This window comes from Bufo gargarizans, chromosome 4 (genome assembly GCF_014858855.1).
Source record: "Bufo gargarizans isolate SCDJY-AF-19 chromosome 4, ASM1485885v1, whole genome shotgun sequence".
Classification (NCBI taxonomy): Eukaryota; Metazoa; Chordata; class Amphibia; order Anura; family Bufonidae; genus Bufo; species Bufo gargarizans.
This window is the reverse complement of record NC_058083.1, coordinates 189,081,952-189,226,130: the sequence shown is the minus strand read 5'-3', so window position 1 is coordinate 189,226,130 and position 144,179 is coordinate 189,081,952. Positions and strand designations below refer to the sequence as shown.

At 45.5% G+C, this 144,179-nt stretch overlaps 2 protein-coding genes across 3 annotated transcripts; both read left to right on the top strand.

Moving 5' to 3' along the window:
* Positions 1-31,714: 31,714 nt before the first annotated feature.
* LOC122936326 (T-kininogen 2-like) lies at positions 31,715-64,891 on the top strand. The gene is made up of 11 exons (XM_044292475.1): positions 31,715-31,966; positions 41,929-42,039; positions 43,123-43,210; positions 45,108-45,137; positions 47,857-48,032; positions 49,624-49,734; positions 53,256-53,340; positions 55,386-55,534; positions 57,744-57,851; positions 59,902-59,991; positions 64,185-64,891. The coding sequence occupies exons 1-11, from the start codon at positions 31,772-31,774 to the stop codon at positions 64,755-64,757; spliced, it is 1,716 nt and encodes a 571-aa protein (XP_044148410.1). The 5' UTR covers positions 31,715-31,771; the 3' UTR covers positions 64,758-64,891.
* Positions 64,892-75,923: 11,032 nt separating this feature from the next.
* On the top strand, positions 75,924-128,300 carry LOC122936275 (T-kininogen 2-like). Of its 2 annotated transcripts, XM_044292400.1 has the most exons (11): positions 75,924-76,177; positions 85,624-85,734; positions 86,808-86,895; positions 88,803-88,832; positions 91,523-91,698; positions 93,290-93,400; positions 112,741-112,825; positions 118,880-119,028; positions 122,708-122,815; positions 125,672-125,761; positions 127,564-128,300. In XM_044292400.1, the coding sequence occupies exons 1-11, from the start codon at positions 75,983-75,985 to the stop codon at positions 128,125-128,127; spliced, it is 1,707 nt and encodes a 568-aa protein (XP_044148335.1). In that variant the 5' UTR covers positions 75,924-75,982; the 3' UTR covers positions 128,128-128,300. The 2 variants fall into 2 exon arrangements, with proteins under 2 accessions (XP_044148335.1, XP_044148336.1); XM_044292401.1 differs by lacking the exon at positions 88,803-88,832.
* The last annotated feature ends 15,879 nt before the right edge of the window (positions 128,301-144,179 follow it).

Sequence of the window (144,179 nt, the reverse complement as noted above, 5' to 3'; positions counted from 1 at the left end):
GGGTGATCGGTGGCCATTTTGTGTCTTGTGGTGCGCCAGCACAAGCTGCCACCAAGTCCATTTAACCATCAATAGTGTGGTTATTTTTTTGCTATATCCTACATCAGGGGCTTGGCTGTGCTTGCTATTTTATTGAGGGGTGAAATACAATTGCCAAAATAGCAGTACCCTAAATCTGGTGTGTTTCAGCTGTGGCTAGCCAATTGTAATACTGTCTGCTGTCTGGCAAAGGATATATTTTTGTGCTGGGTTGAAATACAATTCCCAACTTAGCAATTCCCTAAATCAGTCGTTTCTGCTGTATCAGGCCAAGTTTAAATCGATCCATAAAAGGGTATATTAGATTGAAGGTGCGGATAGGGTCATCCGCAATAACTTCACACGCTACCGTGCATTTCCAAGTCTAATTCTGTCCATAAACGTATACCTGTCACCCAGCGCCTAAATAATAGGCCTAAAATTAATATTCAGCTAAATCTGTGTTTATTGCTGTGGCTGGTCAATTCATTTATTGTCCGCCAAAGCACAGTTTTTGTTCTGGGTTGAAATACAATTCCCAACTTAGCAATTCCCTAAATCAGTGGTTTCTGCTGTATCAGGCCAAGTTTAAATCGATCCTTAAAAGGGTATATTAGATTGAAGGTGCGGATAGGGTCATCCTCAATAACTTCACACGCTACCGTGCATTTCCAAGTCTAATTCTGTCCGTAAATGTATACCTGTCATCCAGCGCCTAAATACTAGGCCTACAATTTATATTCAGCTAAATCTTTTGTTACTGCTGTGCCTGTATTAGTGTAATACGGTACCTAAATAGATAGCCAGATAGTGTTAGGTGTCTGTAAAAAAAGGCCTGAATTTGAATTCAATACATTGGGCCAAATAATTTTTTTCTTATTGTGGTGAACGGTAACAATGAGGAAAACATCTAGTAAGGGTCGCGGACGCGGACATGGTCGTGATGGTGTTAGTGGACCCTCTGGTGCTGGGAGAGGACGTGGCCGTTCTGCCACAGCCACACGTCCTAGTGAACCAACTACCTCAGGTCCCAGTAGCCGCCAGAATTTACAGCGATATTTGGTGGGGCCCAATGCCGTTGTAAGGATGGTAAGGCCTGAGCAGGTACAGGCATTAGTCAATTGGGTGGCTGACAGTGGATCCAGCACGTTCACATTATCTCCCACCCAGTCTTCTGCAGAAAGCGCACAGATGGCGCCTGAAAACCAAGCCCATCAGTCTGTCACATCACCCCCATGCATATCAGGGAAACTGTCTGAGCCTCAAGTTATGCAGCAGTCTCTTATGCTGTTTGAAGACTCTGCTGGCAGGGTTTCCCAAGGGCATCCACCTAGCCCTTCCCCAGCGGTGGAAGACATAGAATGCACTGACGCACAACCACTTATGTTTCCTGATGATGAGGACATGGGAATACCACCTCAGCACGTCTCTGATGATGACGAAACACAGGTGCCAACTGCTGCGTCTTTCTGCAGTGTGCAGACTGAACAGGAGGTCAGGGAGGAAGACTGGGTGTGTAGTGTCCCACTAGGTAGGGGTGGGCACTACACAAGGGTCAATTGGGTAGCGTGTACTTCTACTCACAAGGGACAGTGATATTGTATTGATCTATGCATTTAATGTAATTTACTATGTGTTTTTACATGCAGTGTTTCTCCTGTCATATGCTTTGCAGGCCTAGTGGGGTGTAATTTAGCCTCCCAGACACTAGAGGGAGATAGGGAGCCCCTAGTATAAATTTCCAGGCCCAGACAGGGAGTGGGATGGTCATAGTCAGGAGTCTGTGGAGACAGAAGTGAGAAGGCACCAGCCCAGGATATGCTGAGGGCCTCCTCCTGACATGCAGCTGGACAGTCCTGGTACCTAGCTGTACCAAGAGGCTAGAAGGATTACAGCCTGCTTGGAGACCGTAGTATATTCCAGGGGACTAGAGGAGTTACCTCGTCAGCCTGAAGCTCCTGAGGCTAAGGATAGCTCAGTTGAGATACCCCAGTAGTAGGACAGCACCTCCTGGGAGCAACCTGCAGTCACCTGTCAGCTGAAGCAGAGAGAGACAACTAGGAAGCAAAGGTATTGTAACCTTAAGCAAGCGCCAATACTGGAGGAAGGAATTCATACCAAGGATTTAAGCCAGCAAATAGGCATCCGGGCCTTGGGATCCAGCCAGCTAGAATAGCTGTGGGGATAGAGCAGCATAGCACTGCCAAGTATTAATTATATACCCTCCAAGTATCTTGCAAGATTGCAACCTGCTGTGATATAAACCTGCTGTGCTTTTGGAACTGTAAAGGACTGCATTAACCTCTTCTGTACTGCATGTATAAAGTTGGACTGTTGTCACCAAGTAAATCAACGTTTGGTTTACCATATCATCCGTGCGATGACGCTGTTATAAGCGTTACAATACCACTTCTATGTCTCCTTGAGAAAACACTTAGGGCGATGATAGAAGAGGAGGTGGCCCAGGAGGAGGAGGAGGAGGAGGGAGAGGGGTCATTTTTAACACTTTCAGGCCAGTCTCTTCGAAGTGACTCAGAGGGAGTTTTTTTGCAACAGCAGTGGCCAGGTACAAATGTGGCCAGCCAGGGCCCACTACTGGAGGACGATGAGGACGAGGATGAGGAGGAGGTGGAGGAGGATGAGGATGAAGCATGTTCACAGCAGGGTTGGCACCCAACGCAGCTCGGGCCCATCACTGGTGCGTGGCTGGGGGGAAACGCAGAACGATGACGATACACCTCCCACCGAGGACAGCTTGTCCTTACCTCTGGGCAGCCTGGCACACATGAGCGACTACATGCTGCAGTGCCTGCGCAACGACATCAGAGTTGCCCACATTTTAACGTGTGCGGACTACTGGGTTGCCACCTTGCTGGATCCACGCTACAAAGACAATGTGCCCACCTTACTTCCTGCACTGGAGCGTGATAGGAAGATGCGCGAGTACAAGAGCACATTGGTAGACGCGCTACTGAGAGCATTCCCAAATGTCACAGGGGAACAAGTGGAAGCCCAAGGCGAAGGCAGAGGAGGAGCAAGAGGTCGCCAACGCAGCTGTGTCACGGCCAGCTCCTCTGAGGGCAGGGTTAGCATGGCAGAGATGTGGAAAAGTTTTGACAACACGCCACAGCTAACTTCACCACCACCTGAAACGGAACGTGTTAGCAGGAGGCAACATTTCACTAACATGGTGGAACTGTACGTGTGCACACCCCTCCACGTACTGACTGATGGTTCGGCCCCATTCAACTTCTGGGTCTCCAAATTGTCCACGTGGCCAGAGCTAGCCTTTTATGCCTTGGAGGTGCTGGCCTGCCCGGCGGCCAGCGTTTTGTCTGAACGTGTATTCAGCACGGCAGGGGGCGTCATTACAGACAAACGCAGCCGCCTGTCTACAGCCAATGTGGACAAGCTGACGTTCATAAAAATGAACCAGGCATGGATCCCACAGGACCTGTCCATCCCTTGTGCAGATTAGACATTTATAACTACCTCCCCTTAACCATATATTATTGTACTCCAGGGCACTTCCTCATTCAATCCTCTTTTTATTTTCATTTTACCATTATATTGCGGGGCAACCCAAAGTTGAATGAACCTCTCCTCTGTCTGGGTGCCGGGGCCTAAAAATATCTGACAGTGGCCTGTTCCAGTGTTGGGTGACATCAAGCATGATTCTCTGCTATGACATGAAGCCTGAATCTCTGCTATGGGACCTCTCTCCTCTGTCTGGGTGCCGGGCCTAAATATCTGACAATGGACTGTTCCAGTTTTGGGTGATGTGAAGCCTGATTCTCTGCTATGACATGAAGCCTGAATCTCTGCTATGGGACCTCTCTCCTCTGTCTGGGTGCTGGGGCCTGAAAATATCTGACAGTGGCCTGTTCCAGTGTTGGGTGACATGAAGCATGATTCTCTGCTATGACATGAAGCCTGAATCTCTGCTATGGGACCTCTCTCCTCTGTCTGGGTGCCGGGGCCTAAATATCTGACAATGGACTTTTCCAGTTTTGGGTGACGTGAAGCCTGATACTCTGCTATGACATGAAGCCTGAACCTCTGTTATGGGACCTCTCTCCTCTGTCTGGGTGCCGGGGCCTAAAAATATCTGACAGTGGCCTGTTCCAGTGTTGGGTGACATGAAGCATGATTCTCTGCTATGACATGAAGCCTGAATCTCTGCTATGGGACCTCTCTCCTCTGTCTGGGTGCCGGGGCCTAAATATCTGACAATGAACTGTTCCAGTTTTGGGTGACGTGAAGCCTGATTCTCTGCTATGACATGAAGCCTGAATCTCTGCTATGGGACCTCTCTCCCCTGTCTGGGTGCCGGGGCCTAAAATATCTGACAGTGGCCTTTTCCAGTGTTGGGTGACATGAAGCCTGATTCTCTACTATGACATGAAGCCTGATTCTCTGCTGACATGAAGCCTGAATCTCTGCTATGGGACCTCTCTCCTCTGTCTGGGTGCCGGGGCCTAAATATCTGACAATGGCCTGTTCCAGTGGTGAGTGACGTGAAGCCTGATTTTCTGCTATGACATGAAGCCTGATTCTCTGCTGACATGAAGCCTGAATCTCTGCTATGGGACCTCTCTCCTCTGTCTGGGTGCCGGGGCCTAAATATCTGACAATGGACTGTTCCAGTTTTGGGTGACGTAATGCCTGATTCTCTGCTATGACATGAAGCCTGAATCTCTGCTATGGGACCTCTCTCCTCTGTCTGGGTGTCGGGGCCTAAATATCTAACAATGGCCTGTTCCAGTGGTGGGTGACGTGAAGCCTGATTCTCTGCTATGACATGAAGCCTGATTCTCTGCTGACATGAAGCCTGAATCTCTGCTATGGGAACTCTTTTTTATTACAAAAATACAAAACCTTGCAGACAGAACATCAAACAGAACAGCTTCTCAGCTGACCCAGCCTCACTCACACTCACACCAACACCCACACTCTATAAAAACTATATACAAATTATATACAAATGCTAAAAAGAAATTAAACTTACTTAGCCGGTTCAGCTATAAAACCCAAACCAAAGAAAAACTTGACTACTCGTCAATAAAACGAAAACGCAAAAAATACTATTCTTGCCTATAAAACAATAATAATAATTCAAAAATTTTTATTTATTTTTTTCCCATCACCCAAATTTTTTATTTTTTTTTCCCACACAAAACAAGACAACCTTTTAACTTCCCTAATCTAGCACTAACCCCCACTACCTACTCCATCACCTCTCACCCATCACCCAAGGCTGACCTCCGCCTCACGTCTCTTTCGTGTCCGCATAGTCCGAGGCCAGCCCTACTTCCACCACCCACATCTAGCCCCTCGCCCCATGTCCTCCCATGTCCGCATAGTCCAGGGCTAGATGCAGGCCTCCCCACTTCAAAACACACATAAAACACATAAAGGCACAAATAAAAGACCCCTTCCCTTACCCACCCAACCTAACTAGCCCCAACTCATCCTATCTTAATAAACAACATAACTACTTAACACATACTGCAAAATATACAAGACTACCCGAAGGCCCAAGCTCGGTCTCTGTAAGCCTTTCTTCAAAGCTCAACATCCCACAAAACAAAAATCTATGGTGAAAGCATCAGCCCACCACCAGGAAACGTATGACTAGGCTAGGGTACGCTAAAAGCAAAGCCTCTCCAGAGGAGAGAGGCCCTACTGGTACCCAGTCTCTCAAACTCCAAAGAACGCACCTTCACCAGGTCACCCAGAATGCTCCTACATACCACGTCCACTGGGAGGACTTTCTGCTGCGTTGAAACTAAACACCGTGCATTCCACGTGTAGAACCTAACCACTATACTAACTAAAAAACATGTGCACAGGTCCCTTCTACCAATGTCTCTGAGCACTCCATAGGCCCACTCCGCGTAGGAGAGGCTGGCTAGCCTAGGCCAGCCAATGGAAGCTCCCACCTGTTGGTCTACCTCTGTATTAAAGGGACACTGAAGCAGGAAGTGGTCCATACTTTCCAGTATGGAGCCACACTCCTCCCGGGGACAACCCCTTTCATCAGAGTTCCTGTACTTCAAGTTGTCCCTCACATACAGCCTCCCGTGAAAGCAGCGCCAAGCCAAGTCCCAAAACTTCAAGGGGATCCTTGCAGAATTTAGCAACTGTAACCCCTTGTCTAGATCCCGGCTTGGGCAATCCCTGAGGGCCAGGGGCTTCTGGAAGTGGGACAACAAGACTCTCTCGTCAAGGGACCTCCTTGACAGAGTCCTGATCTCCCTCACCTCCAAACCCCACCGGCGGATCACCTTCAGAATCGGGGTGACGTAAGTCGGAAGATATCCGTGAGGCGTACGTAAGTCCTTCACTTGCCCTCCTGTCTCCCATTCCTGGAAGAAAGGCCGAAACCACCCCCGGCAGGAGACTACCCACGGAGAAGCCCTCTCCATCCAGAGGTTCGCCAGATTCGCTTTAACAAAGGTGTTTACAAGAAACACCACGGGGTTGACCATAGATAACCCCCCTAGTCTCCTCGTGCGGTAAGTCACTTCTCTCTTGATCAGGTTCAGTCTATTCCCCCATAAGAGCTGGAAGAACAGACTATAAACCCGAGTCCAGAGAGGCTCTGGCAAGATACACACGCTACCCAAATAGATAAGCAAAGAGAGTAAGTAGGCCTTGGTCAGGTTTACCCTTTCTCTGAGGTTCAAAGTCCAACCCTTCCACTGGTCGACCTTCTGAGCGGCGATCTTAAGCCTGTCGTCCCAATTTTGAGTGGGATAATCCCCATGGCCAAAATGGATGCCTAGGACTTTGGCTGACGACTTGGGCCCTGGGAGGGTGTCCGGGAGATCAAAAACTGGATCACCCCCTCCCAGCCAGAGACTCTCACACTTATCCCGATTTATCATGGACCCGGATGCCTCCGAGTAGCGATCCACTTCAGACATCACGTACTCCGCCTCCCCTCTCGAGGATACGAAAATTGTGACATCGTCAGCGTACGCTACTACCCTCAGAGTGGCTTCCGGCGCCGCCCGATCCATCCCGACTCCCGCCAACGGTCCACGATCAATCCGCTTAAGAAAGGGATCAATCGCGAACACATATAAAAGCGGGCTCAAAGGACAACCCTGGCGGACGCCAGACCCAACCTCAAAAGAGCAGCCAGACCAACCGTTCACAAGCGGGAAACTCTCTGCCCCCGCATACAAGATCTTTAACCAATCGACAAACCCCCCCGGCAGGCCATACTTCAGAAGGACCGACCAGAGGTACTCATGGTTCACCCGATCAAACGCCTTTGCTTGATCTAAGGACAGCATGTACCCCCTCCAGTAGCCTGCTCTACTCTGCTCCACTGCCTCTCGGACACCGAGTACAGCACTCAAAGTGCTGCGGCCTGGAACCGAGCAATGCTGAGCCACCGAAAGGAGTTGGGGTGCAAATTTCACCAGCCTATTAAAAAGTATCTTGGCCAGAATCTTTCTGTCCGTATTAAGAAGTGCTATGGGACGCCAGTTCTCAATACGGCTCGGATCCTTACCCTTTGATAGAAGGATCAGAGCTGACCTCCTCATTGACCGAGGCAGAGTGCCCGAGGATAAACACTCATTGAATACCTCAGTCAAGAGGGGACATAAAGAGTCCTTAAAGGTCTTATAAAACTCGGATGTTAAGCCATCCGGGCCTGGCGACTTCTTCAGAGCTAACCCTTCCACCGCCAGGATAACTTCCTCCTTCCTGATCTCTTCTACCAAACCGTCAAAATAGAGGTGAGCTCCTGACTCAGGGGTGACTCCAGCTAGGAAAGCCGACATCATGTCCCGATCCAGATCCCTCCTCCACAAGAGGCACGAGTAAAAGGATCTAACGACTTCCAGGATCCCTGATCTGGACCTGTTCAGAGACCCCGTACTATCGACCAGTCCCGTCACTAACTTACTCTTCACTGACATCTTACAATTTCTGTAGGGGTCGGGCGAGCGGTACCTCCCGAAGTCCCTCTCAAAAACTAAAGATGTGTTCCTATCATACTGGCACCTCTTGAGCAAAGATTTCACCCTGGAGATATCCTCGCGGCTACCACCAGTCGAGACCAGATGTTCGAGTTTCCTCCTCAGACCCTGATACAGGTGGTACCTGTCCAGGGACCTGAGGCTCGAGAGCCGGCGGAAGAACTTTGCAGCTCGATCTTTGAATATCTCCCACCACTCTGACTTAGTATCACAGAGATCCAGTAAAGGTACCTGACTCTGAAGGAAGTCCTCAAAGGATTGTCTCACCTCTGTTTCCTCCAAGACACCCGAATTCAGCTTCCAATAACCTCTTCCCATTTGGGGGGATTCTGAAATATTCAGAGAAAACATAATCAAACAGTGATCGGAAAATTCCACCTCCACAACCGTTAAGGGCGAAAAGGTAGCCTCCTCCTTCAAATAAAACCTATCTATTCTAGACCTGATCTGACTACCTCTATAGAAAGTGAAACCCCCGTGGCCTGGGGTATGCCTAATGTGGACATCCTCCAGACGAGCCTCACTAGCTACTCTATTCAGAAAAATACTATCATAAGTCAGCCGGTTTCTGGTGCCTCCCCTGTCTTGGGGCCTTGTGACAGTATTAAAGTCCCCACCAAAAACCACCTGCCGGCTTGTAAAAAGGAAAGGCTTAATCCTCATAAAGAGACATTTCCTGTCCCACCTGGACTGGGCCCCGTAGATATTAATCAGGCGCAGTTCCTGTCCCTTCATGAGGACGTCCAAGATCAAACACCTCCCCATTTCTAATTCAATTACCCGTCGGCATTCTACCGGTGCGGTAAAAAGGACCGCCACTCCGCTATACGGCTCAGCCGCAAGAGACCAGTAGGAGGGCCCTGGTCTCCACTCCCTCTTGGCTTTATAAATCGCTGCCAAATCTGGCAGCCTGGTCTCTTGCAAAAACAAAATGTCAGCTTTAACATGGCTGAGAAAATCGAAGGCTGTGAAACGAGCCGCATCCGACTTAATGCAGGCGACATTAATGGTCGCCAGAGTCAGCAGAGCGGGTACCGCCATAAAGAGTAATTCAATTAGATGGCCTTCTTCCCATCCTTCTCCCCCCTCCCGGGGCTGCCTTCTAGAGCAGCACGACCTCTCTTGAGGGAGATAGTGGTATCCATCTCTGCCACCACCACCTCCCTCTGCGCACCACTCCTGGCTTTCTCAGTCTCAGGGCCCGGTTTTGCCACCCCTCCTGAGGACCTTGCATCCCCACCAGAGGGGGGCACGGGGCCCCCTGAAGGCTCTCCCTCCTTCGCCCCCGGCCCCTCACCTTCAACCCCCTCCTCAGCAGAGGAGGCAGAGGTCTCATCCAAGATGAGGTACCGGTTGGAGAGCTCCAGAGGGGAGCCGGTTACACCTTCCTTGGCGACTTTGGTCGGGCTAGATCTTTTTTTAGTACGCCGTTTCCGTTTACTTTGGGACTCTGCCCCACTACCCTCTGCAGAACTTTCGTAGTGCGAGGACAGAGTCTCTTCGGCCCGGTCCAGTCTCTCAATCTCCTCCTCCAGCTCGCTGCCCCCTAGGGTCTCGGATTCAGGAGGGGCAGTCGTTTGGGAAGGAGCGGGCATCACCCCAGGACGAGGTTCCTCCCCCTCCCTCTCCGCCTGACGCCTCTCTCTCCACCTCTGCGGGACGGGTTGTTCCGGTTCCTCACTGACCCCTTAACTCCACTGCCTTTGCCAGTACCCGCCTCAGCCGAAGGGACCTCCCGGCCCGCTCCTGCATGAGCTCGGGCCGCATTGGCCTCAGAGAGAGAACAGCGACTGAAGGGGTGCCCGAGCTCCCCACACAGGTTGCATCTAATCTCCTCACAAGATGCAGCAAGATGACTAGTGTTGAGCGCGAATATTCGAATAGCGAATTTTTTTCGCGAATATCGGCACTTCGCTAATTCGCGAATATTTCGAATATAGTGCTATAAATTTGATATTTCGAATATTCTTTTTTTTTTTTTTTTTTTTTTTTTTTAATTGTTATATTTTTTCCTTTCCCACTTCCCTAAAGTTGTTCTTACCTGTCCTTTGGATTCCTGGCTTCCTGGCTGCTTCAGTCAGTGCCCGTTGCCGCTTCTGCCGCCTTCCGTGCTCATGGAGGGTCCCCATCTCCATGGGAACGTCTCCATATACTAGAATGTACTGTCGGATTTGAGAATTACGTTGAAATCGCAAATGCGATTAATATAACTTGAAATAATCGCATTTGCGATTTCAACGTAATTCTCAAATTCGACAGTACATTCTAGTATATGGAGACGTTCCCATGAGCATGGAATATAGCATTACTAAGTTGAAATCGCCATGCGATTATTTCGTGTTATATTAATCGCATTTGCGATTATCTATTTTTTTATTTATTTTTTACTATGGTTGGCTTCAATGGTAGAATTAGCGAATATGACGTATATATTCGTTATATTCCACAAAACGAATATACGAATGTATTCGTCATATTCCACAAAACGAAGATAACGAAGTATTCTCCATCTTCGTTTTAGCTACCTATTCATCAACTTCGCTAATTCTAGCAATCATATAGGAAAGTTTACTATAGAGACAGCTAAGTATAATTCGCTATGCGATTATATTACTTTGCTTTTTTTTATAAATAGATTATAATAATTATCAGGTATTATAATTATTCTATTTATATAAAAAAAAGCAGTCATATAATCGCATAGCGAATTAAACTTAGCTGTCTCTATAGTAAACTTTCCTATATGATTGCTAGAATTAGCGAAGTTGATGAATAGGTAGATAAAACGAAGATGCAGAATACTTTGTTATCTTCGTTTTGTGGAATATAACGAATATATTCGCCATATTCGTTTTGTGGAATATAACGAATATATTCGTCATATTCGCTAATTCTACCATTGAAGCCAACCATAGTAAAAAAAAATAAAAAATAGATAATCGCAAATGCGATTACTATAACACGAAATAATCGCATGGCGATTTCAACTTAGCAGTGCCAACTTAGTTAGCACTGCTATATTCCATGCTCATGGAGCGTCCCCATCACCATGGGAACGTCTCCATATACTAGAATGTACTGTCGGATTTGAGAATTACATTGAAATCGCAAATGCGATTAATATAACTTGAAATAATCGCATTTGCGATTTCAACGTAATTCTCAAATCCGACAGTACATTCTAGTATATGGAGACGTTCCCATGGTGATGGGGACGCTCCATGAGCATGGAATATAGCAGTGCTAACTAAGTTGGCACTGCTAAGTTGAAATCGCCATGCGATTATTTCGTGTTATAGTAATCGCATTTGCGATTATCTATTTTTTATTTTTTTTTACTATGGTTGGCTTCAATGGTAGAATTAGCGAATATGACGAATATATTAGTTTTATTCCACAAAACGAATATACGAATGTATTCGTCATATTCCACAAAACGAAGATAACGAAGTATTCTGCATCTTCGTTTTATCTACCTATTCATCAACTTCGCTAATTCTAGCAATCATATAGGAAAGTTTACTATAGAGACAGCTAAGTTTAATTCGCTATGCGATTATATGACTGCTTTTTTTATATAAATAGAATAATTATAATACCTGATAATTATTATAATCTATTTATAAAAAAAAGCAAAGTAATATAATCGCATAGCGAATTATACTTAGCTGTCTCTATAGTAAACTTTCCTATATGATTGCTAGAATTAGCGAAGTTGATGAATAGGTAGCTAAAACGAAGATGGAGAATACTTCGTTATCTTCGTTTTGTGGAATATGACGAATACATTCGTATATTCGTTTTGTGGAATATAACGAATATATTCGTCATATTCGCTAATTCTACCATTGAAGCCAACCATAGTAAAAAAAAAAAAAAAATTGATAATCGCAAATGCGATTAATATAACACGAAATAATCGCATGGCGATTTCAACTTAGCAGTGCCAACTTAGTTAGCACTGCTATATTCCATGCTCATGGAGCGTCCCCATCACCATGGGAACGTCTCCATATACTAGAATGTACTGTCGGATTTGAGAATTACGTTGAAATCGCAAATGCGATTAATATAACTTGAATTAATCGCATTGCTATTTCAATAGGAGAGTAGCCTTTAAGTTAAAAATCGCATGTGCGATTATTTAAATCGCATATTATTCGCGATAACTAGAATAATAACGAATATTCGATTTCGACGAATATAAAACGAATATTCTATCGAATATTCGCGAATTTCGTCGAAATCGAATATGGCACCTGCCGCTCATCACTAAAGATGACCAGTCCCCCCACACAACGCGCACTTCTGCACTTGGCAGCTGGCGCTGAAGTGTGTGGGGCTGCCGCACTTGTGACAGAGCTTAGGCTGCCCCTGTAGAAAACCAAGATCCTGTCTCGGCCGATAAAGGCAGATGATGGAATGTGGGAAACTGTACTGCCCAGACGCCTAAGCTTGATATTAAACGTCCAGGCACCCGACCAAATGCCAAACTCGTCCAGGTTTTTAGCTGGTATTCCCTGGACCTCTCCGTACCTTCCCAGCCAGGTCATGATGTCAATACAAGAGAGCGACTCGTTACGGGTCAGAACGGTCACTCTCTTGACTTCACTCTGGCGGGTTATCGCTTTTGCAACGAAACCACGCCAGTCCGGCATGTTCTTCACCAGCTCATATCCGGACCAGAAGAGCTCAAGCCCCTCCGGCCGGACAAAGCTGATGTCAAACTCCTTGGAGCCAAAAGGATGGATCAAGGCAAAGATGTCAGTAGCCTTGAAACCCATCCCAAGCAGGAGCTCCACTACCCTCTTTCTAGTAGGGCAAGCTTCATCGCCACTCCACTTGAGACAGACCACATTCCGTCTGGCTCCAGGGCCGGTTGTGGGTGAAGACCAGGTGGTCTCGCCCCCGTTCTGTTCTCAGAAGGTCCGAACGCCATGTCTGTTGAACCAGAATGAACATTCCACCTTCTCTCCCTCTACGGAAAAGGAGCTCTCCCCCTTTTTGAGGGCATCCAACAGTCGCTGCTGCAAGTCACCATTACCAGGCCCTGAGAGTGAGGAAGCCAAAGAGGCCAGCCCCTCCCCCCCTATGGCCGCAGCCACACTGGCATAACTTCTGCCAGGCGCCACGGACGCAGGAGGGGCAGCAGAACCGGCTTCCCCCCTCTACCTGCCTCAACTGTCGCACCGGATCCCTCTGAGGGGGCCATACGGGGGGACCCCGCCACTTTTCCAGCAGCAGGGCAACCCCCCGCATTCACCCCCCCATCGGAACCAGGAGCGACCCCTAAACTAACACCCCCTGCATGACCCTTTTGGGTGACCACTTTTTCAGTAGTCACCTTTACAGGGACTAGCTCAATCACATCGGACCCCATACACACTGCTGGGCCAGCTGACACTTTATTTACATCATTTACATTGCTTTTATTTATATCGTCACTTTTAACCTTTTTACCCTTCTTATCCTTCCCTCTGCTACCACCTGCCCCACACAGAACCTGGGCACTGGTGGTCACTACCCCCACCTCCCCTGCGCTTGATTCAGCGCTGGGGGCAGAGGCAGAAGCGGAGGGAATGACACCAGTGGCCACATAGGCGGCCATGGAGGAGGGGGAGACACATCCCCTCCTCCTAACAGTTGTTCTTCTTGAAAAGCGCCGTGCCGTGGCACCACTGTGCTCAGCAAGCCGATGCCTTTCACTCCTAAATTGTCCTTTAGGAGCGCTCTTAATCTCATCCAGGGACACACCGACAGACACGTCCCCCGGCCCGCCCACCACCCCCGCAGCACCGCTCTCCGCCACCAACACTGCGGCGCAGGAGGGCGGAGCAACGGGCACTACCGGAGCAGCGGGACCGGAGGAGAAAACAGGGAAACCTGGAGCCTTCTTTATGGGAGAGAGGGGAGGAGCGCCGGCCACGGCAGTCGCCCCCACCACGTCACTCCGCCGCAGGTCCACCACACACCCATTCAGTGTGTTTAGGACCGCGGCGGGAACGGGCGGGGTTAGCCGTGTCATCGGAAAGCCCCCCCCACCCTCCGAACTCGCCGCCCTCAATGCCTGCGTGTTGGACTTTTCAGTCCCTCCTTCTCTCGGGCCGCCCCCACTACTGCAAGTGAGGACGGCGTCCTCCGCCATCTTGGACACCTCGTGTTTTTTCTCCCCACTCCCGTCGCCCGGTCCCACAGCAGAGACCGGGGCTGGGAGGATGGTGGGGGTTGCAATCAAAGCAGCCTTTTCAGCCTGCCCGGATTGCTGGGGGTGAGAAACATACACATATCTCACCTCCACTCTGCTTTTTTCTTTCTTCTTTTTTCCCTTCTTTTTTTTCTTTTCAATATCTTCATCTTCATCTGGAAGTTCTTCTCCAAACAAAAAACTGCCTTCATGGAGCCGGGGTGACTCCAAGCGTTTAATCTCAGCCATGAGCCCTCCCCCGACTCCACTACTTCCACTTTCAAATTCATCTTCTGAGCTTGTGAGAGGCAGGCACACCTGTTCAGCTGTGATCCCAGTGTCCATGGCCTGCTCCTCTTTCTCTGTCTTTCTCTCTGCCTTTTTCTCTGCCTCTGGTTCTTCCTCATCGTCTGGGGGGTCAGCCATTTGCAGACTTCCCTGGGCCATGACGAAAAATCTTTCCTCGTTTTTTAGTTTTTCTTGGAAGGGACCACTACTTTCCAGTATAATTGCCCTCCTTGCTTCCATTTCTTTTATCTTTTCTTTTAGGACCTTTATCCTTTCTGATATCTCAGGTCTTTTATTTTTTGAAGCCTTGTCCGCCTTTACTCTTTCCAGCTTAATGTCGCTTCTGAGCTTTTTTAAGGCTTTGCCAGCGTTCTCATATTCCCTGAGGTAGGCCGCAATACGGGAGCTGTACATGGAGACCGATTCCTGGGGCCTTTTGATGCTCCAGTCAGTCTCCATCCTCCCTGGCCCACCCCAAGGAACACTCCGCTCACCTGCAGGGTTACCATCCACCCTCCCGGACTTGCTGGTGGTCTTCACAGCTCCGCTCCCAGGGGCTGCAGGGGACACCACAGCATGACCCCTGCTCGATCTTCTGACCGCTGAGACGGATGATGGTGCAGAGGCCGGTAACTCGCCTCCCCTACCTCCCGCCGGCCTACCCCGGGAAGCAGGATCCTGGGTCCCAACTGGAGACATAGCTCCAGGCCTCCACCAACTCCATAAGGAGAGACAGGGCCTGGGCTGGGGAGAGGTGTTGAAAACTCCCCGCAAGCCTGGAGCTCCTCCTGGGAAGCAGATGTTAGAAAACTCTCCAGAGAGGCCCACACTGGAAGTTCCAGGAGCTCAGTGGAAACACCTCCTCACTCTGTGGCTGCAGGAACCAGACACGCCCCAGTCTGATTCTCTGCTATGGGACCTCTCTCCTCTGTCTGGGTGCCGGGGCCTAAAAATATCTGACAGTGGCCTGTTCCAGTGTTGGGTGACATGAAGCCTGATTCTCTACTATGACATGAAGCCTGATTCTCTGCTGACATGAAGCCTGAATCTCTGCTATGGGACCTCTCTCCTCTGTCTGGGTGCCGGGGCCTAAATATCTGACAATGGCCTGTTTCAGTGTTGGGTGACGTGAAGCCTGATTTTCTGCTATGACATGAAGCCTGATTCTCTGCTGACATGAAGCCTGAATCTCTGCTATGGGACCTCTCTCCTCTGTCTGGGTGCCGGGGCCTAAATATCTGACAATGGACTGTTCCAGTTTTGGGTGACGTAATGCCTGATTCTCTGCTATGACATGAAGCCTGACTCTCTGCTATGGGACCTCTCTCCTCTGTCTGGGTGCCGGGGCCTAAATATCTAACAATGGCCTGTTCCAGTGGTGGGTGACGTGAAGCCTGATTCTCTGCTATAACATGAAGCCTGATTCTCTGCTGACATGAAGCCTGAATCTCTTCTATGGGACCTCTCTCCTCTGTCTGGGTGCCGGGGCCTAAATATCTGACAATGGACTGTTCCAGTTTTGGGTGACGTGAAGCCTGATTCTCTGCTATGACATGAAGCCTGAATCTCTGCTATGGGACCTCTCTCCTCTGTCTGGGTGCTGGGGCCTAAAAATATCTGACAGTGGCCTGTTCCAGTGTTGGGTGACATGAAGCATGATTCTCTGCTATGACATGAAGCCTGAATCTCTGCTATGGGACCTCTCTCCTCTGTCTGGGTGCCGGGGCCTAAATATCTGACAGTGGCCTTTTCCAGTGTTGGGTGACATGAAGCATGATTCTCTACTATGACATGAAGCCTGATTCTCTGCTATGACATGAAGCCTGAATCTCTGCTATGGGACCTCTCTCCTCTGTCTGGGTGCTGGGGCCTAAATATCTGACAATGGCCTGTTCCAGTGGTGGGTGACGTGAAGCCTGATTCTCTGCTATGACATGAAGCCTGATTCTCTGCTGACATGAAGCCTGAATCTTTGCTATGGGACCTCTCTCCTTTGTTTGGGTGCCAGGGCCAAGATATCTGACAATGGCCTGTTCCAGTGGTGGGTGACGTGAAGCCTGATTCTTTGCTATAACATGAAGCCTGATTCTCTGCTATGATATGAAGCCTGATTCTCTGCTATGACATGAAGCCTGAATCTCTGCTATGGGACCTCTCTCCTCTGTCTGGGTGCCGGGGCCTAAAAATATCTGACAGTGGCCTGTTCCAGTGTTGGGTGACAAGAAGCCTGATTCTCTGCAATGGGACCTCTCTCCTCTGTCTGGGTGCCGGGGCCTAAATATCTGACAATGGACTGTTCCAGTTTTGGGTGACGTTAAGCCTGATTCTCTGCTATGACATGAAGCCTGAATCTCTGCTATAGGACCTCTCTCCTCTGTCTGGGTGCTGGGGCCTAAATATCTGACAATGGCCTGTTCCAGTGGTGGGTGACGTGAAGCCTGATTCTCTGCTATAACATGAAGCCTGATTCTCTGCTGACATGAAGCCTGAATCTCTGCTATGGGACCTCTCTCCTCTGTCTGGGTGCCGGGGCCTAAAAATATCTGACAGTGGCCTGTTCCAGTGTTGGGTGACATGAAGCCTGATTCTCTACTATGACATGAAGCCTGATTCTCTGCTGACATGAAGCCTGAATCTCTGCTATGGGACCTCTCTCCTCTGTCTGGGTGCCGGGGCCTAAATATCTGACAATGGCCTGTTCCAGTGGTGGGTGACGTGAAGCCTGATTTTCTGCTATGACATGAAGCCTGATTCTCTGCTGACATGAAGCCTGAATCTCTGCTATGGGACCTCTCTCCTCTGTCTGGGTGCCGGGGCCTAAATATCTGACAATGGACTGTTCCAGTTTTGGGTGACGTAATGCCTGATTCTCTGCTATGACATGAAGCCTGACTCTCTGCTATGGGACCTCTCTTCTCTGTCTGGGTGCCGGGGCCTAAATATCTAACAATGGCCTGTTCCAGTGGTGGGTGACGTGAAGCCTGATTCTCTGCTATGACATGAAGCCTGATTCTCTGCTGACATGAAGCCTGAATCTCTGCTATGGGACCTCTCTCCTCTGTCTGGGTGCCGGGGCCTAAATATCTGACAATGGACTGTTCCAGTTTTGGGTGACGTGAAGCCTGATTCTCTGCTATGACATGAAGCCTGAATCTCTGCTATGGGACCTCTCTCCTCTGTCTGGGTGCTGGGGCCTAAAAATATCTGACAGTGGCCTGTTCCAGTGTTGGGTGACATGAAGCATGATTCTCTGCTATGACATGAAGCCTGAATCTCTGCTATGGGACCTCTCTCCTCTGTCTGGGTGCCGGGGCCTAAATATCTGACAGTGGCCTTTTCCAGTGTTAGGTGACATGAAGCCTGATTCTCTACTATGACATGAAGCCTGATTCTCTGCTATGACATGAAGCCTGAATCTCTGCTATGGGACCTCTCTCCTCTGTCTGGGTGCTGGGGCCTAAATATCTGACAATGGCCTGTTCCAGTGGTGGGTGACGTGAAGCCTGATTCTCTGCTATGACATGAAGCCTGATTCTCTGCTGACATGAAGCCTGAATCTTTGCTATGGGACCTCTCTCCTTTGTCTGGGTGCCAGGGCCAAAATATCTGACAATGGCCTGTTCCAGTGGTGGGTGACATGAAGCCTGATTCTCTGCAATGGGACCTCTCTCCTCTGTCTGGGTGCCAGGGCCTAAATTACTGACAATGGCCTGTTCCAGTGGTGGGTGATGTGAAGCCTGATTCTCTGCTATGACATGAAGCCTGATTATCTGCTATGATATGAAGCCTGATTCTCTGCTATGACATGAAGCCTGATTCTCTGCTATGGGACCTCTCTCTTCTGTCTGGGAGCCAGGGCAAAAATATCTGACAATGGCCTGTTCCAGTTTTGGGTGACGTGAAGCCTGATTCTCTGCTATGACATGAAGCCTGATTCTCTGCAATGGGACCTCTCTCCTCTGTCTGGGTGCTGGGGTCTTAATATCTGACAGTGGCCTGTTCCAGTGGTGGGTGACATGAAGCCTGATTCTCTGCTATGGGACCTCTCTCCAATTGATATTGGTAAATTTTTATTTATTTTATTTTTATTTTTATTCATTTCCCTATCCACATTTGTTTGCAGGGGATTTAACTACAGTTTGCTGCCTTTTGCAGCCCTCTAGCCCTTTCCTGGGCTGTTTTACAGCCTTTTTAGTGCCGAAAAGTTCGGGTCCCCATTGACTTCAATGGGGTTCGGGTTCGGGACGAAGTCCGGGTCAGGTTCGGATCCCGAACCCGAACATTTCCGGGAAGTTAGGCCGAACTTCTCGAACCCGAACATCCAGGTGTTCGCTCAACTCTATCTATCACGACTACAGACTCGTTATAAAGCCCTGCTACGACTGCAGGCATTAGTCTGTAACGACTACAGACTCGTTATAAAGCCCTGCCACGACTGCAGGCATTAGTCTGTCACGACTACAGACTCGTTATAAAGCCCTGCCACGACTGCAGGCATTAGTCTGTCACGACTACAGACTCGTTATAAAGCCCTGCCACAACTGCAGGCATTAGTCTGTCACGACTACAGACTCGTTATAAAGCCCTACCACGACTGCAGGCATTAGTCTGTCACGACTACAGACTCGTTATAAAGTCCGGCCACAACTGCAGGCATTAGTCTCACGTCAACAGACTTGTGAGGTAATACTACCACGTATACTGGCGATGGTCCGTTACCGCTACTCTCGTTGTAGGGTCCCCTCACGACTAAAGGGGCTAGTCGGTCACGTCTACAGACTCGGTTGCACTCCTGTTTTGACTACAGGCTCTTGGTGGGTATATCTACAGGAAAGTTGCATCACGTTCACGCACACGGGTCAGCCACGGCCTGGGAGGTCAGCCTTCACGGTCACAGGTAGGTCCGGTCAGGCCTCAGTCTCCCAGCAGGTTCCAGTCACAATAACGCCCTTAGCCGTGACATTGTCAGTTTAGTCGCTTCACCCGGCTACGATCATAAACTCTACGGTACTTGGACCTTCTCATTGACTGCTGACTTCAGAATCCCTACCCCGCCTGGCCGGCAGACCTGGCAGCGCTTCTGGTCATGACCGTGGGCGCCTTTGGACCTTAGCCACGGGTGCTAGGCTTTCCCCCCTGGGGCAGATCTGGCCTTGTCTGGCCAGTAGGTAGTTGTTAGCCTTGGTGTGGTTACTTGAGTTTGAATTTCTTACAGTAGGGAGATGTCTCAGGAATTTCTGCCGGAGGGGTCCTTATCTTCTCGGGACAGCGGGGAGCAGCAGTCCGTGTGGTCGGCGGAGTTGCCGATAACGTTGTGGACCGTCCCTAAGCTGACGGCAGAATTGTCAAGAAGGGGGATTCCGTTCCAGGCCTCCGCGAGGAAGGCTGAACTTTACCACTTTCTGTCTACACAACCGGCGGCTCCTAGCCGAGATGAGGTTTCCCTTAGTACCATTCTGACTTCCCTCACGCAGCTTCATACTGCTATCAATGTCATGGGTGCATCTGTGTCAGATATGCAGGCTAGGCTGGAAACTGTCGAGGCCCGGCCTGCGGTGTTCGATACAGGAATGCAGACGGTGCCCGTCGCCGGTTCATCAGCCTCCACAGCGCCGGGTGGGTCCAGCCTTTCTTCTACTATAGCACCATCCCATTTCGTACCTACTAATATCCGGCAGGATATTCTGGAAGGAAAGGACGTCAATCTGGCGTCTCTTCTCGTGCCGGCACACAAAGCCCCGGACAACGAGACCATATCCTGCGGAGAGGTCTCTGTTGTGCTCAAGTCTAGGGACACAAGGCTGAACAGGAAACTCAATGTTGCCGAATTTGTGTTGGCTTTCAGCCTCTATCGGGATGTGGTGTGCTCTGTTAGCCCCCTTAGGAGGGAGAAGTTTACCTGTATTTGTTTAAAGTAGTCGATCTAGGGTACAAATATGGAGGCACTGCCTTCTATGATTACCACCGCTCCTTCTCGGCCAAGGCAGTGGCCACACTCGCTCAGTGCAAGCATGTCATAGATTGGTCACGGGTGGATACCGAGTTGTTTTGCCATCACTTTGCGGGCCTGAAGGCTCCAACTTGCACTGGTTGCGGTTCTTACGCCCACACAGCCAGCTGGTGTTCAGAGAGTGGTAGCGCAGCTGGGCCTTCCGTATCTAGCGTTCTCCCCGCCCAGCCGGCTAGTAGGCTTTCCGCGTCCATTGACAAGTTGGGTCGCCCGGTGGAGTACCTCGGCAAGTCACCGTTGTGCAACAACTTTAATTATGCGATATGCCACTACAATCAATGCAGATTGTTGCACTTATGTACCCTGTGTTTCAGGGCCCACCCCCACGTCGCTTGCACGCAAAGAGGGGGGAGTCACGCATGACTACGCGTGGTTAACGTGGATCTCCTCGCCTGTTTCCTAGCCGGACATCCAGACTCAGCTTGGGTACAGTTTGTGCTCAACGGTTTGCGGTACGGCTTCCACACAGGCTTGCTTGCCCTTCCTCAAGCCCCGCATGAGTGCAGGAACTTGTTGTCGGCTACCAGAGATCCAGAGACGGTCACACAATTAATTCAACTCGAGCTAGACAAGGGTTATGTGATCGGCCCAGTGCAGCAGCCTCCGTTCGATTGCTGGAGGGTTAACCCGGTCGGTGTGGTGACTGGCAAGTTTTCCAATAAAAAGAGGTTGGTTTACGACTTGTCGGCCCCACATTCCTTACCAGTCCCCAGTCTGAATTCTTTGATCCCCTCGGACGGATTCTCCATGAGATACGCCTCTATCGATGAGGCTATTGAGGTCATACTCAAGTTCGGGAGAGGGGCCTGGTTATCTAAGGCGGATATCACAGACGCCTTTAAACTGCTCCCCATTCAGCTGGAGCTCTGGCAGTGGCATGGGATTAAGTGGCAAGGGCAGTACTACTTTGCCAGCAAACTGACCTTCGGGTCCAAGCCTAGTCCATGGCTCTTTGATTAGTTGGCTAGCGCTTTGCATTGGGTGTTGTCAGATGTCTTTAGGGTCAGCCATGTCACTCATTACCTGGACGACTTCCTTCTTATGGAGCCCCCGGCACGGCAGCCTCAGGACCTACAGCGCTTGCAGAAGGTATTTTCAGATCTTAATGTGCCAATAGCTTCTCATAAAGTAGAAGGCCCCGACACCACCATTACCTTTTTGGGAATACGTTTAGATACAGTGCGCTTGCAAGCGAGTCTCCCACCTGATAAGTTAGACAGGATTAGGCAGGTCGTGCATAGGTGGGCTCAAGTGAGAGTGGCTTCCAGAGCGGACCTGCAATCCCTGTTAGGCATGCTCAACTTCGCCATGCGCATCATTCCCCAAGGTGCGTCCTTCATATCTAGGCTCTTGGCGCTGCTCCCGCAGGCCCGCGCGCAGGACGAAATGGTACATTTAGGTCCAGAGGCCATGGCTGACCTGGTGATGTGGGATAGGTTTTTGACACACTGGAACGGTGTGTCACTCTTCGTTCCGGTAGTCTCGAACCAGTCTCTAGTAGTCCACACTGATGCCTCGTCGTCAGTCGGCTTCGCCGCACTGCACGGCAGCCATTGGTTCGCTGGTCCTTGGCCGCCGGAGGTCGCGTCCATCCCAGGTTTCTCTTCATGTTCCGCCTTGTTTGATGTATATCCCTTAGTGGGGGCAGCAGTGGCCTGGGGCGAGCTGTGGAGAAAGGTTCGTCTGGCTATGTTTGATGCATAATTTTCGTTTTATATGTAGACACATTAGAGGAGACCGCAACATCGCTGCAGATGCCCTGTCCCGCCTTAATTTTCCACTTTTCTTTCAGGTTTGTCCAGGGGCAGATCGGTTGCCAATGCCAATTCCTCACCAGTCCCAGCTGCGCTTGGACTAGTCTCTCATCTCACCGTAGCTAAGAGACTGATGGCCAATTCCTTGTCCAGTAATACTCTGAGAGCTTACAAGACAGCTTGGCGCCTGTTTCAGCAATATGAGAACACCTACCCGGCCGCTGGCCTGGGGCCTATCACTCACCTATTGGGCTTCGTCGGGTTTTGCCACTCTCAATTAAACCTGTCCCATAGCACTGTTAAACTATACCTGGCAGGTATTCAGCACCATTGGTACATGCTACATCCGGACCTACCGTCACTCTTCTCCGCCCACCCTATCAAAGCAGCGTTGAAGGGTTTGCGCAAGATGTCTGTTGTGAAATGACATGTGCGTCAGCCATTTACCGGTAGCTTGTTCAGGTCAGTGACAGACAAACTGCAGGGTAAACCGTTCGGCCCGCAGGTAAGCTCTCTGGTAGAAACAGCCTTGTACCTGGCCTTCTATGGATTCCTCAGGCCAGACGAGCTCATGGGCACCAATACGCCGGCTGGGTGCTTGCGGAAAGGTCATCTCATCCGGCGCGGGTCCATCTATGTCCTCACTTTGGCCTCGTCCAAGACGTCGCGGCCGGGGGAATTGGTGGAGGTCAGATACTTCCCCACGGCCAACAGATGGTGTCCGGTGCAGGCCTTGGATGCTTGGCTGCGTAGTATTGAGTCCAAGTCGGCATGTTCTCCCTTACTCGAACTAGGCAATGCCCGGCTAACCACCGCGGCCTTTCTTTGGTACATTCGGGTTTTGTTGACAGGTTCAGGGGTCGATCCTCTCTCGATCACAGGACATTCCTTCCGCATTGGTGCTGCAGCTGCGGCGTCCATGCATAAGGCCAGTACATGTCATCAAAATGTTGTGTCGTTGGAGTTCCGTGTGTTACATGCGTTATATACCGGATCCTCAATACAAAATGTCACTGGCTTTCCGAGTTTTGGTTTTGTAGTTTTTTTGCTGCAAAAAAGTGTCACACATCTGGTATCGCCGTACTCAGGAGAAGTTGGGGAATGTGTTTTGGGGTGTCATTTTACATATACCCATGCTGGGTGAGTAAAATATCTTGGTCAAATGCCAACTTTGTATAAAAAAAATGGGAAAAGTTGTCTTTTGCCAAGATATTTCTCTCACCCAGCATGGGTATATGTAAAATGACACCCCAAAACACATTGCCCAACTTCTCCTGAGTACGGCGATACCAGATGTGTGACACTTTTTTGCAGCCAAGGTGGGCAAAGGGGCACATATTCCAAAGTGCACCTTTCGGATTTCGCTGGTCATTTTTTACACATTTTGATTGCAAAGTTCTTCTAACACATTTGGGCCCCTAAATTGCCAGGGCAGTATAACTACGCCACAAGTGACCCCATTTTGGAAAGAAGACACCCCAAGGTATTCCCTGAGGGGCATGGCGAGTTCCTCGAATTTTTTATTTTTTGTCACAAGTTAGCGGAAAATGATGATTTTTTTAATTATTTTTTTTTTCCTTACAAAGTCTCATATTCCACTAACTTGCGACAAAAAATAAAAAATTCTAGGAACTCACCATGCCCCTCACGGAATACCTTGGGGTGTCTTCTTTCCAAAATGGGGTCACTTGTGGCGTAGTTATACTGCCCTGGCAATTTAGGGGCCCAAATGTGTGAGAAGTACTTTGCAATCAAAATGTGTAAAAAATGACCAGCGAAATCCGAAAGGTGCACTTTGGAATATGTGCCCCTTTGCCCACCTTGGCTGCAAAAAAGTGTCACACATCTGGTATCGCCGTACTCAGGAGAAGTTGGGGAATGTGTTTTGGGGTGTCATTTCACATATAACCATGCTGGGTGAGAGAAATATCTTGGCAAAAGACAACTTTTCCATTTTTTTTTATACAAAGTTGGCATTTGACCAAGATATTTATCTCACCCAGCATGGGTATATGTAAAATGACACCCCAAAACACATTCCCCAGCTTCTCCTGAGTACGGCGATACCAGATGTGTGACACTTTTGCGCATCTAGGCTGCAAAAGTGCCCAAATTCCTTTTAGGAGGGCATTTTTAGACATTTGGATCCCAGACTTCTTCTCACGCTTTAGGGCCCCTAAAAAGCCAGGGCAGTATAAATACCCCACATGTGACCCCATTTTTGAAAGAAGACACCCCAAGGTATTCAATGAGGGGCTTGGCGAGTTCATAGAAATTTATTTTTTTGGCATAAGTTAGCGGAAATTTTTATTTTTTTGGTTTTTCTCACAAAGTCTCACTTTCTGCTAACTTAGGACAAAAATTTAAATCTTTCATGGACTCAATATGCCCCTCAGCGAATACCTTGGGGTGTCTTCTTTCCAAAATGGGGTCAGTTGTGGGGTGTTTGTACTGCCCTGGCATTTGAGGGTCTCCGCAATCATTACATGTATGGCCAGCATTAGGAGTTTCTGCTATTCTCCTTATATTGAGCATACAGGTAATGAGATTTTTTTTTCCATTCAGCCTCTGGGCAGAAAGAAAAAAATGAACGGCACAGATTTCTTCATTCGCATCGATCAATGTGGATGAAAAAATCTCTGGCAAAAATAAAATTGAGGGGAAAGGCGTCTGCCAGGACATAGGAGCTCCGCCCAACATCCATACCCACTTAGCTCGTATGCCCTGGCAAACCAGATTTCTCCATTCACATCAATCGATGTGGATGAATAAATCATTGCCGGGATTTTTTATTTTTTTTTATATATACAAAGTGTTTGCCAAAGCATAGGAACGCCGCCTCCTCCTCAGCTCGTATGCATCGGCAAACGTATCTGTTACTGCAGAGTAGAAATCTCGTCTTGCAGCACCGCATACACTGACTTTCGTGTAATCTGACAGCAGCGTAATGCTTCTGTCAGAATGCACATCAGTGCTGCAGCTAGTAGATCGGTTGGTCCACCTGGAAGGTAAAAAAAAAAAAAAAAAAAGAAAAAAACAGGCCACAACGCAATAATTTTATTAACTTTGGAACAGAATACATAAACTTTAACTTTTTGAACTAAACATTAACCTGTTTGCTTACTGGTGTTTTTTTTTTTTTTTTTACCTTTAGAGAACAAACCTCTCCTTCCCCATGGGTCAATGTGCAAAGCGCAAATCGCCCAAAAATGTGGTGATGTGCGTTATGCACTTTGTCCCATGTGAAAGGAGACGTTTGCAGCAGCTGTGAGTGAATGGGCCCTAATAGCCCTGTGTGCCTGTCCTGGTGAGATGACCCCTATGCTAATAGTGTACCTGTGAGTGGTACTTCCGGAAACACTCTCCAAAGCATAGGGCAGGGTGGTCAGGACAGTCAGGACAGAAATAGCGGGTGTCACGCCTTATTCCACTCCTGCTACAGACACGACATTTTTTTCGGGGTGGCGGTCGGTTTGAGGTACCAGGAACGACACTGGGGAAATGTCGCTCGTGTAGACGGCTAACTACACTGGTGGATGGGGCCACGGAACCTCCTGGGTACAGGAGGTTCGCGATGATCTCTTCCTGAAATTTGAGGAAGGATCCAGTTCTCCCAGCCTTACTGTAGAGAACAAAACTATTGTACAGAGCCAATTGAATTAAATATACAGACACCTTCTTATACCAGCGTCTGGTTCTGCGGGACACTAAATATGGAGCCAGCATCTGGTCATTGAAGTCCACCCCTCCCATGTGAAGGTTATAGTCGTCGACTGAGAGGGGCTTTTCAATGACATGGGTTGCTCGCTCAATTTGTATTGTCGTGTCTGCGTGAATGGAGGAGAGCATGTAAACGTCACGCTTGTCTCTCCATTTCACCGCGAGCAGTTCTTCGTTACACAGTGCGGCCCTCTGCCCCCTTGCAAGACGGGTGGTAGCGAGCCGTTGGGGGAAGCCCGCGTGACTAGTTCGCGCGGTACCACAGGCGCCAATCCGTTCTAGAAACAAATGCCTAAAGAGGGCCACACTTGTGTAAAAATTGTCCACATAAAGATGGTACCCCTTGCCGAATAAGGGTGACACCAAGTCCCAAACTGTCTTCCCACTGCTCCCCAGGTAGTCAGGGCAACCGACCGGCTCCAGGGTCTGATCTTTTCCCTCATAGATCCGAAATTTGTGGGTATAGCCTGTGGCCCTTTCACAGAGCTTATACAATTTGACCCCATACCGGGCGTGCTTGCTTGGGATGTATTGTTTGAAGCCAAGGCGCCCGGTAAAATGTATCAGGGACTCTTCTATGCAGATGTTTTGCTCAGGGGTATACAAATCTGCAAATTTCAGGTTGAAATGGTCTATGAGGGGCCGAATTTTGTGGAGCCGGTCAAAAGCAGGGTGGCCTCTGGGACGGGAGGTGCTGTTATCACTAAAGTGCAGGAAACGCAGGATGGTCTCAAATCGTGTCCTGGACATAGCAGCAGAGAACATGGGCATGTGATGAATTGGGTTCGTGGACCAATATGACCGCAATTCATGCTTTTTAGTTAGACCCATGTTGAGGAGGAGGCCCAGAAAAGTTTTAATTTCGGAAACTTGGACTGGTTTCCACCGGAAAGACTGGGCATAAGAGCTTCCCGGGTTAGCGGTTATAAATTGTGTGGCATATCTGTTTGTTTCGGCCACAACTATGTCTAAGAGCTCCGCAGTCAAGAACAGCTCAAAAAATCCCAGGGCCGAACCGATCTGAGCTGTCTCAACCCGAACTCCAGACTGGGCAGTGAAAGGGAAAACTACAGGTGCGGCTGAAGTTGGGGACTGCCAATCAGGGTTTGCCAGCACCTCTGGGATTCTAGGGGCTCTACGGGCACGTCTTTGCGGTGGCTGCGACGGGGTCACTACTGCACGTGCCACCGTACCAGCTTCAACTGCCCTTCTGGTGCTCGCTACTTCACCAGGTTGTACGGCAGTGCTGGTACTAGGTCCAGGAAGGGCTGGGCTGCTGGTGTATACCTCACCACGTAATCCGACAGCACCAGCCCCACTCTGCTGCTCTTGAAGCGGATCCTGCGCAACCTGCGGTCTAGCGACACGGGGCCGGGTACGCTTGGTGCTATCAGGGACCTCAGCCTCCTCGTCCGAACTTTGGGTCAGAGAGCCACTGCTTTCTACAGGTTCGCATTCTGACCCGCTGGGTTCATCAGATGAGGGTTCCCACTCCTCATCCGACTGGGTCAGAAGCCTGTAGGCCTCTTCAGAAGAATACCCCCTGTTAGACATTTGGGCAACTAAATTTAGGGGTATTCCCTGAGACTACCCAAGAAAAAAAAAGCAAGCCTGTCTTACAAAGGGGAGGCTAGCGAAGTACCGGAGGCCGCTGCGGTTGATAAAAAATATCAAAACTGATTTTTTTATCGCCGCAGTGCGTGTAAAGTGAATGTGCAGTGATCAAAAAATAATAATTTTTTTGTCACTGCGGTGGGGCGGGCGTGGGCGAATGCACGTGTGGGCGACCGATCAGGCCTGATCGGGCAAACACTGCGTTTTGGGTGGAGGGCGAACTAAAGTGACACTAATACAATTATAGATCTGACCGTGATCAGTTTTGATCACTTTCAGATACTATAAAAGTACAAATGCTGATTAGCGATACGCTAATCAGCGAATAACGGACTGCGGTGCGGTGGGCTGGGCGCTAACTGATCGCTAAACTACCTAACCAAGGGGCCTAAACTATACCTAAAAACGGTCAATACCAGTGAAAAAAAAAAAGTGACAGTTTGCACTGATCACTTTTTTCCTTTTCACTAGTGATTGACAGGGGCAAGAAGGGGTGATCAAAGGGTTAATTGGGTGCTGGGAGGTGATCTGGGGACTAAGTGTAGTGTAGTGGGTACTCACAGTGATGTGTGCTCCTCTGCTCCTCTGCTGGAACCAACCGACCAAAAGAAGGAGCAGAGGAGCACAGCAGCCATATAACCCCATCATATTTACTAATATGAGGGGTTATGTGGCTTCTGATTGTTTTTTTTGAAAATCATCAACCTGCCAGCCAATGATCGTGGCCGGCAGGTTGATGACAAACTTCTTCTTTGAATTTTGCCGGCCCGCGATGCGCATGCGCGGGCCGGCATACCCGGAAATCTCGCGTCTCGCGAGAGGACGCACCGGCGCGTCCACCCAGAACAGCACGACCGCCGCGAAGACGCAATCCTGCGTACGGCGGTCGTGAGGAGGTTAAGAGTGCCGTGTTTGTGTGAGGGGAGGCGGGGCTTTGACTATTTAAACCTGGCTCTCCTGCCCCAACTTGTCGGTTCGAACGCTTTCGACCCACCCAGGAGCCCTCCCTTCTTTTCAGGACTCGTCATTGGTGTGGCCCCCTTTAGGCTACCCTTCAATAAGCAGTTCCGGCATAACTCTGCTGCTAGGTGGGGGGGGGGGGGGGGAGTATAGGCTTAGGTAGGGTATCCTCTCATCATGAGCCGATCCGAGCACAAATGTTATTTAAAGTCATTTCCCTATCCACATTTGTTTGCAGAGCACTTGCCATGCTCTTAACCACATTTTGATGACATTTGCAGCCCTCTAGCCCTTTCCATGACATTTTTACAGCCATTTTAGAGCTCAAAAGTTCGGGTCCCCATTGACTTCAATGGGGTTCGGGGTCAAGTTCGGGTCCCGAACTCGAACTCTTTTCTCAACCCGTCGAACCCGAACATCCAGGTTTCCGCTCAACTCTAGTAACAACCCGCCACTTTGGAGAGATTTTCATATGGAAAAACCTCAACATAACACATTACCAGTAAAGTGTATGAGATTAGATAAATCTCATGAACATGTGCGGAAATTGACCTGCTGTGCTGATTTTAAAATCTGCAGCCTGTCAATTGTTCTTGCATTTTTCTTATGAGATCTGCGGAGAATCTGTATCAAATCCACACTAAAAACGCACAAAAATGCACAAAAAACCTCACAAAAAATTAGATAAATGGTGCGGATATATGGGGTTTTTTTGTACGGTTTTGGTGCCTATTTCATGGAGATTTTCTGCATATAAATGTGTAGTCACTCTAAGGCCTTGTCCACATTTCCGTGTCAGTGACACGTCCGTGATAAAATGCGTCCGTGGTATGTCCGTTATTTTTACGGACCCATAGACTTCTATGGGCGTGCTTGGTCCGCATTATGGATCAAAGTAGTGCATGCCTCTGTGATTTTTTTCACTGACCCACTGTCAGAAAAAAATACTGAAATGTGAACAGACACATTTAAATCAATAGGTACGTGTGCTGTACGCAGGCCTAAGAGTCAAGGGGTTTTAAAGACAACTATATAACAATTTATTGTAGATGCGAAAATATGGGCTCAATATGACTTTTGTTAAGATTACAGTGTGTTTTAACTATTTCAACTGTATTTCCACATAAATCCTGCACATAGTAGTAAAATATACTGTACGCTAGTAGCATACGTCCTAACCATCCCGGGTTCCAGTGGGACAGTCACGGATTTTGGTGGCTGTTCCCCATTCTCAGAACAGCTAAAGTATCACCCGCTCTCAGCTAATTGGAATGGTGAAGCTGAGAGAACATACAAACTCCATGCAATGTTATCCATGGTTGGATTCAAACCGAGGACCCCATCGCTGCAAGGCACAAGGGCTAACCACTGAGCCACCGTGTTGCCCTGTTCCTGTGAAGGGGGAACGTATCTGGGCATAAATACTGTGAGGAAGCACAGCTTGGCAAATCTACTGTGAAGGGGGCGCATATCTTAGCATAACTACTGTAAGGGAGCAGATCTGGGCAGAACTTTTGTGAGGTGGCACATACCTGGGCAGAACTTTTGTGAAGTCGCACATGCCTGGGCATAACTACTGTGAGGAGTCATATCTGGACATAGCTACTGTGAGGGGCACATCTAGGCATTAGTGTGAAAGGGGCATATCTGGGCATAACTACTGTGACGGGGCATTTATCTGGGCATAAGTGCTGTGAGGGGGCACATATCTAGGCATAACTTCTGTAAGGGGGCACACATCTGGGCATAACAACTGTGAGGAAGCACATCTTGGCAAATCTACTGTGAAGGGGGTGCATATCTTAGCATAACTACTGTAAGGGGGCAGATCTGGGCAGAACTTTTGTGAGGTGGCACATACCTGGGCCGAACTTTTGTGAAGTCGCACATGCCTGGGCATAACTATTGTGAGGAGTCATATCTGGGCATAGCTACTGTGAGGGGCACATCTATGCATTAGTGTGAAAGGGGCATATCTGGGCATAAGTTATGTGAGGGGGCACATATCTGGGCATAAGTGATGTGAGGGGGCACATATCTAGGCATAACTACTGTGAAGGGGTCACATATCAGGGCATAATATTGTGAGGGGGGACATATCTAGGCATAACTACTGTGAAGGGGCACATATCTGGGCATAAGTGTTGTAAGGGGGCACATATCTAGGCATAACTTCTGTGAAGGGGCACACATCTGGGCATAACAACCATGAAGAGGGCACATATCTGGCCATAAATACTGTGAAAGAGGCACATGTGAGCATTACTACTGTGAAGGGGGCACAATGTGGGCATAACTACTGTGAAGGGGGCACAATGTGGGTATTACTACCATGAAGGGTGGCATATGGCATAACTACTGTAAGGGGCACAATGTGGGCATTACTACTGTGAAGGGGTGCATATGGGCATAACTACTATGAAGGGGGCACATATGGGCATAACTACCATGAAGGGGGCACATATGGGCATGACTTCTGTGAAGGGTGCACAGTGTGGGCATTACTGATGTGTGCTGACACAAAGGGGGAATAATTTCTATGTGGGGGCATTAAGGGGACTGGGTGTGTATAATGCTATGGGAGGAATGATGCTACTTTCACATATGCGATTTCTTTTCCGTTTTTGAGATCTGGCATAAGACGCTTCAGTTTGATTTAATACAACCGGTTGCATCCGTTCCGTTTATATGTGGTTGTATTAAATTGAAAATGAACAAACCGCATCTGGCACTAACACTATTGTAAGTCAATGGGCGCTGGATCCGGCTTTTTTCAGTTTGAAAACGGATCCAGCATCATTGACTTACATTTTTTTTTACTGCCGAATTATGTTTAGTGCCAGATCTCAACATTGGAAAGGAAGACGCATACGTGAAAGTAGCCTTAGAGGCATGGCGGTGTGCTTTGACCGCTGCACACATTATCCCACTTTGAGATTTTATAAACGTTGAAGGTACGTAGCAGTATATATTATTCCAGCACTAGTAGTGATATTGCACAACTTTATACGCTGTGGACCCTGTTACGTGATCCACACAACCTTCAAAGACTGCACAGCCCCCGCACAGAGCTGTTTGCATTGTGCGGATTGGGTAGCATCTGCCAATAGAGTTCATTGACTGCTCTCTGTCCACTGCTTTGTTTGCCTTCTGTCCCTCCCAATGTTTGCCACATGTCCACAATCTCCTCTGCACTATCCATCAGTCCAGGGAATCAGAGGCCGAAATGAGGTTTTTGCCTGTTGTGCTCCTCTGCTCCTACTGTCTCCTAGGTTCTGCGAACCAGGCTAGTACTGAAGAAGCAGACTGCGATGACCCGAATGTCTTTCTAGCAGCGGATGAGGTGCTGCAGTTCATCAATGAAAATAAAGCATCTGGGAACCAGTTTGTCCTGTACAGAATCACAGAGGCCAACAAAAAGGTAGGAAAGGCTGGCAAGGTGGCTCAAAATGTAAGGCTACTTTCACACTCGCGTTTGGTGCGGATCAATCATGGATCTGCACAGAAGGATCCGTTCAGATAATACAAATGTCTGCATCCGTTCAGAATGGATCCGTTTGTATTATCTTTAACATAGCCAAGACGGATCCGTTTTGAACAACATTGAAAGTCAATGGAGGACAGATCCGTTCTCTATTGTGCCAGATTGTGTCATAGAAAACGGATTCGTCCTCATTGACTTACATTGTTTGTCAGGATGGATACGTTTGGCTCAGTTTCGTCAGACGGACGCTGCAGGCAGTGTTTTGTTGTCCGCCTCCAAAGCGGAATGGAGACAAAACGGAGACAAACTGATCCATTCTAAGCGGATCCTTTTCCATTCAGAATGCATTAGGGCAAAACTGATCCGTTTTGGACCTCTTGTGAGAGCTCTGAACGGATCTCACAAACGGAAAGCCAAAACACCAGTGTGAAAGTAGCCTTAGTTTCCTATATGACCCTATGAGAACGACCACACGGTCAGGTTTTCTGATGCAGTTTTGGAAGCCAAAACTAGGAGTGAATTCAACAAAAAGAGAAGTCCTATCTGTCCTTTAGGGCTCATGCACACGAGTGCGTGTGCCCCATGCTCATGTTGCGGACCATAAAAATCAGGTCTGCCATATACAGACACCAGCCGTGAGCACTTCGTATTACGGATACGGACCCATTGACTTGACTGGATCCGCAATCCACAAGATAGGGAGTGGTGCAGTGCTGAGGCATGGATTGGTAGCCCGCATCCGCAAACAGCGTGCACCCGGCCAGAACGCGTGCATTGCGGACCCATTCACTTGAATGGGTCTGAAATCCACAAGATACGTTATTCTATTCTTTTGCGTTGCGGAGGCACGTGGAATCGCTTTGCTTCCAATCCATTCCTCAGCACCTGGCTGCAGAGAGCCTTTATAGTGGTGTAGAACACTGTTCCTTGCAGTAACACACATAGGGAGTCTGCTGTGGTAGTCAAATAATACTGTGAGTCAGTATGACAAGCAGATGACAGGCATCGCTCTTAGAATCACTGCACACTTCACTTATTTGGGCAGTCACGGGCCAAAACTGATGAAATAACTCAAGTATGAACTGAGCCTTACAGGTCGATGTTAGCGCCAAGAAGAAGAGCAGTCTTTTTACACCTTTGTCAGCTGATTCCACATAGATGTCTACAGAACCTGTTCTATTAAACGCTTATACAAGTAGAGACCCCCGACAGAGTGGAGAGGGTGTCAGCAGTAAGTTTGTGTTGACATCACTGATTATTTTGCCCTTCCTCTGATCCGTAAGAACAATAACTCCCAAGAAACGGATCCTGTCTGTGAAGCGTCCTCCTTCACTTGGTCAGCATTTGGTCAGTAATCCATCAGTATTGCTAATGCCAAAAAAACAGGATTGGATCCAAAACAGAGATGACATGTGAATGGAATATTTGCATGTCTTCTGTGTTTTGTACCCACTACTGCTTTTGGCTACCAAATCATAAGTAAATTCTGATGGGACCATATAGGCCTTACAGTTGCTTCACCTACAGGATCCGTTGTGAGTCACATTTTTCCTTCCTTCTGACAGATCAGAAGAAGGGTCAAATAAATGATAATGTCAGCCAGGCTGAAAGGCAAAAAAATGGGCCAGTCATGAAGTGAGGAGGGTGGGAACAGCATAAGAAGTCCACAGAGTGGCCCTATCACATAGTGGTGAGGTGGAAGCAGCATGAGGAGGCCATGGAGTGGCAAAATGGCAGTGTGGAGGTGGCAGCATCAGCATCAGGAGGCCATAGAGTGACAAAATGACAGAGTGTGGAGGTGGCAGCAGCAGCATCAGGTGGCCACAGAATGGCAAGGTGACATAGTGTGGAGGTGCAGCAGCATGAGGACACCAGAGTGACCCTGTGACAGAGTGTGGAGGTGACAGCAGCATCAGGAGGCCACAGAGTGGCAAGGTGACATAGTGTTGAGGTGGCAGCAGCATCAGGAGGCCACAGGGTGGCAAGGTGACAGTGTGGAGGTTGCAGCAGCATGAGGAGACCACAGAGTGGCAAGGTGATATAGTGTGGAGGTGGCTGCAGCATCAGGAGGCCAAAGAGTGGCAAGGTGACATAGTGTGGAGGTGGCAGCAGCATGAGGAGACCACAGAGTGGCAAGGTGACAGAGTATGGAGGTGGCAGCAGCATCAGGAGACCACAGAGTGACCCGGTGACAAAGTGGGGAGGTGGATGACAATAACAGTACCTGCTGACGATGGTGGGTGTAAGAAGAAGCACTTGGCATCATATGTGTGGCATTTGGCGGGTGGCAGCATCAAAATAGTAGCTGAGGCAGGTAGCCAAAATAAACCAGTCTCTTTTGTCAAAGTGTTGGTGTGACACCATGGATGATCTAGCCTGATGCATCAGGCATTGGTGGGTGGCTGATAGATGCCTGATTCATCTTGACAAAAGGTCAGTCTCTCCACATTTTGGGTGGACAGGCGAGTTCTTTTTGGGGTAACTATGGCCCCCGCCGCACTCAACACCCGGTCTGATGCCACACTACTGGCCGGGCAGGGCAGCTTTTCCAGGGCAAACTCTGCCATTTGCGGCTTCAAATCCAGTTTGGCTGCCCAGTAGTCCTGCGGATCTTCAATGTGGTGTGGCAGGGTGCTGTCCAAGTATGCCACCACCTGCTGGTTCAGGTCCTGCTCTATGTCTAGCTGCTGGTGAGTAGCTTCTTCACTATGCAGGTTAAGAAATCTGCTCATCAGCGACTCTAGACTCAGGCTGCTGCTGATGGAGCTGGTACTGCTCCTGCCACCCCTCCCCAGCAGCCATGGCAGTGGAACGTGAGCGCAAAGGGCCCCGCGGTCAGACCTGCGAGAGGATGGATGATGGCGCAGATAGGTAGTGGCCAACTGACTACATAAGATGTCTCTATAGTAGTTCAGTTTGTCCTGCCTCTCAGTGGGTGTAAAAAGGTCCCCATTTTGGACCTGTAGCGAGGGCCCAACAACGTGGAGAGCCAGAAGTCATCCCTCTGCCGAATGCTGTAGCTCCTCTGGCTGCTCCTCCTCTCCTGTCACCTGTGTATAAAAACCACCCATTTCGCTACACATTGCTTGTGCTCCAATGTCTTCCTCAAGTTCATCCCCCACAGGGCTCATGTGGCCATGAGATCTAGGTGCCACGTCTCCAGTCCCCTGACCAGCCAGATTTACCAGCATCTGTTCCAGGACATAAAGCAGTGGAATGACATTGTTCATCCTGTAGTCCTGGCAACTGACAAATAATGTGGCCTCCTCAAAGGGCCTGAGCAAAAGGCAGGTGTCACGCATGAGCTGCCACTAGCTGACATCGAAGTTACTCAGGGGAGTACTCCTGTCCACTTGGATCATCAAGAAATCGTTTATGGCCTTTCTCTGTTCGTATAGTCAGTCCAACATATGGAGGGTGGAATTCCAATGGGAGGAAACGTCGCATATCAACCTATGTTGGGGGATGCCGTTCTGCCACTGCAGCTCAAGGAGGGTGTGCCCAGGCAAATGAGGTGCAGAACAGCGTAACACAGCCGTGCCCTGCACTTGTGGTATGCTGGAGGGGCACTGTGAATTGTCCCTGCAGTGGAGGCTGAGGACATGGTGGAGGATGAGAAGGCAGAGGCGGACATTGTCGCAGGACCAACAGCGTGAGAATGTGGAGGCGGAAGCGGCATCACCTGGCCAAGTTGCTGGTGTGGCTGTGCAGGAACCACATTCACCCAGTGGCCGTAAAGGACATGTATTGTCCCTGACCGTAGTTACAGCTCCACGCGTCGGCGCTGCTGTGAACTTTGGCAGACACCGACAGGCTCAAGAACTGACCCACCTTCTGTTCTACATGTGTGTGCAGTGCTGGTACTGCCTTTTTGGCAGAAAAATGATGGCTTGGGACTATCTACCTCGGCTTGGCACAAGCCATCAGAGGGACTGCAGCACCAGCAACTTGGACAGAAGCACGTTTAGCTTTTGCGCCGTTGGATGAGTGCACGCACTGTTGTCTCTTGGCAATCGCTTCGGTGATCGATTGCTGACGGAATGACTGACAAGGAGTAGGAAGGCGAGGAGCAGGAGCATCAGGACCAGCAGATGATGGCAAGGACAGACAGCTCTCTTCGGCTGAGGTGGTGGAGCCTTGACTGCCTGAAATCAGCTGCGTGCCACCGGATGATGTAGCGGTTGCTGCGGCAGGCTGGACCACCACATCAGGGCCACTGTTCTCCCAGGCCACTTTATGGTGACGCTGCATATGTTGACGCAGGGCCGTGGTGCCAACATTGACACCCTGGCCACCCTTCACCTTCTGCCCACAGATTCTACATATGGCCATGTTCACCCCCTCTGGTGGCTTACCAAAAAACGGACACACCGCCAAGTAGGTGATTTTACCCGCAACACTATGCACTGACTGACTGCTACAGCCGCTGCCTCTGTGAACCCATGCACCGCTACTTCCTGGGCAGGTAGGCTCCTGCGAAGTGGGTGGTCTACCCCGGGCACATTTGGCTACCGACCTCCCACTGCTGCCACCCTGCTGACTCCCGGCCACACTAGCAACTTGCTGGCTCCGCTGCTGCCTCTTCTCCCGATGATGATGACAGCCCTTCTCTCAAGTGCGATCAGTTACATCATCATTATCGAGTACTGTCTGCACGTCACTGATGTCCGCCTCAACCGTCTCTGGGTCAGATATATTTTTATTTTTCCACTAATACACGCAGGGCCGGCGTCATAACCCGGCATCCCCGGAAAAGTGCCGGGGCCCAATGCTCCTGGGGGGGCCCACTGAGCTGCTATGAGCACTTCCATCAATACAGATGGGAGCTCTCACTGCTGTTATTTCAGTTACGCAGTACCCCTTTGGTGGGGCCCTCTGAGCTGCAGAGACTCAGACACGCCCCCTGAGCTGCAGAGACTCAGACCACACCCCCTCTACACAGGACACACGCTGCCTGAGGAGCTGCCTGAGGAGAGAGACCGGAGGGCTGGAGCTGTGAGTGAGTCTGCAGTCTGCACTGTGAATGTCTCTTGTCTGTGGGACAGAAGGGGGGGACTCTTCGATCGGCTGCTGCTTCATTCTATTTAGTTGTGTTACTGTTTCATTAAGCAGTTTGCTCCCATGACACCTGCCCCCCCCCCCCCCATATCCTGTCCTATCTCATCCTCATGGGGTCCCTGCTGTCTCCTTTCCTCCCTCATGTATCCAGAGCTCCTGTTTCACCCTCCTATCTCCTGTTGCTGCCCTGCACAGAACTCCTGCCCCTACTTCTTGTATGAATCCCCCTCAGGGCCCCTTCCCCCTACTTGCTGTGTCCACCCCTCCTGTCCACCCAGGGCCCCTGTCTCACTCATCTGCCTCTCATTATGGTGGCATCTGAACAGCATTCACCATAAGGACCTTCTAACGTCACAGGGTCATGTGACTGTGCCCCCCACCCCGTACTGTGCCCCTTTATACCCTGCATTGTGCCCTCTTACCACACCCTGTCCAGTGCCCATAGTCATTCCCTGTACTGTGCCCTCTTATACCCTTTTATCCGGTCACTGTATGGTGGTTTTATCACTGTATGGCGGTGTTATCACTATATGGCGATGGTATCCAATAACTGCATGGCCATAACTGTATCCCCTTCCCTGCCCACGCCATCCTTTTTTAGACCTGGCATGAGTGGGAAAAGATACAGATTGCGGTGCTAAGGACCTTTGCGCCACAATCTGTGTCAGAAATACGCCTAAGGCTACTTTCACACCTGCGTTTAGGTGCGGATTCGTCTGGTATCTGCACAGACGGATCCGCACCTATAATGCAAACGCTTACATCCGTTCAGAACGTATACGTTTGCATGATAATGCAAACGGATCCGTTTAGACTTTACATTGAAAGTCAATGGGGGAAGGATCCGTTTGAAAATTGAGCCATATTGTGTCAACTTCAAACGGATCCGTCCCCATTGACTTACATTGTAAGTCTGGACGGATCCGTTTGCCTCCGCACGGCCAGGCGGACACCTGAACGCTGCAAGCAGCGTTCAGGTGTCCGCCTGCTGAGCGGAGCGGAGGACAGACGGTGCCAGACTGATGCATTCTGAGCGGATCCGCATCCACTCAGAATGCATTAGGGCTGGACGAATCCTTTCGGGGCTGCTTGTGAGAGCCTTCAAACGGAACTCACAAGCAGAGCCCCGAACGCAAGTGTGAAAGTAGCCTTACATAGACATATTTCTATGTAATAAATGACCCCCTAATTGTATTATTATTCGGGGGAGGGCTAATATCTTTATATTATATAGATTCTAGTGTATTATACTGTGCCCTGTATTTCCCAGTAGAAAATGATCCTTGGGAAACACAGTCCTCATCCCTGACCACCAGGACCAGGTAGCGCTCTGTCAGTACATGGCGGCCTCCCCTCTCCGCCACACTGCTCCGCGGTGTACTGCTGCTTATTCTGACACTAGGGCTGGGTTCACATCCCATTTGTGCCATCTATTTAATGTATACCAAAAATGTATGCGTTAACAGATGCCTCACACTGATGCCGTACAGTGGCGTCCGGTCACCATTCAGTTCCATTGTAAAAAAACATATACGTTAACGTATGCATTTTTTACTTGACTCTGCAGGATACAAAAACGTGGAGTGCTGCGCATTTGTATACATCAAACCGATAGGAAAAACGTGATGTGAACACACATTGAGGGGGAGGGGGGCGTCCTAAAATTTGCTGTGGGGCCCAGTCAGTTCCAGCTACATCACTGCACATCTCCTTCTCTCCTCCAGGCCTGGCTCACTGCTGCAGCGGCCGCCTGAGAGAAGGAGCGCAGGGAGCTGCGGTTAGTGATGGACAGGACGACCAGCTCCCCTGCAATGATAGGTATGTGAGGGGGCCACTGGGGGGTCATTCATCACACTGTGAGGGCCCCTTACACAGTATAATGACTCCCAGTGCCCCCCATTTAGTATAACGATCCCCATTGACCCTCCATTTAGCATAATGACCACCAGAGCCCCCATTAAATATAATAACCCCTCGTGCCCCCTCCATACAGTATAACCCCCAGTGTGTGGGCGACTGGGGGTCATTATACTGCATGGAGGGTCACTGTGGGGTCATTATACTGTGAGGGCCCTTTACATAGTATAATGACCCTCAGTGTCCCCCATTTAGTATAATGACCCCCAGAGCCCCCTCCATACAGTATTCCCCCAGTGTGGGGGCTACTGGGGGTCATTATTCTGAATGGGGGCGACTGGGGGTTATTATTCTGAATGCAGGGCCACAGGTGGTCATAAGACAGTGGGGGGGGGGGGGGAATTGGGGGTTCATTATACTGTGTGAAGGGCCACTAGTAGTCATTATACTGTGTGAAGGGCCACTAGTAGTCATTATACTGTGTGAAGGGCCACTAGTAGTCATTATACTGTATAGGGGTCACTGGGGGTCATTATACCGTGTGGGAGCCACAGGGGGACATGTCAATGTAAAAAAATGCCTCACGGGGGCCCACTGGGATTTATCGCCCAAGGGCCCACATGAACCTGGAGCCGGCCCTGAATACACGCCACAAAAGGCTTTAGAACATATAACTACACCGCTGAACGACAAATATATTTTTATTTTGCCACTAATACACAACAAAAAGTGCTGTAATTTTAGCACTTCACCACACAATGGCTAATAAGCCCTTTTTCCCCATTAATACAAGCTTTCGAACATATAACTGCACAAGGGCAAATAAGACATATAATTATTTCCTTGTAATAAACCCTGTTAATGGCTGTAACACCCCAATAACAAGAACGGTTTGCTGGAATTACAGAGCTGTATAATGGCAATTTGGGTGCCCAGTGAGTGCAGCAAGGTGTAATAGGATTGTTCCTATTACCCAGGCTGTAACCTTCCCTACTGAACCGTGTTCAACATAAATGCTGTGGAAGGATTCCTCCCTATCCGTTCCCTACACCTTAAACAATCTTTCCCTGCACTTGTGAAGTTTTTTTCCAGCACTGTTTCTAGTACACTGAAAAATCGCCAAGATGGCTGAGGCTATTTATAGGGCTGTGACATCACAGGGCTGGCTGGCTGCTGATTGGCTGCATGCATGGCATTATGGGTGGTCCCGCCTTCCCAGAGTTCCTTTCTCCATGTCCTCACACGTGGAGCAGCCATTTTAGGAAAAAATTTGATTCGGTACCACGAAGGGTGAAGAAATTCGGATTCGGTGCAAATCAAATTTTTCAGCTTCGATTCACTCATCTATACATACGTCTTTTTTTCAGAACGGTATTAGTGAATTTCCAATTTGCGGTCCCCAATGCATGGGCAACATCCGTATGGCAGCCAGGACGGCTTAAGACCCATTTAACTTGAATAGGTCTGTGATCCGTCCGCACACTAAACTTGTTCTATTTTTTTTTGCGGTGGGGAGGCACGGATGGATTGAATGGGTCCGCATCCGTGATGCGGGGAGCACACGGTCGTTGCCCGCAAATTGCGGACACGCTGTTTGTGGGCCTCAACACGGCCACAGCCGGGCAATGGCAGTGTGCATGAGGCCTTAAAAACATTTTAAAATAGGAATTTGAAGTTGGCTTTGCTACTGGCTGGTACCTTGGTACCAAAACCCACTTCGGATTCCTATTTTAAAATGTTTTTAAATACGCAGATAGGAATACAGAAGTCATTCATCAAAGTCTCGCGCAACTTTATCTGAGAGGAATTTTGGCTACGCAGAGCCCTTACATTTTAATGCTGTATGGAAACAACACTTTTTTAACGAATCGACTTTGGATCTATGATCTGAAGCTCTATTCGCTCAAGACTAGTGATAGTAATGCAGCAGATCTGAAATTGCTGCAACTGAAAATAAGGTCGACTCATCTAATGGAGTTGTTTAGATGGCAATCACACAGGTGGGAATTCACTGTGGTGCCTGCTTGTGTGACAGATAGGCACCGGGGCCGGTGTGTGTCTGGTATTTCTGCACCCGCCATAGCTCTGCCGCTTTTTCCAGCAACGCCACGCCCCTTTCCCACTAAGCCACGCCCACTTATTTTGAAACTAGTTGTGCCAAACTGCACAACAAAATTTGAGACATTTTTTGAACTGGGTGCAAGGTATCTGTCCATGGGTGTAACTACCAGGGTAGCAGGCCTAGCAGCTGCTATAGAGCCCCAATAACTAAGGGAGGACATCTGTACCCAGGAATAGTGATGTATATAGACAATGGAAGACTGCATTACTTTATGCATTATCTCTGTGCTGTGACATCACTGATTGATTTCTGTATATCACTATACATATTTTCTATCATACTATTGTGATATTACTGTGAGCCTGATTGCTGTATTGTGAACATTATGCCTGTGCTGTAACATCACAGTGCATATTTCCACCATCACTTTGTGAATGATCCCTGTGCAATAAGAAAACCAGCATAAATATAGGCTTTTCATAATCTTGCTACCTAAGGTGGTCATGGTGTTGTGGAGCCCCAAGTTTTGCTATGGGGCCCCGTGGGTCTGCCCCTATACACTTTGACAGTGTCAGCACTGTATTAGACTGTGTAGGGAGACACCCACAACTGCTAACATCCAGTTGTCAATTTAGTCATAAATTTCTAGTAGGAATAACAGAAAAATGGAGCATAGAATTATAGGAAAAAATTGTTCCCCTGTTATTTTACGAGGAATGCAACAATTAAAGGGTAACTCTTTCTCTACATGATAAATGCTATTTTCTGAAGACAACCCCTTTAAGTGAGAAAATGGGAGTTGTGTTACAGTCAGAACAGGGTGCAGAAAGCGGCATCTGTCTCTATTACTTTTTTCAGTATAAAGAAAGAACAGTGCATGACATGTTTGATGAATTTCCTTATTTAATTTTTTCACATATAGGAGGAAGGTATCCTGATAAACATTTTCATCAAATTCAAGATACAGGAAAGTGTGTGTGAAGTGAAAAATGGTTTAAATTGGAAAATATGTGCCTTCAAAGATAATGGAGCGGTAAGTCTGGATCACTTCACAAGCTTTTATTTTTTTTATTATATGTGATTTCAGATTATCAGAATATATATTGTATGTATGTAATAAAACAACCATACACATTTTATGTGAAGTAAAACATATGAATATTTGTATAATTTATAGCACATTTAAAAGAGTCGTATAAGATTAGAAAAAATGTGTGTTTTTTCCACAAACCGTATTATTGCTATCCATTGGATATGTCTCCTATTGCAGCTCAACCTCACAATCCCTTTAAAGGGGTTATCCTGGAAAAGATAATGATGACTTATCTCAGGATAGGTCATCACTATGACATCAGTGGGGTCCAAGTCCCGGCATCCCTGCCGATCAGCTGTTTCAGGGCGACACTGCGCTTACCGGAGCTCTGGTGAGTGATGCAGGCTTTCCAAGGACACCGCCATACATCGTATAGTGGCAGTGCTTGGTATTGCAGCTCAGCCCCATTGACTTTAGTAGGGCTAAGCTGCAACCAGGCCATGTGACCGATGTAGTGATGTCACTGGCCTAGGAAGAGGCTGCAGCGCTCAAGGCTTCTTCTAACAGCTGTTCGGTGAAGGTCCTGGGTTTCAGACGCCTGTAGATCTGATACTGATGACCTATCCAAAGTCATAAATATCTTTTCATGGATAACCCCTTTAAGGCCCCTTTCACATGAGCGAGTTTCACGCTCCGGACTTGCAGCACAAGTATGCGGCAGCTCCTGACCTCCCAGCACTGATGGCGTCACATAGCATCATATTGATTTATGTTGCTATGTAACCCTTACAGTTCTAGAATGTATTGGATAATACTGACATAATGCTGTCAGTGTTATCCAATACATTCCAGACCTCTAAGGGTTATTTAGCATCATAAATCAATATAATGCTATGCGACACAGTCAGTGCTGGGAGGTCAGGACGAGGGGGCGCTCTCACTGACACATGCTGCGAGTCCGATGCGTGGAACTCGTGTAAAAGGGGCCTTAGTCAGTGGGATGGTGAGGCAATAGCAGGCACCATCCACAGACAAGACTAATCACATACAGTCTCGTTAAGGCATCTTTTCTTCTCTGTCCAGGAATATCGTGAATGCTCAGCACATGTTCAAGTCAATACAGAAATAAAACGTGGGGGTATCTTTAACCACCATTGTTCTGATACAATAGGTATGTACAATGCGGCATCAACCATGATATGGATAATTGGGTCCTGCTTCTGAGAGTCCCCATAATCAGGGGTGCTAGCCAGGGCAGCCATAAAATAATTGCTCATGAAACATTGCAGTCATCGCTAATTCAGAGAACACCTCAGTTATCACAGATGCTCTAATGGGGTAATCCAAGGGTTTTATTTAAACCCAACAACTCCATTCCTAGTACACAGAGACAGTTAACTATGAATGACTACACAAGTGGGGAGGGGATCCATCAAGACCACTGGAACGAGATGCACCTTAGAGCCGTGTCTCTTCTCCGTGCACCAGAAAATCAAATCTACGATAGCTTGAGTTTGGCGTAGACTTGAGCTTTGATGTATACAAATTTTGGTTTGAAAAATTTGTGACTTTCTTATGTTTAAGTGTACTGAAAACAAATTCAAAGAAAAAAAAAACTTTTTTCCTCTTGCAAGTTAAATTTTTTTTGCCAGAAAATACAAACGTACATAACTACTGCCATTGTAACAGCCCATACAATAAAATGAAAGGTGTTTTCTGGGAGTGCAACATTAAGAACCGATTTTCCAGATAGCTCATCAGTATCCAATCAGTGGGGTCTGACTCCCTGCACCCGCTATTTGAAGAAGCCGAGCACCTGCATCCTCCTCATAGCACACCAAGCATAGCCCCGTACATTGCATAGTAGTTGTGCTTGGTCCTACAGCCCAGGCCCATTCATTTGAATGAAACTGAGTTACACATAAGCCATGTGACCATTGAACATACATGATGTCCCTGGCCTAGCATGAGGCAGCAGCACTCTCCAGAGCGTTGTGGCCTCTTCAAACAGCTGATTGTTGGGGGTGCCAGGAGTCAGACCCCCATAGATCTGAAATGGATGACCTATTCTGAGGATATACCATCAATATTGTACTTCCTGAAAACCCCTTTATCCAATTATTTATGGTAACAATGTTAGTAAATGATCCCTCCCACAATAAAACAATCCCTCCTACAGCTACAGTGACAGAAAAATCACTGCATCCTGACATCCCAAAATAGGAGTTAAAGGGGTATTCCCATCACAGACAATGGGGGCATATCGCTAGGATATGCTCCCATTGATAGGTGCAGGTCCCAACTCTGGGACCCGCGGCTACAATAAGCGACGGAGCGGGGAAATGAAAAGAGGGCCCGTTCATTTCTACGGGGCCACTGAAAATAGCCGAGCGCTGGGACCCGCGCAGAGTTGGGACCCGCACCTCTCAGACAATGGGGGCATATCTTAGCAATATGCCCCCATTGTCTGAGATGGGAATACCCCTTTAAACAACTCTGACATTTTCTTTCATCTTTTTTTTCTTCAAATTCACTTTTTTACATCATATTTATGCATTTTGTGCTATTTACCTCCTTGGTGGTCCAGCTCTCCTCTGTCTATTCACTGAAGAAGACAGTATATGCAACCAGAGATGAGCAGTGGCATCACCAGCCTTACCCAGATAACCCTGGCCCTTACTTTAGGGTGGTTTTACACATGCTGATCCTGGCCCTAAATGAGTGCCAATAAAAGAAGTTGATGCAAACTAAAAGTACAAGCATTCGTCACCGTTTAGTTTGCATACTGTTGACAGCACGATTTCTCATAAGGCTATGTGCTATCAACCGGAGAGTTTTTTATGTGTGTATAAAAGATACGATCAGACAAGCCGGTTTGTTGGCTGATCGGTGGGTTGTTTGGAGTGGGCGATGATCAAAAGAAAGTTTGTTCCTTGGTGCTTTCTTGTTCAGGCAGTTCCATAGACTTGCTAGACATGATGGGATGATAACTTGCAATTTCACAGTAAACTATAAAATAAGATTCAGTTTGGTTACCAAGTGAGAAGATAACTGTGTGCTTTTTTCAGGGGAGCAGCCAAAACTACCAGAAGAACAAGGTGAACATCTTTATTATTATTCTGTATTCTAAGTTTGGTTACATTAAGTACAGAGAACCAACAGATTATATAATGCATCACAAAAAGACTGCAAACATATGTCACAAAGAGGGACAGAGTGCTGATTGTAGGAGGCTAAAGCTGGTCATACACTTCAGTTCATCCTAGTCATCCCTCGCTTTCTATATGGAGAAGAGAATAAGCTGCTGACAGACATCTCTGGCAGCAGCTTATATCCCAGGGGAACAAGGAACCAGGCATACCGAAATCCAACATGCCCAATCCTTCTTTCTCCGACATCTGGTGTGAAAGGCAGTCTAGTAACTCTCAGATGGTTTTATAATCCAGCAGAAATTACATTTATGTGTATAGGCCACTTTGGTGTACATTTTAAGGTCAAGACGTGTTTAAAGCATGAAGAAAAGATCTCCACAACTGTAATCCTTTCACTGTAAAAAAGTATTTGATCCCTAGGGCCTCATGCACACGAACGTATTTTCTTTCTGTGTCCGTTCCAGTTTTTTTTGCGGACCTTATACGGAACAATTCACTTCAATGGGTCCGCCCAAAAAAATGGAAGTTACTCCGTGTGCATTCCGTTTCCGTATGTCCGTATTTCTCTTCAGCAAATAAAATAGAACATGTCTTATTATTGTCCGCATTACAGACAAGGATAGGACTGTTCTATTAGGGGCCAGCTGTTCCGTTCCTCAAAATACGGAATGCACACAGATGCCATCCGTATTTTATGTGGATCCGTTTTTTGCAGACCGCCTCATGCAGACCGTTTGCATGAGGCCTAAGTGTGCATCACACTTCTGGGGCCACACCTATGTTGGTCCCCCAAACCCTGACCCTCCTGTTGAGCCAAATCCAGGCATAGGATAAATGAGAGGTGGGTGCACATATGTGCCGCATTCTTCATTTACTTCTATAGGAGCAGAAACACATGCGCACGTTAACTCCCAGAGAACAGAATAGATAGAGCACCCACCTGTCACCTCCTATAGCCGCCCTAATCCTGACCAAATGAACGCCCCCTAAAGATGGGAGGGCTCATACACTGGAACCTGGATCCTACCGACCCTAACGGTCCCTTGCATAGAGGTCAGGGATAGGAGACAACCGGTTCCTCAAGGAAACGGACAAACCGGAGTCTCCAACGGCCTAGTAACAGAAGGGAAAATATAGAATCAGTAGCAACTGAATGGCAGGTAAGCACCTGGAGAAACAACAGCACACCAGAACATCAAACACTTACCTGCCGCAGCAAAGATGGAAAAACACCAAAACAACCTGGACCCCCATGCGGACACCAATCCAAGGTGGCTCCAGGCAAAGTTGCAAATATCTTTTAGGTTCACCCCTCCGGGAAACCAATAGGACCCCCTTTTCGGAGGTAACAACAGACAGGGGAAAATATCAATCATACATGCAGATCACAACACCAAACCGACCTGACATGGAACATCAGACCTAAACAACATCATGACATAAACAACTAAACCCCAACATAAACCACACCAAACAACATAACAGGTGAGGAGGGGAAAGGAGACAAAGGGAGACAAACAATGTCCAACTAGGATGCCCTCACACAGGTAAGATGACACATTCAGAAAGGAGCAGAGCTCCTACACACTACACCAGACAATGACACTACCTCTCTATTCTTTCTCCTCCTGGGGATATGAATGAAGGGAATACCCCTTTAAATTAAAGTGTAACTGCCATTCTATTTTTGTTTGTGTAATGTACTGTATAGGGGCAGTGATGCTGACCATTTTTGTAATATACTTTAATTACTAAAATCATACATTTCTATTAGAAAAATAGCTCTAAAGTGGCCCATTTGAGCCTAAGGCTACTTTCACACTAGCATTTATATTTTCCGGTATTGAGATCCATCATAGGATCTCAATTTCCGGAGAAAAACGCTTCCATTTTGTCCCATTCATTGTCAATAGGGGAAAAAACGTAACTGAACAGAACGGAATGCTCCAAAGTGCATTGTCTTACGTTCTCATATCAGAGAGCAAACCGCAGAATGTTGCAGTCTTCTTTCCATCATGGGATGCGGAGTAAGATAATACAACTGGATCAGTTCCTAACGGATGCAGATGGTTGTATTATCAGTAACAGAAGCGTTTTTGCTGAGCCCTGCCGGATCCAGTAAAAACGCCAGTGTGACAGTAGCCTTAGCGCTCCTCTGTCTTCTGTTTACATAACAGAGGAGACTTGCTAACACTGACTGTGTTATGTAAACAGAAGACAGAGGAGCATTGCTAAGGCTCAAAATTGGACTCTTTAGAGCTATTTTTCCTAATAGAAATGTATGATTTCAGTAATTAAAGTATATTACAAAAATGGTCAGTATCACTGCCCCTATACATTACACAAATAATAGCAGAATGGCAGTTACACTTGGATATTTAACACTGCACTATATAGGTCTGTTACTAAGACATTATGCAGTGGAATCATTATAGTTTCGTGCCAGTATTATGTGGGCATTGTGTGTCAATATGTAAGTGTTAATATTAGATATTTTATGGCATGTGGAAGGGAGCTTGAACAAAACATGTTTTCCAGGGCCATGCAAAGCCTTTCTCCAGCCCTGTTAATTATAAGTAATGTCAAGTGCTGTATTGGGTACATGGGGAAGTGTAGAAGACATCTAACTCTTATAAGCTAATTCATGTATTTACAATACTTGCAGTTATAGAGCCGATTGTGCCGGCTGTCAATCGCCCTTGCTTGGGATGCTTTCATGTCATAGACACAAACAGTGAGTTGTTGGTACCAATAATGAAGTCGGCAATCGAAAAAATTAACAGAATAGGAAACCACCAATTCCACTTTGACCTTGAAAATTTTATAACGGCCAAACAACAGGTGAGTAACAACTGTTCCACGATGCGCTTTGTATCTTGACATCATTGGAAGGTTGAAAGCATCAACATTTCTCCCATATATAGAACAATCCCTTTATGAGGAGCAACAATCCAGCAGTAGACTAGAAAAGCTAGCATATGGATGGGGATACATGACAATTGTAATTGAGATGCTGCTATTGCATCTTGATACATAGTTGTGTTTCATGCAGCTTATTGATGTTATTGTATCCATACTATGATCGCTCCCCTCTGAGGACCAGTGACTTTTTCAATTAATTAAATTATCACTGACTTTTTTGGGGGCTTTTAGTGTATACCAATAAAGTGCTTAGATTTTATTCTTACTCACATCCACTTTTTAGTGAATAGCAATAGGTTTTCTGGGATTTTAATATTGATGGCGTATCCTTAGGATAGGACATCAATAGCTGATCCAGCTGATCCTCCACCAACCGGCTGATTCAGAGTTGCTCCAGCTCCAGAACTACACATCTCCTCCCATTCTGTAGTGGGCTGAGCTGCTAACTGCAGTGCTGCTTCCATTCACTTCAATCCTGAAGACAGGCCGTCAGTATTAAAACCCTGGAAAACTCCTTTAATGTGTGTTATTTAAAACCTCATTAGTAAGCGTTTCTTTATTTTCCAGAGCTATGTATTGCTGACTATTATAGGATGTAACTGTTCCTTCCAGAACACTGAACAGTGGCGCCTGATCAGCCCTGTCTGGCGATATTACACCACAGTCTCACCCTCACAGTATCATCGTGGAACACCCATCCTAATTTTAAAAAAACTAGATACACAGGAAGCTTTACCTATCCTGTCTAACTTGCCCATAAGATGGTATTTCTGTATGGCACCTATATGGGATATCATTTATTAGGCTATACCACAATTGTCATATAGGTGTGGGTCCCACCTCTGGGACCTGCTCCTATCTCCAGAATGGAGCCCCGAAGTGAACAGAGAAGGCACATATGCGTGTTTACCCTCCATTCCCTGCTATGGATCATCTCAAAATATCCGAGTGTACTCACTTGGCCGTTTTCAGAAGTCCAATGAAAGTGTATAGAGAGTACATCACACATGTGCAGTTGCTCCCCATTCAATTCAAGGCCCTGTTCTGGAGATATGAGTAAGTCTCAGGGGTGGGACCCACACCTATCTGAGAGTTATGGTATATCGTAGCACTATTTCTTAAATGCCCCAGATGGGACAAATTGAATGCATCTACTAGTGATCCACATACATATTTCTCTGGTCTTTTACCAAATTGCAAGGGTCGGGAGGTATTATTCACAACATCATAAATTTATACCGAATTTTGTAGTGGCAATGGCTTATTGCATTAGTGGTCAGTGCCATTACACAATTCACCTGAAATCCACACTGATGATAATTCGGTGAAACACCAGAAAAACATGTTAGCACCTTTACTACTGAAAATTTCACTCGTCATCACACTTCAAACATGAAAAAAAAAGAAAACACTTAAAAAATAGACATCCAAATAGCATAGTTATGTTTAATAAATACAGTATCTGCCTACTTTATACTAAATATTCTTATCCATTTAATATCTGATTTAGGTTGTTAGTGGGTGGAACTACAAACTGGAGTACGAAATCAGACAAACTAATTGTTCGAAAAGTTTAGTTCCTAAATGGACTCCAGAAGAATGCTCACTTGACAAAAATGGGGTAAGTGGTCTAGTGAATTATACATCTCCTGTTTATATTTATCTCTTTATGTATCTTCTGCTTCATTTTTAGAAATTCATGGGGGTAAGACTATTATATTCCACAGTTTGCTACGCACTATATCTAGCAGAAAAATTTCCAATGATTTCTTACGATTTTTCTATTGTTTCAAAAACTCAAAAACCCTTTAGGGCAACTGTTCCGAGATAAATGATAGACTGCTTTCTGCTGTGTAGATTATCCTGCTACAATGTTTCCACTGTGGAATATTCAAAAATGTACTTGTGTTTTATGCTGAATCCTTTGACCACTGATGTCATTGGAGAATAGGTGAATAGGGTATGCTGCACAAAACATTTTAACTGTAAAAACAACCAAACACAAAAATCTGCATATGTGTTTACCCCTATTACTCATACAGTTACTTTTTTTTTCTGTCATACTGTAATATGCCTCCCAAGAGGTCATTAAAAGTCCTCTGGAGACTCTGATACATTTTTTTTATATTTGCACTTTTCCACTGTAACTGGGACATCTATATAAGTCCCACTTACAGGGCAAAACAGGCCACAGTTGGGGCATTGTACACAGGCAGAGATGAACATGGTGTGCTAAGAGCCAGCAGCTCTGCTCTGCCCAAGACACCTGACTTGTTATGGTGTTAAGCACAGTTGTCTTTGAAATATATAATCTTCAGCATTCAGATATCTACACTGAACAAAAATATAAACACAACACTTTTGGTTTTGCTCCCATTTTGCATGAGCTGAACTCAAAGATCTGAAACATTTTCTACATACACAAAAGACCCATTACTCTCAAATATTGTTCACAAATCTGTCTAAATCTGTGTTAGTGAGCACTTCTCCTTTGCCAAGATAATCCATCCCACCTCACAGGTGTGGCATATCAAGGTGCTGATTAGAGAGCATGAATATTAGACAGGTGTGCCTTAGACTGCCCACAATAAAAGTTCATTCTGAAATGTGCAGTCGCACAGCACAATGCCACAGATGTCGCAACGTTTGAGGAAGCGTGGAATTGGCATGCTGACTGCAGGAATGTCTACCAGAGCTATTGCCCGTGCAATGAATGTTCATTTGTCTACCATAAGCCGTCTCCAAAGGTGTTTCAGAGAATTTGGCAGTCATCCAGCCGACCTCACAACCGGTGTTTGCTGACGTCAACGTTGTAAATCGAGTGGCCCATGGTGGCAGTGGGGTTATGGTATGGGCAAGTGTTTATTATGGACAACAAACACAGGTGCATTTTATTGATGGCATTTTGAATGCACAGAGATATTGTGACGGGATACTGAGGCCCATTGTTGTGCCATTCATCCACGACCATCACCTCATGTTGCAGCATGATAATGCATGGCCCCATATTGCAAGGATCTGTACAGAATTCCTAAAAGCTGAAAACATCCCAGTTCTTGCATGGCCAGCATACTCGCCGGACATGTCACCCATTGAGCATGTTTGGGATGCTCTGAATCGGCGTATACAACAGCGTGTTCCATTTCCTGCCAATATTCTGCAACTTTGCACAGCTATTGAAGAGGAGTGGACCAACATTCCACAGGCCACAATCAACAACCTGATCAACTCCATGCGACGGAGATGTGTTGCACTACTGCGTGAGGCAAATGGTGGCCAAACCAGATACTGACTGGTTTTCTGTTTTCTGACTCCCCCCCCCCCCCCCCCCCCCAGTAAGGCAAAACTGTGCGCATTTCAGAGTGGTCTTTTGTTGTGGGCAGTCTAAGGCACACCTGTGCAATATTCATGCTATCTAATCCGCTCCTTGATATGCCACACCTATGAGGTGGGATGGATTATCTCTGCAAAGGAGAAGTGCTCGCTAACACAGATTTAGGGTCCATTCACACATCGCCGGCACCAGCGGACCGCACATCGCCGGCACTAATAGAATATGCCTATTCTTGTCCGTGAACGGAAGTGCAGGTCCTCATCTCCGGATCGATAGAAGTGAATGGGTCCGCATTTCCGTTCCGCAAAATGTGAATGGAGCCTGAAGACAGATTTGTGAACAATATTTGAGAGTTATGGGTCTTTTGTGTATGTAGAAAATGTTTCACATCTTTGCGTTCAGTTCATGCAAAACCGAAAGTGTTGCGTTTATATATTTTTTTTCAGTGTATATTGAAACACGTTTTTAATGAATTTTAAATAAAATCTTTTTATGCGGTAATACTAATTTAACTTTTTCTCTACTTTGTAAAGGAAGTCTATGGTACATTAGATGTATACATCAGGTGGGCTTAATGCCCAAATGCAGTGTGTACTTATCCTTAGCTATGTAACACAAATAGTAGAGCTGGGCTAGGTTTTCCATAATCTGGGGCAAAGGTTCCACTCACAGTCCTCACCCTGACCCAGTCAAAGTAGCTTGGTCCCTCTCCTGTCAATCAGCATACAGAGCACATGCCCTGGTTGCCCCCTTCTGCCCTAACCATGCCCCAAGCAGTAGTATCCTTCTAACCCTGTGCAAAATCTCTAAAGCAAATGTGAATATGAAAGAAAAAGAAATGTACCAGAATAATGTGACACTGAAAATACTGAACCCTAAGGCCGCTCCATGATGATTACTGGGTAAAATCAAAAGCAGAGTGGAAGAATGGTGGTTACATTTAATCCCAACCCCCACATATGTCTCTGCTCTTGTACTGTAGCTTCTCAGAACAGCCCCATGATATTGCCCCACGGACATTGGATCCTCTACTGATGTAGCAGAAATCAAACTGATGGCATTTGTCAGACGGATCAGGATCCTGATCCGCCTTACAAATGCATTGAAATGCAATAATTTTTTTAGTCTTCGCATGCGCAGACCACAATGCCAGATCCATTTTGCTGGAACACTCGGGCCTGATCTGGCATTAATGCATTTCAATGCAAGCAAGTGTTCCGGAATTTTGGCCGGAGATAAAACCGCAGCATGCTGCAGTATTATCTCCATCCAGAAAAGGCAAAAAGACTGAAGACTTCTTGATGCATCCTGAACGTATTACTCTCCATTCAGAATGCATTAGGATAAAACTGATCAGTTCTTTTCCGGTATAGAGCCCCTAGGACGGAACTCAGTGCCAGAAAAGAATAACGCTAGTGTGAAAGTACCCTAACAAAGCTACAACCAGCCCTGTACATCACATGGGTCCAGAGATCTCCATATTCACTTCTCCAATTGCTCTTCTAGATTATCTTCAGCCAGGGATGTGTCCTTTCTGCTGCAGCTCTCTCTCTCAGAACATATCGCTGGTGACAATTGAAGGTTTTAACTGAGCACATTGGACCAAAAAATAAATTAAAAAAACAGCAGTTGCAATATGTGGATATATTTTATTGAATAGCTCACTGTCTATACTAAATTTTTAATTATATGCAATTCCAAAAGTATTCAGATCTAGATGCTGGTTTGAAAGATGTAGAAAATGCTTTGTGACAAGGATTTTGGGCAAGGATATTTAATCATTTTTCTATCAAATATATTTTTTTCAGCAAGGAGGTCAATGTACTACCGATGTGTTTGTGACACCAAATGAAGAAATCAGGGATATACTGTTAAATTGTCACTCAAGCACAGGTAAAAATATGCAAGAAGATATCACCTCATATACATATTTAAGTGAATATCTATTTCTTCATAAGAACGGTGATCCCCAAATGTTGCAGCTCACATGTCACTTTCAAATATGACAGATGGCATGGAGCCACAATGAACAGCAAAATGTAAGAATTACAATGATACAGTTTTTACCGCCACTAATATGGTTTTAACCCTAGTAGCATGTAATGGTAATATATAAGTGTAGGTTTGGAATAAGTAAAATAATGTGTATTATATTTCTGTTGTAGTAGATGACATTTACAACTGACATTTCTTTTTTGAATGGTGCATTTTATACAACACAATGGGGACCACAATGTGAGCAGGTTCAGGAAAAAGTTAGCACATACTGTCAGTAATTTTTATCAGTATTTGGAAACCAAAACCAAGAATGTGTCCCAAACACAGACGAGGAAAACATTTCTGTATTATACGCTATCTCTGCGGGTTCCAAATCCGGTTTTGGCTAAAAGCTACTGATGCATACTGACCAAGTAAAGAAACACTGACCATGTAGAAGTCACCTAAATCCCAGTTAAATCCATGATCTGGGTGCATTCATTTTATGATAGCATCTACACAGAAATATGATAAAATTGTGACGGGGTATTATAAGAGGTAATTCACATTGTTGCAGAAATTTCTCTGACTGAAAATCAGGTCCATTCATCATCTGAATGAAGTCGTTCTGGTGGCAAGCACATGGCTTTCTAAAAAAAACATAAAGATTAACAGGAAACATTAACAAAATTCTAGCTTTCTAGAATTCTGTTGCAAATTGGAGTACATAGAGTGTACAAAATGTATAATGTGTTTTTGTTTTTCACCTTCCTTAAAAATTCTTAAAAAATGTTGAGTAAATGGGTCATGATGAAAAAGATACTATATACACTGCTAAAATGTACTCTAACCTTTACAGATGAACTTAATGTGACCTTCTCTAAACTTTTGAATGCACATGTTCAACTGTTCAATGTTTCATAACTTTTTGCACAACTTGCTGTAGTCTAACAAGGGGCTTAACGGCAAAATTCACAATAGGTGTTTGGTCCATGAATCGCCAAATAAATTTCCTGGTTCAATTAGAATTGCTATTTAAACAGCCCTCCTCATCATGCTGTTCACAGTTTAACATCATGAGTAGTGATGAGCGAGCACCGAAGTATTTAGGTGTTCGGCCCGAACACATTGCTATATTCGTGTGCTTGGCCGAGCACCCGAGTATAATGGAAGTCAATGGGAGACAACCAGGCACACACTGCTTGGAAGAGAAAAGGGTGTCTGGTTCATAACAAAAAGGTTCGAAATTGATGGAAACACCATCAAAATGGTTTGGAAACAACATTAAGAGGATAGCTGGATGCGTCTTAGACTCCTATTATGTACAACATACAATAGACAACCACACAAAGGCTGTATGGCAAAAGCCAGGTATGTGCAAGCCATCAATATATCCATGAGACAGATAACAGCCAGCATACCTTACAATGGCAGCCTTGTACACTATGAGATATTCCAAACCAGCTCTCATCTGACTGAGAACCAGTAAACCTCAAAGTTATTTTGCATCTGTTGGATGGCTTGGGTGGACCTGCACACCTAGATCAATATCATTAGGGTGACAAAAAGTTTTCCGATTGTCCTAATATTTAATAACCTTTCTATACAGTTTTGTCATGTAAAAACGAATTTGCATAAACATGGGCATATATCGAACCCCAGAAAATGTCTTTGCCATGGGCAATTCAGCGCAAGGCAAAGGAGAACATTGGAGCATGAACTGCTTCGATGCTCAAGTCATGGGGGCTGCCTGTGTAAAAATGGGGATATGTCCGGGTTCAGCTCTGAACCCAGACAACCCCTTTAAGAGCATGATGGTTCAGATTAGACATTGATCTGATGCTGACAGATAATTTGCTCCTAAAGTTCATCAAAACTTTGTGATTCTAGATAATTGATGATATCTACACGTATCAACATGAACCAATTGGTTTACCACCCAACATTTTATCTGTCTTCAGGATTTTGTCTCAGTTGCCCTGATGAAGTAGAAAGGAATGATCCTGCACTGCTGAATTTGCTGGAAAAATTCATTGAGGAATATAATTCCCACAGTAACCACACAAAGCTTTATAAAGTTCAGAGTGTTGAGAGTGCGTCAAGGAAATTGGTAAAGTATTCCTTTATACTTGGTAAACACCATTACCACAGCCAATGTTTGGCTAATACTATGGAAATTACTCCCAATGTATATCTAATATGCCCTTAGACTCATTAGCCAGTATACGTTTTACTGTTTTAAACAGTCTAAGCTTTTCAATTTAACTGTATGAAAAGTGTATTACATATATAGAAGTCAATAGTAGTTATCTGTGGCTGTAGATTCATATGTACGTCTGGTGCATATTTTTGGCAGGCTATTTTGAATGGACTCACCAAACATTGTGCCAGAATTTGGTGTAAATTAGTAAAAGGCTGAAGAATAGCAACACTCCAAAGTAGAAAAAAATGTTGCTTTGTGTTCCTATAAATATGTACAGCAAAATCATGGACAATTAAAAAAACTGAAAGAGTGCAACTATATAATAAAGCTATTATAATAAATACTGTGCATATATATATAAAGATATATGTGAGTTTAATGGTGGATATACCTATATAAAAAGGGTGCATGGTCCATATACCATCCATACAAATCATCCAGGTGGCACCTTCATTACACACCTCTGCCTCTGTCCAGACCTAGCAAATGGAAGTTTGGTGTCACAGGATGGCCACCATTGCTGTCATGAACGAGAAACCCAGAATGCTACGGAATAGAATCATATCGTCTTTAGCGGCAATGCAGGTTCTGTTTAGGATCTTATGTCGGCACCCCTAAGGCCTCTTTCACACGAGCAAGACGGTTTGGCTCCGGATGCGTTCAGGGTGCGTTCCGTGAAATTCTCACCATTTTGCAAGAAAGTTCAGTTAATTTTGTCTGCAATTGCATTCAGTTGTTCAGTTTTTCCCGCGCGAGTGCAATGCGTTTTGATGCGATTTTCACGCACGTGATAAAAAACTGAATGTTTGCAAACAACATCCCCTAGCAACCATCAGTGAAAAACGCATCGCACCTGCACTTTCATCCGGATTCAATTCGTTTTCACTGAAGCCCCATTCACTTCTATGGGGCCAGGGCTGCGTGAAAAACGCAGAATATAAAACCTGCTGTGATTTTCACGCAACGCAGAACTGGTGTGTGAAAAAAACGCTCATGTTCACAGACTTATTGAAATGAATGGGTCAGGATTCAGTGCGAGTGCTATGTGTTCACGTCACGCATTGCACCCGCGCGGAAAACTCGCTCGTGTGAAAGGGGCCTAGTAGTGATAAGACGGACATTAGACTATACCTCTAACTTAATTCAGACTAGACCCGAAAATTGATTAAGAGCCCAGTCTCCTAACCTCATTCAGATTACTAACATTATTTTTATCTCAGACCCCTAAACTCATTTAGATACCAGATCAGATCTTGTATTTCCCCTATAAAATAACTGGATAGACTGTGCCCCTACACACTATGACACAATCAGATCAGACTGTGCATGGACGAGACACTGCGAAAGGGTAATGTCAGTGCTTAGTTTATTCATATATTCTCAATTCAATGGGAAGCAGCACGAGGAAAAAAGTATCAGCATGCCCTATATTGGGACAGAATTAGCGCCGAATCTCCCATTGAAATGAATAGGAAGCTGAAAATAATGCTTCACGTATGTCCATGCGTTTTCTGTGTGCAGATCTGCTTCAAAAACCTCCAGCTTAAAATTCAGCTTTGTACTGAAGCGAATGCCTATTGGTTCAAAAACAGAAGTATCAAAAAACACATAAAAAAGTGAGCTTTTTTTCACGCTGAAAAATAACAGGGATTCGGCGCTGATTTTTAAGCGTGTTTTTCAAAATCAGTCATGTGATCTGGCCCAAAGAAAAGGTAAAGGTGATCCACTACTGTTTTATTATGGAAAATGCAAGCATCTACTAAAAGAGACATGCCAAGCAAGCTGGACATAGCAGATACGACAAACTATCCTCTCAAGATAGCGGGAGAGATTTATCAAAACTGGTGTAAAGGAAAATTGGCTTAGTTGTCCATAGCAACCAATCAGATTCCACCTTTCACTTCCCAAAGGAGCTGTCAAAAATGAAAGGTGGAATCTGATTGGTTACTGTTACAGTTTTGATGAATCTCGCCCAACGTATTCACAATTTTTCTGTAAATACAAATGAAAGCAATCCAAAAACAGAAATAAAAGCACCATAGACACCAGAATCATAAATATGTTTTTATTTTGAGGACAAAACTGAGACTATTAAATTCTTATATTTTTTCTGTAGGTTCAAAATGAAAAACAATACAAAGCGACGTTCACAATTCAAGAGACCAATTGTTCAAAATCAGACTATAGCGTCCTGGGAGAAGAGTGTGGCATTGAACCAGCCAGTGTAAGTTTAAAAACTGTCATAAAAAAACAAGTGCATTACTGTTGATTATATATTAGAGAGATTCATGAGAATTCCTGACATGTCTCTCTAATAACATTTCTTGATTAATCTTTTCAAAATGCGTTCAAAAGTCATCATTATTTAATCACCAGCCTCCTAGAAGCCTGCTGAGATGTTCTGCTACATACGAAGACTACTTTCACATCTGCGTTTTTGCTGGATCCGTCATGGATCAGCAAAAACGCTTCCGTTAGGATAATGTTCATCCGTTATGAACGGATTGTATTATCTCTAAAATTGCCATGACAGATCCGTCTCTAAAACCATTGTAAGTCAATAGGGGACGGATCTGTTTTCTTTTGTGTCCAAGAAAACGGATCCATTGACTTACATTATGGTTCATGCCAGATCCATCTTGCTCCACATCCCATAACACACTGAGAAATGCTGCTTGCAGCGTTTTTCTGTCCGGCACGGGAACGCAACTGGAACTCAATACCGGAAAGGAAAAGCGCAGATGTGAAAGTAGCCTAAACAAGCATGTAGTGTAGTGCATGAGTAGTTCACATGCTGTTTTGTCATTGTTTGAGCCCATTCTCCTGTTTTCCCCCTTTATTATTACTACTAAAAGGCCCATTTTCACTGGTAGTTTATACATGTACTTTGCACTTTCCACCATAGCGGTCTATTTCCAATATCCCTTTTTTCCACAGCAGTAGTTTCCATTCTCAACTAGAAAATAGCTCAAGGGATTTATTAAAAGAATACAGTTTTAGGCCTCTTCACACGAACGTTTTTTTTTTCCGTTTAGGTTCCGTTTTTTGCATTTCGTATACGGAACCATTCATTTCAATGGATCCGCAAAAATAAATAAAGGAAGGTACTCCGCATGCCTTCCGTTTCCGTATTTCCGTTCCGTTCAAAGATAGAACATGTCCTAATATTGTCCGCATAACGGACAAGGATAGTACTGTTCTATCAGGGGCCAGCTGTTCCGTTCTGCAAAAAACTGAATGTACACGGACATCAGCCGTATTTTTTGCGGATCCGTTTTTTTCAGACGGCAAAATACTGAAAAAGTTATACAGTCGTGTGCAAGAGGCCTTATGCTGTTTTAAATGCATTTTCTTTAACCCCTGAAAGATGAAGCCAATTTGCATTTCTCTTCCCCACAATTCAAGGGTCATAATTTTTGTAATTCTCCAATTAAATAGCCATACGAGGTTTTTTTTTTTTTTGCTAGACAAGCTGCATTTTTAATGCCATCATTTAATTTACCACGTCTTATTGGAACACGTGTATGTCATAATGTGTGAAGGGGCTAAACCATACAGTTTCAAAGCTCTAAACAGTTTCTGGACGTAAAGCAGTGAAAACGTCATCACACCTGGCCAAGTCAATGAGAGTGCAGAGAGAGCAGAGCCTCTAGGTGTAGTGGCAATGTCCCTCTTGCTCCTAGAGGCTCATTTGCACATATTAAAACATAATTTTTCTCAGCAATTCGGACACATATGAACATAGGGCCAACACAGATTCCTTCAGCTGCCAAGCGCACATGTAACAGGTCAGCCAGTTTCATAGGTACAAATCTGCTGACAGATGCCGTTTACTGGAGACCAATCACAGAATAAAGTTATTCCACTTACTTGTCTATTAGGTTCATGCCATTCTAAAAACGATTGCATGCCAGTTTATATGCAAACATTAGCAGATAAACTGACATTGGGGAGATTTATCAAAACCGGTGCAAAGAAGTTACACAGTTATCTATGGCAAGCAATCAGATTCCAGCTCTTATTTTCAGAATCCCTTTGGAGAATGATAGCTGAAATCTAATTGGTTTTGCATTGCACTTACTTTGATAAATCTGCTCCATTGTGTCTCTAGAACGTCATAGGGCTCCCATGTGATGACTTCGTCCTTCTTGAGCATGCCTCATACATGGAAGCACAGTAACAGATCAATGTCTTACACATTCTTGTTCATCCGCTATTAACTGCAATGTTTGATTGTGCTTGATGTCAATTTTCTTTGTCCATCTCTATTTTAGCAAAACTTGTCTTGTAATGCAAACATCAATGTTGGAAATGAAACAGTGAACGTTTTGCCAGACTACACATGTGATACTTCTGCATTTGAAGTAAGCTGTTTCTTTTGCATGTATCATTTAGTATCTGTACAATTTTCCTCAATCCATTTTTTATTTATTTTGGCATAAATTAATAGTACAGGCAAATACAAAAAATAATTTGTAATATATTTTTATTATAAAATGCTTCAATCTCCTCTCATCAGACTCCTGCCCTCCCCCCACTCTTCACTAAGGGCTCAATAGCAAGTAAGGGCCCCATAGCAAGGTTCAAACCAGCCCCCCCCCCCCACACACACACACACAAGACAGAAGGGTGCCTGTTCCATTTTTTTACGGTGTGACGGATCAAGTTGAATGGGTCTGGATCCGTCTGCAGAATCCACACAGATGTTGCCTGTGCATTGGGGACAGCAAATTGCGGCCCCCCAATGCACAGAACGGCAGACCCACGGCCGTGTGCATGAGGACTAACACTCAGTTACATCTTGACTGAGCTGCCTGCTCACTGAAGGAGCAGATCAGATACATTTCTACAGAGAGGGGAAGGGGAGGAGGAGAAGGGAGGGGCTGCTGGAGACAGAGGCAGAGATACTGACAAAGAAACCGCTGCTGGTTTGTAAGCTTCACTGCTGGATTTACATCTAAACCATCTAGTGTCCTCCTTACTGCTGCTGCTTCTTAGGTTGCTGTATAGAGTTAGGAGTAGGATCCCCTGTTTCTCCATGTGTAGTGTATGGACAGATATGATACCATCTGAATGTTGCTAAAAATGCCAGATACAAGTCTGATGTCCAGAAATAGTCATCTTCCTCATGTAGTACACATGGCAACATATTGTCAAAAAATTACCTGAAAAGACACTAAACGTTTTCTTTGTCTTCATAATTAAATACATGTAGTGCTTTTACGTCTTTCAGTGGTTTCCACAACTTGTAACCAGCAGCACACACTATGCGAGAAATGTATCAAGACTGGCATTTCTTACACCAGTCTTGATCTAGTTTGTGTTAGACGCATTTCTAACCTTCAGTGCACCATAAAATCAAATCAACACCAGCTATGAGCTGACTTGGATTTGAGATATAGTTTTGAAAGTGTCATGTATGATGTCAAACCATAAAGTGTCAAGGGGTGATATATACCGTAGGCACCAAAACTTGACTTTTTAACTCTGCAAAAATGTCCAAACAGTTTAATATATTCCCCCAGTGGCTTTTCATTTTGGAGATTCAGAGATGTGTTGTATAAATTTGATGTCCTAATATTTCAAGTGTAAACCATACAACCTATTATATTGCCGTAATCAGCGGTTATCGCCAAGTTAGCCACCAATAAGTCCTCATTTCACCTACACAATGCAACTGGGAATATGAAGCATTATGTAAAGCCTAATTAGTGCATGCAAAGTAGTTCTCCGAGAGGAGGGAAAACTCACTAGAGTACCAGATAAGGGTACTTTCACACTAGCGTTTTTGTTTTCCATTGTTGAGTTCCGTCACAGGAGCTCAATACCGAAAAAAAAAAAGATCAGTTTTATCCTAATGCATTCTGAATGGAGAGCAATCCGTTCAGTATGCATCAGGATGTATCTGTTCAGTCCCTCTTACGTTTTTGGGCAGAGAAAATACCGCACCATGCTGCAGTTTTCTCTCCGGCCAAAAAGACTGAACACTTGCCAGAATGCCGGATCCGGCATTAATTTACATTGAAGTGTATTAGTGCCCGATCCAGCAATAAGTGTTCCGGCAAAACGGATCCGGCTTTTCAGTCTGCGCACGCGCAGACCTTTAAAAATGCAAAAAAAAATGAATACTGGATCAGTTTTCCAGAAGACACCTGAGAGACAGATCTGGTATTTCAATGCATTTGTCAGACGGATCCGCATCCGGATCTGTCTGACAAATGCCATCAGTTTGCGTCCGGATTGCCGGAATCCTCTGCCGCAATCCTCTGCCACAAGTGTGAAAGTGCCCTAAAGCTATGTTCACATTAGTGTTTTCAATCCGTCATAGTATGTCAATAGCGGAAGAAAATACTTCAGTAATTGTCCCTATTCATTGTCAATGGGGACAAAACTGAACTGAACGAAACGGAATGCACCAAAATGCATTCCTTTCCGTTTGGCTGCGTCCCCATCGTGGACAGAAAAAAAACGCTGCAAGCAGCGTTTTTCGTCTGTGATGTGGTGGGGAGCAAGACACAATAGAAAATGGATCCGTCCCTCATTGACTTTTAATGGTGTTCATGATGGATCCGTCATGGCTATAGAAGACATAATACAACCGGATCCGTTCATGACGGATGCATGCGGTTGTATTATTGTAACGGAAGCGTTTTTGCAGATCCATGACGGATCCGCAAAAAATTCTAATGTGAAAGTAGCTTTAGTTAGTGGTGCACAACCGTTTTTGGTTTGGGGGCCGCATTGTCGCATTGCTCTATTTCAAGAGGCCTAAAAAAATGGCCTATTACACAAGCTAATACAAAGTAAATCGGACAAACCTAGAATGAGTTCATCCTTCCCAGTTCATGCCTCACAGTCCATTAACCTCAGTTGATTTCATTTCTTAACCTTCCCTCAGCCTTACTTCTTATACCACTTGTACCCATTGACTAACATGTGGAGGACATCTAATTGGCTAGAACAACATTTCAACCCTAATCATAAGTCTAATCCTGTTTTAGTGGAGGCAGTTGTATAACTTGAAATGCGGAGGGAAGATTACTGTCCGGGCACTTCTTGTGAAGACCTAGATGACAGATAATAGTCACCTTTACCATAAACAGAAATTGCTCTGGACAGAAAACGTTATGTTCTCTCAGCCACAGTGTCTCTGCTGGCCTAGAAAACCCTTAGGCCCCTTTCACACGGGCGAGTTTTCCTCACGGGTGCAATGCGTGATGTGAAAGCATTGCACCCGCACTGAATCCTGACCCATTCATTTCTATGGGGCTGTGCACATGAGCAGTGATTTTCACGCATCACTTCGCAGCATGCTTCTATATTGTGTGTTTATCACGCAACACAGGCCCCATGGAAGTGAATGGGGCTGTGTGAAAATCGCTAGCATTCGCAAGCCAGTGCGGATGCGGTGCAATTTTCACGCACGGTTGCTAGGAGGCGATCGGGATGGAGACCCGATCTTTATTATTTTCCCTTATAACATGGTTATATGTTATAAGGGAAAATAATACAATCTACAGAACACCGATCCCAAGCACGAACTTCTGTGAAGAAGTTCGGGTTTGGGTGCCAAACATGCCGATTTTTCTCACGCGCGTGCAAAACGCATTACAATGTTTTGCACTTGCGCGAAAAAATCCCGCATTTCCCGCACCGCACCCGCACCTTTTCCCGCGACGCTCGTGTGAAAGAGGCCTTAGGTTTTGCCATTTGATTGAAACAAAGGGATCTTTATCCTTCCAATCTACCCTCTAGACATCACCTTTGAGTTGTACATAGCTTCCGATTGTAACTGATTGTAACCTGATTAAATGTCCTCCAATGTTAGATCAATGTGCCATGTGTGAATATCATATATAATTTACAGTATATAAAAATATGTAATATACCAATACTACCCCACTTGAATCATTTCAGATCTGAATTGATTCATCAAACAAAAAGAAGAAAAAAAAAATATATATATATATATATATATATATATATGTACACATATTCTGGTTCATGTTTAATTATCGTTGCTAATTCTAAGCGTTTCTCCCTTTCTTTCATCCTCTTAAGTAGTTTTTTCCCACAGCAATATAATCCGAAAAAAACACATATTAACATAAACTGCATGAGTAGACCTGCTCTAGTTCAGGACCAGGAACTGTAATCCAGCGCAGTGCGGCACTCCTGGCAGAAACACAGCTGATCACACTATCAGCTATCCAGTAGGACAGGGGCCGCAAATAGTGGTTCTGTGGGCCGCATGTGGGTTGTGCACCCCTGACCTAAGTCTATGTCCAATCTATTAACATGCCTGGTAACATGACAAAGGATGAAAATCAAAACCTTATCCATATAAAAAATAGACCCATCCACAGAAAGCTGTTTTGGTGTGTTTTTGCCCTTTGTAAGTGAAGGTTACAATACTAGAATGGCTGTCGAAAAGTCTTTGATGTCAGTCTGGGGGAGTAAAGTTTCTCCTACTCGAAATTGTATTTTCCCTGTATTTATTGTATTTCTAATTAGTATATGTGTAACAATGGAAATTCAACATGTTTTGTTTTCACAGCGTACACGTATAGTTATCAAAGGTTTATCACCTCTCCGCTCGGTGATGCCAATTCTTACTAGATCACAAAGAAGGATATCTCGCTCATCTAAGAAATCAAATCATGAAAAAAAAGAAAAGAAAGACAAAAAGGGCAAAAAGGGCAAAAAACATAATGGCAAAGATTATCAGTCTTCTGAGGAATCTGCAGAAGAAGACAGAAAAAAGCCACAAGTCCTTCCTAGACCGACACAGCAAGCAATTCCTCAAGTCCCAGAGATAGACACTAGTGTGCTTGTAACAACAACCCAACAAGTCAACCCAACAGACGTACATATGGCTCCTTGTAAAGTGGCAAACCCTACTAGACCAGACATACCCCCCTTTCCATATATACCAGATATAGTTGTACTTCCAGAAAAAGTAACTATTCATGAGATAGTTATATTAGATTTTCCATCTGTAGCGCCTGAACAGGTCCCAAAGTGTCCAGGAAAGCTATGGCAACCATTATTGCCTACTGTACAAATTCATACTGATAAACCATTTATTATTGACGGCCTCTCATTTGATGATTCAGATCTACTACCATAAAGTGAATAAAAATTACCCAGTTCAGACACAGCTGATATGACCATATGAAAAAAATAAAAAATAAAAATTTCTGTGTATAAGGCTGGTTCAAAACTAACACCACTGACAGGCTGTAATAAAAGCTAATCAATATATTGAAAGTGTGTGCCACTTTTTTTTATGTATCGATACATAAATAGAAACATGAACTCCTTTATTATATTTTAGAATAAATATGAAACACATATGGTATATCATTACAATCTGGGAAGAAAACTGAAATAAGGTAAATGTGATGGCTTTGTACTAAAATCCATTAATGGGAACCTGTCAGTAGACCACGGGCAGTATGAAACTCTGACAGGCTCACAGATTACAAAAGAGGAGAATTTTCAATAGTTTATGGCACCTTAAAAAAGTTGCCGATTATTGTGCACTCCACAATTTGTAACTTATTGACCTTTTAGCCACTGTTTAAAAAGAGTCAAGCACATAGAGAAGTGTTTGCAGTTCTCTCAGCGCAGCCCAGCTTGACTGACAGGTCTTTCCCTACCTGTATTTATTAAGAAGCCTGTTAATGAAGCCGAGCTGAAGGGAGGAAATCGAAGACGAGTCAACCAGTGAACACTACTCCCTATGCCTCTCTTTAAAGTGATGAAAAGTATAAAGAACACTCAGCTCGAATCAGTAATTCTTATTTTCATACTGTTACGACTGCATTCAGTGTGAACTGAGCCCAAAAGCAGACACCGTGATGAGAAGTGGTATTGCAGAATAGACTGGAATAAAGGCAGCAGCTGATGATTGATGATGATGATTGTCAGAAGCTGAAGCATGGTCAGAGACAAGCCAGAGGTCAGAAGCTGGCATCAGATTGTAGTGTGGTACAGAGAATCAGAAAGGCTCAGGGTCAGACAGTTCCAGTAGTCAAGCAGGCGGCAGGCAAACAGAATGGTCAAACAGGCTGGGTTAAACACAGGAGATCAGAATAGAAGACCTTTGCTATTACGATAGTAACTCAACGCTCAAGCAACTTCCTGGAAGGGGAAGTTGCTATTTAACCTTGTAACCCCGCTCAGGGGCCATGCTGGGAGGCAGAAAGCACATGCCCCTGGAAGCATACATGAATGGAAGCGGCGGGTGCACGCCCTTTGGGACGCCAACATAGCATGGAGCACAAAGACAGCGTGGGTAGAGGATGCGTATGGCAAGCGCGCGTCTGCAACATCTGGCGGAGTGACGGAGACAGCAGAGGACAGCGAGGCAGGAGATGCAGAGGATATGACAGGTGAGACAGCAGAAGTTATGGCAGAAGGCCTAGGCCTAACACATGCTCATTGCTGTTCCTGAACTTTGCAGGCGCAATCCGGCAGAATGATGCAGAGTGTTACAATCGTGCTTTGCCTGTACCACCCGCTCCAGCTTCAGCTGCTTGTCGGAGTGAACTGGTGCCATCTCCTGGTACAGCTATTCACTAGTGCTATTGCACTGCGTATACTTCTCTCGGTTAGGGCAGGTTCACATCACCGTTATGAATTCCATTGTTTCTTTCAGTAATAACATGGTTATAATGGAAAATAATGCAATTCATAAGATGGAATTCAAAATGAAAATCTTTAGAGTAATTCCGTTTTGATCCGTCATCATAAAGGTTTATGACCAAGCATTTCTGTTATGCAGGACGGAAAAGAAAGTCCTCTACTATTACAGATCAAAACGGAATGCCTCTGAAGGTTTCCATTTTGAATTCCGTCTTATGAATTCCGTTATTTTCAATTATAACCATGTTATGACAGAAAGCAAAAACGGAATTCATAATGGTGATGTGAACCCACCTTACTTGTGGTGTGAATTTTGCCTATGTGCTTGTTCTTTGCCTTAGGTCTGTATTGCATGGGTTAACCCTCCCTTTTTTGTGTATCACTGCACATGTTCGACTACTGAGCTTGTTAAAAGGGGTATTCCCACATTGGACATCAGCTAGGATATGCCCCTATGTCTCATAGGTGCAGGTCCCACCTTTAGGGAATGGAGCCCACATAGAAGTGAATTGAGCGGAGGCTGTGCAGGCGCAGCACTATGAAGTGCCTTTTGCGCTGTGGCATTAAAAGAATTTTGATATCTCTGACTCCTAGTCTAACCAGACTGTCTATTACTCTGTAATTCCTCTAGCGCCGTTCTATGGAAACAGTAGGTTTAAAGAGCACACCAAATGCTTGAAATAACTTCTTTATTAACTTTAACTTTTCTTCATATATAACAGTCACCTCCACAGCAGATAGTCCGTGTACATAACACGTGTTGAAAAGATATCAGAACATATATACTGAGAGGTATATCTGAGGTCTAACTAATAGTTCTGCTTGCTCAACTTGGTTTGCAGTTTGCAGTATGCAATTGCTTATGATCTGGTATGAGCAGTTCGCAGTTTGTATGCAATTTGTATGGAATCTGGTTTGTATGCTTGCAATTTGGTGGAACTGTAAGTAAACACATATATGGCTGGTTCAGTATACAATTCTAATCACAATACTAACAATATGAACATTATATAACTGTTCTAAATACCTATTTTGGCCTCTTGTTCCAGTAAAAACACAGCTCTCAGTGGAGTGAATGTCTTTTCAGCTCCTGTCTCTGGTGAATAATGATTCCAGCAGCTCCTGCTAGTGGAATTCCCAGACAGGCTGTGTGTGAGGCTGGCTGCGATTTGTGAAAACTCTTGCTGTGTGAGAAGCTGGCTGTGATTGGTCTAGACTTCTGCCCAGCAACAACACATTAACACTATGCTTTCTGTTGTTTCTGCTGTGTCACTGAGCTTACCTTACATTACAAAAGGAATCTTAAAAGGCATATTATCTTTTTCTGCTTCTGTGAACACAAAATATAACAGTTATATGACATCCAAAACATGATGTCATAGTAAATAACTCTGCTTTTGCATTTAACATATAAACATAGGAACCGTATTAAGGTTATTAGCAGGTTTAGCTGTATACACATATAAGCTATACTAGCAACCTAAGACAGGTCTTAGCTGGCCAGCTACACTCCCACCAAAATTACCTATAATTCTATGTTCTTAGTGGTAGGACTTGAACATGAATTTGAGGAACTTTCCATCAGGTTCTCAACTTCCAAGTGTCTTTTATCACTTAAGTAGAACAACTAACTTCTGTATAGGACGTTCCAACTTGAGTGGAGTAGTGAGATGTTTTCCTTTTTTGTCAAGTTTTGAGTCTCCTATTTGTAACAACACTCTTCTTACTAGTTTGTCTTCATCCTTTTGAACTTCTAGAACTTTGGCCAATTTCCATTGACTTCTAGGTAAATCTTCTTCTACTAACACTATGTCACCAACTTGGACATTTCTTCTGGGTGTTTGCCATTTACTTCTTAGCATAAGATTGACTAAGTACTCTTTCCTCCATCTATTCCAAAACTGTTCTGATAGATATTAAACTCTTCATCATCTTCTTCTGGCATATAAATCCTCTTTGGTGAACTTGCCAGGTGGTGGCTGTATGTAATCCGACTTAAGTTGAAGTAGATGGTTGGGAGTTAAAGGGTCCAAACTTGTTGGATCGTTGATGTTATCAACTGTAAGTTGATGTACTATTGCTTTCTCCTTCTCGCACTCTGCAAGTTTCACTCTGAAAACCGATACTTTCTTTCCTTCCTCAGTATCTTTAGGTATTGAGGATTTATCTTTCTTTTGACGTTCTTCATGTAGTGGTGTAGGATGGCATCCTTTGCAAACGCTGCATGTGGCCTTTTTCTTACACTCCTTAGTAACATGGCCTTTTCTTAGGCATCCCAAACACAGTTGGTTATCCAGCACAAATTTTTTCTTTTCTTCTGGGGATTTCGCCTTCAATTGTTGGCAGTTATGTATGCAGTGGTTCTCTCCACAGAACATACACTTGAAGGTAGTCTGAAGATTTGTCGGTTCTGTCTCTCTTCTGATCCCAGTAGTGACTTTGAACTTGCTCTCGTATGTATCTGGACCTAGCTGCTGTGTTGGTTGCAAAACTAGTTACTCTTGCACTTCTTATCTCTCTTGCAGGCCTTTCTTCTAAGGATTTTAAGATGTAAGATGATGTTACATGCTATCCGTGCTTCCTCATTGACAAACTCAGAGAACTTTTTAAAACTTGGGAAGTTCTTACCTAGATCTAACAGTTTAGTCACATAGCGATTCCATCTAGAAGCCACTTCTTCAGGTAGCTTAGTTAGTATCCTGTGGTTTTCTAGATAGTTGTTTAGTACTTCCAGTCCTTGAACATGTGGGATGGCATTTCTGCATGCTTGCAGGAAGTCACCATACTTTTGGAGTCTGAAGTGTTCTTTAGGACCTATTTTAGGCCAGTTATTCAGTTTCTCTCTAAAGGCTCTTTGTACTAAGAAGGGATGACCATATCTTGCATTCAATTTTTCCCAAGCTTGTTTGTAGGCTTCTTCGTCTTTTCTATAGAAGTTAAATTCAAGAACTTCCTTTGTTTCTCCACCAACATATCTCTGAAGGTAGAATAACTTGCCTTCCACTCTATGAACTTTAGTACGTCTCCTGAAAATACAGTGGGTTCCGGAACGGGAAGTCTAGCGAGGACTGTTCTCTGTTGTCCTGTTGGGACAATAGTTGTAATACTCTCCTGAGCATTGCCATTGCATCTAGGAATAGAATCATCCGGTTCTATTTTCTCACTTAGTTCTGAATTAGGTGAGTCCTTTTCTTCATCTTTTTAGCCGGTGAACTTGTCTGGTGTAGCCCAGAGCGATACGAGCCCGTGATTCCTGATTTTGTAGGCCAATCAGGAATCCAGATTTCCACAGTGGGCTACACTGAATATGACTTTTTTAGTCATTTTTTCAGTGACCCACTGGTAAATCTGTACACCCAACAGTTTGTCGCTCAACACCCGGGCTCCTTTTTGGCCAGGCCCGGTGGCTGGACGCCGGTCAGTGCAGCCGAAATGAGGACATTTTGGGGCCTAGTGCTGCATATGGGCCTGGTCAAGAAACCCAGTGTCAGGCTGTACTGGAGTGGGGACGTGCTATACCAGACCCCACTTTACAGTACGGCCATGACACGCTCCCGGTTTGAGGCCATCCGGAAATGTCTGCATTATTCCGATAATGCAGCATGTCCCCCCCTGAGGTGATCCTGCCCATGACCGTCTGTTTAAGATACGGCCGGTCATCGATCACTTTGGGGCCAAATTCATGGAGGCCTATGTACCTGGAAGGGAGGTCGCGGTTGATGAGTCTCTCATTGCGTTTAAGGGGAGACTCATTTTCCGCCAGTATGTGCCCTCCAAGCGGGCGAGGTATGGTGTGAAGCTTTGTGCCTCAGGGTACACTTACAAATTTCATGTATACGAGATTCCCGGATTCAACCCCCAGAATGTCCCCCCACTCTGGGTGTTACCGGGAAACTTGTGTGGGACCTTATGTACCCACTGCTGGATAAGGGTTACCACCTTTACGTGGATAACTTTTATACCAGTATCCCCTTGTTCCAGTCCCTTGCCGCGGCCTCCCTGCCCACCCCCTCCAGGTACCTATCCCCAGGGGTCCAGAAAAAAATAAAAGGTGCAAAAAAAGTTTTTTTTGGTCACCTTACAAAATAAAAAGTTTAATAGCAAGCGATCAAAAAGTCATATAGCCCCCAAAAGTGCCAATAAAAGTGTCATCTCATCCCGCAAAAAATGAGCCCCCACATAAGATAATCGGATAAAAAAAAATAAAAAAAATGACAGACTTTAGAGATCCAAAAATGAGCAATTAAACTGGGACTCCGATCGTTACTCTCCACTACCACCAATGATAGGAGGGGAGATTTTAATTAGGAGGGGGGGCCACTGGCCACCAATAAATCTACAGTACTACAGGGGAGGGAGGGGGGCCACTGGCCACTAATGTGTTAACAACAGGGGAGGGAGGGGGGGCTGGCCGCACTGGCCACCAATGTGTTAACTACAGGGGAGGGAGGGGGGGCTGGCCACACTGGCCACCAATGTGTTAACTACAGGGGAGGGAGGGGGGCCGGCCGCAATGGCCACCAATGTGTTAACTACAGTGGAGGGAGGGGGGGGCCGCACTGGCCACCAATGAGTTAAATACGGGGGGGAGGAGGGGGTCTGGGGGGCAGTCACGTACACACTTCTTTTAGTATATTCTAACTTGAAGCGTCCCCATCACCATGGGAACGCCTCTGTGTTAGAATATACTGTTGGATCTGAGTTTCACGATCTAACTCAAATCCAATGGTATATTCTAACATAGAGGCGTTCCCATGGTGATGGGGATGCTTCAAGTTAAAATATACCATCGGATTGGAGAAAACTCCGATCCGATGGTATAAAATGGACTCCTGACTTTACATTTAAAGTCAATGGGGGACGGATCCGTTTGCAATTGCACCATATTGTGTCAACGTCAAACGGATCCGTCCCCATTTACTTGCATTGTAATTCAGGATGGATCAGTTTGGCTTTGCACAGCCGGACGGACACCAAAATGACTTTTTTTTCATGTCCGTGGATCCTCCAAAAATCAAAGAAGACCCACGGATGAAAAAAAGGTCACGGATCATGGACCTACGGACCCCATTTTTGCGGACCTTAAAAAATAACGGTCTTGTGCATGAGGCCTTAGGCGGATTATACCATTTTCAATAGATGGATGAGATCTGTGGAGAATCTGCATCAAATCCGCACCAAAAACGCACAAAAAAAACACAAAAAATTTGATAAATAGTGCGGATTTATGTTTTTTTTTGTACGGTTTTGGTGTCTATTTCATGGAGATTTTCTGCATATAAATGTGTAGTCACTCTAAGGCCTTGTCCACATTTCCGTGTCAGTGACATGTCCGTGATAAAATGCGTCCGTGGTATGTTCGCTATTTTTACGGACCCATAAACTTCTATGGGCGTGCTTGGTCCGCATCATGGATCAAAGTAGTGCATGCCTGTGAATTTTTTCACTGACCCAGTGAAATGTGAACAGACACATTTAAATCAATGGGTACGTGTGCTGTCCGCAGAAAATGCGGACGTGTGGACGAGGCCGAAGAGTCAAGGGGTTTTAAAGCCAACTATATAACAATTAATTGTAGATGTGAAAATATGGGCTCAATATGACTTTTGTTAAGATTACAGTGTGTTTTAACTATTTCAAGTGTATTTCCACATAAATCCTGCACATAGTAGTTGGAATCGTGAGGCTGAGAGAACATACAAACTCCATGCAGATGTTATCCATGGTTGGATTCAAACCTAGGACCCCAGCGCTGCAAGGCACAAGGGCTAACCACTGAGCCACCATGCTGCCATATATCTGGGCATAAATACTGTGAGGAAGCACATCTTGGCAAATCTACTGTGAAGGGGGCGCATATCTTAGCATAACTACTGTAAGGGAGCAGATCTGGGCAGAACTTTTGTGAGGTGGCACATACCTGGGCAGAACTTTTGTGAAGTCGCACCTGCCTGGGCATAACTACTGTGAGGGGCACATCTAGGCATTAGTGTGAAAGGGGCATATCTGGGCACAACTACTGTGAAGGGGCACATATCTAGGCATAGCTACTGTGAAGGGGGCACATATCTGGGCATAAGTATTGTGAGGGGGCACATATCTGGGCATAAGTGTTGTAAGGGGGCACATATCCAGGCATAACTTCTGTAAGGGGGCACACATTTGGGCATAACAACTGTGAGGAAGCACATCTTGGCAAATCTACTGTGAAGGGGGCGCATATCTTAGCATAACTACTTTAAGGGGGCAGATCTGGGCAGAACTTTTGTGAGGTGGCACATACCTGGGCAGAACTTTTGTGAAGTCGCACATGCCTGGGCATAACTATTGTAAGGAGTCATATCTTGGCATAGCTACTGTGAGGGGCACATCTAGGCATTAGTGTGAAAGGGGCATATCTGGGCATAATTACTATGATGGGGCACATATCTGGGCATAAGTGCTGTGAAGGGGCACATATCTAGGCATAACTACTGTGAAGGGGCACATATCTGGGCATAATATTGTGAGGGGGCACATATCTAGGCATAACTACTGTGAAGGGGGCACATATCTGGGCATAAGTGTTGTAAGGGGGCATAACAACCATGAAGAGAGCACATATCTGGCCATAAATACTGTGAAAGAGGCACATGTGAGCATTACTACGGTGAAGGGGGCACAATGTGGGCATAACTACTGTGAAGGGGGCACAATGTGGGCATAACTACTGTGAAAGGGGCACAATGTGGGTATTGCTACCATGAAGGGTGGCATATGGGCATAACTACTGTAAGGGGCACAATGTGGGCATTACTACTGTGAACGGTGCATATGGGCATAACTACTATGAAGGGGGAACATATGGGCATAACTACTATGAAGGGGGCACATATGGGCATAACTACTATGAAGGGGGCACATATGGGCATGACTTCTGTGAAGGGTGCACAGTGTGGGCATTACTGATGTGTGCTGACACAAAGGGGGAATCATTTCTATGTGGGGGCATTAAGGGGACTGGGTGTGTATAATGCTACGGGAGGAATGATGCTACTTTCACATATGCGATTTCCTTTCCGTTTTTGAGATCTGGCTGCTTCAGTTTGATTTAATACAACCGGCTGCATCCGTTCCATTTATATGTGGTTGCATTAAATTGAAAATTAACAAACCGGATCTGGCACTAAAACTATTGTAAGTCAATGGGCGCTGGATCCGGCTTTTTTCTGTTTGAAAACGGATCCAGCATCATTGACTTAAATTGTTTTTACTGCCGGATTGTGTTTAGTGCCAGATCTCAACACTGGAAAGGAAGACGCATACGTGAAAGTAGCCTTAGAGGCATGGCGGTGTGCTGTGACCAGTGGCGACTCTAGGATCAATATATAGGGGGGGCACAGAAGATACACAGTCAAAAATGGGGGGGCACTAATAATTTTCGCCAGCTAATCATACTACTGAAAAATACTAAAGCAGCCGCTTCCCCTGCAGCTACGCCCCTGATGCCGGGGTAATATAATTAAGGGGTATCAGGGTACATTGGGTATAATATAACTGAGGAGGGCTATCAGACATTATAAAGAGGTAATGTAGCTTACATTACCCCTGTATTACGTCCCTGATAGGATAGCACTCCTCAGTTAGGTTACCCCTGTATAATGCACCCTGCTACCCCTTAGTTATATTATATAACTAAGGGATATCAGGGTACATTACACAGGGGTAATATAACTGAGGAGGGCTATCATGGGACATTATACAGAGGTAATGTAAGCTATATTTCCACCGTATAATGCCCGATAGGCCTCCTGAGTTATATTACCCATGTATAATAACGTACCCTGATACCCCTTAGTTATATAACCCCGCTGAGATCATATAACTAAGGCCTCATGCACACGACCGTTGTGTGCATCCGTGGCCGTTGTGCCGTTTTCCGTTTTTTTTCACGGACCCATTGACTTTCAATGGGTCCGTTGAAAAATCTGAAAATGCACCGTTTGGCATCCGCATCCGTGATCCGTGTTTCCTGGCCGTGAAAAAAATATGACCTGTCCTATTTTTTTCACGGCCAACGGTTCACGGACCCATTCAAGTCAATGGGTCCGTGAAAAATCACGGATGCACACAAGATTGCCATCCGTGTCCGTAAACCGTGTCTGTTTTTTCCTATCATTTCTATGGCAAACTTGACTTAGATTTTTTTTTTTTTCATTTTTTCATGTCTGTGGATCCTCCAAAAAACAAGGAAGACCCACGGATGAAAAAATGGTCACGGATCACGGACCTACGGACCCCGTTTTTGCGGACCCTAAAAAAAAAACGGTCGTGTGCATGAGGCCTAAGAGGTATCCTGGTACATAATTTTACAAGGGTAATATAAGTTACTCAGGAGCCCTGTCAGGCATTATACGGTGGTAATATAAGTTATATTACCCCCCTGTATAATGTACCCTGATTACCCTCAGTTATATAACTGAGGGGTATCAGTCAGGGGACATTATGGGTTATATTATAACTAAGGGGTATCAGGGTACATTATACAGGGGTAATATAACTAAGTTATAGGGGTAACCATATCATCAAGGACAGGTTGAGGAGGGGCTGGGCACAAACCAAGCAGGAGGGAGGGCAGGCCATGAGGCGAGGTAGTGGGGGTATAGGGGTACATTTTTTTTTTAAACTTTTTAGCAGGAGCAGAGAGAACTCAGAGTCAGAACATGAAGGCAAGGCAAGGCACTCACTGGCAGCCTGGCAGGCGGCATATTACCCTTGTATAATGTACTACCAATTATACCCTAAGTTATAGGGGTAACCATATCATCAGGGATAGGTTGAGGAGGGTCTGGGCGCAAACCAAGTAGATGGGAGGGCAGGCCATGAGGCGAGGTAGTGGGGGTATAGGGGTACATTTTTTAAAAACTTTTTAGCAGGAGCAGAGAGAACGCAGAACATGAAGGGAAGGCAAGGTACTCACTGGCAGGCGGCAGCAATTTACAAAGTCCGTTTGCGCGGGTGGGCAGGCACGCAGCAGCGCAGCTTTACGTGTTGACGACCGTGACGTCAAGTCGTCAACTCGTCTCTGCGGCTGTCACACTCCCAGCCTGCGCCTTGCACGCTCTGCCTCCGCGAGTCCGCTGGGTCCAAACGTCGCCCCCACCACGGCACCACCCCATCTGTCATGTGACTCCACTCCATAGCCGACGGACTGGCACTGACTGTATGTTACGTATCTGTGTGTGTTCTCTTCTCTGTCAGTGCGGGCGGCCGGCGCAGCAAGCAGCGATTAGCGCTAGAGTCAGCGATATTCAGCGAATCAGCGGGGGGGCACCCGGGGGGGCAAGGAATGACCTGGGGGGGGCAATTGCCCCCCCTCGCCCCCCTGTAGCGACGCCACTGGCTGTGACCGCTGCACACATTATCCCTCTTTGAGATTTTATAAACGGTGAAGGTACGTAGCAGTATATATTATTCCAGCACTGGTATTGATATTGCACAACTTTATACGCTGTGGACCCTGTTACGTGATCCACACAACCTTCAAAGACTGCACAGCCCCCGCACAGAGCTGTTTGCATTGTGCGGATTGGGTAGCATCTGCCAATAGAGTTCATTGACTGCTCTCTGTCCACTGCTTTGTTTGCCTTCTGTCCCTCCCAATGTTTGCCACATGTCCACAATCTCCTCTGCACTATCCATCAGTCCAGGGAATCAGAGGCCGAAATGAGGTTTTTGCCTGTTGTGCTCCTCTGCTCCTACTGTCTCCTAGGTTCTGCGAACCAGGCTAGTACTGAAGAAGCAGACTGCGATGACCCGAATGTCTTTCTAGCAGCGGATGAGGTGCTGCAGTTCATCAATGAAAATAAAGCATCTGGGAACCAGTTTGTCCTGTACAGAATCACAGAGGCCAACAAAAAGGTAGGAAAGGCTGGCAAGGTGGCTCAAAATGTAAGGCTACTTTCACACTAGCGTTTGGTGCGGATCCGTCATGGATGTGCACAGACGGATCCGTTCAGATAATACAAACGTCTGCATCCGTTCAGAATGGATCCGTTTGTATTATCTTTAACATAGCCAAGACGGATCCGTTTTGAACAACATTGAAAGTCAATGGAGGACAGATCCGTTTTCTATTGTGCCAGATTGTGTCATAGAAAACGGATTCGTCCTCATTGACTTACATTGTTTGTCAGGATGGATCCGTTTGGCTCAGTTTCGTCAGACGGACGCTGCAGGCAGTGTTTTGTTGTCCGCCTCCAAAGCGGAATGGAGACAAAACGGAGACAAACTGATCCATTCTGAGTGGATCCTTTTCCATTCAGAATGCATTAGGGCAAAACTGATCCGTTTTGGACTGCTTGTGAGAGCTCTGAACGGATCTCACAAACGGAAAGCCAAAACGCAAGTGTGAAAGTAGCCTTAGTTTCCTATATGACCCTATGAGAACGACCACACGGTCAGGTTTTCTGATGCAGTTTTGGAAGCCAAAACTAGGAGTGAATTCAACAAAAAGAGAAGTCCTATCTGTCTAGCTGCTGGTGAGTAGCTTCTTCACTATGCGGGTTAAGAAAGCTGCTCATCAGCGACTCTAGACTCAGGCTGCTGCTGATGGAGCTGGTACTGCTCCTGCCACCCCACCCCTCCCCAGCAGCCATGGCAGTGGAACGTGAGCGCAGAGGGCCCCGCGGTCAGACCTGCAAGAGGATGGACGATGGCGCAGATAGGTAGCGGCCAACTGACTACATAGGATGTCTCTATAGTAGTTCAGTTTGTCCTGCCTCTCAGTGGGTGTAAAAAGGTCCCCATTTTGGACCTGTAGCGAGGGCCCAACAACGTGGAGAGCCAGAAGACATCCCTCTGCCGAATGCTGTAGCTCCTCTGGCTGCTCCTCCTCTCCTGTCACCTGTGTATAAAAACCACCCATTTCGCTACACATTGCTTGTGCTCCAATGTCCTCCTCAAGTTCATCCCCCACAGGGCTCATGTGGCCATGAGATCTAGGTGCCACGTCTCCAGTCCCCTGACCAGCCAGATTTACCAGCATCTGTTCCAGGACATGAAGCAGTGGAATGACATTGTTCACCCTGTAGTCCTGGCGACTGACAAATAATGTGGCCTCCTCAAAGGGCCTGAGCAAAAGGCAGGTGTCACGCATGAGCTGCCACTGGCTGACATCGAAGTTACTCAGGGGAGTACTCCTGTCCACTTGGATCATCAAGAGATCGTTTATGGCCTTTCTCTGTTCGTATAATCGGTCCAACATATGGAGGGTGGAATTCCAATGGGAGGAAACGTTGCATATCAACCTATGTTGGGGGATGCCGTTCTGCCACTGCAGCTCAAGGAGGGTGTGCACAGGCAAATGAGGTGCAGAACAGCGTAACACAGCCGTGCCCTGCACTTGTGGTATGCTGGAGGGGCACTGTGAATTGTCCCTGCAGTGGAGGCTGAGGACATGGTGGAGGATGAGAAGGCAGAGGCGGACATTGTCGCAGGACCAACAGCGTGAGAACGTGGAGGCGGAAGCGGCATCACCTGGCTAAGTTGCTGGTGTGGCTGTGCAGGAACCACATTCACCCAGTGGCTGTAAAGGACATGTATTGTCCCTGACCGTAGTTACAGCTCCACACGTCGGCGCTGCTGTGAACTTTGGCAGACACCGACAGGCTCAAGAACTGACCCACCTTCTGTTCTACATGTGTGTGCAGTGCTGGTACTGCCTTTTTGGCAGAAAAATGATGGCTTGGGACTATCTACCTCGGCTTGGCACAAGCCATCAGAGGGACTGCAGCACCAGCAACTTGGACAGAAGCACGTTTAGCTTTTGCGCACGCACTGTTGTCTCTTGGCAATCGCTTCGGTGATCGATTGCTGACGGAATGACTGACAAGGAGTAGGAAGGCGAGGAGCAGGAGCATCAGGACCAGCAGATGATGGCAAGGACAGACAGCTCTCTTCGGCTGAGGTGGTGGAGCCTTGACTGCCTGAAATCAGCTGCGTGCCACTGGATGATGTAGCGGTTGCTGCGGCAGGCTGGACCACCACATCAGGGACACTGTTCTCCCAGGCCACTTTTTGGTGACGCTGAATATGTTGACGCAGGGTCGTGGTGCCACGATTGACACCCTGGCCACGCTTCACCTTCTGCCCACAGATTCTACATATGGCCATGTTCACCTCCTCTGGTGGCTTACCAAAAAACTGCCACACCGCCAAGTAGGTGATTTTACCCGCAACACTATGCACTGACTGACTGCTACCGCTGCTGCCTCTGTGAACCCATGCACCGCTACTTCCTGGGCAGGTAGGCTCCTGCGAAGTGGGTGGTCTACCCTGGGCACATTTGGCTACCGACCTCCCACTGCTGCCACCCTGCTGACTCCCGGCCACGCTAGCAACTTGCTGGCTCCGCTGCTGCCTCTTCTCCCGATGATGATGACACCCCTTCTCCCAAGTGCGATCAGTTACATCATCATTATCGAGTACTGTCTGCACGTCACTGATGTCCTCCTCAAAAGTCTCTGGGTCAGGAGCCTGATTGCTCACAACACCAGCTCCCACGCCACTCTCCTGATCACTTGCCCGCCTAGTGGAGGAAGCGGCGGATGTCTCCTCCACATCTTGGCTTGCCAGTAGCTGCTGACTGTCTTCTAGTAGCTCGTCCTCACTGTATAGTGGAGCTGAGCTTGCAGCATACAATACTTAATGCCAACTAAGGGTTGTGTCTGATAAACCGACTGACTCTTGGCTGGGGGTGTCTGATGTCACTTGCAACGAAGTCGAAGATCCAGTCAACCATTCAAGATCTGCTGGTTTGCTGGTCAAGACATGACCACTAGCTAACACTGGGAGCTCAGGCCTCTCGAAGTGACTCCTGCTGCCACGGCCCCTTACTCTGCTTCGCCAGAAACATTTAGGCCTCTGCCACTCTTCTGTGCAGGGCCTGGCACTTCTCTGTCTGACATACTGTTAGATCAAATAATTAAATAAAAAGGAAATTAAAAACACCCCAAAAAAGTCTGCAATTTTCTCACTTCACCACACAACGGCTAATAAGCCCTTTTTTCACTCTAATACACACAAAAAAGGGCTTTAGAACACATAACTGCACCGCTGAACGGCAAATATATTTTTCTTTTGCCACTAATACACGCCACAAAAGGCTTTAGAACATATAACTACACCGCTGAACGACAAATATATTTTTATTTTGCCACTAATACACAGCAAAAAGTGCTGTAATTTTAGCACTTCACCACACAATGGCTAATAAGCCCTTTTCCCCCACTAATAGAAGCCAAAAAATGCTTTCGAACATACAGGTCCTTCTCAAAAAATTAGCATATTGTGATAAAGTTCATTATTTTCTGTAATGTACTGATAAACATTAGACTTTCATATATTTTAGATTCATTACACCCCAACTGAAGTAGTTCAAGCCTTTTATTGTTTTAATATTGATGATTTTGGCATACAGCTCATGAAAACCCAAATTTCCTATCTAAAAAAATTAGCATATTTCATCCGACCAATAAAAGAAAAGTGTTTTTAATACAAAAAAAAGTCAACCTTCAAATAATTATGTTCAGTTATGCACTCAATCCTTGGTCGGGAATCCTTTTGCAGAAATTACTGCTTCAATGCGGCGTGGCATGGAGGCAATCAGCCTGTGGCACTGCTGAGGTGTTATGGAGGCCCAGGATGCTTCGATAGCGGCCTTAAGCTCATCCAGAGTGTTGGGTCTTGCGTCTCTCAACTTTCTCTTCCCAATATCCCACAGATTCTCTATGGGGTTTAGGTCAGGAGAGTTGGCAGGCCAATTGAGCCCAGTAATACCATGGTCAGTAAACCATTTACCAGTGGTTTTGGCACTGTGAGCAGGTGCCAGGTCGTGCTGAAAAATGAAATCTTCATCTCCATAAAGCTTTTCAGCAGATGGAAGCATGAAGTGCTCCAAAATCTCCTGATAGCTAGCTGCATTGACCCTGCCCTTGATAAAACACAGTGGACCAACACCAGCAGCTGACATGGCACCCCAGACCATCACTGACTGTGGGTACTTGACACTGGACTTCAGGCATTTTGGCATTTCCCTCTCCCCAGTCTTCCTCCAGACTCTGGCACCTTGATTTCCGAATGACATGCAACAGTCCAGTGCTGCTTCTCTGTAGCCCAGGTCAGGCGCTTCTGCCGCTGTTTCTGGTTCAAAAGTGGCTTGACCTGGGGAATGCGGCACCTGTAGCCCATTTCCTGCACACGCCTGTACGTGGTGGCTCTGGATGTTTCTACTCCAGACTCAGTCCACTGCTTCCGCAGGTCCCCCAAGGTCTGGAATCGGTCCTTCTTCACAATCTTCCTCAGGGTCCGGTCACCTCTTCTCGTTGTGCAGTGTTTTCTGCCACACTTTTTCCTTAGCAAATATAATAAAAGGGACGCTTAAAAAGGAGCAAAATAACAAATATTTTATTGTGCTCAAAAGGGAAGGAGTGAAACCTTTAGAAATCAAATCGGACCAAAACTGTCCATCCCATATAACAAGCCTAGTGTAAGCAAGGTCTCAATAATCACTAGAGGAACTTGTTACTCATATTGTAGAAGGGGGATAGACAGACTAGTAATCTAAAATCCACCGCACTAAGTACACGGATAAGGTGCTCCGTAGGCAATTGTAGCCTGATATGTTAGAGTGCATGCGGAGATAGAAGCGGTATGCGCTAGCCCTGTGAAAGTAACACAGTGTATGTTGATTCAACACAGGAATCACAGTAGGTCACAGGGAGCTGCGCATCGCACAAACACTGAACTGGCCAGTAACAAGAAGTCACTGAGCAGCGGCGGTGAGTGGTAGGAGCGGCCGTGCACTATGCCGACTCATAAACTCACACCACCGTAGGTGAATAAACTACATAGACGCTTGCTGTTGCTGGCGTGCATTCCAGCAACCAGCTGGTCTAAACACTGAGCTACGGCTCAACGCGTTTCTGTGCAGTTAGTATCTGCACGTCATCAGGAGCCAAGTAGCACCTACACCTAAACTACCTAGCCCCGATCACATAAGTTTGCAATCGGCGGGTTAAACAGTGTAATCAACGCAATACACCGAAACCTAGTGTGGGAGACGGTGTGCTGTTTGTTTAAACATAGTCTCGGCTCTGTAATGGCCGCGAGCGGCCAGGGAGCCGCCGTGATTTAAAGAGACACACCACGCCCCCAAGAGAACACGCCTCCAGCCGACGTCAATCCACCAGATGCTGCAACCATACTGGACTGGTCAACGAACGGCTGTGAGGAACATGGATGTGTTCAGGGGGTTAGTGCACAGCACTAAATGGTAACAAAATATCGGGAAAATAACAGCGGTTTATTAGATGACAGGCAACAATATCACAGAAACAAGAATCGAAAAACACTGAAGAAATACACTTTATTAACCACCCAAAACACTTGCATATAAACATGCATGATCGTCATATGGGTATGAATGTAAATATAAATATAGACAAGTGAGAGACAGAGTGAAGATAAGGAGGTGCTATGATGCCTTTAAATGAATGGAACATAAGAAATGGCATCGTTAAGACCGATAGGTTTGATGGTACCTAACCTGAACATCCATCGTGCCTCCTTCTGTAGGAGGATACGATCCAAATCACCTCCTCGTGGTGTCCTCTTCACAATGTCAATGCCCTGAAATTTTATGACAGATGCATTACCCTGGTGGCATTCAACCACATGGCGGGCAATAGGTGTATCCTGGCATTTCATAATGTCAGATACGTGTTCACCGATACGCCGTCTTAATTCACGTATCGTTTTGCCAACATATTTCAGGTTGCATATACATGTCATTAAATAGACCACACCAGTGGTTTTGCAGTTGACAAATGGTCTAATAACGAATGTTCTGTCAGATGAATAACCAGAGAATGTTTTGTTCTTGTTGATGTAGCCACAGAATTTGCAGGATCCACACGGAAAAGTTCCCGAAACGGGATTATGTAACCAGGTATATTGTCTTGGACTCTGGTACATACTGTGGACCAACATATCACGCAAATTCTGGCTACGTCGAAAGGTAATCGCTGGTTTGTCTGGGATAAGATGACCAATATCCGAGTCAGATCTCAAAATGTCCCAGTATTCTGATAGGACATCACGCACCTGGTTGTGAGCATTATCAAAGGTGCCAATAATTCTCATACTCTCCATCCCTTGCTGGTTTGGTTTGGGGGAAAGTAATGAGTCCCTGTTTTGACTTAAGGAATGTTGGTACGCTTCCCTAAGTAACTGGGATGGATATCCTCGAGACAAAAATCTCTCTTGAAGATCTGAGGCGGCTTTTCTAAAATCCGATAGCTGAGAACAATTCCTACGGGCCCTTAAATACTGCCCCTTGGGGATGCCTCGTTTCAGAGCTTTAGGGTGTCCACTCTCCCACCTGAGTAGGCTGTTTGTAGCCGTGGACTTCCTATACATACTGGTGACGATATCACCAGATGTATTGAGCTTGATGGTCAGATCCAGAAAGGAAATCTGGTGCTCATTTATTTCCGAAGTAAAGAACAAACCCAGCTCATTGTTGTTTAAAGCCGCCACAAACTCATGGAACAATGTGGTGCTGCCCCCCCATAGGATCAGCACATCATCTATGTACCTAACCCATACTTTTTCCTTCCCACAGACTTCCCACTGAGGTGCCTTGATACAGCACTCTGGGAACAGCCTATTCGTTCAGAAATTTCTTTCTGTGTCTTACCCTCTTGCTTGAGGGTGTCAATGATGGCCTTCTGGACAGCAGTCAGGTCGGCAGTCTTACCCATGATTGCGGTTTTGAGTAATGAACCAGGCTGGGAGTTTTTAAAAGCCTCAGGAATCTTTTGCAGGTGTTTAGAGTTAATTAGTTGATTCAGATGATTAGGTTAATAGCTCGTTTAGAGAACCTTTTCATGATATGCTAATTTTTTTAGATAGGAATTTGGGGTTTTCATGAGCTGTATGCCAAAATCATCAATATTAAAACAATAAAAGGCTTGAACTACTTCAGTTGGTGTGTAATGAAACTAAAATATATGAAAGTCTAATGTTTATCAGTACATTACAGAAAATAATGAACTTTATCACAATATGCTAATTTTTTGAGAAGGACCTGTATAACTGCACCACACATGGGCAAATAAGACGTAGAAATATTTCCTTGTAATAAACCCTGTTAATGACTGTAACACCCCAATAACAAGAACGGTTTGCTGGAATTACAGAGCAGTATAATGGCAATTTGGGTGCCCAGTCAGTACAGCAAGGTGTAATAGGATTGTTCCTATTACCCAGGCTGTAACCTCCCCTACTGAACCGTGTTCAACATAAATGCTGTGGAATGATTCCTCCCTATCCGTTCCCTACACCTTAAACAATCTTTCCCTGCACTTGTAAATCATTTTTTTTTTAGCACAATTAAGTTTTTTCTAGCACTGTTTCTAGTACACTGAAAAATGGCCAAGATGGCTGAGGCTATTTATAGGGCTGTGACATCACAGGGCTGGCTGGCTGCTGATTGGCTGCATGCATGGCATTATGGGTGGTCCCGCCTTCCCAGAGTTCCTTTCTCCATGTCCTCACACATGGAGCAGCCATTTTAGAAAAAAAATTGATTCAGTACCACGAAGGGTGAGGAAATTCGGATTCGGTGCAAATCAAATTTTTCAGCTTCGATTCACTCATCTATACATATGTCTTTTTTTCAGAACGGTATTAGTGAATTTGCAATTTGCAGTCCCCATTGCATGGGCAACATCCGTATGGCAGCCAGGACGGATTAAGACCAACTTGAATGGGTCTGTGATCCGTCCGCACACTAAACTTGTTCTATTTTTTTTTGCGGTGGGGAGGCACGGACGGATTGAATGGGTCCGCATCCGTGATGCAGGGAGCACACGGTCGGTGCCCGCAAATTGCGGACACGCTGTTTGTGGGCCGCAACACGGCCACAGCCGGGCAATGGCAGTGTGCATGAGGCCTTAAAAACATTTTAAAATAGGAATTTGAAGTTGGCTTTGCTACTGGCTGGTTTCCTATTTTAAAATGTTTTTAAATACGCAGATAGGAATACCAAAGTCATTCATCAAAGTCTTGCGCAACTTTATCTGAGACGAATTTTGGCTACGCAGAGCCCTTACATTTTAATGCTGTATGGAAACAACACTTTTTTAACAAATCGACTTTGGATCTATGATCTGAAGCTCTATTCGCTCAAGACTAGTGATAGTAATGCAGCAGATTTCTGCAACTGAAAATGAGGTTGACTTATCTAATGGAGTTGTTTAGAAGGCAATCACACAGGTGGGAATTCACTGTGGTGCCTGCTTGTGTGACAGATGGGCACCGGGGCTGGTGTGTGTCTGGTATTTCTGCACCCGCCATAGCTCTGCCGCATTTTCCAGCAACACCACGCCCCTTTCCCACTAAGCCACGCCCACTTCGTGAACTAGAAGCAGTGGATTTTTTTGAAACTAGTTGTGCCAAACTGCACAACAAAATTTGAGACAAATTTTGTCACAATTTACTACAAGAACTGGGTGCAAGGGATCTGTCCATGGGTGTAACTACCAGGGTAGCAGGCCTAGCAGCTGCTATAGAGCCCCAATAACTAAGGGAGGGCATCTGTACCCAGGAATAGTGATGTATAAAGACAATGGAGGATTGCATTACTTTATGCATTATCTCTGTGCTGTGACATCACTGATAGAAAATATGTATAGTGATATACAGAAATCAATCATACTATTGTGATATTACTGTGAGCCTGATTGCTGTATTGTGAACATTATGCCTGTGCTGTAACATCACAGTGCATATTTCCACCATCACTTTGTGAATGATCCCTGTGCAATAAGAAAACCAGCATAAACATAGGCTTTTCATAATCTTGCTACCTAATGTGGTCATGGTGTTGTGGAGCCCCATTCTAAGTTTTGCTATGGGGCCCCGTGGGTCTGCCCCTATACACTTTGACAGTGTCAGCACTGTATTAGACTGTGTAGGGAGACACCTACAACTGCTAACATCCAGGTTTCAATTTAGTCATAAATTTCTAGTAGGAATAACAGAAGAATGGAGCATAGAATTATAGGAAAAAATTGTTCCCCTGTTATTTTATGAGGAATGCAACAATTAAAGGGTAACTCTTTCTCTACATGATAAATGCTATTTTCTGAAGACAACCCCTTTAAGTGAGAAAATGGGAGTTGTGTTACAGTCAGAACAGGGTGCAGAAAGCGGCATCTGTCTGTATTACTTTTTTCAGTATAAAGAAAGAACAGTGCATGACATGTTTGATGAATTTCCTTATTGAATTTTTTCACATATAGGAGGAAGGTATCCTGATAAACATTTTCATCAAATTCAAGATACAGGAAAGCGTGTGTGAAGTGAAAAATGGTTTAAATTGGAAATTATGTGCCTTCAAAGATAATGGAGCGGTAAGTCTGGATCACTTCACAAGCTTTTATTTTTTTTTATTATTTGTGATTTCAGATTATCAGAATATATATTGTATATATGTAATAAAACAACCATACACATTTTATGTGAAGTAAAAAATATGAATATTTGTATAATTTATAGCACATTTAAAAGAGTCGTATAAGATTAGAAAAAATGATGTGTGTTTTTTCCACAAACCGTATTATTGCTATCCATTGGATATGTCTCCTATTGCAGCTCAACCTCACAATCCCTTTAAAGGGGTTATCCTGGAAAAGATAATGATGACTTATCTCAGGATCAGTCATCACTATGACATCAGTGGGGGCCAAGTCCCGGCATCCCTGCCGATCAGCTGTTTCAGGGCGACACTGCGCTTACCGGAGCTCTGGTGAGTGATGCAGGCTTTCCAAGGACACCGCCATACATCGTATAGTGGCGGTGCTTGGTATTGACTTTAGTAGGGCTAACCTGCAACCAGGCCATGTGACCGATGTACAGTGATGTCACTGGCCTAGGAAGAGACTGAAGCGCTCAAGGCTTCTTCTAACAGCTGTTCGGTGAAGGTCCCGGGTTTCAGACGCCTGTAGATCTGATACTGATGACCTATCCTAAGTCATAAATATCTTTTCCTGGATAACCCCTTTAAGGCCCCTTTCACATGAGCGAGTTTCACGCTCCGGACTTGCAGCACGAGTATGCGGCAGCTCCTGACCTCCCAGCACTGATGGCGTCACATAGCATCATATTGATTTATGTTGCTATGTAACCCTTACAGTTCTAGAATGTATTGGATAATACTGACATAATGCTGTCAGTGTTATCCAATACATTCCAGACCTCTAAGGGTTATTTAGCATCATAAATCAATATAATGCTATGCGACACAGTCAGTGCTGGGAGGTCAGGACGAGGGGGCGCTCTCACTGACACATGCTGCGAGTCCGATGCGTGGAACTCGTGTAAAAGGGGCCTTAGTCAGTGGGATGGTGAGGTTATAGCAGGCACCATCCACAGACAAGACTAATCACATACAGTCTCGTTAAGGCATCTTTTCTTCTCTGTCCAGGACTATCGTGAATGCTCAGCAAATGTTCAAGTCAACACGGAAATAAAACGTGGGGGTATCTTTAACCACCATTGTTCTGATACTAAAGGTATGTATAATGCGGCATCAACCATGATATGGATAATTGGGTCCTGCTTCTGAGAGTCCCCATAATCAGGGGTGCTAGCCAGGGCAGCCATAAAATAATTGCTCATAAAACATTGCAGTCGTCGCTAATTCAGAGAACACCTCAGTTATCACAAATGCTCTAATGGGGTAATCCAAGGGTTTTATTTAAACCCAACAACTCCATTCCTAGTACACAGAGACAGTTAACTATGAATGACTACACAAGTGGGGAGGGGATCCATCAAGACCACTGGAACGAGATGCACCTTAGAGCCGTGTCTCTTCTCCGTGCACCAGAAACTCAAATCTACGATAGCTCGAGTTTGGTGTAGACTTGAGCTTTGATGTATACAAATTTTGGTTTGAAAAATTTTCTTTCTTATGTTTAAGTGTGCTGAAAACAAATTCAAAGAAAAAAAAAACTTTTTTCCTCTTGCAAGTTAATTTTTTTTGCCAGAAAATACAAACGTACATAACTACTGCCATTGTAACAGCCCATACAATAAAATGAAAGGTGTTTTCTGGGAGTGCAACATTAAGAACCGATCTTCCAGATAGCTCATCAGTATCCAATCAGTGGGGTCTGACTCCCTGCACCCGCTATTTGAAGGAGCCGAGCACCTGCATCCTCCTCATAGCACACCAAGCACAGCCCCGTACATTGCATAGTAGTTGTGCTTGGTCCTACAGCCCAGGCCCATTCATTTGAATTAAACTGAGTTACACATAAGCCATGTGACCAATTAACATACATGATGTCCCTGGCCTAGCATGAGGCAGCAGCACTCTTCAGAGCATTGTGGCCTCTTCAAACAGCTGATTGTTGGGGGTGCCAGGAGTCAGACCCCCATAGATCTGAAATGGATGACCTATTCTGAGGATATGCCATCAATATTGTACTTCCTGAAAACCCCTTTATCCTATTATTTATGGTAACAATGTTAGTAAATGATCCCTCCCACAATAAAACAATCCCTCCTACAGATACAGTGACAGAAAAATCACTGCCTCCTGACATCCCAAAATAGGAGTTAAAGGGGTATTCCCATCACAGACAATGGGGGCATATCACTAGGATATGCTCCCATTGATAGGTGCAGGTCCCAACTCTGGGACCCGCGGCTACAATAAGCGACGGAGCGGGCAAATGAAAAGAGGGCCCATTCATTTCTACGGGGCCGCTGAAAATAGCCGAGCGCTGGGACCCGCGCAGAGTTGGGAGCAGAGTTGGGACCCGCACCTCTCAGACAATGGGGGCATATCTTAGCAATATGCCCCCATTGTCTGAGATGGGAATACCCCTTTAAACAACTCTGACATTTTCTTTCATCTTTTTTTTCTTCAAATTCACTTTTTTACATCATATTTATGCATTTTGTGCTATTTACCTCCTTGGTGGTCCAGCTCTCCTCTGTCTATTCACTGAAGAAGACAGTATATGCAACCAGAGATGAGCAGTGGCATCACCAGCCTTACCCAGATAACCCTGGCCCTTACTTTAGGGTGGTTTTACACATGCTGATCCTGGCCCTAAATGAGTGCCAATATAAGAAGTTGATGCAAACTAAAAGTACAAGCATTCGTCACCGTTTAGTTTGCATACTGTTGACAGCACGATTTCTCATAAGGCTATGTGCTACCAACCGGAGAGTTTTTTATGTGTGTATAAAAGATACGATCAGACAAGCTGGTTTGTTGGCTGGTCGGTGGGTTGTTTGGAGTGGGCGATGATCAAAAGAAAGTTTGTTCCTTGGTGCTTTCTTGTTCAGGCAGTTCCATAGACTTGCTAGACATGATGGGATGATAACTTGCAATTTAACAGTAAACTATAAAATAAGATTCAGTTTGGTTACCAAGTGAGAAGATAACTGTGTGCGCTTTTTTCAGGGGAGCAGCCAAAACTACCAGAAGAACAAGGTGAACATCTTTATTATTATTCTGTATTCTAAGTTTGGTTACATTAAGTACAGAGAACCAACAGATTATAATATAATGCATCACAAAAAGACTGCAAACATATGTCACAAAGAGGGACAGAGTGCTGATTGTAGAGGCTAAAGCTGGTCATACACTTCATCTCTGGCAGCAGTTTATATCCCAGGGGAACAAGGAACCAGGCATACCGAAATCCAACATGCCCAATCCTTCTTTCTCCGACATCTGGTGTGAAAGGCAGTCTAGTAACTCTCAGATGGTTTTATAATCCAGCAGAAATTACATTTATGTGTATAGGCCACATTGGTGTCCATTTTAAGGTGAAGACGTGTTTAAAGCATGAAGAAAAGATCTCCACAACTGTAATCCTTTCACTGTAAAAAAGTATTTGATCCCTAGGGCCTCATGCACACGAACGTATTTTCTTTCCGTGTCCGTTCCAGTTTTTTTTGCGGACCTTATACGGAACAATTCACTTCAATGGGTCCGCCCAAAAAAATGAAAGTTACTCCGTGTGCATTCCGTTTCGTATGTCCGTATTTCTGTTCAGCAAAGAAAATAGAACATGTCTTATTATTGTCCGCATTACAGACAAGGATAGGACTGTTCTATTAGAGGCCAGCTGTTCCGTTCCTCAAAATATGGAATGCACACAGATGTCATCCGTATTTTTTGTGGATCCGTTTTTTTGCAGACCGCAAAATACATACGGTCGTTTGCATGAGGCCTAAGTGTGCATCACACTTCTGGGGCCACACCTATGTTGGTCCCCCAAACCCTGACCCTCCTGTTGAGCCAAATCCAGGCATAGGATAAATGAGAGGTGGGTGCACATATGTGCCGCATTCTTCTTTTACTTCTATAGGAGCAGAAACACATGCGCACGTTAACTCCTAGAGAACAGAATAGATAGAGCACCTACCTGTCACGGTGGGGAGTGGGGGAAACCACCCACCATATAATTAGAGCTGTTACTAAGCCCAAAAACAGGGATAGGGAGCTGGTCACCTCCTACAGCCGTCCTAATCCTGACCAAAAGATGGGAGGGCTCATACACTGGAACCTGGATCCTACTGACCCTAACGGTCCCTTACATAGAGGTCAGGGATAGGAGACAACCGGTTCCTCAAGGAAACAGACAAACCGGAGTCTCCAACGGCCTAGTAACAGAAGGGAAAAGAAAGAATCAGTAGCAACTGAATGGCAGGTAAGCACCTGGAGAAACAACAGCACACCAGAACATCAAACACTTACCTGCCGCAGCAAAGATGGAAAAACACCAAAACAACCTGGACCCCCATGCGGACACCGATGCAAGGTGGCTCCAGGCAAAGTTGCAAATATCTTTTAGGTTCACCCCTCCGGGAAACCAATAGGACCCCCTTTTCGGAGGTAACAACAGAGAGGGGAAAATATCAATCATCCATGCAGATCACAACACCAAATCGACCTGACATGGAACATCAGACATGACATAAACAACTAAACCCCAACATAAACCACACCAAACAACATAACAGGTGAGGAGGGGAAAGGAGACAAAGGGAGACAAACAATGTCCAACTAGGATGCCCTCACACAGGTAAGATGACACATCCAAAAAGGAGCAGAGCTCCTACATATATACAGGCAAACAACCATCTGACCTTCAGGCTCACAACACTGTATAAGGCCCCATGCACACGGCCGTGTTTCACGGCCGTGTGCGGGCCGTGGAACCGCGGCCTGGATCCCTCCTGAGAGCAGGAGCGCACGGCGTCACTGGTTGCTATGACGCCGTGCGCTCCCTGCTGCCGCCACAGTACAGTAATACACTGGTATGATCTATACCAGTGTATTACTGTACTGTGCCGGCAGCAGGGAGCGCACGGCGTCATAGCAACCAGTGACGCCGTGCGCTCCTGCTCTCAGGAGGGATCCAGGCCGCGGTTCCACGGCCCGCACACGGCTGTGAAACACGGCCGTGTGCATGGGGCCTAAGAAGAGCCAGAGGCCACACCCAGCTCCACCAAGCACACATCTTAACCCCGAACACACCAGGATGGGAAGGGACACACAACTTAAAGGGGAAATGTCAAAGCATGCAAAACATCATGCTGCCACCAGCAACAAGCATGCATGTCAAAAGTGTCATGGTCCACTACACCAGACAATGACACAGCCGTGACACTACCTCTCTATTCTTTCTCCTCCTGGGTATATGAATGAAGGGAATACCCCTTTAAATTAAAGTGTAACTGCCATTCTATTTTTGTTTGTGTATGTATAGGGGCAGTGATGCTGACCATTTTTTTTAATACACTTTAATTACTAAAATCATACATTTCTATTAGAAAAATAGCTCTAAAGTGGCCCATTTGAGCCTAAGGCTACTTTCACACTAGCGTTTATATTTTCTGGTATTGAGATCCATCATAGATTCTCAATTCCGGAGAAAAACGCTTCCGTTTTATCCCATTCATTGTCAATAGGGGAAAAAACTTAACTGAACAGAACGGAATGCTCCAAAGTGCATTGTGTTACGTTCTCATATCAGAGAGCAAACCGCCATGCAAAGCCTTTCTCCAGCCCTGTTAATTATAAGTAATGTCAAGTGCTGTATTGGGTACATGGGGAAGTGTAGAAGACAGCTAACTCTTATAAGCTAATTCATGTATTTACAATACTTGCAGTTATAGAGCCGATTGTGCCGGCTGTCAATCGCCCTTGCTTGGGATGCTTTCATGTCATAGACACAACCAGTGAGTTGTTGGTACCAATAATGAAGTCGGCAATCGAAAAAATTAACAGAATAGGAAACCACCAATTCCACTTTGACCTTGAAAATTTTATAACGGCCAAACAACAGGTGAGTAACAACCGTTCCACGATGCGCTTTGTATCTTGACATCATTGGAAGGTTGAAAGCATCAACATTTCTCCCATATACAGAACAATCCCTTTATGAGGAGCAACAATCCAGCAGTAGAGTAGAAAAGCTAGCATATGGATGGGGATACATGACAATTGTAATTGAGATGCTGCTATTGCTTCTTGATACATAGTTGTGTTTCATGCAGCTTATTGATGTTATTGTATCCATACTATGATCGCTCCCCTCTGAGGACCAGTGACTTTTTCAATTAATTAAATTATCACTGACTTTTTTGGGGGCTTTTAGTGTATACCAATAAAGTTCTTAGATTTTATTCTTACTCACATCCACTTTTTAGTGAATAGCAATAGGTTTCCTGGGATTTTAATATTGATGGCGTATCCTTAGGATAGGACATCAATAGCTGATCCAGCTGATCCTCCACCAACCGGCTGATTCAGAGTTGCTCCAGCTCCAGAACTACACATCTCCTCCCATTCTGTAGTGGGCTGAGCTGCTAACTGCAGTGCTGCTTCCATTCACTTCAATCCTGAAGACAGGCCGTCAGTATTAAAACCCTGGAAAACTCCTTTAATGTGTGTTATTTAAAACCTCATTAGTAAGCGTTTCTTTATTTTCCAGAGCTATGTATTGCTGACTATTATAGGATGTAACTGTTCCTTCCAGAACACTGAACAGTGGCGCCTGATCAGCCCTGTCTGGCGATATTACACCACAGTCTCACCCTCACAGTATCATCGTGGAACACCCATCCTAATTTTAAAAAACTAGATACACAGGAAGCTTTTCCTATCCTGTCTAACTTGCCCATAAGATGGTATTTCTGTATGGCACCTATATGGGATATCATTTATTAGGCTATACCACAATTGTCATATAGATGTGGGTCCCACCTCTGGGACCTGCTCCTATCTCCAGAATGGAGCCCCAAAGTGAACAGAGAAGGCACATACGCGTGTTTACCCTCCATTCCCTGCTATGGATCATCTCAAAATATCCGAGTGTACTCACTTGGCCGTTTTCGGAAGTCCAATGAAAGTGTATAGAGAGTACATCACACATGTGCAGTTGCTCCCTATTCAATTCAAGGCCCTGGTCTGGAGATATGAGTGAGTCTCAGGGGTGGGACCCACACCTATCTGAGAGTTATGGTATATCGTAGCACTATTTCTTAAATGCCCCAGATGGGACAAATTGAATGCATCTACTAGTGATCCACATACATATTTCTCTGGTCTTTTACCAAATTGTAAGGGTCGGAAGATATTATTCACAACATCATAAATTTATACCGAATTTTGTAGTGGCAATGGCTTATTGCATTAGTGGTCAGTGCCATTACACAATTCACCTGAAATCCACACTGATGATAATTCGGTGAAACACCAGAAAAACATGTTAGCACCTTTACTACTGAAAATTTCACTCGTCATCAAACTTCAAACATGAAAAAAAAAAGAAAACACTTAAAAAATAGACATCCAAATAGCACAGTTATGTTTAATAAATACAGTATCTGCCTACTTTATACTAAATATTCTTATCCATTTAATATCTGATTTAGGTTGTTAGTGGGTGGAACTACAAACTGGAGTACGAAATCAGACAAACTAATTGTTCGAAAAGTTTAGTTCCTAAATGGACTCCAGAAGAATGCTCACTTGACAAAAATGGGGTAAGTGGTCCAGTGAATTATACAACATCTCCTGTTTATATCTATCTCTTTATGTATCTTCTGCTTCATTTTTAGAAATTCATGGGGGTAAGACTATTATATTCCACAGTTTGCTACACACTATATGTAGCAAAACAATTTCCAATGATTTCTTAAGATTTTTCTATTGTTTCAAAAACTCTAAAACCCTTTAGGGCAACTGTTCCGAGATAAATGATAGACTGCTTTCTGCTGTGTAGATTATCCTGCTACAATGTTTCCACTGTGGAATATTCAAAAATGTACTTGTGTTTTATGCTGAATCCTTTGACCACTGATATCATTGGAGAATAGGTGAATAGGGTATGCTGCACAAAACATTTTAATTGCATAAACAACCAAGCACAAACATCTGCATATGTGTTTACCCCTATTACTCATACAGTTACTTTTTTTTGGGGGGGGGGGGGGCATATAATATGCCTCCCAAGAGGTAATTAAAAGTCCTCTGGGGACTCTGATACTTTTTCTTTTATATTTGCACTTTTCCACTGTAACTGGGGCATCTAAATAAGTCCCACTTACAGGGCAAAACAGGCCACAGTTGGGGCATTGTACACAGTCAGAGATGAACATCGTGTGCTAAGATCCAGCAGCTCAGCTCTGCCCAAGACACCTGGCTAGAGTTGAGCGAACACCTGGATGTTCGGGTTCGAGAAGTTCGGCCGAACTTCCCGAAAATGTTCGGGTTCGGGATCCGAACCCGATCCGAACTTCGTCCCGAACCCGAACCCCATTGAAGTCAATGGGGACCAGAACTTTTCGGCACGAAAACGGCTGTAAAACAGCCCAGGAAAGGGCTAGAGGGCTGCAAAAGGCAGCAACATGTAGGTAAATCCCCTGCAAACAAATGTGGATAGGGAAATGAATTAAAATAAAAATTAAATAAATAAAAATTAACCAAAATCAATTGGACAGAGGTCCCATAGCAGAGAATATGGCTTCACGTCACCCACCACTGGAACAGTCCATTCTCAGATATTTAGGCCCCGGCACCCAGGCAGAGGAGAGAGGTCCCGTAACAGACAATCTGGCTTCATGTCAGCAGAGTATCAGTCTTCATGTCATAGCAGAGAATCATGCTTCACGTCACCCACCACTGCAACAGTCCATTTTCATAAATTTAGGCCCAGCACCCAGGCAGAGGAGAGAGGTCCCGTAACAGAGGATCTGGCTTCATGTCAGCAGAGAATCAGTCTGCATGTCATAGCAGAGAATCAGTCTTCATGTCATAGCAGAGAATCAGGCTTCACGTCACCCACCACTGTAAGAGTCCATTTTCATAAATTTAGGCCCAGCACCCAGGCAGAGGAGAGAGGTCCCGTAACAGACAATCTGGCTTCATGTCAGCAGAGTATCAGTCTTCATGTCATAGCAGAGAATCAGGCTTCACGTCACCCACCACTGCAACAGTCCATTTTCATAAATTTAGGCCCAGCACCCAGGCAGAGGAGAGAGGTCCCGTAACAGACAATCTGGCTTCATGTCAGAAGAGAATTAGTCTGCATGTCATAGCAGAGAATGAGGCTTCACATCAGCCACCACTGCAACAGTCCATTGTCAGATATTTAGGCCCAGCACCCAGGCAGAGGAGTGAGGTCCCGTAACAGAGGATCTGGCTTCATGTCAGCAGAGAATCAGTCTGCATGTCATAGCAGAGAATCAGTCTTCATGTCATAGCAGAGAATCAGGCTTCACGTCACCCACCACTGTAAGAGTCCATTTTCATAAATTTAGGCCCAGCACCCAGGCAGAGGAGACAGGTCCCGTAACAGAGAATCTGTCTGCATGTCATAGCAGAGAATCAGTCTTCATGTCATAGCAGAGAATCAGGCTTCACGTCACCCACCACTGTAAGAGTCCATTTTCATAAATTTAGGCCCAGCACCCAGGCAGAGGAGAGAGGTCCCGTAACAGACAATCTGGCTTCATGTCAGCAGAGAATTAGTCTGCATGTCATAGCAGAGAATCAGGCTTCACGTCAGCCACCAATGCAACAGTCCATTGTCAGATATTTAGGCCCAGCACCCAGGCAGAGGAGAGAGGTCCCGTAACAGAGGATCTGGCTTCATGTCAGCAGAGAATCAGTCTTCATATCATAGCAGAGAATCAGGCTTCACGTCACCCACCACTGCAACAGTCCATTTTCATAAATTTAGCCCCAGCACCCAGGCAGAGGAGAGAGGTCCCGTAACAGACAATCTGGCTTCATGTCAGCAGAGAATTAGTCTGCATGTCATAGCAGAGAATCAGGCTTCACGTCAGCCACCAATGCAACAGTCCATTGTCAGATATTTAGGCCCAGCACCCAGGCAGAGGAGAGAGGTCCCGTAACAGAGGATCTGGCTTCATGTCAGCAGAGAATCAGTCTTTATATCATAGCAGAGAATCAGGCTTCACGTCACCCACCACTACAACAGTCCATTTTCATAAATTTAGGCCCAGCACCCAGGCAGAGGAGAGAGGTCCCGTAACAGACAATCTGGCTTCATGTCAGCAGAGAATTAGTCTGCATGTCATAGCAGAGAATCAGGCTTCACGTCAGCCACCAATGCAACAGTCCATTGTCAGATATTTAGGCCCAGCACCCAGGCAGAGGAGAGAGGTCCCGTAACAGAGGATCTGGCTTCATGTCAGCAGAGAATTAGTCTGCATGTCATAGCAGAGAATCAGGCTTTTCGTCACCCACCACTGCAACAGTCCATTTTCATAAATTTAGGCCCAGCACCCAGGCAGAGGAGAGAGGTCCCGTAACAGACAATCTGGCTTCATGTCAGCAGAGAATCAGTCTTCATGTCATAGCAGAGAATCAGGCTTCACGTCACCCACCACTGTAAGAGTCCATTTTCATAAATTTAGGCCCAGCACCCAGGCAGAGGAGAGAGGTCCCGTAACAGACAATCTGGCTTCATGTCAGCAGAGAATCAGTCTTCATGTCATAGCAGAGAATCAGGCTTCACGTCACCCACCACTGCAACAGTCTATTTTCATAAATTTAGGCCCAGCACCCAGGCAGAGGAGAGAGGTCCCGTAACAGACAATCTGGCTTCATGTCAGCAGAGAATTAGTCTGCATGTCATAGCAGAGAATAAGGCTTCACATCAGCCACCACTGCAACAGTCCATTGTCAGATATTTAGGCCCAGCACCCAGGCAGAGGAGAGAGGTCCCGTAACAGAGGATCTGGCTTCATGTCAGCAGAGAATCAGTCTGCATGTCATAGCAGAGAATCAGTCTTCATGTCATAGCAGAGAATCAGGCTTCACGTCACCCACCACTGTAAGAGTCCATTTTCATAAATTTAGGCCCAGCACCCAGGCAGAGGAGACAGGTCCCGTAACAGAGTATCTGTCTGCATGTCATAGCAGAGAATCAGTCTTCATGTCATAGCAGAGAATCAGGCTTCACGTCACCCACCACTGTAAGAGTCCATTTTCATAAATTTAGGCCCAGCACCCAGGCAGAGGAGAGAGGTCCCGTAACAGACAATCTGGCTTCATGTCAGCAGAGAATTAGTCTGCATGTCATAGCAGAGAATCAGGCTTCACGTCAGCCACCAATGCAACAGTCCATTGTCAGATATTTAGGCCCAGCACCCAGGCAGAGGAGAGAGGTCCCGTAACAGAGGATCTGGCTTCATGTCAGCAGAGAATTAGTCTGCATGTCATAGCAGAGAATCAGGCTTTTCGTCACCCACCACTGCAACAGTCCATTTTCATAAATTTAGGCCCAGCACCCAGGCAGAGGAGAGAGGTCCCGTAACAGACAATCTGGCTTCATGTCAGCAGAGAATCAGTCTTCATGTCATAGCAGAGAATCAGGCTTCACGTCACCCACCACTGTAAGAGTCCATTTTCATAAATTTAGGCCCAGCACCCAGGCAGAGGAGAGAGGTCCCGTAACAGACAATCTGGCTTCATGTCAGCAGAGAATCAGTCTTCATGTCATAGCAGAGAATCAGGCTTCACGTCACCCACCACTGCAACAGTCCATTTTCATAAATTTAGGCCCAGCACCCAGGCAGAGGAGAGAGGTCCCGTAACAGACAATCTGGCTTCATGTCAGCAGAGAATTAGTCTGCATGTTATAGCAGAGAATAAGGCTTCACATCAGCCACCACTGCAAAAGTCCATTGTCAGATATTTAGGCCCAGCACCCAGGCAGAGGAGAGAGGTCCCGTAACAGAGGATCTGGCTTCATGTCAGCAGAGAATCAGTCTGCATGTCATAGCAGAGAATCAGTCTTCATGTCATAGCAGAGAATCAGGCTTCACGTCACCCACCACTGTAAGAGTCCATTTTCATATATTTAGGCCCAGCACCCAGGCAGAGGAGACAGGTCCCGTAACAGAGTATCTGTCTGCATGTCATAGCAGAGAATCAGTCTTCATGTCATAGCAGAGAATCAGGCTTCACGTCACCCACCACTGTAAGAGTCCATTTTCATAAATTTAGGCCCAGCACCCAGGCAGAGGAGAGAGGTCCCGTAACAGACAATCTGGCTTCATGTCAGCAGAGAATTAGTCTGCATGTCATAGCAGAGAATCAGGCTTCACGTCAGCCACCAATGCAACAGTCCATTGTCAGATATTTAGGCCCAGCACCCAGGCAGAGGAGAGAGGTCCCGTAACAGAGGATCTGGCTTCATGTCAGCAGAGAATCAGTCTTCATATCATAGCAGAGAATCAGGCTACACGTCACCCACCACTGCAACAGTCCATTTTCATAAATTTAGGCCCAGTACCCAGGCAGAGGAGAGAGGTCCCGTAACAGACAATCTGGCTTCATGTCAGCAAAGAATTAGTCTGCATGTCATAGCAGAGAATCAGGCTTCACGTCAGCCACCAATGCAACAGTCCATTGTCAGATATTTAGGCCCAGCACCCAGGCAGAGGAGAGAGGTCCCGTAACAGAGGATCTGGCTTCATGTCAGCAGAGAATCAGTCTTCATATCATAGCAGAGAATCAGGCTTCACGTCACCCACCACTGCAACAGTCCATTTTCATAAATTTAGGCCCAGCACCGAGGCAGAGGAGAGAGGTCCCGTAACAGACAATCTGGCTTCATGTCAGCAGAGAATTAGTCTGCATGTCATAGCAGAGAATCAGGCTTCACGTCAGCCACCAATGCAACAGTCCATTGTCAGATATTTAGGCCCAGCACCCAGGCAGAGGAGAGAGGTCCCGTAACAGAGGATCTGGCTTCATGTCAGCAGAGAATTAGTCTGCATGTCATAGCAGAGAATCAGGCTTTTCGTCACCCACCACTGCAACAGTCCATTTTCATAAATTTAGGCCCAGCACCCAGGCAGAGGAGAGAGGTCCCGTAACAGACAATCTGGCTTCATGTCAGCAGAGAATTAGTCTGCATGTCATAGCAGAGAATCAGGCTTCACGTCAGCCACCAATGCAACAGTCCATTGTCAGATATTTAGGCCCAGCACCCAGGCAGAGGAGAGAGGTCCCGTAACAGAGGATCTGGCTTCATGTCAGCAGAGAATCAGTCTTCATATCATAGCAGAGAATCAGGCTTCACGTCACCCACCGTTGCAACAGTCTATTTTCATAAATTTAGCCCCAGCACCCAGGCAGAGGAGAGAGGTCCCGTAACAGACAATCTGGCTTCATGTCAGCAGAGAATTAGTCTGCATGTCATAGCAGAGAATCAGGCTTCACATCAGCCACCAATGCAACAGTCCATTGTCAGATATTTAGGCCCAGCACCCAGGCAGAGGAGAGAGGTCCCGTAACAGAGGATCTGGCTTCATGTCAGCAGAGAATCAGTCTTTATATTATAGCAGAGAATCAGGCTTCACGTCACCCACCACTACAACAGTCCATTTTCATAAATTTAGGCCCAGCACTCAGGCAGAGGAGAGAGGTCCCGTAACAGACAATCTGGCTTCATGTCAGCAGAGAATTAGTCTGCATGTCATAGCAGAGAATCAGGCTTCACGTCAGCCACCAATGCAACAGTCCATTGTCAGATATTTAGGCCCAGCACCCAGGCAGAGGAGAAAGGTCCCGTAACAGAGGATCTGGCTTCATGTCAGCAGAGAATTAGTCTGCATGTCATAGCAGAGAATCAGGCTTTTCGTCACCCACCACTGCAACAGTCCATTTTCATAAATTTAGGCCCAGCACCCAGGCAGAGGAGAGAGGTCCCGTAACAGACAATCTGGCTTCATGTCAGCAGAGAATCAGTCTTCATGTCATAGCAGAGAATCAGGCTTCACGTCACCCACCACTGTAAGAGTCCATTTTCATAAATTTAGGCCCAGCACCCAGGCAGAGGAGAGAGGTCCCGTAACAGACAATCTGGCTTCATGTCAGCAGAGAATCAGTCTTCATGTCATAGCAGAGAATCAGGCTTCACGTCACCCACCACTGCAACAGTCTATTTTCATAAATTTAGGCCCAGCACCCAGGCAGAGGAGAGAGGTCCCGTAACAGACAATCTGGCTTCATGTCAGCAGAGAATTAGTCTGCATGTCATAGCAGAGAATAAGGCTTCACATCAGCCACCACTGCAACAGTCCATTGTCAGATATTCAGGCCTAGCACCCAGGCAGAGGAGAGAGGTCCCGTAACAGAGGATCTGGCTTCATGTCAGCAGAGAATCAGTCTGCATGTCATAGCAGAGAATCAGTCTTCATGTCATAGCAGAGAATCAGGCTTCATGTCACCCACCACTGTAAGAGTCCATTTTCATAAATTTAGGCCCAGCACCCAGGCAGAGGAGACAGGTCCCGTAACAGAGTATCTGTCTGCATGTCATAGCAGAGAATCAGTCTTCATGTCATAGCAGAGAATCAGGCTTCACGTCACCCACCACTGTAAGAGTCCATTTTCATAAATTTAGGCCCAGCACCCAGGCAGAGGAGAAAGGTCCCGTAACAGACAATCTGGCTTCATGTCAGCAGAGAATTAGTCTGCATGTCATAGCAGAGAATGAGGCTTCACGTCAGCCACCAATGCAACAGTCCATTGTCAGATATTTAGGCCCAGCACCCAGGCAGAGGAGAGAGGTCCCGTAACAGAGGATCTGGCTTCATGTCAGCAGAGAATCAGTCTTCATATCATAGCAGAGAATCAGGCTACACGTCACCCACCACTGCAACAGTCCATTTTCATAAATTTAGGCCCAGTACCCAGGCAGAGGAGAGAGGTCCCGTAACAGACAATCTGGCTTCATGTCAGCAAAGAATTAGTCTGCATGTCATAGCAGAGAATCAGGCTTCACGTCAGCCACCAATGCAACAGTCCATTGTCAGATATTTAGGCCCAGCACCCAGGCAGAGGAGAGAGGTCCCGTAACAGAGGATCTGGCTTCATGTCAGCAGAGAATCAGTCTTCATATCATAGCAGAGAATCAGGCTTCACGTCACCCACCACTGCAACAGTCCATTTTCATAAATTTAGGCCCAGCACCCAGGCAGAGGAGAGAGGTCCCGTAACAGACAATCTGGCTTCATGTCAGCAGAGAATTAGTCTGCATGTCATAGCAGAGAATCAGGCTTCACGTCAGCCACCAATGCAACAGTCCATTGTCAGATATTTAGGCCCAGCACCCAGGCAGAGGAGAGAGGTCCCGTAACAGAGGATCTGGCTTCATGTCAGCAGAGAATTAGTCTGCATATCATAGCAGAGAATCAGGCTTCATGTCACCCAACATTGGAACAGTCCATTGGCATATATTTAGGCCCCGGCACCCAGACAGAGGAGAGGTTCATTCAACTTTGGGTAGCCTCGCAATATAATGGTAAAATGAAAATAAAAATAGGATTGAATGAGGAAGTGCCCTGGAGTCCAATAATATATGGTTAAGGGGAGGTAGTTAATGTCTAATCTGGACAAGGGACGGACAGGTCCTGTGGGACCCATGCCTGGTTCATTTTTATGAACTTCAGCTTGTCCACATTGGCTGTAGACAGGCGGCTGCGTTTGTCTGTAATGACGCCCCCTGCCGTGCTGAATACACGTTCAGACAAAACGCTGGCCGCCGGGCAGGCCAGCACCTCCAAGGCATAAAAGGCTAGCTCTGGCCACGTGGACAATTTAGAGACCCAGAAGTTGAATGGGGCCGAACCATCAGTCATATTTAGGCCCAGCACCCAGGCAGAGGAGAGAGGTCCCGTAACAGAGGATCTGGCTTCATGTCAGCAGAGAATCAGTCTTCATATCATAGCAGAGAATCAGGCTTCACGTCACCCACCACTGCAACAGTCCATTTTCATAAATTTAGGCCCAGCACCCAGGCAGAGGAGAGAGGTCCCGTAACAGACAATCTGGCTTCATGTCAGCAGAGAATTAGTCTGCATGTCATAGCAGAGAATCAGGCTTCACGTCAGCCACCAATGCAACAGTCCATTGTCAGATATTTAGGCCCAGCACCCAGGCAGAGGAGAGAGGTCCCGTAACAGAGGATCTGGCTTCATGTCAGCAGAGAATTAGTCTGCATGTCATAGCAGAGAATCAGGCTTTTCGTCACCCACCACTGCAACAGTCCATATTCTTAAATTTAGGCCCAGCACCCAGGCAGAGGAGAGAGGTCCCGTAACAGACAATCTGGCTTCATGTCATAGCAGAGAATCAGGCTTCACGTCACCCACCACTGCAACAGTCTATTTTCATAAATTTAGGCCCAGCACCCAGGCAGAGGAGAGAGGTCCCGTAACAGACAATCTGGCTTCATGTCAGCAGAGAATTAGTCTGCATGTCATAGCAGAGAATCAGGCTTCACGTCAGCCACCAATGCAACAGTCCATTGTCAGATATTTAGGCCCAGCACCCAGGCAGAGGAGAGAGGTCCCGTAACAGAGGATCTGGCTTCATGTCAGCAGAGAATTAGTCTGCATATCATAGCAGAGAATCAGGCTTCACGTCACCCAACATTGGAACAGTCCATTGGCATATATTTAGGCCCCGGCACCCAGACAGAGGAGAGGTTCATTCAACTTTGGGTAGCCTCGCAATATAATGGTAAAATGAAAATAAAAATAGGATTGAATGAGGAAGTGCCCTGGAGTCCAATAATATATGGTTAAGGGGAGGTAGTTAATGTCTAATCTGGACAAGGGACGGACAGGTCCTGTGGGACCCATGCCTGGTTCATTTTTATGAACGTCAGCTTGTCCACATTGGCTGTAGACAGGCGGCTGCGTTTGTCTGTAATGACGCCCCCTGCCGTGCTGAATACACGTTCAGACAAAACGCTGGCCGCCGGGCAGGCCAGCACCTCCAAGGCATAAAAGGCTAGCTCTGGCCACGTGGACAATTTAGAGACCCAGAAGTTGAATGGGGCCGAACCATCAGTCAGTACGTGGAGGGGTGTGCACACGTACTGTTCCACCATGTTAGTGAAATGTTGCCTCCTGCTAACACGTTGCGTGTCAGGTGGTGGTGCAGTTAGCTGTGGCGTGTTGACAAAAGTTTTCCACATCTCTGCCATGCTAACCCTGCCCTCAGACGAGCTGGCCGTGACACAGCTGCCTTGGCGACCTCTTGCTCCTCCTCTGCCTTGGCCTTGGGCTTCCACTTGTTCCCCTGTGACATTTGGGAATGCTCTCAGTAGCGCGTCTACCAACGTGCGCTTGTACTCGCGCATCTTCCTATCACGCTCCAGTGCAGGAAGTAAGGTGGGCACATTGTCTTTGTAGCGTGGATCCAGCAGGGTGGCAACCCAGTAGTCCGCACAGGTTAAAATGTGGGCAACTCTGATGTCGTTGCGCAGGCACTGCAGCATGTAGTCGCTCATGTGTGCCAGGCTGCCCAGGGGTAAGGACAAGCTGTCCTCTGTGGGAGGCGTATCGTCATCGTCCTGCCTTTCCCCCCAGCCACGCACCAGTGATGGACCCGAGCTGCGTTGGGTGCCACCCCGCTGTGACCATGCTTCATCCTCATCCTCCTCCACCTCCTCCTCATCCTCGTCCTCCTCGTCCTCCAGTAGTGGGCCCTGGCTGGCCACATTTGTACCTGGCCTCTGCTGTTGCCAAAAACCTCCCTCTGAGTCACTTCGAAGAGACTGGCCTGAAAGTGCTAAAAATGACCCCTCTTCCTCCTCCTCCTCCTCCTCCTCCTGGGCCACCTCCTCTTCCATCATCGCCCTAAGTGTTTTCTCAAGGAGACATAGAAGTGGTATTGTAACGCTGATAACGGCGTCATCGCCACTGGCCATGTTGGTGGAGTACTCGAAACAGCGCAACAGGGCACACAGGTCTCGCATGGAGGCCCAGTCATTGGTGGTGAAGTGGTGCTGTTCTGTAGTGCGACTGACCCGTGCGTGCTGCAGCTGAAACTCCACTATGGCCTGCTGCTGCTCGCACAGTCTGTCCAGCATGTGCAAGGTGGAGTTCCACCTAGTGGGCACGTCGCATATGAGGCGGTGAGCGGGAAGGCCGAAGTTACGCTGTAGCGCAGACCGGCGAGCAGCAGCAGGATGTGAACGCCGGAAGCGCGAACAGACGGCCCGCACTTTATGCAGCAGCTCTGACATGTCGGGGTAGTTGTGAATGAACTTCTGCACCACCAAATTCAGCACAAAATTCAGCACATGCGCCAAGCAAGGGATGTGCGTCAAATTGGCTAGTCCCAGAGCTGCAACGAGATTTCGCCCATTATCACACACCACCAGGCCGGGCTTGAGGCTCACCGGCAGCAACCACTCGTCGGTCTGTTGTTCTATACCCCGCCACAACTCCTGTGCGGTGTGGGGCCTGTCCCCCAAACATATGAGTTTCAGAATGGCCTGCTGACGTTTACCCCGGGCTGTGCTGAAGTTGGTGGTGAAGGTGTGTGGCTGACTGGATGAGCAGGTGGAAGAAGAGGAGGAGGAAGCCGAGAAGGAGGAGGTGGCAACAGGAGGCAAAGAATGTTGCCCTGCGATCCTTGGTGGCGGAAGGACGTGCGCCAAACAGCTCTCCGCCTGGGGCCCAGCTGCCACTACATTTACCCAGTGTGCAGTTAGGGAGATATAGCGTCCCTGGCCGTGCTTACTGGTCCACGTATCTGTGGTTAGGTGGACCTTGCTACAGATGGCGTTGCGCAGTGCACACTTGATTTTATCGGATACTTGGTTGTGCAGGGAAGGCACGGCTCTCTTGGAGAAGTAGTGGCGGCTGGGAACAACATACTGTGGGACAGCAAGCGACATGAGCTGTTTGAAGCTGTCTGTGTCCACCAGCCTAAATGACAGCATTTCATAGGCCAGTAGTTTAGAAATGCTGGCATTCAGGGCAATGGATCGAGGGTGGCTAGGTGGGAATTTACGCTTTCTCTCAAATGTTTGTGAGATGGAGAGCTGAACGCTGCCGTGTGACATGGTTGAGACGCTTGGTGACGGAGGTGGTGGTGGTGGTGTTGGTGGTACATCCCCTGTTTGCTGGGCGGCAGGTGCCAACGTTCCTCCAGAGGCGGAGGAAGAGGCCGAGGCGGCAGCAGCAGAAGAGGCCGAGGCGGCAGCAGCAGAAGAGGTAGCAGGGGGAGCCTGAGTGACTTCCTTGGTTTTAAGGTGTTTACTCCACTGCAGTTCATGCTTTGCATGCAGGTGCCTGGTCGTGCAGGTTGTGCTCAGGTTCAGAACGTTAATGCCTCGCTTCAGGCTCTGATGGCACAGCGTGCAAACCACTCGGGTCTTGTCGTCAGCACATTGTTTGAAGAAGTGCCATGCCAGGGAACTCCTTGAAGCTGCCTTTGGGGTGCTCGGTCCCAGATGGCGGCGGTCAGTAGCAGGCGGAGTCTCTTGGCGGCGGGTGTTCTGCTTTTGCCCACTGCTCCCTCTTTTGCTACGCTGTTGGCTCGGTCTCACCACTGCCTCTTCCTCCGAACTGTGAAAGTCAGTGGCACGACCTTCATTCCATGTGGGGTCTAGGACCTCATCGTCCCCTGCATCGTCTTCCACCCAGTCTTGATCCCTGACCTCCTGTTCAGTCTGCACACTGCAGACAGACGCAGCAGTTGGCACCTGTGTTTCGTCATCATCAGAGACATGCTGAGGTGGTATTCCCATGTCCTCATCATCAGGAAACATAAGTGGTTGTGCGTCAGTGCATTCTATGTCTTTCACCGCTGGGGAAGGGCTAGGTGGATGCCCTTGGGAAACCCTGCCAGCAGAGTCTTCAAACAGCATAAGAGACTGCTGCATAACTTGAGGCTCAGACAGTTTCCCTGATATGCATGGGGGTGATGTGACAGACTGATGGGGTTGGTTTTCAGGCGCCATCTGTGCGCTTTCTGCAGAAGACTGGGTGGGAGATAATGTGAACGTGCTGGATCCACTGTCGGCCACCCAATTGACTAATGCCTGTACCTGCTCAGGTCTTACCATCCTTAGAACGGCCCCACCATATATCGCTGTAAATTCTGGCTGCTACTGGGACCTGAGGTAGTTGGTACACTAGGACGTGTGGATGTGGCAGAACGGCCACGTCCTCTCCCAGCACCAGAGGGTCCACTAACACCACCACGACCATGTCCACGTCCGCGTCCCTTACTAGATGTTTTCCTCATTGTTATGGTTCACCACAACAACAAAAATATTATTTGGCCCAATGTATTGTATTCAAATTCAGCTGAATATAAATTTGAGGCCTAGTATTTAGGCGCTGGGTGACCGGTATGGATTTACTGACAGAATTGGACTTGGAAATGCACAGTAGCGTGTGTGTGAATTTATTCTGAATGACCCTATGTGCACCTTGAATATTATATACCCTTTTAGGGATAGATTTCAAATAGCTCTGATATAGCAGAAACCACTAAATTATGAAATTGCTAAATTGGGAATTGTATTTCAACCCTGAACAAAAAATGTGCTTTGACGGACACTAAATAACTTTCCCAGCCACAACAGTACAGCGGTAACGAGAGATTTAGCGGGATATAAATTTGAGGCCTAGTATTTAGGCTCTGGGTGACCAGTATGGATTTACTAACAGAATTAGACTTGGAAATGCACAGTAGCGTGTGTGTGAAGTTATTCTGAATGACCCTATTTGCACCTTGAATATTATATACCCTTTTAGGGATAGATTTCAAATAGCTCTGATATAGCAGAAACCACTAAATTATGAAATTGCTAAATTGGGAATTGTATTTCAACCCAGAACAAAAATGTGCTTTGACGGACACTAAATAACTTTCCCAGCCACAACAGTACAGCGGTAACGAGAGATTTAGCGGGATATAAATTTGAGGCCTAGTATTTAGGCGCTGGGTGACCGGTATGGATTTAGTGACAGAATTAGACTGGGATATGGCCAAAAAATAACCACACTATTGCTGGTTAAATGTACTTGGTGTGACAGCTTGACCAACCACACTACTGAGGGTTAAATGCACTTGGTGATGGCCGCAGCTTGCCCCTGATGTAGTATATGTCCAAAAAATAACCACACTATTGCTGGTTAAATGCACTTGGTGTGACAGCTTGACCAACCACACTACTGAGGGTTAAATGCACTTGGTGATGGCCGCAGCTTGCCCCTGATGTAGTATATGTCCAAAAAATGAACAGACTATTGCTGGTTAAATGCACTTGGTGTGACAGCTTGACCAACCACACTACTGAGGGTTAAATGCACTTGGTGACGGGCGCAGCTTGCCCCTGATGTAGTATATGGCCAAAAAATGAACAGACTATTGCTGGTTAAATGCACTTGGTGACGGGCGCAGCTTGCCCCTGATTTAGTATATGGCCAAAAAATTAACAGACTATTGCTGGTTAAATGCACTTGGTGTGACAGCTTCACCCTGATGTAGGCTTTAGCCAAAAAACAACCACACCATTGAGGGTTAAATGCACTTGGTGACAGGCGCAGCTTGCCCCTGATGTAGTATATGGCCAAAAAATAAACAGACTGTTGCTGGTTAAATGCACTTGGTGTGACAGCTTCACCCTGATGTAGGCTTTAGCCAAAAAACAACCACACCATTGAGGGTTAAATGCACTTGGTGACAGGCGCAGCTTGCCCCTGATGTAGTATATGGCCAAAAAATAAACAGACTATTGCTGGTTAAATGCACTTGGTGTGACAGCTTCACCCTGATGTAGGCTTTAGCCAAAAAACAACCACACCATTGAGGGTTAAATGCACTTGGTCGCAGCTTGTGCTGGCGCACCACAAGACACAAAATGGCCGCCGATCATTCCAGAAAAAAGTGACTGACAAACGGTCTGGGCAGCCTAAAAACAGTGAGCAATTGAATTTCAGCAGCTCAATGATGCACAGCTGCAGATCGATCGATTAATCAAGTCCTTTGGAGAAGTTAATCTGCCTAATCTCGCCCTACTGTCGCAGCCGCAACCTCTCCCTGCGCTAATCAGAGCAGAGTGACGGGCGGCGCTATGTGACTCCAGCTTAAATAGAGGCTGGGTCACATGGTGCTCTGGCCAATCACAGCCATGCCAATAGTAGGCATGGCTGTGACGGCCTCTTGGGGCAAGTAGTATGACGCTTGTTGATTGGCTGCTTTGCAGCCTTTCAAAAAGCGCCAAGAAAGCGTCACAAATGCGCCAAGAAAGCGACGAACACCGAACCCAAACCCGGACTTTTACGAAAATGTCCGGGTTCGGGTCCGTGTCACGGACACCCCAAAATTCGGTACGAACCCGAACTATACAGTTCGAGTTCGCTCATCCCTACACCTGGCTTGTTATGGCGTTAAGCATAGTTGTGTTTGAAATATATAATCTTTAGCATTCAGATACCTACACTGAGCAAAAATATAAACACATATACACTTTCGATTTTGCTCCCATTTTGCATGAGCTGAACTCAAAGATCTGAAGCATTTTCTACATACACAAATGACCCATTACTCTCAAATATTGTTCACAAATCTGTTGAAATCTGTGTTAGTGAGCACTTCTTCTTTGCCGAGATAATCCATCCCATCTCACAGGTGTGGCATATCAAGGTGCTGATTAGACAGCATATAGATTGCACAGGTGTGCCTTAGACTTCCCACAATAAAAGTCCACTCTGAAATGTGCAGTCACACAGCACAATGCCACAGATGTCGGAAATCTTTTGAGGGAGTGTGGAATTGGCATGCTGACTGCAGGAATGTCTACCAGAGCTGTTGCCCATGCAATGAATGTTTATTTCTCCACCATGAGCCGTCTCCAAAGGCATTTCAGAGAATTTGGCAGTCATCCAGCAGGCCTCACAACCGCAGACCACGTGTAACCACACCAGCCCAGGACCTCCACATCCAGCATGTTCACCTCCATGATAGTCTGAGACCAGCCACCCGGACAGCTGCAGCAACAATCGGTTTGCATAACTAAAGAATTTCTGCACAAACTGTCAGAAACCGTCTCAGGGAAGCTTATCTGCATGCTCGTCGTCCTCATCGGGGTCTGGACCTGGCTGCAGTTAGGTCGTAACCGACTTGAGTGTCCGAATGCTCACATTCAATGGCGCCTGGCACGTTGGAGAGGCGTTCTGTTCACGGATGAGTCCCGGTTTTCACTGTTCAGTGCAGATGGCAGACAGCGTGTTTGGCGTCGTGTGGGTGAGCGGTTTGCTGGCGTCAACATGGTGGATCGAGTGGCCCATGGTGGCGGTGGGGTTATGGTATGGGCAGGCGTCTGTTATGGACAACAAACACAGGTGCATTTTATGAATGGCATTTTGAATGCACAGAGATACCATGACGAGATTCTGAGGCCCATTGTTGTGCCATTCATCCACGACCATCACCTCATGTTGCAGCATGATAATGCACGGCCCCATATTGCAAGGATCTGTACACAATTCCTGGAAGCTGAAAACATCCCAGTTCTTGCATGGCCAGCATACTCACCGGACATGTCACATCGTGCGGCCCCATAGAAATGAATGGGTCCACAATTCCGTTCCTCAAAATGCGGAACGGAATTGCGGATGTGATTTTTGAACAATATTTGAGAGTAATGGGTCTTTTGTATATGTATAAAATATTTGAGATCTTTGAGTTCTGCTCATACAAAATGGGAGCAAAACCAAAAGTGTTGCGTTTATATTTTTGTTCAGTGTATATTGAAACACGTTTTTTAATGAATTTTAAATAAAATCTTTTTTTGCGGTAATGCTGATTTAACTTTTTCTCTACTTTGTGACAGAAGTCTATGGTACATTAGATGTATACATCAGATGGGCTATCCCAGTATGCACCTGTAACACAAATAGTAGAGCTGGGCTAGGTTTTCCATAATCTGGGGCAAAGATTCCATTCACTGCCCTCACCCTGACCCAGTCAAAGTAGCTTGGTCCCTCTCCTGTCAATCAGCATACAGAGCACATGCCCTGGTTGCCCCCTCCTGCCCTAACCATGCCCCAAGCAGTAGTATCCTTCTAACCCTGTGCAAAATCTCTAAAGCAAATGTGAATATGAAAGAAAAAGAAATGTACCAGAATAATGTGACACTGAAAATACTGAACCCTAAGGCCGCTTCATGATGATTACTGGGTAAAATCAGAAGCAGAGTGGAAGAATGATGGTTACATCTAATCCCAACCCCCACATACAGTACAGACCAAAAGTTTGGACACACCTTCTCATTCAAAGAGTTTTCTTTATTTTCATGACTATGAAAATTGTAGATTCAGACTGAAGGCATCAAAACTATGAATTAACACATGTGGAATTATATACATAACAAAAAAGTGTGAAACAACTGAAAATATGTCATATTCTAGGTTCTTCAAAGTAGCCACTTTTTGCTTTGATTACTGCTTTGCACACTCTTGGCATTCTCTTGATGAGCTTCAAGAGGTAGTCACCTGAAATGGTCTTCACTTCACAGGATGTGCCCTGTCAGGTTTAATAAGTGGGATTTCTTGCCTTATAAATGGGGTTGGGACCATCAGTTGCGTTGTGGAGAAGTCAGGTGGATACACAGCAGATAGTCCTACCGAATAGACTGTTAGAATTTGTATTATGGCAAGAAAAAAGCAGCTAAGTAAATAAAAACGAGTGGCCATCATTACTTTAAGAAATGAAGGTCAGTCAGTCCTAAAAATTGGGAAAACTTTGAAAGTGTCCCCAAGTGCAGTCACAAAAACCATCAAATGCTACAAAGAAACTGGCTCACATGCGGACCGTCCCAGGAAAGGAAGACCAAGAGTCACTTCTGCTGCGGAGGATAAGTTCATCTGAGTCACCAGCCTCAGAAATCGCAGGTTAACAGCAGCTCAGATTAGAGACCAGGTCAATGCCACCCAGAGTTCTAGCAGCAGACACATCTCTAGAACAACTGTTAAGAGGAGACTGTGTGAATCAGGCCTTCATGGTAGAAGATCTGCTAGGAAACCACTGCAAAGGACAGTCAACAAGCAGAAGAGACTTGTTTGGGCTAAAGAACACAAGGAATGGACATTAGACCAGTGGAAATCTCTGCTTTGGTCTGATGAGTCCAAATTTGAGATCTTTGGTTCCAACCACCGTGTCTTTGTGCGACGCAGAAAAGGTGAACGGATGGACTCTACATGCCTGGTTCCCACCGTGAAGCATGGAGGAGGAGGTGTGATGGTGTGGGGGTGCTTTGCTGGTGACACTGTTGTGGATTTATTCAAAATTGAAGGCATACTGAACCAGCATGGCTACCACAGCATCTTGCAGCGGCCTGCTATTGCGTTTAGTTGGACCATCATTTATTTTTCAACAGGACAATGACCCCAAACACACCTCCAGGCTGTGTAAGGGCTATTTGACCATGAAGGAGAGTGATGGGGTGCTGCGCCAGATGACCTGGCCTCCACAGTCACCGGACCTGAACCCAATCAAGATGGTTTGGGGTGAGCTGGACCGCAGAGTGAAGGCAAAAGGGCCAACAAGTGCTAAGCATCTCTGGGAACTCCTTCAAGACTGTTGGAAGACCATTTCAGGTGACTACCTCTTGAAGCTCATCAAGAGAATGCCAAGAGTGTGCAAAGCAGTAATCAAAGCAAAAGGTGGCTACTTTGAAGAACCTAGAATATGACATATTTTCAGTTGTTTCATACATTTTTGTTATGTATATAATTCCACATGTGTTAATTCATAGTTTTGATGCCTTCAGTGTGAATCTACAATTTTCAGAGTCATGAAAATAAAGAATACTTTGAATGAGAAGGTGTGTCCAAACCTTTGGTCTGTACTGTATGTTTCTGCTCATGTACTGTAGCTTCTCAGAACAGCCCCATGATATTGTCCCATGGACATTGGATCCTCTACTGATGTAGCAGAAATCAATGGGTTCGGCCAGCTTTAGGGGACCTCAGTCCAGTTTGCCTTATTTTATCATTCTTTACTCTTCTGTGGTGTGTGACAGAACATCTATCTATTTACTGCAAGTTGGCAGTTCCATTAAAGGAGTTATGCCATGACTGATGTAAAAAAATGAAAATCAGACATCAAATAGTATGTGATAATACCTTTCTAAGGCTACTTTCACTCTTGGGGCAGAGGATTCCGTCAGGCAGTTCCGTTGCTGGAACTGCCTGCCGGATCCGTCAAAACGTATGCAAACTGATGGCATTTGTCAGACAGATCAGGATGCTGATCCGCCTGACAAATGCATTGAAATGCCGGATCCGTCTCTGGTGTCATCCGGGAAAAAACGGATCCAGCAATAATTTTTTTTTCAAATTTTTTGCGGTCTGAGCATGCGCAGACCGCAATGCCGGATCCGTTTTGCTGGAACACTCGGGGCTGAATCTGGCATTAATGCATTTCAGTGTTGCGGAATTTTGGCCGGAGATAAAACCGCAGCATACTGCGGTATTATCTCCATCCTGAAAAGGCAAAAAGACTGAACTGAGGACATCTTGATGCATCCTGAACCGATTGCTCTCCATTCAGAATGCATTAGGATAAAACTGATCAGTTCTTTTCCGGTATTGAGCCCCTAGGACTCAACTCAATGCCGGAAAAGAATAACGCAAGTGTGAAAGTACCCTAACAAAGCTACAACCAGCCCTGTACATCACATGGATCCAGAGATCTCCATATTCACTTCTCCAATTGCTCTTCTAGATTATCTTCAGCCAGGGATGTGTCCTTTCTGCTGCAGCTCTCTCTCTCTCAGAACATATCGCTGGAGACAATTAAAGGTTTTAACTGAGCACATAGGACCAAAAAATAAATAAAAAAACAACAGTTGCCAATATATGGATACATTTTATTGAATAGCTCACTGTCTATACTAAATATTTAATTACATGCAATTCCAAAAGTATTCAGATCTAGATGTTGGTTTGAAAAATGTAGAAAATGCTTTGTGACAACGAATTTGGGCAAGGATATTTAATCATTTTTCTATCAAATGTATTTTTTTCAGCAAGGAGGTCAATGTACTACCGATGTGTTTGTGACACCAAATGAAGAAATCAGGGATATACTGTTAAATTGTCACTCAAGCACAGGTAAAAATATGCAAGAAGATATCACCTCATATACATATTTAAGTGAATATCTATTTCTTCATAAGAACAGTGATCCCCAAATGTTGCAGCTCACATTTCACTTTCAAATATGACAGATGGCATGGAGCCACAATGAACAGCAAAATGTAAGAATTATAATGATACAGTTTTTACCGCCACTAATATGGTTTTAACCCTAGTAGCATGTAATGGTAATATATAAGTGTAGGTTTGGAATAAGTAAAATAATGTGTATTATATTTCTGTTGTAGTAGATGACATTTACAACTGACATTTCTTTTTTGGATGGTGCGTTTTATACAACACAATGGGGACCACAATGTGAGCAGGTTCAGGAAAAAGTTAGCACATACTGTCAGTAATTTTCATCAGAATTTGGAAACCAAAACCAAGAATGTGTCCCAAACACAGACGAGGAAAACATTTCTGTATTATACGCTATCTCTGCGGGTTCCAAATCCGGTTTTGGCTAACAGCTACTGATGCATACTGACCAAGTAAAGAAACACTGACCATGTAGAAGTCACCTAAATCCCAGTTAAATCCATGATCTGGGTGCTCGTATTGGGTGCATTCATTTTATGATAGCATCTACACAGTAATATTATAAAATTGTGACATGGTATTATAAGAGGTGATTCACATTGTTGCAGAAATTTCTCTGACTGAAAATCAGGTCCATTCATCATCTGAATTAAGTCGTTCTGGTGGCAAGCACATGGCTTTCTAAAAAAAAAAAACATAAAGATTAACAGGAAACATTAACAGAATTCTAGCTTTCTAGAATTCTGTTGCAAATTGGAGTACATAGAGTGTACAAAATGTATAATGTGTTTTTGTTTTTCACCTTCCTTAAAAATTCTTAAAAAATGTTGAGTAAATGGGTCATGATGAAAAAGATACTATATACACTACTCACAAAAGGTTAGAGATATTTGGATTGTGGGCAAAATTTCAGGATGAACCTAAAATGCACTCTAACCTTTACAGGTGAACTTAATGTGACCTTATCTAAACTTTTGAATGCACATGTTCAACTGTTCAATGTTTTATAACTTTTTGCACAACTTGCTGTAGTCTAACAAAGGGCTTAAAGGCAAAATTCACAATAGGTGTTTGGTCCATGAATCGCCAAATACATTTCCTGGTTCAATTAGAAATGCTATTTAAACAGCCCTCCTCATCATGCTGTTCACAGTTTAACATCATGAGTAGTGATGAGCGAGCACCAAAGTATTTAGATGTTCGGCCCGAACACATTGCTATATTCGTGTGCTTGGCCGAGCACCCGATTATAATGGAAGTCAAAGGGAGACAACCAAGCACCCTCTGCTTGGAAGAGAAGAGGGTGTCTGGTTCATAAAAAAAGGTTAGAAATTGATGGAAACCCCATCAAAATGGTTTGGAAACAACATTAAGAGGATAGCTGCATGCGTCTTAGACTCCTATTATGTACAACATGCAATAGACAACCACACAAAGGCTGTATGCCAAAAGCCAGGTATGTGCAAGCTATCAATATATCCATGAGACAGATAACATCCAGAATACCTTACAATGGCAGCCTTCCATGCAAAAGGCTACACTAATAAGCTTGTCATAAGACTCAGTCTAATATTCTTGTCAGAAGACTATGAAACCAATAGAAGGCACTATTGAGTTATGAACAGCGCCCTCTATTGGTTTCATAGTCTTCTGACACGAATATTTGTCTCGTCATAAGACTGTGAAACCAATAGAGGGTGCTTTTCATCATTTAATAGCGCCCTCTATTGGTTTCATAGTCTTCTGACAAGAATATTTGTCTTGTCATAAGACTGTGAAACCAATAGAGGGTGCTATTTATAACTCAATAGCGCCATCTATTGGTTTTCATAGTCTTATGACAGCTGAAAAACAAGGCAGATTCTGCTCATTTGCATGTCTTTCCCATATGCCCATGTTTATGCAAATTAGTTTTTACATGAGAAACCTGTTATTGAATATTAGGACAATCGGAAAACTTTTTGTCGCCCTAATGATATTGATCTAGATGTGCAGGTCCACCCAAGCCATCCAATAGATACAAAATAACTTTGAGGTTTACTGGTTCTCAGTCAGATGAGAGCTGGTTTGGAATATCTCATAGTGCACAAGGTAGATGGATGGTAGGTAGGTAGGTACATACATACATACATACATACATACATACCTGGCTTTTGGCATATAGCTTTTGTCTATTGTATGTCATACATAATAGGAGTCTAAGATGCATCCAGCTATTCTCTTAATGCTGTTGCCAAATCTTTTTGATGGGGTTTCCATCAATTTCTAACCTTTTTTTATGAAGCAGACATCCTCTTCTCTTCCAAGCAGGAGGGTGCCTGGGGATCTTCCATTGTATTAAATTGTATTCAAGCACCCGATTTATTCGGCCAAGCACTCGGATCTGCCGAGCATAGCGATGCTTGAGCCGAACAGCAGTTCGGCCAACCATGTTCACTCATCACTAATCATGAGATAAGATGACACCAAACAATTGATTAACAGTACCTCGCCATTGTGAGGCTTCAAGCAGGACTGTCATCAGCAGGTTGCAACAGAGATACAGAGAGTGCAAGAGTAAAAGAAAGGCATAAAAGTGGACGTCCATTGGCCACATCCCACACTGGTGACCATTTCATTGTGAACAATGCCCTACATAACCGGATGATGAATGCCACACAACTCTATTTAAGGGAGGTGAGAGGCACCCAAGTGTCATGCCAGACCATTATAAACCATTTATATCAGCCTGGTCTGCGTGCTAGACTACCTGCAAGGGTACCTTACCACAGGCATCTTCGTCTTGCATGGGCCAAGGAGCATCTACGCTGGACGAGGGACCAGTGGGTGTCACAACCAGACAGCTGAGAAGCTCTGACAGAAGCCTTTCAGAACCTCCTCCTTGAGTTTTCTTTGTTTTGAATTTCAGTTCCTCATCTCGTTAGCCTCTCTCAGCTGTCATGTAGTTGGACTGATTGCATCCCTTTAAATTCCTCCCCATAATGCATTAGTGTGCGGCTTATACAACTTCCTGGAGTGTGTGTGCATGCTGATCCTATTTTCCAGTCTTCTACAAGATAAGTGCTGTACTTTTATTTGTGATTTTCTGTTTGCTGGATCCCAGGTGACCCTGACTCCCTCCGTGTCTAGTGTAGGGATCCGGTGGTCGTGTCCCCTCACTATTGTAGGGTGTTCAGGTGTTATATAGTTGAGGTACGTGGATATGCGATCATCCACCATTGGGATTTTCGCATAGGCTGAGCAGTCAGGAAGAGTGCCAGGTCTTATGCAGGGGTCTCCCTTTTGTTCCTTAGTTTTGGATCCAGTGAGTCATATATTCATTTTGCATTGTCTTGTTTCCGTACACCCTCCGTGACAGTGGGCCTCAGTGCTGTTCATTGATGAAAGCCAATTCACGCTGTGCAGAAATGATGGCCACCAATGATGTTGAACACATTAAAGGGAGTCTGTCACCACATTTAAGCATATTAGACTGATCAAATAGCGTTATATCACCTGCGGTCACTTGTGAAAGGGTACACTCCCACAGTATTGAAAATAACGCAACAAGAAAAGGAGTGCGGAACACACCACTATAGAATGGTAAAAAAGTAAAATGTTATTAATATATCACTAAAATATGAACATGATTGACAATATATGTCACAAATAAAAAGCAGGGACAAGACACAGTCATGCACCACCCTGTTGATAGCCCTATAACAGTGAAATGAGTATATCCCTGATGATCAGTGCATAGTGGATTGCATATCCTATTGAAAAATGATCAGTGATGGCAAAAGGTATGTGATAAATCAATACAGGCGTACCCCCTATGAAGGACAGCAACACTACTACGGCCCAGAACAAGAAAGTCCTCCGACCAAGAGGTGCATATAATAGAGGGGCAACATACCGGTATTCAGGATATTTACAGAATCTAAAAGTTAATTTTTGGCTGAAAGAAAACTCCATTAGATACGACAAAGGTACCGTTTTTAAGTTCTCGGTGGCACATATAATGCTATTTGATCAGTCTAATATGCTAAAATGTGGTGACAGACTCCCTTTAAGGCCTCTTTCACACAGGCGTCAGTTTTTTTGCCCGGATAAGAGCCGGGTGCGTTGCGGGAAAATGCACGATTTTTCCGCACGAGTGCAAAACATTGTCATGCGTTGCACTCGCGTGAGAAAAATCGCGCATGTTTGGTACCCAAACCCGAACTTCTTCACAGAAGTTCGGGCTTGGGATTGATGTTCTGAAGATTGTATTATTTTCCCTTATAACATGGTTATAAGGGAAAATAATAGCATTCTGAATACAGAATGCATAGTAAAACAGCGCTAGAGGGGTTAAAAAAAATAAAAAAATAATTTAACTCACCTTAGTCCACTTGATCGCGAAGCGGCATCTCCTTGTGTCTCCTCTGGGCTGAACAGGACCTGGGGTGAGCTGCTGCATTAAATACCGGTTAAGGACCTTTGATGACGTCACTCCGGTCATCACATGGTACGTCACATGATCTTTTACCATGGTGATTCACCATGGTAAAAGACCATGTGATAACCGAAGTGACGTCATCAAAGGTCCTTAACCGGTATTTAATGCAGCAGCTCACCCCAGGTCCTGTTCAGCGCAGAGGAGACACAAGGAGATGCCGGCTTCGCGATCAAGTGGACTAAGGTGAGTTAAATTATTTTTAATTTTTTTTTAACCCCTCTAGCGCTTTTTTACTATGCATTCTGTATTCAGAATGCTATTATTTTCCCTTATAACCATGTTATAAGGGAAAATTATAATGATCGGGTCTCCATCCCGATCGTCTCCTAGCAACCGTGCGTGAAAATCGCACCGCATCCGTACTTGCTTGCGGATGCTATGCGACTTTCACGCTTCCCATTCACTTCTATGGGGCCTGCGTCGCGTGAAAATCGGACAATATAGAGCATGCTGCGATTTTCACTCAACGGACAAGTGATGCGTGAAAATCACCGCTCATGTGCACAGCCCCATAGAAATGAATGGGTCAGGATTCAGTGCGGGTGCAAAACGTTCACCGCACGCATCGCACCCGCGCGGAAAACTCGTCCATGTGAAAGGGGCCTAAGGAGAGCGCTATGCATCAGCCACTGTTGTCACCAAACAAGCCTATGGTGGTGGCGGTGTTACAGTGTGGGCAGGTGTGTCTAGTAAATACAGAACTGCCCTACACTTTGTAAATGGTACAGTGACAAGCTTACTGCTTGAATAACATAATTAATCCAGTCATTGTGCCTCTGCATGAACAACACAGGACTAATTTCATCTTCATGGAAAACAATGTGCCAGCTCATCAAGGTCGCATCATTAGGGAATGGCTGCTGGAGACTGGGGTACCTCAAATAGAGTGGCCTGCACTTTCTTCAGACCTGAATCCCATTGAAAACCTATAGGATCAGCTGAGTCGCCGTGTAGAGGCTGGTAACCCTGTACCCCAGAACCACAATGACCTGAGAGCCGTCCTTCAATAAGAGTGGGATGCCATGTCTCAGCAGACAATAAGTCGACAACAGGTGTTTGATCTGATGGGCGGGCTTTAGCGATGCCCTAGCCATTTTACAGGCTAGGGCAGCGTTAAAGCCCGTCCATCAGTGCCAGTGATATCACCGGGCTCACTGCTGGGTGGAAGCCTCCACCTGGCAGCCCTATGGAGAGCCCGGTTCGTCACCGGAACCCCAGAAAATGTCTTTGCCCTGCGCAATTTAGCGCAAGGCAAAGGAGAACATCGGAGCATGAACTGCTTTGATGCTCAAGTCATGGGGGCTGCCTGGGTGAAAATGAGGATATGTCCGGGTTCATCTCTGAACCCCTTTAAGAGCATGATGGTTCAGATTAGACATGGATCTGATGCTGACAGATAATTTGCTCCTAAAGTTCATCAAAACTTTGTGATTCTAGATAATTGATGATATCTACATGTATCTACATGAACCAATTGGTTTACCACCCAACATTTTATCTGTCTTTAGGATTTTGTCTCAGTTGCCCTGATGAAGTAGAAAGGAATGTTCCTGCACTGCTGAATTTGCTGGAAAAATTCATTGAGGAATATAATTCCCACAGTAACCACACAAAGCTTTATAAAGTTCAGAGTGTTGAGACTGCGTCAAGGAAATTGGTAAAGTATTCCTTTATACTTGGTAAACACCATTACCACAGCCAATGTTTGGCTAATACTGGAAATTACTCCCAATGTATATCTAATATGCCCATAGACTCATTAGCCAGTATACGTTTTACTGTTTTAAACAGTCTAAGCTTTTCAATTTAACTGTATAAAAAGTGTATTACATATATAGAAGTCAATAGTAGTTATCTGTGGCTGTAGATTCATATGTACGTCTGGTGCATATTTTTGGCAGGCTATTTTGAATGGACTCACCAAACAATGTGCCAGAATTTGGTGTAAATTAGTAAAAGGCTGAAGAATAGCAACACTCCAAAGTAGAAATTTTTTTTCTTTGTGTTCCTATAAATATGTACAGCAAAATCATGGACAATTAAAAAAAACTGAAATAGTGCAACTATATAATAAAGCTATTATAATAAATACTGTGTATATATATATATATATATATATATATAAAGATATATGTGAGCTTAATGGTGGATATACCTATATAAAAAGGGTGCATGGTCGATATACAATCCATACAAATCATCCAGGTGGCACCTTCACTACACACCTCTGCCTCTGTCCAGACCTAGCAAATGGAAGTTTGGTGTCACAGGATGGCCTGCCATTGACAGCCACCATTGCTGTCATGAACGAGAAACCCAGAATGCTACGGAATAGAATCATATCGTCTTTAGCGGCTAATGCAGGTTCTGTTTAGGATCTTATGTCGGCACCCCTAAGGCCTCTTTCACACGAGCAAGACGGTTCCGGATGCATTCAGGGTGCGTTCCGTGAAACTCTCACCATTTTGCAAGAAAGTTCAGTCAATTTTGTCTGCAATTGGGTTCAGTTTTTCCCGCGTGAGTGTAATGCGTTTCGATGCGTTTTTCACGCACGTGATAAAAAACTGGAGGTTTACAAACAACATCTCTTAGCAACCATCAATGAAAAACGCATCGCATCCGCACTTGCTTCCGGATGCAACTCGTTTTCACTGAAGCCCCATTCACTTCTATGGGGCCAGGGCTGCGTGAAAAACCCAGAATATAGGCCCCAAAATTGATTAAGAGCCCAGTCTCCTAACCTCATTCAGATTACTAACATTATTTTTATCTCAGACCCCTAAACTCATTTAGATACCAGATCGGATCTTGTATTTCCCCTATAAAATAACTGGATAGACTGTGCCCCTACACACTATGACACAATCAGATCAGACTATGCATGGACGAGACACTGCGAAAGGGTAATGTCAGTGCTTAGTTTATTCATACAGTCAGGTCCATAAATATTGGGACATTGACACAATTCTAACATTTTTGGCTCTATACACCACCACAATGGATTTGAAATGAAACGCACAAGATGTGCTTTAACTGCAGACTGTCAGCTTTAATTTGAGAGTATTTACATAAAAATCAGGTGAACAGTGCAGGAATTACAACAGTTTGCATATGTGCCTCCCACATGTTAAGGGACCAAAAGTAATGGGACATAATAATAATCATAAATCAAACTTTCACTTTTTAATACTTGGTTGCAAATCCTTTGCAGTCAATTACAGCCTGAAGTCTGGAATGCATAGACATCACCAGACGCTGGGTTTCATCCCTGGTGATGCGCTGCCAGGCCTCTACTGCAACTGTCTTCAGTTCCTGCTTGTTCTTGGGGCATTTTCCCTTCAGTTTTGTCTTCAGCAAGTGAAATGCATGCTCAATCAGATTCAGGTCAGGTGATTGACTTGGCCATTGCATAACATTCCACTTCTTACCCTTAAAAAACTCTTTGGTTGCTTTTGCAGTATGCTTTGGGTCATTGTCCATCTGCACTGTGAAGTGCCGTCCAATGAGTTCTGAAGCATTTGGCTGAATATGAGCAGATAATATTGCCCGAAACACTTCAGAATTCATGCTGCTGCTTTTGTCAGCAGTCACTTCATCAATAAATACAAGAGAACCAGTTCCATTGGCAGCCATACATGCCCACGCCATGACACTACCACCACCATGCTTCACTGATGAGGTGGTATGCTTAGGATTATGAGCAGTTCCTTTCCTTCTCCATACTCTTCTCTTCCCATCACCCTGGTACAAGTTTATATTGGTCTCATCTGTCCATAGGATGTTGTTCCAGAACTGTGAAGGCTGTTTTAGATGTCGTTTGGCAAACTCTAATCTGGCCTTCCTGTTTTTGAGGCTAACCAATGGTTTACATCTTGTGGTGAACCCTCTGTATTCACTCTGGTGAAGTCCTCTCTTGATTGTTGACTTTGACACACATACACCTACCTCCTGGAGAGTGTTCTTGATCTGGCCAACTGTTGTGAAGGGTGTTTTTGTCACCGGGGTAAGAATTCTTCGGTCATCCACCACAGTTGTTTTCCATAGTCTTCCGGGTATTTTGGTGTTGCTGAGCTCACCGGTGCATTCCTTCTTTTTAAGAATGTTCCAAACTGTTGTTTTGGCCACGCCTAATGTTTTTGCTATCTCTCTGATGGGTTTATTTTGCTTTTTCAGCCTAATGAGGGCTTGCTTCACTGATAGTGACAGCTCTTTGGATCTCATCTTGAGAGTTGACAGCAACAGATTCCAAATGCACACTTAAAATGAACTCTGGACCTTTTATCTGCTCAATGTAATTGGGATAATGAGGGAATAACACACACCTGGCCATGGAACAGCTGAGAAGCCAATTGTCCCATTACTTTTGGTCCCTTAACAAGTGGGAGGCACATATGCAAACTGTTGTAATTCCTACACCGTTCACCTGATTTGGATGTAAATACCCTCAAATTAAAGCTGACAGTCTGCAGTTAGAGTGCATCTTGTTCATTTCATTTCAAAACCATTGTGGTCGTGTATAGAGCCAAAAAATTTAGAATTGTGTCGATGTCCCAATATTTATGAACCTGACTGTATATTCTCAATTCAATGGGAAGCAGCACGAGGAAAAAAGTATCAGCATGCCCTATATTGGGACAGAATTAGCGCCGAATCTCCCATTGAAATGAATAGGAAGCTGAAAAATATGCTTCACGTATGTCCATGCGTTTTCTGTGTGCAGATCTGCTTCAAAAACCTCCAGCTTAAAATTCAGCTTTGTATTGAAGCGAATGCCTATTGGTTCAAAAACAGAAGTTTCAAAAAACACATTAAAAACGTGAGCTTTTTTTCACGCTGAAAAATAACACAGGGATTCTGCGCTGATTTTTAAGCGTGTTTTTCTAAATCAGTCATGTGAACTGGCCCAAAGAAAAGGTAAAGGTGATCCACCACTGTTTTATTATGGAAAATGCAAGCATCTACTAAAAGAGACATGCCAAGCAAGCTGGACATAGCAGATACGACAAACTATCCTCTCAAGATAGCGGGAGAGATTTATCAAAACTGGTGTAAAGGCTTAGTTGTCCATAGCAACCAATCAGATTCCACCTTTCACTTCCCAAAGGAGCTGTCAAAAATGAAAGGTGGAATCTGATTGGTTACTGTGGGCAACTAAGCCAGTTTTCCTTTACACCAGTTTTGATGAATCTCGCCCAACGTATTCACAATTTTTCCGTAAATAAAAATGAAAGCAATCCAAAAACAGAAATAAAAGCACCATAGACACCAGAATCATAAATATGTTTTTATTTTGAGGACAAAACTGAGACTATTAAATTCTTATATTTTTTCTGTAGGTTCAAAATGAAAAACAATACAAAGTGACGTTCACAATTCAAGAGACCAATTGTTCAAAATCAGACTATAGCGTCCTGGGAGAAGAGTGTGGCATTGAACCAGCCAGTGTAAGTTTAAAAACTGTCATAAAAAACAAGTGCATTACTGTTGATTATATATGTGTTCTAAAGTCATCATTATTTAAAGGGCTTCTGTCACCCCCAAAAGTCATATTTTTTTTTTAAGGCTAATTAAAATCTTTATACTGCGATTTTTCAATATATAGGGCTCTTACCCTTTTCTGATGGCTAGTTTCTTTAAAAAATGCACTTTTATTATATGTAAATTACCTCTCTACCAGCAAGTAGGGCGTCTACTTGCTGCTAGCCCCCTCATCCTCCTTTCAAAAAAACGCCCCCTCCGTTTTTAAAGAAACTAGCCATCAGAAAAGGGTAAGAGCCCTATATATTGAGAAATTGCAGAATAAGCCTAAAAAAAAAAAAGACTTTTGGGGGGTGACAGAAGCCCTTCAATCACCAGCCTCCTAGAAGAGATGTTCTGCTACAAACGAAGACTACTTTCACATCTGCGTTTTTGCTCGATCCGTCATGGATCAGCAAAAACGATTCCGTTAGTATAATGTTCATCCGTTATGAACGAATTGTATTATCTCTAAAATTGCCATGATAGATCCGTCTCTAAAATCATTGTAATTAAATAGGGGACGGATCTGTTTTCTTTTGTGTCCAAGAAAACTGATCCATTGACTTACATTATGGTTCATGCCAGATCCATCTTGCTCCACATCCCATAACACACTGAGAAATGCTGCTTGCAGCCTTTTTCTGTCCGGCACGGGAACGCAACCGGAACAGAATGCATTCTGGTGCATTCTGTTCAGTTTTGTCCCTATTGACAGATCTCAATACTGGAAAGGAAAAGTGCAGATGTGAAAGTAGCCTAAACAAGCATGTAGTGTAGTGCATGAGTAGTTCACATGCTGTTTTCTCATTGTTTGATCTCATTCTCCTGTTTCTGAAGACAGATTTTTTTCCCCCCTTTATTATTACTACTAAAAGGCCCATTTTCACTGGTAGTTTATACATGTACTTTGCACTTTCCACCATAGCGGTCTATTTCCAATATCCCTTTTTTCCACAGCAGTAGTTTACATTCTCAACTAGAAAATAGCTCTAGGGATTTATTCAAAGAATAGAGTTTTAGGCCTCTTGCACACAAACTTTTTTTTCCCGTTTAGATTCCGTTTTTTGCGTTCCGTATACAGAACCATTCATTTCAATGGATCCGCAAAAAAAAAAGGGACGGTACTCCGTATGCCTTCCGTTTCCGTATTTCCGTTTCGTTCAAAGATAGAACATGTCCTATTATTGTCCGCATAACGGACAAGGATAGAACTGTTCTATCAGGGGCCAGCTGTTCCGTTCTGCAAAAAACTGAATGTACACAGACATCATTTTTTTCAGAACGCAAAATACTGAAAAAGCCATACAGTTGTGTGCAAGAGGCCTTATGCTGTTTTGAATACATTTTCTTTAACCGCTGAAAGATGAAGCCAATTTGCATTTCTCTTCCCCACTATTCAAGGGTCATAATTTTTTTAATTCTCCAATTAAATAGCCATATGAGCGTTTTTTATTTTGCTAGACAAGCTGCATTTTTAATGCCATCATTTAATTTACCACGTCTTATTGGAACACGTGTATGTCATAATGTGTGAAGGGGCTAAACCATACAGTTTTAAAGCTCTAAGCAGTTTCTGGATGTAAAGCAGTGAAAACGTCATCACACCTGGCCAAGTCAATGAGAGTGCAGAGAGAGCAGAGCCTCTAGGTGTAGTGGCAATGTCCCTGTTGCTCCTAGAGGCTCATTTGCACATATTAAAACATCATTTTTCTCAGCAATGTGGGTACATATAAACATTGGACCAACACAGATGCCTTCAGCTGCCAAGCGCACATGTAACAGGTCAGCCAGTTTCATAGGTACAAATCAGATGCCGTTTACTGGAGACCAATCACAGAATATAGTTATGCCACTTACTTGTCTATTAGGTTCCTGGCATTCTAAAAACTATTGCATGCCAGTTTATATGCAAACATTAGCAGATAAACTGACATTGGGGAGATTTATCAAAACCGGTGCAAAAAAGTTACACAGTTATCTATAGCAAGCAATCAGATTCCAGCTCTTATTTTCAGAATCCTTTTGGAGAATGATAGCTGAAATCTAATTGGTTATTACAGATAACAAATCCACTTTTGCATTGCACTTACTTTGATAAATCTGCTCCATTGTGTCTCTAGAACGTCATAGGGCTCCCATGTGATGACTTTGTCCTTCTTGAGCATGCTTCATACATGGAAGCACAGTAAGGCCCCTTTCACACGGGCGAGTATTCCGCGCGGATGCGATGCGTGAGTTGAACGCATTGCACCTGCACTGAATACCGACCCATTCATTTCTATGGGGCTGTTCACATGAGCGGTGATTTTCACGCATCACTTATGCGTTGCGTGAAAATCGCTGCATGCTCTATTTTGTGCATTTTCACATGATGCAGGCCCCATAGAAAAGTGAGTTAAATTATTATATTTTTTTTAACCCCTCCATTTTACTATGCATTCTGTATTCAGAATGCTATTATTTTCCCTTATAACCATGTTATAAGGGAAAATAATACAATCTACAGAACACCGATCCCAAGCCCGAACTTCTATGAAGAAGTTCAGGTTTGGGTACCAAACATGTGCGATTTTTCTCACGCGAGTGCAAAACGCATACAATGTTTTGCACTTGCGCAGAAAAATCACGGGTCTTCCCGCAACACACCCGCACATTTTCCCGCAACGCCTGTCTGAAAGAGGCCTAACAGATCAATGTCTTACACATTCTTGTTCATCCGCTATTAACTGCAATGTTTGATTGTGCTTGATGTCAATTTTCTTTGTCCATCTTTATTTTAGCAAAACTTGTCTTGTAATGCAAACATCAGTGTTGGAAATGAAACAGTGAACGTTTTGCCAGACTACACATGTGATACTTCTGCATTTCAAGTAAGCTGTTTCTTTTGCATGTATCATTTAGTATCTGTACAATTTTCCTCAATCCATTTTCATTTATTTACTTTTTGGCATAAATTAATAGTACAGGCAAAAAAAACTTTGTAATATATTTTTATTACAAAATGCTTCAATCTCCTCTCATCAGACTCCTGCCCTCCCCCCACTCTTCACTAAGGGCTCATGCCAGTGGCATACATAGAGAAGTAAGAGCCCCATAGCAAGGTTCAAACCAGCCCCCCACTCCCCCCACAAGACAGAAGGGTGCCTGTTCTATTTTTTTACGGTGTGGACGGATCACAGACCCATTTAAGTTGAATGGGTCTGGATCCGTCTGCAGAATCAACACAGATGTTGCCAGTTATAAGGGAAAATAATTGCATTCTAAATACAGAATGCATAGTACAATAGGGCTGGAGGGGTTAAAAAATAAATAAATAAATAATTAAACTCACCTTAATCCACTTGCTCGCGAAGCCCAGCTTCTCTTCTGTCTTCTTTTTTGCTGTGTGCAGGAAAAGGACCTGTGGTGACGTCACTCTGGTCATCACATGATCCATCACCATGGTAAAAGATCATGTGACAGACCATGTGATGACCGGAGTGACGTCACCACAGGTCCTTTTCCTGCACACAGCAAAGAAGAAGACAGAAGAGAAGCCGGGCTTCGCGATCAAGTGGATTAAGGTGAGTTAAATTATTTTTTATTTTATTTTTTAACCCCTCCAGCGCTATTGTACTATAGATTCTGTATTCAGAATGCTATTATTTACCTTTATAACCATAATCACCATTTTTTATAAGAGAAAATAATACAATTTACAGAACATCGATCCCAAGCCCGAACTTCTGTGAAGAAGTTCAGGTTTGGGTGCCAAACATGCAGATTTTTCTCACGTGCGTGCAAAACGCATTACAATGTTTTGCACTTGCGCTGAAAAATAGCGCATGTTCCCGCAACGCACCCGCACCTTTTTCCGCAACGCTCGTGTGAAAGAGGCCTTAGGTTTTTGCATTTGATTGAAACAAAGGGATCTTTATCCTTCCAATCTACCCTCTAGACATCACCTTTGAGTTGTACATAGCTTCCAATTGTAACTGATTGTAACCTGATTAAATGTCCTCCAATGTTAGATCAATGTGCCATGTGTGAATATCATATATAATTTACAGCATATAAAAATATGTAATAACCAATACTACCCCACTTGAATCATTTCAGATCTGAATTGATTCATCAAACAAAAAGAAGAATATTCTGGTTCATGTTTAATTATCGTTGCTAATTCTAAGCGTTTCTCCCTTTCTTTCATCTTCTTAAGTAGTTTTTTCCCACAGCAATATAATCCGAACAAAACACATATTAACATAAACTGCATGAGTAGACCTGCTCTAGTTCAGGACCAGGAACTGTACTCCAGCACAGTGCGGCACTCCTGGCAGAAACACAGCTGATCACACTATCAGCTATCCAGTAGGACAGGGGCCGCAAATAGTGGTTCTGTGGGCCGCATGTGGGTTGTGCGCATCTATTAACATGCCTGGTAACATGACAAAGGATGAAAATCAAAACCTTCTCCATATAAAAAATAGACCCATCCACAGAAAGCTGTTTTGGTGTGTTTTTGCCCTTTGTAAGTGAAGGTTACAATAGTAGAATGGCTGTCGAAAAGTCTTTGATGTCAGTCTGGGGGAGTAAAGTTTCTCCTACTCGAAATTGTATTTTCCCTGTATTTATTGTATTTCTAATTAGTATATGTGTAACAATGGAAATTCAACATGTTTTGTTTTCACAGCGTACACGTATAGTTATCAAAGGTTTATCACCTCTCCGCTCGGTGATGCCAATTCTTACTAGATCACAAAGGAGGATATCTCGCTCATCTAAGAAATCAAATCATGAAAAAAAAGAAAAGAAAGACAAAAAAAACAAAAAGGGCAAAAAACATAATGGCAAAGATTATCAGTCTTCTGAGGAATCTGCAGAAGAAGACAGAAAAAAGCCACAAGTCCTTCCTAGACCGACACAGCAAGCAATTCCTCAAGTCGCAGAGATAGACACTAGTGTGCTTGTAACAACAACCCAACAAGTCAACCCAACAGACGTACATATGGCTCCTTGTCAAGTGGCAAACCCTACTAGACCAGACATACCCCCCTTTCTAGATATAGTTGTACTTCCAGAACAAGTAACTATTCATGAGATAGTTATATTAGATTTTCCATCTGTAGCACCTGAACAGGTCCCAAAGTGTCCAGGAAAGCTATGGCAACCATTTTTGCCTACTGTACAAATTCATACTGATAAACCATTTATTATTGACGGCCTCTCATTTGATGATTCAGATCTACTACCATAAAGTGAATAAACATTACCCAGTTCAGACACAGCTGATATGACCAGTCAATAATGACCAGGATTTCTAGTGTTAAAAGAGTTTTAAAAAATAAATAAAAATAAAACTATTTCTGTATATAAGGCTGGTTCGAAACTAACACCACTGACAGGCTGTAATAAAAGTTAATCAATATATTGAAAGTGTGTGCCACTTTTTTTTATATATCGATACATAAATAGAAACATGAACTCCTTTATAATATTTTAGAATAAATATGAAACACATATGGAATATCATTACAATCTGGGAAGAAAACTGAAATAAGGTAAATGTGATGGCTTTGTACTAAAATCCATTAATGGGAACCTGTCAGTAGACCACGGGCAGTATGAAACTCTGACAGGCTCACAGATAACAAAAGAGGAGAATTATGAATAGTTTATGCCACCTTAAAAAAGTTGCCGATTATTGTGCACTCCACAATTTGTAACTTATTGACCTTTTAGCCACTGTTTAAAAAGAGTCAAGCACATAGAGAAGTGTTTGCAGTTCTCTCAGCGCAGCCCAGCTTGACTGACAGGTCTTTCCCTACCTGTATTTATTAAGAAACCTGTTAATGAAGCCGAGCTGAAGGGAGGAAATCGAAGACGAGTCAACCAGTGAACACTACTCCCTATGCCTCTCTTTAAAGTGATGAAAAGTATAAAGAACACTCAGCTCGAATCAGTAATTCTTATTTTCATACTGTTACGACTGCATTCAGTGTGAACTGAGCCCAAAAGCAGACACCGTGATGAGAAGTGGTATTGCAGAATAGACTGGAATAAAGGCAGCAGCTGATGATTGATGATGATGATTGTCAGAGGCAGAAGCTGAAGCATGGTCAGAGACAAGCCAGAGGTCAGAAGCTGGCATCAGATTGTAGTGTGGTATCGAGGATCAGAAAGGCTCAGGGTCAGACAGTTCCAGTAGTCAAGCAGGCGGCAGGCAAACAGAATGGTCAAACGGGCTGGGTTAAACACAGGAGATCAGAATAGAAGACCTTTGCTATTACTGTTAGTAACTCAACGCTCAGGCAACTTCCTGGAAGGGGAAGTTGCTATTTAACCTTGTAACCCTGCTCAGGGGCCATGCTGGGAGGCAGAAAGCACATGCCCCTGGAAGCATACATGAATGGAAGCGGCGGGTGCACGCCCTTTGGGATGCCAACATAGCATGGAGCACAAAGACAGCGTGGCTAGAGGATGCATATGACAAGCACGCGTCTGCAACATCTGGCGGAGTGACGGAGACAGCAGAGGGCAGCAAGACAGGAGATGCAGAGGATATGACAGGTGAGACAGCAGAAGTTATGGCAGAAGGCCTAGGCCTAACACATGCTCACTGCTGTTCCTGAACTGTGCAGACGCAATCTGGCAGAATGATGCAGAGTGTTACAATCGTGCTTTCCCTGTACCACCCGCTCCAGCTTCAGCTGCTTGTCGGAGTGAACTGGTGCCATCTCCTGGTACAGCTATTCACTAGTGCTATTGCACTGCGTATACTTCTCTCGATTAGGGCAGGTTCACATCACCGTTATGAATTCCATTGTTTCTTTCAGTAATAACATGGTTATAATGGAAAATAATGCAATTCATAAGATGGAATTCAAAATGGAAATCTTTAGAGTCATTCCTTTTTGATCCGTCATCATAAAGGTTTATGACCAAGCATTTCTGTTATGCAGGACGGAAAAGAAAGTCCTCTACTATTACAGATCAAAACGGAATGCCTCTGAAGGTTTCCATTTTTAATTCCGTCTTATGAATTCCGTTATTTTCAATTATAACCATGTTATAACAGAAAGCAAAAACGCAATTCATAATGGTGATGTGAACCCACTTTACTTATGGTGTGAATTTTGCCTATGTGCTTGTACTCTGCCTTAGGTCTGTATTGCATGGGTTAACCCTCCCTTTTTTGTGTATCACTGCACATGTTCGACTACTGAGCTTGTTAAAAGGGGTATTCCCACATTGGACATCGCTAGGATATGCCCCTATGTCTCATAGGTGCAGGTCCCACCTTTAGGGAATGGAGCCCACATAGAAGTGAATTGAGCGGAGGCTGTGATCTTCCCTTTATTTCAATAGGACTGAGCCTCGTCACAAATTAGGAGCTTTTTCCACCAGCGCAGGGAGGTGTGGCAGGCGCAGCACTATGAAGTGCCTTTTGCGCTGTGGCATTAGAAGAATTTTGATATCTCTGACTCTTAGTCTAACCAGACTGTCTATTACTCTGTAATTCCTCTAGCGCCGTTCTATGGAAACAGTATGTTTAAAGAGCACACCAAATGCTTGAAATAACTTCTTTATTAACTTCAACTTTTCTTCATATATAACACTGTCACCTCCACAGCAGATAGTCCGTGTACATAACACGGGTTGAAAAGATATCACAAAATATATGCTGAGAGGTATATCTGAGGTCTAACTAATAGATCTGCTTGCTCAACTTGGTTTGCAGTTTGCAGTATGCAATTGCTTATGATCTGGTATGAGCAGTTCGCAGTTTGTATGCAATTTGTATGGAATCTGGTTTGTATGCTTGCAATTTGGTGGAACTGTAAGTAAACACATATATAACTGGTTCAGTATACAATTCTAATCACAATACTAACAATATGAACATTATATAACTGTTCTAAATACCTATTTTGACCTCTTGTTCCCATAAAAACGCAGCTCTCAGTGGAGTCAATGTCTCTTCAGCTCCTGTTTCTGGTGAATAATGATTCCAGCAGATCCTGCTAGGGGAATTCCCAGACAGGCTGTCTGTGAGGCTGTCTGTGATTGGTGAAAACTCTTGCTGTGTGAGAAGCTGAATGTGATTGGTCTAGACTTCTGCCCAGCAACAACAGATTAACACTATGCTTTGTGTTGTTTATGCTGTGTCACTGAGCTTACCTTACATTACAAAATTAATCTTAAAGGCATATTATCTTTTTTTTTGCTTCTGTGAACACAAAATATAACAGTTATATGTCATCCAAAACATGATAACTCTGTTTTTGTCTTTAACACATAAACATAGGAACTGTATTAAGGTTATTAGCAGGATTAGCTATATACACATATAAACTATACTAGCAATCTAGAACAGGTCTTAGCTGGCTAGCTACAGGAGGAAACGAAGACTGGTGTAAAAATCGGGTCTTTGTAAATTACCCCTTGTATGTCCAAGCTCCTGAAACCCATCTTGCCAAGCTCTCCTTTGTCTGAACTGTGTCAAGGTTTCTAAAGTCTCTTTCTCCATGTGCAAGAAGTCTGTATGTCTGGGTTCCTGATCTGATCTCTGCCAGCGCTCCATGTCATGTCTTATGCCTGCATTCGTGTTTGCTTTGGATTTACTTGTATTCTGCCTGTGTCTCTGGTGCTGCGATGTACACCGGGACCATCCCAAGAGGTAGCAGTCAGGTCACCAACCTGCAGCGAAATCCACATCCCTGTACAAGGGTTAAAGGGTAAATATCTGGGAGGTGCAAGAATAACACCCTTAGGACTTTGCCCACAATCAAAACGGTTACTTGGCGCTGTGATTTCACAGCCATTCTGCATACACATTTCTGTAAATGAGAGAACTCCTAAGCACATGCACATAATGTAGAGAACTCCAGAACTAGTCCTCTTTACAGATTGCAGGTTGTCAGATTTAAAATCTCTTAGAATAGATTTTAAAAAAAACTAGTTAAACCCACCCATTTCAGTGGCCCCCCTTAGGGAGCCTTCACACGCGGCAGATTTTGTGGCAGAAAATTCCACAACTGAAAATCAGTTCCATTCATTTGAATGGAGCAGAAAGCACATGCAGCTCTATTGACGCCAATTGCAGCGTGCGCTGGGTACTATCCCAGGGCCCTTCCAAGGTGTTATAATTAGGGATGAGCGAACCCGAACTGTATAGTTCGGGTTCGTACCGAATTTTGGGGTGTCCGTGACACGGACCCGAACCCGGACATTTTCGTAAAAGTCCGGGTTCGGGTTCGGTGTTCGTCGCTTTCTTCGCGCTTTTGTGACGCTTTCTTGGCGCTTTTTGAAAGGCTGCAAAGCAGCCAATCAACAAGCGTCATACTACTTGCCCCAAGAGGCCATCACAGCCATGCCTACTATTGGCATGGCTGTGATTGGCCAGAGCACCATGTGACCCAGCCTCTATTTAAGCTGGAGTCACATAGCGCCGCCCGTCACTCTGCTCTGATTAGCGTAGGGAGAGGTTGCGGCTGCGACAGTAGGGCGAGATTAGGCAGATTAACTCCTCCAAAGGACTTGATTAACTGATCGATCTGCAGCTGTGGATCATTGAGCTGCTGATCCTCAATTGCTCACTGTTTTTAGGCTGCACAGACCGTTTGTCAGTCTCATTTTTCTGGGGTGATCGGCGGCCATTTTGTGTCTTGTGGTGCGCCAGCACAAGCTGCGACCAAGTGCATTTAACCCTCAATGGTGTGGTTGTTTTTTGGCTAAAGCCTACATCAGGGTGAAGCTGTGACACCAAGTGCATTTAACCAGCAATAGTCTGTTCATTTTTTGGCCATATACAAAATCAGGGGCAAGCTGCGCCTGTCACCAAGTGCATTTAACCCTCAATGGTGTGGTTGTTTTTTGGCTAAAGCCTACATCAGGGTGAAGCTGTGACACCAAGTGCATTTAACCAGCAATAGTCTGTTCATTTTTTGGCCATATACAAAATCAGGGGCAAGCTGCGCCTGTCACCAAGTGCATTTAACCCTCAATGGTGTGGTTGTTTTTTGGCTAAAGCCTACATCAGGGTGAAGCTGTCACACCAAGTGCATTTAACCAGCAATAGTCTGTTCATTTTTTGGCCATATACAAAATCAGGGGCAAGCTGCGCCTGTCACCAAGTGCATTTAACCCTCAATGGTGTGGTTGTTTTTTGGCTAAAGCCTACATCAGGGTGAAGCTGTCACACCAAGTGCATTTAACCAGCAATAGTCTGTTCATTTTTTGGCCATATCCCAGTCTAATTCTGTCACTAAATCCATACCGGTCACCCAGCGCCTAAATACTAGGCCTCAAATTTATATCCAGCTAAATCTGTCCCTAGTGCTGTAGCTGGGCGAGTTATTTAGTGTCCGTTCAAGCACATTTCTTGTTCTGGGTTGAAATACAATTCCCAATTTAGCAATTTCATAATTTAGTGGTTCCTGCTATATCAGAGCTCTTTGAAATCTATCCCAAAAAGGGTATATAATATTGAAGGTGCACATAGGGTCATTCAGAGTAACTTCACACACACCCGCTACTGTGTATTTCCAAGTCTAATTCTGTCACTAAATCCATACCGGTGACCCAGCGCCTAAATACTAGGCCTCAAATTTAATTCCCTCTAAATCTCTCGTTACCCACCGCTGTACTGTTGTTGCTGGGCAAGATATTTAGTGTCCGTCAAAGCACATTTTTTGTTCTGGGTTGAAGTACAATTCCCAATTTAGCAATTTCATAATTTAGTGGTTTCTGCTATATCAGAGCTATTTGAAATCTATCCCAAAAAGGGTATATAATATTGAAGGTGCACATAGGGTCATTCAGAATAACTTCACACACACCCGCTACTGTGTATTTCCAAGTCTAATTCTGTCACTAAACCCATACCTGTCACCCAGCGCCTAAATACTAGGCCTCAAATTTAAATCCCTCTAAATCTCTCGTTACCGTTGTCCTGTTGTAGCTGGGAAAGTTATTTAGTGCCCGTCAAAGCACATTTTTTGTTCTGGGTTGAAGTACAATTCCCAATTTAGCAATTTCATAATTTAGTGGTTCCTGCTATATCAGAGCTATTTGAAATCTATCCCAAAAAGGGTATATAATATTGAAGGTGCACATTGGGTCATTCAGAATAACTTCACACACACGCTTCTGTGCATTTCCAAGTCTAATTCTGTCACTAAATCCATACCGGTGACCCAGCGCCTAAATACTAGGCCTCAAATTTAATTCCCTCTAAATCTCTCGTTACCCACCGCTGTACTGTTGTTGCTGGGCAAGATATTTAGTGTCCGTCAAAGCACATTTTTTGTTCTGGGTTGAAGTACAATTCCCAATTTAGCAATTTCATAATTTAGTGGTTTCTGCTATATCAGAGCTATTTGAAATCTATCCCTAAAAGGGTATATAATATTGAAGGTGCACATAGGGTCATTCAGAATAACTTCACACACACCCGCTACTGTGTATTTCCAAGTCTAATTCTGTCACTAAATCCATACCGGTGACCCAGCGCCTAAATACTAGGCCTCAAATTTAATTCCCTCTAAATCTCTCGTTACCCACCGTTGTACTGTTGTTGCTGGGCAAGATATTTAGTGTCCGTCAAAGCACATTTTTTGTTCTGGGTTGAAGTACAATTCCCAATTTAGCAATTTCATAATTTAGTGGTTTCTGCTATATCAGAGCTATTTGAAATCTATCCCTAAAAGGGTATATAATATTCAAGGTGCACATTGGGTCATTCAGAATAACTTCACACACACACGCTTCTGTGCATTTCCAAGTCTAATTCTGTCACTAAATCCATACCGGTCACCCAGCGCCTAAATACTAGGCCTCAAATTTATATCCCGCTGAATTTGAATACAATACATTGGGCCAAATAATATATTTGTTGTTGTGGTGAACCATAACAATGAGAAAAACATCTAGTAAGGGACGCGGACGTGGACATGGTCGTGGTGGTGTTAGTGGACCCTCTGGTGCTGGGAGAGGACGTGGCCGTTCTGCCACATCCACACGTCCTAGTGTACCAACTACCTCAGGTCCCAGTAGCCGCCAGAATTTACAGCGATATATGGTGGGGCCCAATGCCGTTCTAAGGATGGTAAGGCCTGAGCAGGTACAGGCATTAGTCAATTGGGTGGCCGACAGTGGATCCAGCACGTTCACATTATCTCCCACCCAGTCTTCTGCAGAAAGCGCACAGATGGCGCCTGAAAACCAACCCCATCAGTCTGTCACATCACCCCCATGCATACCAGGGAAACTGTCTCAGCCTCAAGTTATGCAGCAGTCTCTTATGCTGTTTGAAGACTCCGCTGGCAGGGTTTCCCAAGGGCATCCACCTAGCCCTTCCCCAGCGGTGAAAGACATAGAATGCACTGACGCACAACCACTTATGTTTCCTGATGATGAGGACATGGGAATACCACCTCAGCATGTCTCTGATGATGACGAAACACAGGTGCCAACTGCTGCGTCTTTCTGCAGTGTGCAGACTGAACAGGAGGTCAGGGATCAAGACTGGGTGGAAGACGATGCAGGGGACGATGAGGTCCTAGACCCCACATGGAATGAAGGTCGTGCCACTGACTTTCACAGTTCGGAGGAAGAGGCAGTGGTGAGACCGAGCCAACAGCGTAGCAAAAGAGGGAGCAGTGGGCAAAAGCAGAACACCCGCCGCCAAGAGACTCCGCCTGCTACTGACCGCCGCCATCTGGGACCGAGCACCCCAAAGGCAGCTTCAAGGAGTTCCCTGGCATGGCACTTCTTCAAACAATGTGCTGACGACAAGACCCGAGTGGTTTGCACGCTGTGCCATCAGAGCCTGAAGCGAGGCATTAACGTTCTGAACCTGAGCACAACCTGCATGACCAGGCACCTGCATGCAAAGCATGAACTGCAGTGGAGTAAACACCTTAAAACCAAGGAAGTCACTCAGGCTCCCCCTGCTACCTCTTCTGCTGCTGCCGCCTCGGCCTATTCTGCTGCTGCCGCCTCGGCCTCTTCCTCCGCCTCTGGAGGAACGTTGGCACCTGCCGCCCAGCAAACAGGGGATGTACCACCAACACCACCACCACCACCTCCGTCACCAAGCGTCTCAACCATGTCACACGCCAGCGTTCAGCTCTCCATCTCACAAACATTTGATAGAAAGCGTAAATTCCCACCTAGCCACCCTCGATCCCTGGCCCTGAATGCCAGCATTTCTAAACTACTGGCCTATGAAATGCTGTCATTTAGGCTGGTGGACACAGACAGCTTCAAACAGCTCATGTCGCTTGCTGTCCCACAGTATGTTGTTCCCAGCCGGCACTACTTCTCCAAGAGAGCCGTGCCTTCCCTGCACAACCAAGTATCCGATAAAATCAAGTGTGCACTGCGCAACGCCATCTGTAGCAAGGTCCACCTAACCACAGATACGTGGACCAGTAAGCACGGCCAGGGACGCTATATCTCCCTAACTGCACACTGGGTAAATGTAGTGGCAGCTGGGCCCCAGGCGGAGAGCTGTTTGGCGCACGTCCTTCCGCCGCCAAGGATCGCAGGGCAACATTCTTTGCCTCCTGTTGCCACCTCCTCCTTCTCGGCTTCCTCCTCCTCTTCTTCCACCTGCTCATCCAGTCAGCCACACACCTTCACCACCAACTTCAGCACAGCCCGGGGTAAACGTCAGCAGGCCATTCTGAAACTCATATGTTTGGGGGACAGGCCCCACACCGCACAGGAGTTGTGGCGGGGTATAGAACAACAGACCGACGAGTGGTTGCTGCCGGTGAGCCTCAAGCCCGGCCTGGTGGTGTGTGATAATGGGCGAAATCTCGTTGCAGCTCTGGGACTAGCCAATTTGACGCACATCCCTTGCTTGGCGCATGTGCTGAATTTGGTGGTGCAGAAGTTCATTCACAACTACCCCGACATGTCAGAGCTGCTGCATAAAGTGCGGGCCGTCTGTTCGCGCTTCCGGCGTTCACATCCTGCTGCTGCTCGCCTGTCTGCGCTACAGCGTAACTTCGGCCTTCCCGCTCACCGCCTCATATGCGACGTGCCCACCAGGTGGAACTCCACCTTGCACATGCTGGACAGACTGTGCGAGCAGCAGCAGGCCATAGTGGAGTTTCAGCTGCAGCACGCACGGGTCAGTCGCACTACAGAACAGCACCACTTCACCACCAATGACTGGGCCTCCATGCGAGACCTGTGTGCCCTGTTGCGCTGTTTCGAGTACTCCACCAACATGGCCAGTGGCGATGACACCGTTATCAGCGTTACAATACCACTTCTATGTCTCCTTGAGAAAACACTTAGGGCGATGATGGAAGAGGAGGTGGCCCAGGAGGAGGAGGAGGAGGAGGAGGAAGAGGGGTCATTTTTAGCACTTTCAGGCCAGTCTCTTCGAAGTGACTCAGAGGGAGGTTTTTGGCAACAGCAGAGGCCAGGTACAAATGTGGCCAGCCAGGGCCCACTACTGGAGGACGAGGAGGACGAGGATGAGGAGGAGGTGGAGGAGGATGAGGATGAAGCATGGTCACAGCGGGGTGGCACCCAACGCAGCTCGGGTCCATCACTGGTGCGTGGCTGGGGGGAAAGGCAGGACGATGACGATACGCCTCCCACAGAGGACAGCTTGTCCTTATCCCTGGGCAGCCTGGCACACATGAGCGACTACATGCTGCAGTGCCTGCGCAACGACAGCAGAGTTGCCCACATTTTAACCTGTGCGGACTACTGGGTTGCCACCCTGCTGGATCCACGCTACAAAGACAATGTGCCCACCTTACTTCCTGCACTGGAGCGTGATAGGAAGATGCGCGAGTACAAGCGCACGTTGGTAGACACGCTACTGAGAGCATTCCCAAATGTCACAGGGGAACAAGTGGAAGCCCAAGGCCAAGGCAGAGGAGGAGCAAGAGGTCGCCAAGGCAGCTGTGTCACGGCCAGCTCCTCTGAGGGCAGGGTTAGCATGGCAGAGATGTGGAAAACTTTTGTCAACACGCCACAGCTAACTGCACCACCACCTGATACGCAACGTGTTAGCAGGAGGCAACATTTCACTAACATGGTGGAACAGTACGTGTGCACACCCCTCCACGTACTGACTGATGGTTCGGCCCCATTCAACTTCTGGGTCTCTAAATTGTCCACGTGGCCAGAGCTAGCCTTTTATGCCTTGGAGGTGCTGGCCTGCCCGGCAGCCAGCGTTTTGTCTGAACGTGTATTCAGCACGGCAGGGGGCGTCATTACAGACAAACGCAGCCGCCTGTCTACAGCCAATGTGGACAAGCTGACGTTCATAAAAATGAACCAGGCATGGATCCCACAGGACCTGTCCGTCCCTTGTCCAGATTAGACATTAACTACCTCCCCATAACCATATATTATTGGACTCCAGGGCACTTCCTCATTCAATCCTATTTTTATTTTCATTTTACCATTATATTGCGAGGCTACCCAAAGTTGAATGAACCTCTCCTCTGCCTGTGTGCTAGGCCTAAATATATGCCAATGGACTGTTGCAGTGGTGGGTGACGTGAAGCCTCATTCTCTGCTATGACATGCAGACTGATTCTCTGCTGACATGAAGCCAGATCCTCTGTTACGGGAGCTCTCTCCTCTGCCTGGGTGCTGGGCCTAAATTTATGACAATTGACTGTTGCAGTGGTGGGTGACGTGAAGCCTGATTCTCTGCTATGATATGAAGACTGATTCTCTGCTGACATGAAGCCAGATTGTCTGTTACGGGACCTTTCTCCTCTGCCTGGGTTCTGGGCCTAAATTTATGAAAATTGACTGTTGCAGTGGTGGGTGACGTGAAGCCTGATTCTCTGCTATGATATGAAGACTGATTCTCTGCTGACATGAAGCCAGATTGTCTGTTACGGGACCTTTCTCCTCTGCCTGGGTTCTGGGCCTAAATTTATGAAAATTGACTCTTACAGTGGTGGGTGACGTGAAGCCTGATTCTCTGCTATGATATGAAGACTGATTCTCTGCTGACATGAAGCCAGATTCTCTGTTACGGGACCTCTCTCCTCTGCCTGGGTGCTGGGCCTAAATTTATGACAATGGACTGTTGCAGTGGTGGCTGACGTGAAGCCTGATTCTCTGCTATGACATGCAGACTGATTCTCTGCTGTCATGAAGCCAGATTGTCTGTTACGGGACCTCTCTGCTCTGCCTGTGTGCTAGGCCTAAATATATGCCAATGGACTGTTGCAGTGGTGGCTGACGTGAAGCCTCATTCTCTGCTATGACATGCAGACTGATTCTCTGCTGTCATGAAGCCAGATTGTCTGTTACGGGACCTCTCTGCTCTGCCTGTGTGCTAGGCCTAAATATATGCCAATGGACTGTTGCAGTGGTGGGTGACGTGAAGCCTCATTCTCTGCTATGACATGCAGACTGATTCTCTGCTGACATGAAGCCAGATTGTCTGTTACGGGACCTCTCTGCTCTGCCTGTGTGCTAGGCCTAAATATATGCCAATGGACTGTTGCAGTGGTGGGTGACGTGAAGCCTCATTCTCTGCTATGACATGCAGACTGATTCTCTGCTGACATGAAGCCAGATTGTCTGTTACGGGACCTCTCTGCTCTGCCTGTGTGCTAGGCCTAAATATATGCCAATGGACTGTTGCAGTGGTGGGTGACGTGAAGCCTCATTCTCTGCTATGACATGCAGACTGATTCTCTGCTGACATGAAGCCAGATTGTCTGTTACGGGACCTCTCTGCTCTGCCTGTGTGCTAGGCCTAAATATATGCCAATGGACTGTTGCAGTGGTGGGTGACGTGAAGCCTCATTCTCTGCTATGACATGCAGACTGATTCTCTGCTGACATGAAGCCAGATCCTCTGTTACGGGAGCTCTCTCCTCTGCCTGGGTGCTGGGCCTAAATTTATGACAATTGACTGTTGCAGTGGTGGGTGACGTGAAGCCTGATTCTCTGCTATGATATGAAGACTGATTCTCTGCTGACATGAAGCCAGATTGTCTGTTACGGGACCTTTCTCCTCTGCCTGGGTTCTGGGCCTAAATTTATGAAAATTGACTCTTACAGTGGTGGGTGACGTGAAGCCTGATTCTCTGCTATGATATGAAGACTGATTCTCTGCTGACATGAAGCCAGATTCTCTGTTACGGGACCTCTCTCCTCTGCCTGGGTGCTGGGTAGTGTTGAGCGCGAATATTCGAAAAGCAAATTTTTTTCGCGAATATCGCAACTTCGCGATTTCGCGAATATTTCGAATATAGTGCTATATATTCGTAAAAACGAATATTCGTTTTTTGTTTCCCCCCCCCCCCACAAAATTACAGTACACATATAATTGATTGTTTCCCAAAGGTCCAACAGCTCAGATCTTACTCACATTGCCTAGAAAGTGATTGAGGCGCGAATCTTCGTAAGGCGATTTTATTAGCGCACATGCGAATATCGGCACGTCCCAGAACAGAGGCAAAGGGCTTTGCATTCATACATTAGTGAATTGAGTTGCGAATCTTCGTAAGGCGATTTTATTAGCGCACATGCGAATATCTACACTTGTCCCAGAACAGAGGCAAAGGGCTTTGCATTCATACATTAGTGATTGAATTGAGCTGCGAATCTTCGTAAGGCGATTTTATTAACGCAAATGCAAATATCTACACTTGTCCCCAGAACAGAGAGGCAAAGGCCTGTGCATTCATATAGTATAGCACCATATTCGCGAATACGTAGAACTTCGTAAAAGTCGATTTACGAATATTCGTATTTTTTATTTTACTTTCCACCTTACAGATTACATTGATCTGTACTCTGTCAACTACTGTCATCACCCCCCACTGTATCTCGATTGATTCCCAAAAGTCTCACATTCCCTAGAAAGTGATTGAGGTGCGAATCTTCGTAAGGCGATTTTATTAGCGCACATGCGAATATCTACACTTGTCCCAGAACAGAGGCAAAGGGCATTGCATTCATACATTAGTGATTGAATTGAGTTGCGAATCTTCGTAAGGCGATTTCATTAGCGCACATGTGAATTTTGCATAGCATATGTATTATGCGATAATTCGAATTATCGCATATGCGAAATAATAACGAATTTGAATAATCGCGAATATTTTACGAATATTCTTTCGAATATTCACAAAATTTCGCGAATTCGAATATGGGACATGCCGCTCAACACTAGTGCTGGGCCTAAATTTATGACAATGGACTGTTGCAGTGGTGGGTGACGTGAAGCCTGATTCTCTGCTATGACATGCAGACTGATTCTCTGCTGACATGAAGCCAGATTGTCTGTTACGGGACCTCTCTCCTCTGCCTGGGTGCTGGGCCTAAATATATGCCAATGGACTGTTGCAGTGGTGGCTGACGTGAAGCCTCATTCTCTGCTATGACATGCAGACTAATTCTCTGCTGACATGAAGACAGATTCTCTGTTACGGGACCTCTCTCCTCTGCCTGGGTGCCGGGGCCTAAATATCTGAGAATGGACTGTTCCAGTGGTGGGTGACGGGAAGCCAGATTCTCTGCTATGGAACCTCTCTCCAATTGATTTTGGTTAATTTTTATTTATTTAATTTTTATTTTAATTCATTTCCCTATCCACATTTGTTTGCAGGGGATTTACCTACATGTTGCTGCCTTTTGCAGCCCTCTAGCTCTTTCCTGGGCTGTTTTACAGCCTTTTTAGTGCCGAAAAGTTCGGGTCCCCATTGACTTCAATGGGGTTCGGGTTCGGGACGAAGTTCGGATCGGGTTCGGATCCCGAACCCGAACATTTCCGGGATGTTCGGCCGAACTTCTCGAACCCGAACATCCAGGTGTTCGCTCAACTCTAGTTATAATGTCTCTATAGGGTGGTGATAGATGTGTCAACGGTGTCTCCTACCTGGGTACGGCTGGACTCCTGGCTCACTTGCAATAAATTTGAGTGCAGTGATAGTAGGAGTAATAGAGGAATTTTGCAGCAGAAATGATGTCCAGACCTTTAGGTGAAGTTCAAACTTGTCTTTACTGAAGAAAACTTGCTTTGGTCTCTGGTCCCTGCAGGTTTTAGCAATCATTGGCAGGAATAAATGATTCTGCTTGATATGTGTGGAACTTTTCTGTACCTTCTGCTTTGTGGGGACAGACTAGCTGAGGAGGAATGGCTTCTCCTAGGTCTCTGGACTTAACTCACAGATGATTTCTCAGGGGATGCTTTCTTCCTGGAATTCTGGAGGTTGCCTGTGGCTTTCTGCTTTCTTTTCATCCAGCTGAGCTGCAGGTTCTCAGATTGGGAATTTGATCAAGTCTCAGACGAGATATTGGTCCTTGCTGTCTTCCCTATGCAGGGGCCAAGTAAAACTGTCTCTAACAGTTTTTTTCCTCCCTTGCTGCAGGAAGACGGAAACCTCCACTTCTCTTCAGCAGGGGGGCAGAATAGAACAGGATCGTTCCACTCTGAAAGGCCATAACATTAAAACTAACTCTATCAATGATGCTGCCACCTGGTATACCAGGAAAATTACAGGAAACAATTGCATTTAACATAGGTTTATGCACATTTGTGAAGACATAATATAAATTACATCAGATGACAATGTAAAGGCTCTTGGAAGATAGTAGTGGGGTAGAGGCATGTAGTAACACAACTCTGGGGTGTTACATTCCCCCTTACTTTGAATCAAACAGTCCTCAGCTTGGGCTTGGGATAAGTGAACTGAGCTCTGGGGTACCTAATTTAATAGAAAGTGCTGCATGAAGTACATTTAAAGACATACAAAAACAAACATGAAACGGCTACCCTAAGGTTCCTGCCCGCATGAGAAGGGTGTCCTAATTAACAGTTTTCCTCTCGGTATACCCAGTGAACCAAAGGTCTGCACTAAGTAATCACTACTGACTAACTTTAAAGTGTTCTGAGCTCTGTAAACACCAAAGAAAGCATGGAGTTGTCTTTACTCTGTAATCCCACCATTGTGTAATGAAATGCCCACAAATAGAAGGGTGGCTTTATCCTGTAATCCCTTCCCTGCACCAAAGTCAAAATATAAGGCTTATAGCACGATCACTATGGTGACTATGGGTAGCAAAAGTGGTTCTAAGGTGGTGGCCTACGCCTTAGACAAAGGCACAGAAGAGGAAGGCATGAACTTCTCCAAACACTTCTGGCAGTCACAGGAGGAGGGTATAGTAACCCCATGAAACTCCTGGAAGACACACCAGGATGGGAGGTGTAGTAGTCCAATTACCAATCCTGGCACATATAACAAACAGGAAGGAGGGGTATATTATTCCCCTTGCCATTCTCGAAACAGCGTGGTTACCCTTGTAGTTGCTGGACCTGCCTGGGACTTACCACTTGTCCTACCTGGGTACCTAGCTAGGATAAATGACACCAGGTGTATGCCATTAGTAATAAGCATCCGCAGAGGCAGTCCGTATAAAGGGGGAAGAGACAAGAGCTGTAAAGCAAGGCACAAAAGTAAGGTGCTACTAATCTGGCTAAAGGCAAAAGTTAGTGCAGTTTCACAAAAAGTGCATAACTTCACATTGCGGCATCTGTAAAAGAGTCCATACAATGGGCATAAATACTTGAACGTTGCTCAACCTGTAAACATTAGGCAAAATGAGTGCGAGATTAGAACAGTATAAACCACAAAGAGCTCAGGTACACGTTTGAGTCCTTTCTTTGGGTGGAAGCTTGTAACGTTGTATAACTTGTAACAAGTAATAGAAAAAAACCCACAAAATTCAAAAATAATTTGTAATCCAACATGAGGTATGGCTTGGCTGATAGATGGAGTCCATGAAGTCCAGGCACAAAAGGGTTAGATGAAAAGGGCCAGAATGTCAACAATAAGCGGTAGGCAATGTTTCTTACCAGTCAAAATGTGTTCATGGCTTGGCTCCCATGGTCTCTGTAGCTAAACACTGGTTTCAAAGAATTCCCGATAACGGGCAAGTGGTTTACCTTTATTAGTCCGTTGCAATCTCCGCAAGGGCAGTTCTGAGTCTCCAGGGGTAGAAGTAGAGTCCTGGGCTTGTGCAGGATGATTAGCTGTCTGACTTGGAGTAATCTCAGCAACTGGCATCAGGACTCGAATTTGAGGTTGGAGTAACCATTGAAGGGGGTCAAGCATGGAAGGCAACTCTGTTGGAGTCTTACTGTCTGAAGACAATGGCAGCTCGGGTGATGTATCCTCTGCTCTTGGCTGCTCTTGAACAGGTTCCTGTAGGCATTTCTTGAGCCTGTTGCGATGTACTCGCTGAGTACCTTTATCCTCTCTCTGGATTTCATAGACCTCTGATGAGGGGATGGCCACTATT

What these genes read in the sequence shown, in the direction of transcription:
- LOC122936326 (XM_044292475.1), top strand. Translation starts at nt 31,772, where the DNA reads ATGAGGTTTTTGCCTGTTGTGCTCCTCTGCTCCTACTGTCTCCTAGGT. An exon ending in CCTTCAAAGATAATGGAGCG is followed by an intron (nt 42,040 to 43,122) that starts GTAAGTCTGGAT and finishes TTCTCTGTCCAG; the next exon opens with GAATATCGTGAATGCTCAGC. An exon ending in TTATAACGGCCAAACAACAG is followed by an intron (nt 48,033 to 49,623) that starts GTGAGTAACAAC and finishes TATCTGATTTAG; the next exon opens with GTTGTTAGTGGGTGGAACTA.
- LOC122936275 (XM_044292400.1), top strand. Translation starts at nt 75,983, where the DNA reads ATGAGGTTTTTGCCTGTTGTGCTCCTCTGCTCCTACTGTCTCCTAGGT. An exon ending in TTATAACGGCCAAACAACAG is followed by an intron (nt 91,699 to 93,289) that starts GTGAGTAACAAC and finishes TATCTGATTTAG; the next exon opens with GTTGTTAGTGGGTGGAACTA. An exon ending in GTGGCATTGAACCAGCCAGT is followed by an intron (nt 122,816 to 125,671) that starts GTAAGTTTAAAA and finishes TCTTTATTTTAG; the next exon opens with CAAAACTTGTCTTGTAATGC.